We start from the raw sequence: 144,179 nt of genomic DNA, 5'->3' as shown, positions 1-144,179 counted from the left end.
GGTGTAGGGCGGTGTTCGGAGGCTGACACACATGTCACGGGGAACCGCAACTATGCGGGGTCTCACTACCTCGCCCGATGCTGACCTCCACCACGGTCACAGCCTTTCCTAGGGCTCACTGACCACATCCAGGGCAGGCTGCTTTGCCGCGGTGAGGAGCCGCAAGTCCTGTGGTTGTCCTCCAGTCTTCCCCTGCTCTGGGTGGTTATGGGTGGTCTTCTCCTTGGGGGGGGGGGGGCATTGGGCAGGTGGAAAACGCAGTGTTAGATAGTTTGTCACATGTAGCCCAAGGGATGGGTAGCTGGTGGCTTCAGTGGTCAGGGAACCCGGCCATGGCGGACAGTATGGGTGACAGGACAAAGGTGCAGGTTGGGGGTTCGGCCACCCTCTGGTTGGGGGGCTGGGGGGTGAGGGGGGGGAGGGTTACACGTGTGTGGGATGGGAGTCAGTGCCAGGGGCACACTGTTGCCAACTCGCCCTGGCCACCCTGAGGAGGTTGCGCAGTTTCTTCCGGCACTGCAGGCCAGTCTGGACGGTGCTGCTGACGGCGCTGACAGCCTCTGCCACCTGTGCCCAGGCACGGTGGCTGGCAGCCTCCTTACCGGGCTGGGGTACAGGGTCTCCCGCCTCTCCTCCATGCCATCCAACGGAGACTCAAGCTCGGAGTCTATAAAACGGGGTGCCACTCTCCTCACTGCATCATGTTGGCTGGGGTGATGCGTGTGGGGAGTGAAGGGTGTAGATGCAGCTGCAGCTTGTCAGCCTCCTGAGGGTCAATCTCAAAATCAGCAAATCCTGCACCATTTCCCGTTGGAATCGATTGTGTTCCACGTGGTGCCGGTGCTAGCCCCTGAACAGTCGCTGAATCGGTCCACGTACAACGTCAGTTTTGTCTTCGTAGAACTCCACGAATCCTGCCCTGGCGTTAACACGGGAATGGAGGGCAGCACGGTGGCCTAGTGGTTAGCGCAACCGCCTCACGGCGCTGAGGTCCCAGGTTCGATCCCGGCTCTGGGTCACTGTCTGTGTGGAGTTTGCACATTCTCCCCGTGTCTGCGTGGGTTTCGCCCCCACAACCCAAAAATGTGCAGAGTAGGTGGATTGGCCACACTAAATTGCCCCTTAATTGGAAAAAATAATTGGGCACTCTAAATTTAAAAAAAAAAAAAAAACGCGGGAATGGACAATTCCGCACATTGTGTTCAGCTTAGCGAGATGGTGTAGTTAATGGGAGGAGCCAGGGGTTGAAGCAGTCAAGTGTTGAGTTTCAGTTTTAGTCTGTGGCTGGATGAGCTGAGACTGTTTCTGGAGAAATACGGCCAGAGATTCTGTACAACTCTGACAGGGTGTCAGGACTCTTTCTTTAAAGCAGGCAAAAAATCTCTCTGTCATCAAAGTGGGATGTCCAACACATCTCTTTACAGCAAGCATTCCTGGGTGCTAACTGTATTTCAAAGTGGATTGAGAGCTGAGGTGGTTTTGTTGTTTGAGGGGGAATAAAGCTAGCAGTTAAGGGTTATTGCGTCACTGTATTGATTAGCATTGCTTAGGGGGTAATTGTAAGTTATCGTGTTATGTCAAAGATATTTTAATACTGTGTGAGTAATAAAGTTTGTTTTAATGTACAATTATGGGCAAGGGTTTAGAGAACCCCAAAGTGTATCATGGAGTTCACCTGACCCACGACTCTTACTAGATTGTGGTATGGGGAGCACATGGCCCACTCTACAGGTGTGTTACAGCAGAAATGGAAAAATGTTTTTTAAAGCAAGCCAACGTCTATTCTATGAACTCAAGTTAAACTTTTTAAAACATACAGTGAACAGCTTAGCAACCATCAATTCAAACACGCCCTCCAAAGACTACAACACTAAGTAATGAAATGAAATGAAAATCCCTTATTGTCACGAGTAGGCTTCAAATGAAGTTACTGTGAAAAGCCCCTAGTCACCACATTCCAGCACCTGTTTGGGGAGGCTGTTACAGGAATCGAACCATGCTGCTGGCTTGCCTTGGTCTGCTTTCAAAGCTAGTGATTAGCCCTGTGAGCAAAACAGCCCCTAATTGTTAAGCTTTTCTTTTAGCATCCATAAGACATTAAAAAAAACCTTTTAACAGAAGCACATCAGGTTTAGATTTACTACTGAGAACAGTTATCACACTGAATTCACCAAATGATCAAGAGATAGTCTTTACATGGCAGCGAGAACATTACACCTTATTTGGCTGGCTGGAGCTCCAACACTAACACAAAACCAAAAAGAAACACAGACACACCCAAGCTTTTCTCAAAGTGAAACTAAAAAGCAGACAGACAGACAGACAGCCCGGCTCCACCCACACTCTGGCATCACTGCAGTAACTTGAGCAGACAAACATTTCTTAAAGTGACATTACCATGACAGCGCCACACCCCTTCTTCGTGAAATCACTCCTGGAGCGAGGTACAGTTTACTCACTGTCTTACAGAATTAAAATGAGGTATTGGGGTTTCTAGCCAGTATCTTAGCCACTATGGGATCTGGTGCAGGATTGTAATCAAATGCTCCGTATGGCGAATGGCCAGTAATTTATCAGGATTATTGTAATGATTGATACCATTGTGCTGCAAAGCTGAATAAATTTATCTTTCACTTTCCTCAGAGACTGTGGCTGGCAGGGAGCGTAGTTGGGAGGGGGGGGGGGGGGGGGGGGGGGGGGAGTTGATGCTTCACAATGCTCGATAGGACAAGGATTGATTAACAGGCTGGTATTTAGCTGGCCTTGTTTTTGTACAGCCCTTAAGCCAGGGCGGGCTGGAAGGCTTCATATCTGTACAGATCTTGCTGCAACCTCTGGTATCCAAAATGATCCAATGCATCAGCCTTGCTGCTGAGTAACGTCACAGAGCATGCAGCACAGAGAAAGGCCATTCGGCCCAACTGCTCCATGCTGGTGTTCACACTCCACATGAGCCTCCTCCCACCCTACTTCATCTCCCCTCCCAGCATACCCTTCTATTCCTCTGTCCCTGGCTTGTTGTTTGAATTTCCCCTCCAGCGGATATGCTCCTCAACTAATTTTTGTCAGAGTGAATACTACACTTAATTTGAATGTGGCCTCTTGTCTGCTTCCTATCTCCCTGTCTAAATAGAGATCCAGCCCTGCACTAATTACATGAATTCATCTCCTCTCATCACCTCGAAATTCCCACTGATCTCACTGGTTTTAATCCAGGGTAATTAAAAACACATAATTAGTCACCTCTCACTCTCTCTCTCTCCCCGGCACATTTGCAAACTCCTTCATCAGCTTTCTGTCGTACCCACAGGGCTGGATACTTAATAATTAATATCACAAGGAATTTCAGTGTAATTACTGGTGTTAATGCTGAAATTGGAATATATAGATAGTCACGAAGATAGTCAGGATGGCCAAAAGTGCCTTGCAGCCAATGAAGTGCTTTTTGAAGTGGGGTCAGTGTTAGAATGTAGGGAACTCAGCAGCTAATTAGTGCAGAGCAAGATCCCACGACCAGCAATTGCGTCATGACCGGATCACGTTTTGTTTTAGTGAATTTGATAGACGGACAGGCCAGGACATGGGGTTGAACACTATCCCATTCTTCTGGAAAATAGTGCACGTGGGATCTTTTATCCGCCTTACAGGGGTAAGTCTTAATTCAAAAGACAACAGCTCAAACGGTGCAGCACTCCCTCAGCACTGCTCTCGAGGTCTAGCTGAGGGTGGGCACTCAACCTCTGGTGTGAGATTTGAGCCCACAACCTTCTGATTCAGCAAAAGAATTCAGCCTCACAGCAGTGCAGGTGAGCCTCCACCACATGGGCTGCAGGAGTTGGATGAAAGATCTGGCAATGCCTTCCCTAAATATATCGAGAGTTTCTTAATGCCAGCCGAGCCAGTGATGTCTATATCACAACAATTAATAAAAAATACAACCTACACTTTCTCACTCTCACTGGGGTACGGGTCCCACACACACGGACTCTCACTGGGGTACAGGTCCCACACACACTGACTCTCACTGGGGTACGGGTCCCACACACACTGACTCTCACTGGGGTACAGGTCCCACACACACTGACTCTCACTGGGGTATAGGTCCCACACACACTGACTCTCACTGGGGTATAGGTCCCACACACACTGACTCTCACTGGGGTATAGATCCGACACTCACTGACTCTCACTGAGGTACAGGTCCCACACTCACTGACTCTCACTGGGGTACAGGTCCCACACACACTGACTCTCACTGGGGTATAGGTCCCACACACACTGACTCTCACTGGGGTATAGGTCCCACACACACTGACTCTCACTGGGGTATAGGTCCCACACACACTGACTCTCACTGGGGTATAGGTCCCACACACACTGACTCTCACTGGGGTATAGGTCCCACACACACTGACTCTCACTGAGGTAGAGGTCCCACACACACTGACTCTCACTGAGGTACGGGTCCCACACACACTGACTCTCACTGGGGTATAGGTCCCACACACACTGACTCTCACTGGGGTATAGGTCCCACACTCACTGACTCTCACTGGGGTATAGGTCCCAAACACTGACTCTCACTGGGGCATAGGTCCCACACACACTGACTCTCACTGGAGTATAGGTCCCACACACACTGACTCTCACTGGGGTACAGGTCCCACACACACTGACTCTCACTGGAGTAAAGGTCCCACACTCACTGACTCTCACTGGGGTATAGGTCCCACACACACTGACTCTCACTGGGGTACAGGTCCCACACTCACTGACTCTCACTGGGGTATAGGTCCCACACACACTGACTCTCACTGGGGCATAGGTCCCACACACACTGACTCTCACTGGGGTACAGGTCCCACACACACTGACTCTCACTGGGGTATAGGTCCCACACACACTGACTCTCACTGAGGTACAGGTCCCACACACACTGACTCTCACTGGGGTACAGGTCCCACACTCACTGACTCTCACTGGGGTACAGGTCCCACACTCACTGACTCTCATTGGGGTACAGGTCCCACACTCACTGACTCTCACTGGGGTATAGGTCCCACACACACTGACTCTCACTGGGGCATAGGTCCCACACACACTGACTCTCACTGGAGTAAAGGTCCCACACACACTGACTCTCACTGGGATACGGGTCCCACACACACTGACTCTCACTGGGGTATAGGTCCCACACACTCTGACAGCACCTGAGAAATACCCAATCAAAGGCTGATTTGGAGGATTTACAGAGGGTAGAGAGAGAGAACATGGATTGCAGACAAACGAGGTGAAAGTTCTGCAAAGTTCAGGGAGCTGAATAGTTGTGTCGGCATTTCCTGGACTGACACTCAATCCTGAACCAGAAAAATATGTTTCTGCGTTGGTGACACAGAATGGGCAGGACAAAACCTGGGAATGAATTTTAGCACTGCAGGCTAATCCACACACCCCACACAGGAAGCGTCCGGAGCCTGGAAGCCCGACCAGTGAATAAATCAGCCCAGCTTTTTGAGAGAAACTGTAGAAAAAGCTTCTGGCAACAGTTGCGGCGGCTTAATGCAGCCACCTCTTGATGTTGGGACTTTCCAGAATGCTGAGAACCAGCTTCAAAGGGAGATTTGGGCTTCTGAATCCTCTGAAGTCGGAACTTCAGGATCGTGGGTCACAGTCCACAGGGGAATTGGAGGATTATGGAGGGAGGAGGGGGGATGTGACAACGTGAGGAAATTTATTTCCATCTCAGCAATAAGAAAAATCTGGATTATGTTCCGAGCTTCTCTCTCGCTGTCCAGCTACTCCCCCAGCTGGTGACTCAGGGAATCTTCCCCCTCTCAAAGCCCAGAGGTGGGAGCAGGTAGACACACAAACACACACCTCACTCTCTGAGAAGGTTTGGCATGTTAATATTAAAATCAAACCGAGGTTTCCAGTGCAGAATTGAGGGGATGCTGGGAGGGCCTATGCTGCCTCTGGCTAATCTCTCAGCCAGAAACTCTGGCTGGTGACCCCAGTCCATGTGGTGCTGTCGGTTCATCAGCATTGCTGTTGCGAAGAATTCTCATTCCGCATTGGGAGGTCGTGGCTGAGAAATGTGTAGTGACGGCAGCACAGTGGTTAGCACAGTTGCTTCTACAGCTCCAGGGTCCCAGGTTTCGATTCCCGGCTTGGGTCACTGACCGTGCGGAGGCTGCGCGTTCTCCCCGTGTCTGCGTGGGTTTCCTCCGGGTGCTCCGGTTTCCTCCCACAGTCCAAAGATGTGCAGGTTAGGTGGATTGGCCACGCTAAATTGCCCTAAGGTTAAGTGGGGTTACTGGGTTACAGGGTAAGGGTGGAGGTGTGGCCTTAAGTGGGGGGCTCTTTCCAAGAGTCGGTGCAGACTCGATGGGCCAAATGTCCTCTTTCTGCCCTGTAAATTCTAGATTCTATGATCTCTGTATATGTATATACCAAAGAGTTAATGTGTAGTCAGTATGGTCAGATGATAACTGGAGGGCAACACTAACAGCGGGTATAAATACAAGCTCAATCTGTTTTCCCGCTCTCTTCGGTGTGTTGTGGCTAAAGAACAGGGGCAAAATTCTCCGACCCCCAGCAGGGTCGGAGAATCGCGCGGGGCCGCCAAAAATCCCGCCCCCGCCAATTCCCGGGTGGCAGAGAATTTCTGCCACGGCGGGGTGGGATTTCCGGTGGCCCCGGACGATTCTCCGACCCTGCCGATCGGCGTGACGTCCGCGCCAATCGACGAGGCCCCTGCGGCGATTCTCCAGCCCGTGATGGGCCGAAGTCCCGCCGCTGGGAGGCCTCTCCCGCCGCCGAGGTTTGAACCACCTCTGGTGGCGGCGGGATCGGCGGTGCGAACGGGCCCCCGGGGTCCTCGGGGGGGGGGGGGCGCGTGGCGATCGGACCCCGGGACCACCAATCGGCGGGCGGGCCAGTGCCATGGGGGCACTCTTTCTTCTGCCGCTGACATCACCACCGGCGCATGCGCGAACCGGCGAAGGCCTTTCAGCAAGCCCCGGCGCCGGGTGGCGGGCCCGGCGGGTTTTGGCAGCAGTCAGCGTGGTGCCAACCACTCCGGCGCGGGCCTAGCCCCAAAGGTGCGGAGAATTCCGTTGGCGTCACTCCCCTACGCCGGGACCCCCCGCCCCGCCAAATAGGGGAGAATCCCGGCCCAGAAGTGTGGAGTTAGCTCAGATTGCAAAGTATAATATTCATAGTTTAATCTAATTCCATCTAGATTAATTTAATATCTCGTAAAAGTATTGAAGAATTAAACTCAAGTTAATTGATTAGTTACTCAATAAATTATTTGTTATCACTGGATGACTTTCAGTATTCATCATCATCAAAGTTAAAGACTTCTCGACATAAACAAATGAGTAACACATATTACTGCAAGTAATATAACAGAACGTTCCTTCCATCATAGGGTCAGGAGGGAGGATTTTGCTGGTGAAGTGCACAATGTTCAGCACCATTTATGGTTCCACAGATAATGAAGCAGTCCATGTCCAAGTGCAACAAAGTGATGGGATGGACACAGCGAGAGGGAGGACGGAGACAGAGGACACAGCGGGAGAGAGAGGAAACAGCAAGAGAGGACACAGCAAGAGAGAGGACACAGTGAGAGCGAAGACACAGTGAGAGGACACAGTGCGAGAGAGGACACAGTGAGAGAGAGGACACAGCGAGAGAGGACTCAATGGGAGAGATGACACAGCGAGAGTGGACACAGTGAGAGAGAGGACACAGTGAGAGAGAGGACACAGTGAGAGACAGGACACAGCAAGAGAGAGGACACAGCGAGTGAGAGAACTCACAGAGAGAGGACACAATGAGAGAGGACACAACAAGAGAGGGTATAGTGAGAGAGGACACAGTGAGAGAGGACACAGCAAGAGATAACACAGCGAGAGATATCACAGCGAGCAAGATGACACAGCGAGAGAGAGGACACAGTGAGAGGGAACACAGCGAGCGAGATGACACAGCGAGAGAGAGGACACAGTGAGAGGGAACACAGCGAGCGAGATGACACAGCGAGAGAGAGGACACAGTGAGAGGGAACACAGCAAGAGATGACACAGCGAGAGAGAGGACACAGGGAGAGGGGACACAGCAAGAGATGACACAGCGAGAGAGAGGACACAGTGAGAGAGGAAACAGCGCGAGAGGACATAGTGAGAGAGAATAGTGGGCCAAGCAGACACAGAGCTGCAAATGGGAGAACAGTATCTTGCGGGTCTACCAAGACCTGTGTGTGGAGGTGGCCAGGAGAAAAGCAGGCTCCAACCAAATCAGGTCAATCCTTTTTAAGAAAAAGGTGAAGTTTGGACTGTTGTATCCGGCCAGTCTCTGGGTGACGGACGAGGAACAGCACTTTTATTTAGAGTCTCCTGAGGACGCACTGGACTTCGTGAAAAGAAAAGTTCTGGTGGTGGACTGAGAACTTTTGAACATTGCTGCAACCTTCATGGCTTTTATTTTTTAAAAGTTTCTTGTTTTTCGTTTTGTGGAAGCTGTCTGTAATGCCTGCTGTATTGATTTGGGACCAGTGGCAGAGCTGAGTGAGTTAAGGTTTTTATTTGCACTGTTGGGGATGGAGGTGTGCATGTTTAGATTTTGGATCTCTTACTTGATCGTTGTTAGCGTTTTTTTTTTCTTCCTGTGTTTCTGTCGGGCAATTGTGTGGGGATTGTTTGATATTGGACTATGTTTGTATGAGCGGGGGGAGGGTGGGGAGGGAACAATAGGTGGGAGACTATCCGGCGCCAGGGATGGGGGCCACCAAGCTAGCTGGGTGGGCTAGCTCATGGAAGCATAGTGGGGGGTGTGCATATGTTAGGTTTATTAAAGGGGTTGGGTTACAGAGGGTTGTTACTGGGGGGGGAGGAATGTTCTGCTGACGAGGGAGCGACTTGGACTAAGGGACAGAGAGGAGGTTGGGGGCGGAGGCTGTCTGGGGGCGGGCCAGTGGAGGCGCGGAGCACGGGCTGGAGGCGGGCCCAAAAAAGGGGTTGGCTGATCGGCGAAGGGGGGAGGGGTAATGAGACCCCCCCCCCCCCCCCCCCACTAGACTGGTCACCTAGAATTTTTGAGGGCTAAATGGGCCGGTCAAGAGGGCATGTGTGTTCGCTCATCTGAGGGGACTGAAGGCAAACACGGTAATGCTGCAGGAGACGCACCTCAGAGTAGCTGGTCAGATTAGATTGAGGAAAGGCTGGCCCAGTTAGGTCTTTCACTCGGGACTGGATTCAAAGAATAGAGGGGTCGCGATCCTGATCAATAAGCGGGTGGTGTTTGAGGTGGGTAGAATAGTCTCGGATGTGGGAGGTCGGTACATTATGGTCAGTGGGAAACTGGAGGGGGTGCAGGTGGTATTAGTAAATGTGTATGCACCAAGTTGGGATGATGTGGAGTTTAGAAAGAGGATGCTGGGGAAGATACCGGACCTGGACTCGCACAGGTTGGTCATGGGAGGGGACTTCAACACAGTTATTAACCCTGGCTTGGACCGGTCAAGCTCGAAAATGGGCAGGGTGCCAGCAATGGCAAAGGAACTAAAAGGGTTCATGGAGCAGATGGCGGGGGTGGGGGGGGGGGGATCCATGGAGATTTTGGCAGCCGAGGGAGAAGGAGTTCTCCTTCTACTCACACGTGCATAAAGTGTACTCCCGGATTGATTGCTTCATTTTGAGCATGGCCTAACTGGCAGGGGTGATGGACACGGAGTACCCTGTGATCACAATCTCAGACCATGCTCCGCACTGGGTTGACCTGCAGGTTAGTAAAGACAGTAACCAGCGCCCGCACAGGAGGTTAGATGTGGGACTTTTGGCTGACGAAGGGGTGTGCGAGCGGCTGAGGAAATGTATTCAGAACTACCTGCAGGTCAACAACATGGGGGAAATTTCAGCAGCAGTGGTCTGGGAAGCACTGAAGGCGGTGTTCAGAGGGGAGCTGATCTCGATACGGGCCCATAGGGAGAAGGTGGACAGGGCAGAGACGGACCGACTGGTTAAGGAGATACTACAGATCGATAGGAGGTATGCGGTAACCCCAGAGGCAGGGGCTGTTTAGCACAGGGCTAAATCGCTGGCTTTGAAAGCAGACTAAGCAGGCCAGCAGCACGGTTCGATTCCCGTAACAGCCTCCCTCGAACAGGCGCCGGAATGTGGCGACTAGGGGCTTTTCACAATAACTTCATTTTAAGCCTACTCGTGACAATAAGTGATTTTCATTTCATTTTAAGGGAATGGCAGAGGCTGCAGGCGGAGTTTGGCTTGTTAACCACAGGGAGGGCGGTGGAGCAGCTGAGAAAGGCGAGGGGGGTGATCTACGAGCACGTTGAGAAGGCCAGCAGAACGCTTGCACAGCAGCTTAGAAAGAGGGAGGCAGCCAGGGAGATAGGGAAAGTAAATGACGGAGATGGGAACCTAGTTGGAGATTCAGCAGGGGTGAATAAGGTGTTTAGGGATTTCTGCAGTGGGCTGTATAGGTCGGAACCCCCTACGGGGCCGGAGGGGATGAGGCACTTCTTGGGGGGGGGCTGAATTTCCCAAAGGTGGACGGGGAGCTGGTAGAAGGGCTGTTGGAAGAGATAGTGGAGGGTCTGAAGGCCATGCAGGCGGGTAAAGCCCTGGGGCCGGACGGGTACCCAGTGGAGTTCTTTAAAAAGTTCTCTGGGATATTGGGGTCGGTGTTGATGAGGATGTTCAATGAGGTGGGGAAAGAAGGGTGCTGCTCCTGACGATGTCACAGGCCATAATTTTGCTGATTCTGAAGCGGGACAAGAACTCGGAGCTGTTTGGGTCCTACAGGCCGATATCCCTGTTGAATGTGGAAGGCAAACTGCTGGCCAAAATTTTGTCCTCCAGGATTGAGGATTGTGTTCAGGACGTTATTGGGGAGGACCAGACGGGGTTTGTTAAGAGTAGGCAGATGGTGGCCAATATAAGAAGGCTATTAAATGTGATCATGATGCCCCTGGAAGGTAGAGGTAGAGGTTGTGGGTGGGGCTCTATTGACTGGGTCAGGTTACTGTATCTGGCTCCCGTGGCGAGCGTACGGATGAATAGGACAACATCGGACTATTTTAGACTGCACCGGGGGACGAGACAGGGATGCCCCCTCTCCCCACTGTTGTTCGCGCTAGCTATAGAGCCCCTGCCACTATAGAGGGGATGGAGGAAATCATGAGGATTCGAGGGGAATTTGGCCGATTTTAGGGGTTTAAGCTAAATATGGAGAAAAGTGAGATGTTTGCGGTCCAGGCGAGCGGGCAGGAGAGGCAATTGGGGGAGCTGCCGTTTAGATTAGTAGGGGGAAGCTTTAGGTACCGAGGCATTCAAGTGGTGCGGGAATGGGACCGGCTGCATAAATTAAATCTGGCCCGGCTGGCAGACCAAATGAAGGACGATTTTCGGAGGTGGGACACGCTCCCATTGTCATTAGCTGGGAGGGTGCAGAGGGCGAAGGTGGCGGTCCTTCAGAGATTCCTGTTTGATTTCCAGTGTCTCCCCAATTTTATTCTGTTGTCCTTTTTTAAACGGGTCAACAAAGTGATCACTGGTTTTGTATGGGCGGGCAAGACCCCGCGGGTAAGGAAGGTAATGCTTGAGCGGAGACGGGGAGAGGGCGGGCTGGCGCTGCCAAATTTTAGTAACTGTTACTGGGCAACGAATATAGCCATGATCAGGAAGTGGGTGGAGGGTCGGCATGGGAGTGTTTGGAGGCGGCATCATGCAAGGGCACCAGTTTGGGGCGTTGGTAACTGCGCCTCTGCCGTTCCCGCCAGCACGGTACTCCACCAGCCCCGTGGTGGTGGCGGCCCTGAGAGTCTGGGGCCAATGGGGGAGACATGTGGGAGCAGAGGGAGCATCGATCTGGTCTCCAATCTGTAATAATCACCGGTTTGCCCTGGGAAGTATGGATGGGGGGTTCCGGATATGGCGGAGAGCAGGGATTGAGAGGATGGGGGATATGTTTATAGAGGGGAGCTTTCCGAGTATGAGAGCACTGGAGGAGAAGTTTGGGTTGGTGAGGGGAAACAAATTCAGGTTTCTGCAGGTGTGGGACTTCCTACATAAACAGGTGTCAACCTTCCTGCTCCTACCGCTAAAGGGGATTCAGGGCAGGGTAGTTTCCAGAGGGTGGGTAGGAGAGGGGAGCATCTCGGACATTTACAAGGAACTTATGGGGTCAGAGGAGACGCAGACCGAGGAGCTGAAGCGCAAGTTGGAGAAGGAGCTGGGAGGAGAGATTGAGGACGGTCTATGGGCGGACGCGTTGAGTAGAGTCAACGTGTTCGCAACATGTGCCAGGCTCAGCCTGATACAATTTAATGTTGTTCACCGGGCTCACATGACAGTGGCCCGGATGAGCAGATTCTTTGGGGTGGTGAACAGGTGTGCAAAATAAGCGGGAGGACCAGCGAACCATGTGCACATGTTCTGGGCTTGTCCGAAGCTTAGGGGATTTTGGCAGGGGTTTGCAGATGTCATGTCCACGGTGTTAAAAACAGGGGTGTCACTGAGTCCAGAGGTGGCGATTTTTGGGGTGTCGGAAGATCCAGGAATCCAGGAGGAGAATGATGCAGACGTTCTGGCCTTTGCTTCCCTGGTAGCCCAGAGACGGATACTATTAGCCCCCCAAGTCGGAGACCTGGCTATCGGACAAGGCTAGCTTTCTCTGTTTGGAGAAAATCAAGTTCGCCTTGAGAGGGTCACTGTTAGGGTTCACCCGGAGGTGGCAACCGTTCGTCGACTTCTTTGCGGAAAATTAATCGTCAGGAGACGGAGGGGGGGGGGGGGGGGGGGAGGTGGGGGAGAGGGGGGGTTAGTTTAGTTTAGAGTAGGGGGTTAATAAAGGTGGGACCTGTAAGGGAGGGAGACGGCTTTTGCACTATGTTTATAGCTTCATGTACATTGTTTATTTTGTTGTTGTTGTAAAACCAAAAATGCCTCAATAAAATGTTTATTAAAAAAAAGAAAGGGATGGAACGAGGAGACCACAGCACGATTAGAAAACAAGGACGAGAATTTGAAAATGGACATGTTGTTCAATTTGGAACTGATATCAGTCAGTGAGCACACGGGTGATCAGTGAAGTTAGCAAAGTTTTGGATGAAGTTGGTTGCTTTCGGAGGGATGGGAGCATTAATTGGCCATCCCTAATTGTCTTTGACTGTCATGGTCTCTGCACCAAAACAGTGGCCACACTTCAAACGTACTTAATTGGCTGGCGAAATACTTCAGGACACCTTGGCATCACGAGAGGTATTCCAGACATACAAGTCTTTCTTTATTGGAATAATTTAATCAGTTCCCTGCCCATCGGTGGTGCTTAGTGCAACCACCAGGTGGAGCTCCAACATCAGAAAGGATTGCAACTCTTCAAAATGGTGGTTGTGTTGTGAATTTGTTCCCAGGCACTTGCTCGATTGAGAATGGTAACAGGAACTGTTTGTTTGCAGGCAGGGATTGAATGTACAAGGAAGCTGGAGGGACCAATTCAGTCTAACTGCATTTCTCTGCGGAGAGTCAGGGTTAAGACCTCTTTTGTTTTATTCATTCGGGGAATTCAAATTTCACAATCTACCGTGACAGGATTGGAACCCGGGAGCTCAGGGTTACTAGTTGCCCGGGTTCTCTGGGTTACTAGTCCAGCGATGACACCACTACGCCACCGCCCCCCCCCCCCCCCCCCCCAAACTTCTTATCCCAGAGTACCTCTCACTCTTTCAGTTTAGCAGTTTGACCATTTTCCCATCAAAAGATAATTCACTAAGAAAGTGACCAGTGAAACTACAAAATAGTTCAATAATTTCTCTTAAAGTCACATTCAATTATTTCTTATGCTTACTGTTTCAGTCATTTTACTGAGTCACAGAACAGGCTGGATGTGCTGAATAGCCTATTCCTGCTCGTATTTCTTGTGTTCTCCTGTTAGACGATTTTTAATCAGATAACTCAGAGGTGGAGGAATGGAAAATTGTTTATTTTTGTTGATAATCCCTTTTCAGCTTGATCCATTACTGTCTCAGGTTGCTGCGCTTAAGCACATCATAGATTATCATAAAATTTACAGTGCAGAAGGAGGCCATTCGTCCCATCGAGCCTGCACCGGCTCCTGGAAAGAGCACCCTACCCAAGGTCAACACCTCCACCCTATCCCCATAACCCAACCCAACACTAAGGGCAATTTTGGACACTAAGGGCAATTTATCATGGCCAATCCACCTAACCTGCACATCTTTGGACTGGGGGAGGAAACCGGATCACCCGGAGGAAACGCACACACACACAGGAAGGATGTGCAGACTCCACACAGGCAGTGACCCAAGCCGGAATCGAACCTGGGACCCTGGAGCTGTGAAGCAATTGTGCTAACCACAATGCTACCAAAACGTTCTCCCTGTTTCTGCATGGGTTTCCTCCGGGTGCTCCGGTTTCCTCCCACAGTCCAAAGATGTGCTGGTTAGGTGGATTGGCCATACTAAATTGCCCATAGTGTCAAAAAGGTTGGGTGGGGTTACCAGGTTATGGGGATAGGGTGGAGGTGTGGGCTTAAGTGGGTGCTCTTTCCAAGAGCCGGTGCAGGCTCGATGGGCCGAATGGCCTCCTTCTGCACTGTAAACTCTGTGATTCAAAGGCTTGACAACAGCCATCACCCTCAATGCTGTGGTCTGTCATAAGCATGAACCCGACATAATGAGCAAAGATACTTTGGAATAAGTAAAATTCTATTCTCTCCCAACATTCCCAAATAGGAATCAATTGCAGACCGAGGACTAACAGCTTCCACTTGCACCGGATGCCTTCCCGAAGAGCAGAAATAAAATACAGCAGATAACAAAGCTGAGTCTTGTCAGGTGATCCAGGAGCTCTGCTCAAAAAGAACGGCCAACAAGGATTTCTCTAAGAAATCTTTTAAAGAGAACAGAAATATGGGAAGAGACCAGAGCCCGGGCAACTTTAGAAAAGTTACCACACCCTGGGCTAATGCACAGTCAATTCCAGCCCGACAGGCCCCGGAGTCCCAACACAAGTGAATTAACCAACAATTTGTGTAACGTTTCCGAGATCCTTGGCCCTTGACTGCTCCAGTCACTTACAGGCACCATATTTGTAAGTGATTTATAACAACTGTTTCTTTATAACATCAATAGAGATAAGGCATGCAATAATTATACTAGAATAATGGCCAGCAAATCTACTACTCCCCCCTTTTACCGTCCCACCCTCTACCTCACCACATAAAGGACAGGCACACATAGAGGGACAGGGAGGGGGAAAACAAAAGTGAGATGGAAGATGTGCCTTTGCTTTGGATGTCGAAGTTGTTTTTTTCAGCTGACTATCCTTCCAGGATGCAGAGTAATTGAGAACCACTGGTTGGGTGGCTAACGAGGTTCTTCTGGCTGGAATATTCAGTCCAAATCCACAAACTGTGAGATTCCCTCTGGGGAGTCACTTTTACTTTTATTAACCTGGGCCTTCACTCAGAAGATCCGCCTCAGGCGTGTGTAATTCTTACTTGTTTCCAACTCCACCAGAATGTCCCTTAGGTTTACTGAAGAAAAACAGAGGTTTCCCGCGAGATTTTAAAGAGGGTTCTTTAAACAACTGGCCCGCGCCTGCAGCTGTTGCTGGACTGAACTTCATAGTAGTTCAATCTGACTGTTGAGAGAGAAAGGTCTCTACTTTGAACCTTTAAACAGAGTCCACCAGATGAGAGAGAGAGATCAGGGCTATGACCCTCCAGCTTCTTGATTAACCCAAAACTAAAAACCGGAAGAAGCCCTCCTGTCCCTGGCAGAACATTGCGGAATGGTCAGCACCAATCAGCACAGACTATCAGTAAAGAGCCCGGCAAAGTAAACAGCACGTTAGTCAACAGCCAAGTCCATCAAGATGAGTTATCACCAATGCAAGCACATCCTGCTGGACTCCTCTTTTTTTAAATTAAAGGTGAAGTCCACCTTAAAGGTGTAGGTCCCAGTAATTGTCTGGGTACAAAAATTCTAAATGCCAAAACAAAAGAAAATAAAGGGAATAAACGAGGGACAAACAAGGATTCACAGGAGGATCCTGACAGTAGAAATAAAAGACTTGTGTTTATATAGTGAATTTCATGACTTCACATGTTCCAAATGTGCTTTACATCCATTAAATGCTGTCTGAAGTGTGGTGTCTGTTGAAATGAAGGAAATGTGACAATTAGCGTGCAGCAATTTCCCTCAAAGAGCAATGTGATAACGGACAGATAATCTGCTTTTAGTGAATGTTGGCTGTGGGATAAATATTGACCAAGACACTGAGGGGAACTCTGTAAATAGTGCCAACACCGCTCTGTATGTTTCCTTTCTGGGATTAAAAAGTCTCACCTGATTTTTGCAGATGCTGCACAGAAGTTAATTAATGGGAGGCTGTATTCCTTTGCAGCTATCCATTGACTGTTATAAGCCCATCTGCTGCTCCCCTGCTTGTTAACTGACACTAATCATCACTAAACATCAATTAGGTAATGGTTGTGGAGGGGAAAGAAATTATTCACATTTTCAGCAGTTTTAAACGACTCGACTAAGTGCGATTGTTTGTTAAAAGCGTGCTGATATCATTAACTTCTGGCTTGGAAGGCAGATTATTCCACTCATTAACAGGCACTAAACTGTCAAGGAAGCATTTACCAAACATATTGACAGCATGTTCCAATGGACCAGGTCATGGAGTGTCACATCATATTTACTCGTCAAAGACACTCTTTAAAATTGATCTTTATATCAGAAGTTCAACTGATGCAAATCTTTAAAGCGTACATGTGAGGTTCATGCTGGCGAATCTCCCCTTAACTTGTAAATTCATGTCCAGTGAAACTTTTTTTTAGAATTTAGAGTACCCAATTATTTATTTTCGTGGCCAGTTCACCTGCCCTGCACACCCTTTTGGGTTATGGGGGTGAGACCCACGCAGACACGGGGAGAATGTGCAACCTCCACACGGAAAGTGACCCAGGGCCGGGATCGAAGCCGGGTCCTCAGCGCCATGAGGCAGAAGTGCCAACCATTACGTTTCGCTGCGTTTCGCGGCGTTGGCAGCTCCAGTTAGAAACGGGTCCTCAGTGGGGAATGGGTGGCTGAGGCCACCTCTTAATCCCGTTTCCTGCACTGAGGAGTTCCACTCGCCGAAACTCCACGGTACAGGGAGAGATCGGAACACAATTTCTCAATGACATCCCGATTTCTCAAGCCGACGTGACCCCCTGGACACGCCCAAGCCCAACTCACTGTCAGGCGGTCCCCAGCACACTCCCACACCTGAACAGGGCATCACCGGGCCCGATCAACCCCATGAAAAAAATGCCAGCCCAGCACCCTGGCAAAGCCTCTGCCAGTGCCCCCTGGGCACCTTGGCATTGTCAGGTTGGCACCCATGCGGCACAGCCAGGATGCCAGGCTGGCAGTGCTGAGGTGCCCAGGTGGCCACCAGCAGTGTCAGGATACCAACCTGCCCAGGGGGCATGCACCTGGGGTCCTCCAACCCCCTATGAGACCCCATGAGTGACGTTCCAACTGAGTCCCATTTGTGGAGACCAGTGGTAAAAGGCGCTTGCCAAGCGTCTGAAGGGCAAAGGGAATAGATCCCAATGCCTTGGTTACCTCGGGGAACCGCTGATTAGAGTGAGACTTGGTGCCTCGTTCCAATATGCAGATCTGCCAAATGGCGATCCTGCCCACAATTGGCGGGCTTCACATCGCGAGCCTCATGGTCTCAAGAGGCACGGTGAGCCAGGTAGATCCTGGGGGGAGGGGTCTCCCAGCAGTTACCGGCCATGTTGTGCCACAGCGGGCTGTTTTTCGGGTGCAGGGTGGCCAGCAGATTGCACAATTTAAAGTGGTGTGTGCGATGAATGTAGCAATTTCAGATATATTGTATTAGATGTATATGGTGCAGAAAGAGCTAAAAGCCTGAGTTTGTGTGTGTCCGACTGCTGCAGTCATGTTTTCCTGGTTTGAAAGGCTTTTTGGGAGCCAGAGGTGTCATTAGAGCATCATAAAAGCTTGGGCTTTTTGTTTGGATTAAGAGGGTCCCTTGTGGAGTAGTTTAATTAGGGACATTTGCGTTCAGTTAATAAGATGATGTAACCAGTGAGTGGAGCTAAAGTACCAGACATTTTAGCGGAGAAGCAGAGATTGTTCTGTTTTTCTGAAAGTCAAACCATGAAGACAGTTTCTGAAGACTTCAGCTAGAGATCCAACATTGTTCTGACAAGATTCAAGTCTATCTCTTAAAATAGTATCAAAGAACATCTCTTAAGCCAGTATGCCTGGGTCTGCTAACTGTATTTAAAAGTAGATTGGGTTAGAACATAGAACACACAGTGCAGAAGGAGGCCATTCGGCCCATCGAGTCTGCACCGACCCACTTAAGCCCCCACTTCCACCCCATCCCCATAACCCATCCTAACTTTTTTGGACACTAAGGGCAATTTAGCATGGCTAATCCACCTAACCTGCACATCTTTGGACTGTGGTAGGAAACCGGAGCACCCGGAGGAAACCCACTCAGACACAGGGAGAACGTGCAAACTCGGCACAGACAGTGACCCAGCAGGGAATTGAACCTGGGACCCTGGCGCTGTGAAGCCACAGTGCGAGCCACATGTGCTACTGTGCTGCCCATCTGAGATGATTGTGTTTGAGTGGGAGTAAAGATAGCAGTTAAGGGTTACTGTGTCACTGTATTGATTAGCATTGTTTAAGGGGTAATTGCATCGCTATTTTCTTGTGTGATCTTAAAGATATTTCAGTGTTGTGTTAGTAATAAAGTTTGTTTTAATATACCATATCCCTATTTTGCATGAATTCACTCCTGGATCGAAGTATCCTTCCCTCAGAGTCTTACAAAATTATAATATTGGTGTTTCTGTCCAGTATCCTCATCACTGTTGGGGTCAGGTCCAGCATAGGTGCTACTTATGCTGGTGGATTGACACACTGGCCAGTACGTTGACACAGGCCAGAGCTGCTGAGAGGATTTATACCAAGTACTGACGTTGCTGTTAACTGTTTATCAACACTATATTCTAGTCAGCAGCACCAGCTGGTGAATGAGCCACAAGGAAATATACTTTAATCTCTAAGGTGATTCACCCTGCTGCTCCTAGACAATGATTAATGGAAGCTTAACGTGAAACGATGAATTGCAAATAAGCACTTTTTCAATTCCTGGTGTGATTTTTCGGGGCCATTGGCACAGTAAACCATTCATGATAGATCAACCTAAATGCCCACCTCTCTGTGACCCTCAGCACTAAATATCCTCCTCACTGTAACCCTCAATTTTAACTGTCCACCTCACTATGACTCTCAACACTAAATATCCTCCTTAAAGACTAAATAATCTCCTTACTGTTTCCCCCTGCCTCATCTAACTACCTTCTTGTTGTACAAGATTTGGGCTGGGGTGTCCTTGTCGGGGTCCTTTGTTCAGAGAGGATGGCCCATCTGTGAGTCTGAACACAGCTGCTCTGTCCCCATTCTCACACTCTTTACAGGACCCTGAGCATTAAACAGGGATTTTGCAAAAACTCTACTTGAGAAGCACTGACAGATCCCATGAATCACCTGAGGGGCTGAGATTCACACAGATAATCTGCAGTGTCAATGGTCAGCTCTTCAAAGCAATGTTGGTGGCTGGCCCTCGGGCGTATGTGGGTGTTTTGCAAAGTTCTAACCCTTTACCACTTTGTTTGAAATTCAATACACCACCAAGAATGAACAAGAAGTGTGTTCGCATTCACATTTGCATGGAATGGATCAAAGACAGCAAATAACTATATTTCTGCCGCGCAATTCACAACCATAAGATATCCAACGAAGCACTATTTAAATGTAATCATTGTCATAATGTAGAAAACCCGTAACACAGCAAGATCTCACAACCAGCGAAGTGATAATGCCCCAGACAGTCTGTTTAAATCATGTTGACTGAGGGGCTAATTTTGGGGCACTTACCAGTAACTCCCCTGCTCTCCTTTGAATAGGACCACTGGATCTTTCCCGTCTTTTAGGTCAACCTGACAGGTCTCCGTTTAGCTGGTCGTCTGAAAGATGGCACCTTCCACAGTGGAGCAGCCCCTCAGTAAGGCACTGGGAGTGTCTACCTAGATCTCTGAGATGGGATCTAAACCTGCAACCTTATTGGGTGCTGGATAAGGGGCTGGTTTAGCACACTGGGCTAAATTGCTGGCTTTTAAAGCAGACCAAGGCAGGCCAGCAGCACGCTTCAATTCCCATACCAGCCTCCCCGAACAGGCGCCGGAATGTGGCGACTAGGGGCTTTTCACAGTAACTTCATTTGAAGCCTACTTGTGACAATAAGCGATTTTCATTTTCATTTTGTGGGGGGCTTGCTGTGCACATTTGGCTGCCGTGTTTCCTACTTTAGAAGAGTGACTGCACTTCAAAAGTACTTCACCGGCTGTTAAGTGTTTTGACACGTGAAAGGCGCTATATAAATGCAAGTCTTTTTATCTCCTACTCTGCTTGGTGAAGTCACTAACATGCGTGTGTGTGGGGGGGGGGGGGGGGGGGGGGCAGGATGAGGCTCTCCTTATATTGGTTGTTCCTGTTTCGCTGGCACATTGGATTCCAGAAAGGTACGGGTAGATGCCACTGGGTGTACGGCCAGATTTCACTGGGGGAGGATGGGCAATCCTGTCCCCAAACAACAGGGGGGGGGGGTTCCCCACCCCCTCATACTGCAATCAGCAGCAGGATAACCTGTGTGCGGGGTGATGGGGTGAGATGGGTGGGTGGGGGCGGGAGGGGTGTGGGAGCTGTGGTAGTGGTGGTGGTTGGGCAGGGGGAGGGCGGGGTGGAGGGGGTGCCAAGAGCCTGATGCCAGCCAGAATACCAGGGACATATATCGCAGATTATTAATCCCCCTCAAATGAAAATGAAAATCACTTATTGTCACGAGTAGGCTTCAATTAAGTTACTGTGAAAAGCCCCTAGTCGCCACATTCCGGCGCCTGTCCGGGGAGGCTGGTACGGGAATCGAACCGTGCTACTGGCCTGCTTGGTCTGCTTTAAAAGCCAGCGATTTAGCTCAGTGAGCTAAACCAGCTAAATCAACGATTAGCACTGGGACAGAGATTGTTATAGTGGCCACGAAGGACACGGGGCGAGATTGTCAATAGATCTCCATGTGGGTTTGATGGAATATGAATTCCCCTATTAAGCGGGCGGTAGCTCGCCCAATCAGGAATGTACAACAGGAGCTTAAAATCCACTGCTCCAAGGGCGGCACGGTGGCACAGCGGTTAGCAGTGCTGCCTCACAGCGGTGAGGTCCCAGGTTCGATCCCGGCCCCGGGTCACAGACCATGTAGAATTTGCACATTCTCCCCGTGACTCCGCGGGTCTCACCCCACAACCCAAAGATGTGTAGGGCAGGTGGATTGGCCATGCTAAATTGCCCCTTAATTGGAAAAAAAAGAATTGCGTACTTTAAATTTAAAAAAAAATTATTATTTTTTAAAATCCCCTGCTCCAATGCGGGCTGACATCCCATAAATCCCCGGCTTGGACTAGAGTGCTGTGAGCCACGGCAGAGGCCTTTTTTGGTCATTTTAATAAAAGGATTTGGTGCTTGGTGAAGTTATGACAGAGATGATCAACATTGTTTTTACTGTTACTGCAATCTGTTATTACAAAGCCTCTATCATTTAATGGAAGCCCCACTCGAGCATGGGAAACCTCCCAGTGGCCTGCCCAACATCTAAAATCAGATTATCTCGTCGTTAATCTAATCTCCAATTCTTGGACCTTGCTGTGTTTACCTGTACTGCAGCAGTGATTACATTTCTAAAGTTAATTAGCGTCGGTAAAGTGTTTGGGGAGATCCTGAGGCTGCGAAAGGCACTACATCAATGCAAGTGCTTTCCTTGACTCTGTTGTTGGCGCTTTTAGAATAACGCGTTCAATGGCACTTTCATTTCCATAATCCCCACGTTCCTCAATTATTAAGAAAATTAATCTTAAAATAATCAGCTCGCTTCAGATTTCATCTCATCAAAAACACCAGCAGTTTTAGTATCAAATGAAGCAAAAGCTTTGAATTGTAGAGTTACAGGTTGACGTATGATGGTAATTATTGTGTGGAATAAACTGAGTTAATCTGAAGATTAGTGTCATGCCCTTAATGTTGGTGGTTATGTAATTAAGTATTAGTTCATGGCATATTTATTCTAAACGTATAAAGTGCTGTGTTAATGAGAAATTTATATGTGTGATCCAATTTTCAAAGTACGTGTTTATAATGCATCTTTCACATCCTCCAAAGCATTTTGCAGACAATGAAATACTATTTGAAGTGTAGGGCGCAATTCAATGGAAAAATTGCAAAGTCCGGTGTTGTGCACGTTTGGCGGGGTTTTCGCGGCAGCCGCATTTGTGACATCGCAGCCCGTATTCAACGGCACTTAGCGCCAAAAATTAACCCCCACGAGATTCTCGACATTATTGGCTGCCTGGCCATCGGATTCGCCCGACCCGTGCCTCAGCAGCTCACCACTAACAAGGGGGAGCTGCTTTTCAACGTTCCCTCACCATTCCCAGTCAACACACAAGCATGGCAGCGCACTGAGCTGCTCCGCGCTTTGGGGATGGTGACCTGGCCAGGTTTCTCAACACTGTGGATTCCCCCGAGGCGCTCGGAAGACCAGCAGCAGGGTCACCAATACCACCTGGGAGACTGTAGCAGTGCGGGCTGCTTGACCAGGAGGATTGCCATCCATTGTAGGAAGAAGACAAACGACCTCCAACGAGCTGCCACCTGCCACCCCTCAAATTCCCAAACCCCCCCCAATACACTGACTGACACCTCGTACCCTCTCCACATTCTTTTTTTTTCTTTTTAAAAATAAATTTAGAGTACCCAATTCATTTTTTTCCAATTAAGGCATAATTTAGCCTGGCCAATCCACCTACCCTGCACATTTTTTGGGTTGTGGGGGCGAAACCCACGCAAACACGGGGAGAATGTGCAAACCCCACACGGACAATGACCCAGAGCCGGGATCGAACCTGGGACCTCGGCGCCGTGAGGCTGCAGGGCTAACCCACTGCACCACCGCGCTGCCCTCCCCTCCCCTCATTCGATCTTCATGGTTGGTCTTCAGAACCCACTGGCACCCACCAGCACAACCCCTGCTTGTCGAGCTGCGGCCCCGACACATGCCACCTGCTATACCCCCCCCCCCCCCCGATCCATCAAAGGTGCAGCTCACAATGTCTCTCTTCATCCCCACAGGAGAAGATAGCCCATAATAAGCAGGAAAGGGCCCAGACAGGCCATGGCGTCCCAGAGATTTGAGTCTTCACCCCCTATGAGGAACGGCCGCTGGAAATCACGGGGTTGCCCAAGGAGAGAGCAGTCACCAACAGCGAGTCTGGCGTGCGCCAAAGAAGTGTGGATCCACTGCCCCAGCTGGATGAGGCCCCCTGGGTCCAAGCCCTCCAGAGGTTGTCCACCAAGGGCATCAAAGGACAGGGCACGGAAGGCAGCAGGCTGCCTCCATCTCTGATGTGCATCGTGGAGAAAAACATAGACCATGGATGACCAAGAAAAGAGAGGATCACTCAGTGGGCACTGCTGAGATTATTATCTGTAGCTAGGGGGAATGGAAATCTGTCACATTAAAATGTTCACTATTAAAACATACCACACCTGATGCATGTGAAGCCTCTGTCACATTAATCTTCACAGCGGGGAAAGGAAGGGGGGGGGGGGGGGATTGCGGGGGGAGAGGGCGAAATGGGAACTGATGGACACAGCCTCGTTCAAGGAGAATCTGGAGACAATGAGGGCCTCCCTGGTCTTCCTTGCATGTCGGACCCTTTGCTGCCGCCGGTCCTCCATCCTCCAGCTCCTCCTCGGGCTCGTCCTCCAGCCCCACCTGGCCTCCTCCTTAGACAATGCCACATGCCCCCCCACCTCGTCCTGTTCCTCCTACACTTACTCCTCCAGAATGTCGCCCTGCTGCTGTGGCAGATTGTGGAGGGCGCAGCAAACTACCACAAAGCGGGATACCCTGCGGAGGGGGGGAGGGGGGGTGCACTGCAGGGAACCATCAGAGTGGTCCAGGCACCGAACCACATTTTCAGCAAGCTGATGCTCCACTCAATGACAGCACGGGTGGCAAAATGGGCCTCATTATAATGGTCTCCACCTCGGTCTCAGGCCTCCACACCAGTGTCACCAGCCGTGACTTCAGCAGGTACCCCTTGTCTCCTGTAATCCACGGGTGGTCCTAAGACAGCATTGATCTCCAAGTGCCCCAGGATGTAGCTGTCATACACGCTCTCAGGGTAGCGGGCACACACGTGCATGATTAGAGGCGGTGGGTGCGCCCAATCTGAACATTCAGGGAGGGGAACCTCTTCCCGTTAATATAGGGCACTCCCTGAAGCCCCAGAGCACGCAAGGAAAAAACAGGAATCCCGGCAGCACATTCATTTTAACCGCCTGCACCTGACCCGCCAGTGACAGAGGGAGACCATCCCGCCTTGCCAGATCAGCTTTCACCCTCCCCCCCAAACTAGAAATGTTGTACCTATGGAGCCCCCCCCCCCCCCCCAAATCCCGAGCAACCTGCACCCCCAGGTATCTAAAGTGAGGCCCTGCCCTACGGAATGGCAGACCCCCACCCCTGGCCGAGACACCACAAAATATTCACTCTTGTCGAGATTTAATTTGTACCCCAAGAAAGACCCAAACACCCAAAGCAACTCCAGCATTCCCCCTATTGACACACTCGGTTCCGACACGTATAATAAGAAGTCATCGGCATATAAGGGCACCCTATGCTCTAACCCCCACCTGCACTATCCCTTTCCATACCCCCAAACTTCTTAATGCGATGGCCAATGGCTCAATCGCGAATGCAAACAGCAGGGGGGGGGGACATAGGACATCCCTGCCTAATCCCACAGTGGGGAGGAAATTATTCTGAGCTGATGTTGTTTGTGCGACACTGGCCTTTGGCTCCTTATATAGTAACTTTACCCAGTCCACAAATCTGGGTCCAATCCCAAACCGTTCCAGAACTGCCATCAAGTACCCCCATTCTACCCGGTCAAACGCTAATGCCACAACCACCTCTGTTTCCTTCCCCTCCGCCGGTGCCATAACCACATTCAATACCCTCCTAATATTTGAAAAGAGCTGCCTCCCTCTCACAAACCCCATCTGATCCTCAACTATCACCTTCGGGAGGCACTCCTCTAGCCTACCTGCCAGCGCCTTCGCAAATATCTTTGTGTCCACGTTTAAAAGTTTAAAAGTGATATGGGCCTATATGACCCACACACCATCAGATCCTTATCTTTCTTAAGTAACAGGGAAATCGATGCCTGCCCCAGAGTTTGTGGTAACACCCCCTTCCCTATCGCCTCCTCAAACATTTTTTACATTTAGGGTTAATATGAGTAAAGTATCACCCACACAATGATGTAAGAAGGCACATGACCCAGTCAGTGTTGAGCTTAGACAGGTATAGATGCCTAGTCTGTACAATTTACTGTACATGTGCAAACAGTTCTAGTAGTTAATAAAGACTACAATTAACCTACTGATCTGTAACCAATACCCTCCTTACACAGCCCTCCAGCCTACACCATTGCTTAGTCAGATCACGGTTGAACTGCACTTGAACCCCACTGAAGTATTTTTGAATATAGTAATGCACGGAAATGCAGAGGCCTTTCTGCAGAAATAACAATGAAATAAACTACCAAGCAATCTGTTTTAGTGATGTTGGTTGAAGGATAAATGTTTATCCAGATATGGGGATAACTCCTCTCCTCTTCTTCAGATCGGTGCTTTAGGATCATGAAATGAAAATCACTTATTGTCACGAGTAGGCTTCAATTAAGTTACTGTGAAAAGCCCCTAGTCACCACATTCTGGCGCCTGTTTGGGGAGGCTGGCACAGGAATTGAACCGTGCTGCTGGCCTGCCTTGGTCTGCTTTAAAAGCCAGCAATTTAGCCCAGTGTGCTAAACCAGCCCCAATGACCTGAGAGAGGACAAGGACTCTGTTTAAATACCTAACCCAAGAACAGTGCCTCCAGTAGTGCAATACTCCCTCAGTAATGCCCTGAGCCTGCAATTGAACCCACTGATCTCCTTATTCAGAGACAAGAGATCCACCAACAAGCCTAGTGTTGGACTTTTATAATGAATTATATATGCCACCTCTCCCTTTCATTAAAAAAAATACATTTTGTCTTAAATAATTTAATGTTCTTTTTAAATCACTGAGGCAAGTATGTCCTTTGGTAAGGATTGGATTGGATTTGTTTATTGTCACGTGTACCGAGGTACAGTGAAAAGTATTTTACTGTGTGCAGCTCAAACAGATTGTTTAGTACATAAAAATACATAATAGGGCAACACAAGGTACACAATGTAAATACATAGACACAGACGTTGGGTGAAGCATACAGGAGTGTATTACTAATCAGATCAGTTCATAAGAGGGTCGTTTCGGAGTCTGGTAACAGCGGGGAAGCTGTTTTTGAATCTGTTCATGTGTGTTCTCATACTTTTGTATCTCCTGCCTGACAGAAGAAGTTGGAAGAGTGAGTAAACCGGGGAGGAGGGGTCTTTGATTATGCTGCCCGCTTTCCCCAGGCAGCGGGAGATGGAAATAGAGTCAATGGACCTACTGGTGAACCTGTAAAAGTTGGTAAGTGTTAATGTGGACATGCCGAATTTCCTTACTTTCCTGAGGAAGTATAGGCATTGTTGAGCTTTCTTGGTCATAGCGTCGACGTGGGTGGACCAAGACAGGTTTTGGGTGAACTATAGTGGTGGAGGTATTATTGTTTATTCTTACTGATTGTGGTCTATGGTTCAGAAAATCGAGGATCCAGTTGCAGAGCGAGGAGCCAAGTTCTAGGTTTTGGAGCTTTGATAAGAGCTTGGCTGGGATTATGGTGTTGAAGGCAGAGCTGCAGTCAATAAATAGGAGTCCGATGTAGGAGTCCTTGTTGTCGAGATGCTCCAGGGATGAGTGTAGGGCCAGGGAGATGATGTCTGCTGTGGGCCGGTTGCGGCGGTATCCGAATTGCAGTGGATCAAGGCATTCTGGGAGTATTGAGTTGATGTGCCTCATGACCAATCTCTCGAAGCACTTCATTACGATCAATGTCAGAGCCACCGAGCGGTAATCATTGAGGAACGTTGCCTGGTTCTTCTTTGGCACCAGTATGATAGTGGTCTTCTTGAAGCAGGTGGGGACCTCGGAACGGAATAGGGAGAGGTTGAAGATGTCCACGAACACATCAGCCAACTGGTCCACGCAGGATCTGAGTGCACGACCAGGGGCCCCATCTGGCCCAGTCGCCTTCCAAGGGTTCACTTTCAGGAAGGTCAATCTGACTTTGGAAGCTGTGACGGTGGTTATGGGTGTGCCCAGGGCCACTGGGGCAGGCGACAGCAGTTTGCTGATTTCCTACTCGAACCGAGCATAGAATGCATTGAGTTTTTTTTTTTAAATTTAGATGACCCAATTATTTTTTCCAATTAAGGGGCAATTTAGCGTGGCCAATCCACCTACTCTGCACATTTTTGGGTTGTGGGGGCGAAACCCACGCAGACACGGGGAGAACGTGCAAACTCCACACGGACAGTGACCCAGAGACGGGATCGAACCTGGGACCTCAGCGCTGTGAGGCGGTTGTGCTAACCACTAGGCCACCGTGCTGCCCTAGAATGCATTGAGTTAATCGGGGAAGGGGGGGGGGGGGGGGGCTGCTGCTTGGCTTTGCTTTGTAGTCCGCTATGGTGTTTAGGCCTTGCCACTGCAGACAGGACTCAAGGTGCGTCTCATGAAAGCCCTACATAATTGCAGCAAGACTTCCTTACTCTGATCAATCAACCCGTCCGCAATAAAGACTACCTCCAACCTCTCATACAGCCGAATTAGGAGCCGGAGTAGGCCCTTCTTCCCCTCTAGCCTGCTCCAACATTCTATAAAATCATGGCTGCTCTGATTGTGCCTTCAACCCCACATTCCACCTACCCTCCCATAACCTGCAACTCCCTGGCTAGTCAAGAACATAACCACCCCCTGCCTTACAAATATTCAATGACCCTACCTGCACTGCAGTCCCTGACAAAATAAATCTTCCTATCTCCATCTTAAATGGGAGACGTCTTATTCAAACTGTCCCTTAGTTCCAGACTCAACCACAAGGGAAACATCTTTTCAACACCACCTTTTAAAAATTTGTTCATGGGACGTGGCATCACAGGATGTGCCAACATTTATTGCCCATCCCTGAAGGGTTAAGTCAACCATATTGCTGTGGGTCTGGAGTCACATATAGGCCAGACCAGGTAAGGATGGCAGATTTCCTTCCCTAACGGATATTAGTGAACCAGATGGGTTTTAACCACTACCGATTCATGGTCATCCTCAGACTTTTAATTCCAGATTTTTATTGAATTCAAATTTGACCATCTGCAGAGACCACTGCCTCCCTTACACATTATAGAATATAAGGCATGCTCTCAGCACCCCTTAACCCTGCCAGCAAAGGGAATCCAAGGGTATAGACGGAAAGTGCAGTTAAGGAGAGGACAAGCCATGATCTTAGTGAATGGCGAGAGAGGCACAAAGGGCTTAACCCAGATCGGACCTGGGCTCATGAACTCTTGCTTGAGCAAACATGCGATTCCTCTTTAAGAAGGCGGATCCCGTCGGCTGATTGACGTGCGCTTCAGCCAATCGCAGCCGAAGCTGCGTCGCGGGGACGGGGCCGATCCGGGTGATGGCGTTAGATTGACGTCGATGCCGGCCAATAGGAATGCGGAGGTGGGATCGGGCCTAGCCAATGGCGGCAGGGTGGAGGCGGGACTCTGCCTGGGGGTTGGGGGGCGGAGAGGGGAGAGACGCTGCCGGGAATGGGCGCTTTGTGTTGGCGGCGGCAGCAGTGGGCAGTGCTCCGGGCGGCCGCGGTTCGGCGAGCGACCTGAGTGTGGAAGCGAGGCGGTGCTCGGGGGGGTTTTATTTTGCAGCGGTGTGCTTTATATCCCATGTGGGAGGGGGGTTTGTTTTGTTTCTGTCGGTGGGGATTTAAGATGGCGGCGGCTCCTGGCCTCGGTCTCCGGTTACTGGGGGCTGCCTTGCTCCTGGCTGCTTCCTCGGCTTGCCCCCCGCAGTGCTCCTGCGCCGACGGCCTGGTGGATTGCAGTAGGAGCCACACGACTGCGATCCCTCAGCGGCTGCCAGCCTGGGTCAGAGAACTGTGAGTATCGGGCGGGCGGGCGAGAAAATAAAAGACGCGGGGCAGGCGGGCGGGACCAACACACTACAGAGAGCATCTTTGTAACCTGCCTGGGCTCACGGCAAGGAAACAGGCTGCAATCACTGACACTTGCCTTTCATCTCAGAAAGTTGCCTTTCATCTCAGAAAGTTGCAGCCACAATGTCACCTGCAAAGCTTAAATGAAAGCAGAAAATATTTGCAATCCTCATGAGGTCAGGCAGCCTCCCTGGAGAGAGAAAAGCAAAATAGTTTACTTCTCAGTCAATTACCTTTCTCATCGGTGGAGTTCTAATGAAACCTGGAGCCCCTGTCGTGTTTTCACTCCACAGATGCTGCTCGACCTACTGAGTTTTGATTGCAAGTATTTTCTGCTTCAGATTTGCAAAACACCTTAGCTTTTGTCATTAGCTAGCTTATTGGGCTACTGGTGTTCAAAGTTCTTTTTTTGGAGGGGTGGGGGGAAAAGAGAGAGGAGACGAGATCTCCAAAATGATTAAATCTCCCCATGTAATAAAAACAGAGTTTGTATCACCCTCATCGAACCAGCAAACCTCTGGCACTGTTCACTTTGTTTGGATTGTAATTGAAATGTTATACAGTATACAGAACGGCAGCGAAATCCCTCCTCCCCAGTTGTGGAATGAGAATCCCACAAGAATTAAACATCACAGCCTTCTTCTTGTAACAAAAACAGGATTTGCATCTTTTTAAACCCCCCTCCCCCTCCAAAATAGTTGCCATCAAAAAAGAGTCCCAGTTAAGTCAAATCCATCCAAGCCAGCAGCTGTCATGATGCATGTCAGCACTTGTAAAATTGTATGATCTGGCTGATTCCCCTGACGGCGATTTGACCTCCCAGTGCTGGCTCTCTATGAACACATCCTGATACTTTCCCAGCCCCTTGTCACCATTAAAGTGCAGTTAGGCTCTTGCGGGTATAGTAAATAGGCTCTAATTGTTATCATTTGGAACGCATTACCTAAGAGGATAGTGAAAGCAGATTTAATAACTTTCAAAAAGGGAATTGGATAAATACTGTAAGGGAAAATATTGCAGGGCTGTAGGTGGGCGTGGGGGGTAGGGAGGTGCAACTATTTGTTTAACCTTAAAGCCTGTGATTCTCAGGCTTGCTTTGTGCAGGTTTTTATAAAACCGCAATACTTCCCAAAATATTGAGGTGTTTAACTATGGTGGATGACAAATTCGTTTCCCACACATTTTGAGGTACTGTAAATAGTTTCAGACTGCGTGCACATTTGTCAATATCTTTAACTCTTTGTCCCATGGGCAAAAACCTGTATTTACATAGTACCTCGTATCAAGGGGTAGCATGGTGGTTAGCATAAATGCTTCACAGCTCCAGGGTCCCAGGTTCGATTCCCGGCTGGGTCACTGTCTGTGCGGAGTCTGCACGTCCTCCCCGTGTGTGCGTGGGTTTCCTCCGGGTGCTCCGGTTTCCTCCCACAGTCCAAAGATGTGCGGGTTAGGTGGAATGGCTATGCTAAATTGCCCTTAGTGTCCTAAAAAATAAGGTTAATGGGGGGGGGGGGGGGGGGGGTTGTTGGGTTACTGGTATAGGGTGGATACGTTGACTTGAGTAGGGTGATCATTGCTCGGCACAACATCGAGGGCCGAAGGGCCTGTTCTGTGCTGTACTGTTCTATGTTCTAAGTCCAGAGCATTTCACATCCTATTTTATGTTTGAAATATAAGACATAGGAGCAGAATAGGCCACTTGGCCCAAAGAGTGTGCTCTGTCATTGTATAAGATAATTGCTGATCTGTTCTACTCCTCAACTACACTTTCCTGCCTTGGCCATTGATTCCCTAAATGATTAAATATCTGACTGTAAGTACGGTCACACTTGACATATACATAATATAGAATATAATCGCTTATTGTCACAAGTAGGCTTCAATGAAGTTACTGTGAATAAAGTAAAATGTGAGAACCGAGTTGCACGCAAAAAGGATCCTCAGACAGGATTGAGATTAATCTTTTCTTTGATAGATACATTTTGGCCAAGGTCTCAGCAAATTATTTGCAGTCTGTTTTTCAGTAATTAGTTCACTAGTGAATGCTAATTTTTGTTCGAGAAATCAGAACTTTTTGTCTCCCGAGTATGTCTCTAAAGTAAAACTGGATTGGTGTGTAGATTTGGCCCATTTGCTACTTCTGTTTATTGACTACCTCGATTCAGATTCCATTCAGTCATGCAGGCTTACGGTCCTTGGCTTTATTTCATTAGTCTTGTGCTAAATTAGCTGAGACAGAAATTGGAGCACTCCAGTAAGTTTCATTATGTCTGGTTAGGAAGAGCAAAATCAAGTAGAGTTCCTGCTCTTAATCTCTATCTGGTGTCCTTGCCAAATGAGAGTATGAAAGTCAAATTTGGACAGGATCTGGTGCAAATCCCATAACAGTCAAATGTCCTGTCATAGGTGAAGAACAGTCAGATGATTCAACAGCAGGACGACTAGTGCTCAATGAATTTTACTCAGATCAGCTTTCCTACTGATCCTTATTTTGTGTGTGGGCTAAAATATTTAAGTGCATGGTCACTCAATGATCAACTTCTTTTTAAAAAATAAATTTAGAGTACCCAATTCATTTTTTCCAATTAGGGCAATTTAGCGTGGCCAATCCACCTAGCCTGCAGATCTTTGGGTTGTGGGGGCGAAACCCATGCAAACACGGGGAGAATGTGCAAACTCCACACAGACAGTGACCCAGAACCGGGATCGAACCTGGGACCTCGGCGCCGTGAGGCAGCAGGGCTAAGCCACTGTGCCAGTGGTCAACTTCTGTATGGCCTGTGTGAGGCCCTTTGGGTTGCTGCACAGCCACACAACTTGCAGGAGCTGTTCTGTTTTAATTAATAGTGATATACTGATTCCGTTACCCTGCTCTGGGCTAATTTATATTCTCTCCAATCCCATACCTACCCCCGCCCCCACAATGCCCCTCAAGCGTATGGATTGATGAAACCCATTTTAGCACTCCTGGCTACATTTGGTTAACTTGATATAGAGCAGAGAGAATCCCTATGCAGTAGTTACTCATTGAGCATACTCCACCTTTGAAATAAAATTACTTTGAAACGCCGATAGATTGTTCACAACGAAAATCCGTGCTTTTTGTAACATGGAAAGTCGCAGCAATCAATTTTGTGCACAGCAAAACCGCAGAAACAGCTAATGAGACAAGAATGATCAAATCTATTTTTTAATTGGCGTTGGTTTTGAGATAACTATTAGCTTGGAGAATGAAGTCTAAAATTCGGAGGTTGTAGCCTCAGAATGGAGCCCTGAACCCCTCTCAAATGGGCGAGCATATTGATTTTTATGATCCATGTCTTGAGATGTTCTTCAGAACGATTCTATTTCAATTTTTTGAAAGTACAGTTATGGACTGGATGATTGTACAGGTGAAAAGCTCAATTCAAGGTTTTCCTGCCCATTAAAATTTGATTGAGGATGGCGAGAAATAGTAGGTTGCTCTTTTCAAGGGCCGAAGAAGGCCCGATGGGCCAAATGGTCTCCTGCACTTAAATTCTATGATTCAGTTGTTGGAGTACTGGTGTGCTGTGCCATTGCCAAGTGGGACGTGAGTAAAAACCTAATCTCAATTTAATATAGTACGAGTTCCCTAGGACATTAACTGACAAAATGTGTCATCGAGTCACTTTGGAGATATTGGGTGACCAAAAGCTTGGCCAAAGAGACAGATAATAATGAGCGTCTTGAAGGAGGGGAGAGAGAGAAGTTTAAGGACTGAACTCCAAAGTTTGGGGCACAGGCAGCTTGAGATACTGCTGTCAGTGTTAACATAGAACATAGAACGATACAGCGCAGTACAGGCCCTTCGGCCCTCAATGTTGCACCGACATGGAAAAAACTAAAGGCCATCTAACCTACACTATGCCCTTATCATCCATATGCTTATCCAATAAACTTTTAAATGCCCTCAATGTTGGCGAGTTCACTACTGTTGCAGGTAGGGCATTCCACGGCCTCACCACTCTTTGCGTAAAAAACCCACCTCTGACCTCTGTCCTATATCTATTACCCCTCACTTTAAGGCTATGTCCCCTCGTGATAGCCACCTCCATCCGCAGGAGAAGGCTCTCGCTGTCCACCCTATCTAACCCTCTGATCATTTTGTATGCCTCTATTAGGTCACCTCTTAACCTTCTTCTCTCTAACGAAAACAACCTCAAGTCCATCAGCCTTTCCTCATAAGATTTTCCCTCCATACCAGGCAACATCCTGGTAAATCGCCTCTGCACCCGTTCCAAAGCTTCCACGTCCTTCCTATAATGAGGCGACCAGAACTGTACGCAATACTCCAAATGCGGCCGTACTAGAGTTTTGTACAACTGCAACATGACCTCATGGCTCCGGAACTCAATCCCTCTACCAATAAAGGCCATCACACCATTGGCCTTCTTCACAACCCTATCAACCTGGGTGGCAACTTTCAGGGATCTATGTACATGGACACCGCGATCCCTCTGCTCATCCACACTACCACGAATTTTACCATTAGCCAAATATTCCGCATTCCTGTTATTCTTTCCAAAGTGAATCACCTCACACTTCTCCACATTAAACTCCATTTGCCACCTCTCAGCCCAGCTCTGCAGCTTATCTATGTCCCTCTGTAACCTGCAACATCCTTCCGCACTGTCTACAACTCCACCGACTTTAGTGTCGTCTGCAAATTTACTCACCCATCCTTCTGCTCCCTCCTCCTAGGTCATTTATAAAAATGACAAACAGCAACGGCCCCAGAACAGATCCTTGTGGTACGCCACTCGTAACTGAACTCCATTCTGAACATTTCCCATCAACCACCACTCTGTCTTCTTTCAACTAGCCAATTTCTGATCCACATCTCTAAATCACCCTCAATCCCCAGCCTCCGTATTTTCTGCAATAGCCGACCGTGGGAACCTTATCAAACGCTTTACTGAAATCCATATACACCACATCAACTGCTTTACCCTCGTCCACCTGTTCAGTCACCTTCTCAAAGAACTCGATAAGGTTTGTGAGGCATGACCTACCCTTCACAAAACCATGCTGACTATCCCTAATCATATTATTCCTATCTAGATGATTATAAATCGTATCTTTTATAATCCTCTCCAAGACTTTACCCACCACAGATGTTAGGCTCACCGGCCTATAGTTACCGGGGTTATCTCTACTCCCCTTCTTGAACAAAGGGACCACATTTGCTATCCTCCAGTCCTCTGGCACTATTCCTGTAGCCAATGATGACCTAAAAATCAAAGCCAAAGGCTCAGCAATCTCTTCCCTGGCTTCCCAGAGAATCCTAGGATAAATCCCATCAGGCCCCGGTGACTTATCTATTTTCACCGTGTCCAGAATTGCCAACACTTCTTCCCTACTCACCTCAATGCCATCTATTCTAATAGCCTGGGTCTCAGCATTCTCCTCCACAATATTATCTTTTTCCTGAGTGAATACTGACAAAAAGTATTCATTTAGTATCTCGCTTATCTCCTCAGCCTCCACACACAACTTCCCACCACTGTCCTTGACTGGCCCTACTCTTACCCTAGTCATTCTTTTATTCCTGACATACCTAAAGAAAGCTTTTGGGTTTTCCTTGATCCTACCTGCCAAAGACTTCTCATGTCCCCTCCTTGCTCGTCTTAGCTCTCTCTTTAGATCCTTTCTCGCTTCCCTGTAACTATCAAGCGCCCCAACTGAAACTTCACGCCTCATCTTCACATAGGCCTCCTTTTTCCTCTTAACAAGAGATTCCACTTCTTTGGTAAACCACGGTTCCCTCGCTCTACCCTTTCCTCCCTGTCTGACTGGTACGTACTGATCAAGAACACGCAATAGCTGTTCCTTGAACAAGCTCCACATATCCAGTGTGCCCAACCCTTGCAGCCTACTTCTCCAACCTACACATCCTAAGTCATGTCTAATGGCATCATAATTGCCCTTCCCCCAGGTATAACTCTTGCCCTGCGGGGTATACTTATCCCTTTCCATCACTAATGTAAAGGTCACCGAATTGTGGTCACTGTCTCCAAAGTGTTCACTTACCTCCAGATCTAACACCTGGCCTGGTTCATTACCCAAAACCAAATCCAAAGTGGCCTCACCTCTTGTTGGCCTGTCAACATATTGTGTCAGAAAACCCTCCTGCACACATTGTACAAAGAACGACCCATCCAATGTACTCGAACTATATCTTTTCCAGTCAATATTAGGAAAGTTAAAGTCTCCCATAACAACTACCCTGTTACTTTCGCTCTTTTCCAGAATCATCTTCGCCATCCTTTCCTCTACATCTCTAGAACTATTAGGTGTCCTATAGAAAACTGTTGGAGCAGTGGAAATCGGGCTTGCACAAGGGCTAGAGTTGGAGGAGTCCAGATGTCTGGAAGAGATATGACTGCAGGAGATCTCTGAGATAGGAAGGGACCAAGGAGATTTGAAAGCAAGGATGCAAATATTAAAATTAGTCCGGGGTGGAGTGAGAGCCTTGGCACCTAGGCCGCTTTATATGATTCCCCATAGCAGGACGAAGCACTACACTGGTGGAGGGCTGGCAGCGACCCGTGTACATCGCCTTCCAGCACAAGAGCAAAAGGAGATGGTTAAAAAATGTTAAACTTAAAAAGAGAAAAAAACAAATTGTACATTGTTAGAAAAATTCGCTGCAGTGTTAACCAGAGTGCATTGCTTTGGATTTGATTGAAATTGTCCTTGAAAATCTAACAAAATGATCACTTTTTAAAAAAAAAGAAGATAAATATCAATCTCATATTCTGGAATTGTCTATCAGTACAGGCTTATGTCAAACAGAAATCTGGTACCGCATTACTAAAATACAATTAATGATGGACTCTTGAGTTTGAATGTATGAGTCATCTCCATTGGGCTCTTTTTGAAGCCAAAACGAATCCTAAGTATTGTATTTCCCTGATCACAAGATTAAAAGATAATTATCAATAAGGAATTAGTTTAAACATTCAAATATACTCTCCAGTCGTCCTAATGTCGGTAACATCCAGTAATTTCAAAAATGTAACGAGTATTTTCATGCTTCAAATATTAATTATTCTCTGAGAAACCCCAATACCAGTCCTAAAATTACTTGTTGCTAATTCAAATCAATGCCTCCATGTTTTGCTCCCATAATGTTAAGATTTGTCCTTGATTTACAGTTCCTATTTTGTAAATATGTAAACATCCATTTGGGCCAACCCACATATGCCAGTGGTTATGCTGCACATAAAACTCCTCCCATCCTACTTCATCTCACCTGTCAATATATCTTTAGATTCCTTTCACCGTTGTATACCTACCTAGCTTCCTTTTTAAAAAACAATTGAGTACCCAATTCATTTTTTCCAATTAAGGGGCAATTTAGCATGGCCAATCTACCTAGCCTGCACATCTTTGGGTTGTGGGGGCGAAACCCACGCAAACACGAAGATGTGCAAACCCCACACAGACAGTGACCCAGAGCAGGGATCGAACCTGGGACCTCAGCGCCGTGAGGCACCAGGGCTGACCCACCGTGCTGCCCTATGAAGTTGGATTCATATGTGCATCTTTCAGTTATGGCTCCTAGTTCTAGATGCTCCCACGTGTGGAAGCATCTTTTCGATTGCACCCTTTTATAGTTTTAAGAGTCCCCTTGCAGTCTTTTACCAGGGCTGACCCACCGTGTTGCCCTATGAAGTTGGATTCATATGTGCATCTTTCAGTTATGGCTCCTAGTTCTAGATGCTCCCACGTGTGGAAGCATCTTTTCGATTGCACCCTTTTATAGTTTTAAGAGTCCCCTTGCAGTCTTTTTTTCTTGAGAAAAGCACCCCAGCCTGCTCAGGGTTTATTATGAGTGCAGAAGGTTCATAATAACTTTCTCCTTCGTATCCCGTCTCTGGGTCACTGTCCGTGTGGAGTTTGCACATTCTCCCCATGTCTGCGTGAGTTTCACCCCCAACCAAAGATGTGCTGGTTAGGGGGATTGGCCATGCTAAATTGCCCCTTAATTGGAAAATAGAAATAATTGGCTACTCTAAATTAAAAAAAAATAATAACTTTCTCCAATGCTTGCACTGTTTTGGTAATACGGAGACCAGAACGGTGCACAATATTCTTATGCAAGGTCTAACCGATAACGTGAAATGGGTGCTTTCCAATTCTATTCTTCTAGAAACTACTTTCTTGTGTTCAACATACCCTCTTTTGGATACTGCACCGGCAATCTGAGTTTGTGTCCCCTCTAAATGTTTTTGCACAACTTAGCACTTATGGTAACTTAAAAGGGACTGACGTTTGTGTGACCTGCAATCTGGAAATCCTTGGGTTGCTACTTAAATGTGTAGCTTCGAGAGTGCATTGTGAAATGAAAATTGCTTATTGTCATAAGGAAATGAAATGAAAATCACTTATTGTCACAAGTAGGCTTCAAATGAAGTTGCTGTGAAAAGCCCCTAATCGCCACATTCCGGCACCTGTTCGGGGAGGCTGATACGGGAATTGAACCGTGCTGCTGGTCTGTCTTGGTCTGATTTAAAAGCCAGCTCTTTAGCCCTGTGCTAAACCAGCCCCTGTATCCTTCCATAAGATTATTGCTTGAATATCTCTTCTCAACTGAAAAGCCAAAATCTCTCCTGTCTTTCTTCAAACCTCAAGCTTTCAATACCTGTGGTCAGCCTTGTGGCTCTTTTCTGCACTGCCTCCAATGTTTGTTTATCGGCAATCCGACACAACTGAAGGTGGTGTCTGATTAGTGCATCATCTGCTTTGATCATAAATTCCTCTGACTCGTACTGTTCTAGCTGCATAATTCAAACTTTTTGTTGTCTTTGCGAATTGCTGCTTTGTATTTGTTGGGTATGTTTAGTGCCAAGTTCGATAATACGCCTAAATCTTTTGACATTTCATCCATACCTATTTTATTACTGTTTGTGTCTGACTTTTGTCCTTTGTGCGCTTTACAAGTGAGGATGGAAGAATCTATAGTGGTTACAAAATGTATTATTTTTATGAAAATAGGATTACATCATCAACCATTTAAAATGTTTTCATATTCTGTTTCAAAAGTTAACTTGTAGTTTGTTTTACGACAACCATTGAAATCTGACAGAAAAACACAAATTATTTTGTCCAGAGTACACTTACAACTGTGTAATTATAATTTAGTTTTATGTTACATTGCCTTCCTGATTTTAGTTGCATTCCTTCGAGATGGATTCAGAACCACAGTGTTTTATTGTGTGTAGAAAGTATGAATGTTGTGGTGTTTGTCAGAGCTTGATAAGAAAGTGTTCTAATTCTAATTTCAGCCAAACTTCACAAGGTTAAGTGGCACAATGTCTATAATAGGTCATGTGCAGCATACAGTATCTCGTTATACAGTGGAAATAACCAACAATGGCCCTCCTTTTATTCTGCCACAGGATTTTTAATTTAAAAGCAGAGTTGGCTTGCATGTTTGTATATGCTTATTTAGCAAATGTATGACTAGTTTAAAATTGCTCTGGTATAGTTTCATATGAATAGTTATTCAGTGTGATTATGCAAGTGACATAAATCTTCCTGAGGAAGATTGTTTTCAACAAAGAAACAATCAAATTCTGAAGGGGTGCAGCAATGATTGTCAGCTAGGCCTCTTCTCAACTACCCTGGACTCAAGACACCCGAGTGGAGAGATATTGGATTTATCCTTGCATGTGCAGTCAGTGAAGGAACATTCCTATTTCACCCAACCTCCGCATGGTTATTCAGGATGTTTGATCTGATCTTTGGCTAAATCATCAGTTTCCTCTTGCTGGAGCGCCTGTGACTGTCTCAACACTTGACATGGGGCTTTAATCCTGATGATGTGTTTGAGACTGTCTGTGATCATAGAACATTACAGCGCAGTACAGGCCCTTCGGCCCATGATGTTGCACCGTCCTGTGAAACCCTTCTAAAGTCCCTCTACGCTATTCCATTATCGTCCATGTGCCTATCCAATGACCATTTGAATGCATTTAGTGTTGGCGAGTCCACTACTGTTGCAGGCAGGGCATTCCATGCCCTTACTACTCTCTGAGTAAAGAACCTACCTCTGACATCTGTCCTATATCTATCTCCCCTCAATTTAAAGCTATGTCCCCTCGTGCTGGACATCACCATCCGAGGAATAAGGCTCTCGATGTCCACCCTATCTAATCCTCTGATCATCTTGTATGCCTCAATTAAGTCCCCTCTTAACCTTCTTCTTTAACGAAAACAGCCTCAAGTCCTTCAGCCTTTCCTCATATGATCTTCCCTCCATACCAGGCAACATTCGTGTAAATCTCCTCTGTACCCTTTCCGATGCTTCCACATCCTTCCTATAATGTGGCGACCAGAACTGCACGCAATACTCCAAATGCGGCCGTACTAGAGTTTTGTACAACTGCAACATGACCTCATGGCTCCGAAACTCAATTCCTCTACCAATAAAAGCTAACACACCGTACGCCTTCTTAACAACCCTCTCAACCTGGGTGGCAACTTTCAGGGATCTATGGACATGGACACCGAGATCTCTCTGCTCGTCCACACTACCAAGAATCTTACCATTAGCCCAGTACTCTGCCTTTCTGTTATTCCTTCCAAAATGAATCACCTCACACTTTTCTGCATTAAACTCCATTTGCCACCTGTCAGCCCAGCTCTGCAGCTTATCTATGTCCCTCTGTAACTTGTAATATCCTTCTGCACTGTCCACAATTCCACCAACTTTAGTGTCATCTGCAAATTTACTCACCCATCCTTCTACGCCCTCCTCCAGGTCATTTATAAAAATGACAAACAGCAACGGCCCCAAAACAGATCCTTGTGGCACACCACTAGTAACTGGACACCAGTCAGAGCATTTCCCATCAACCACCACTCTTTGTCTTCTATCAGCTAGCCAATTTCTGATCCAAACTGCTAAATCACCCTGAATCCCATGCCTCTGTATTTTCTGCAATAGCCTACCGTGGGGAACCTTATCAAACGCTTTACTGAAATCCATATACACCACATCAACTGCTTTACCCTCATCCACCTGTTTGGTCACCTTCTCGAAGAACTCAATGAGGTTTGTGAGGCACGACCTACCCTTCACAAAACCATGTTGACTATCTCTAATCAAATTATTCCTTTCCAAATGATTATACATCCTATCTCTTATAAACCTTTCCAAGACTTTTCCCACAACAGAAGTAAGGCTCACTGGTCTATAGTTACCGGGGTTATCTCTACTCCCCTTCGGGCAGCACGGTGGCGTAGTGGGTTAGCCCTGTTGCCTCACGGCACCGAGGTCCCAGGTTCGATCCTGGCTCTGGGTCACTGTCCGTGTGGAGTTTGCACATTCTCCCCGTGTTTGCGTGGGTTTCGCCCCCACAACCCAAAAAGATGAATTGGGTACTCTAAATTTATTTATTTTTTAAATCTCTACTCCCCTTCTTGTACAAGGGGACAACATTTGCTATCCTCCAGTCCTCTGGCACTATTCCTGTAGACAAAGATGACTTAAAGATCAAAGCCAAAGGCTCAGCAATCTCCTCCCTAGCTTCCCAGAGAATCCTAGGATAAATCCCATCCGGCCCAGGGGACTTATCTATTTTCACACTTTCCAGAATCGCTAACACCTCCTCCTTATGAACCTCAAGCCCTTCTCGTCTAGTAGCCTGTATCTCAGTATTCTCCTCGACAACTTTGTCTTTTTCCTGTGTGACTACTGTCGAAAAATACTCATTTAGCACCTCTTCTATCTCCTCGGACTCTACACACAACTTCCCACTATTGTCCTTGACTGGCCCTACTCTTACCTTCGTCATTCTTTTATTCCTGACATACCTATAGAAAGCTTTAGGGTTATCCTTGATCCTACCTGCCAAAGACTTCTCATGTCCTCGCTTGGCTCTTCTTAGCTCTCTCTTTAGAGCCTTCCTAGCTAACTTGTAACTCTCAAGCGACCCAACTGAACCATCACGTCTCATCTTCACATAAGCCTCCTTCTTCCTCTTGACAAGTGATTCAACTGCTTTAGTAACCCATGGTTCCCTCACTCGACCACTTCCTCCCTGCCTAACAGGTACATACTTATCAAGGACACGCAGTAGCTGTTCCTTGAACATGCTCCACATTTCCATTGTGTCCATCCCCTGCAGTTTTCCTCTCCAGACGATGCATCCTAAGTCTTGCCTCATCGCGTCATAATTGCCTTTCCCCCAGCAATAACTCTTGCCCTGCGGTTTATACCTATCCCTTTCCATCGCTAAAGTAAACGTAATCGAATTGTGGTCACTATCACCAAAATGCTCACCTACCTCCAAATCTAACACCTGTCCTGGTTCATTACCCAGTACCAAATCCAATACGGCCTCGCCTCTTGTTGGCCTATCTACATACTGCATCAGGAAACCCTCCTGCACACATTGGACAAAAACGGATCCATCTAAAGTACTCGAACTATAGTGTTTCCAGTCAATATTTGGAAAGTTAAAGTCCCCCATAACAACTACCCTGTTATTTTCGCTCCTATCCAGAATCATCTTTGCAACCCTTTCCTCTACATCTCTGGAACTTTTCGGAGGCCTATAGAAAAGCCCTAACAGGGTGACCTCTCCTTTCCTGTTTCTTAACTCAGCCCATACTACCTCAGTATTCGAGTCCTCATCAAATGTCCTCTCAGCCACCGTAATACTGTCCTTGACTAACAATGCCACCCCTCCCCCTCACTCCTCACTCTTTCATTGAGCTGTCGCAGCCTGCGGAAGCTTTTAGTTGATTAAAGAATGAGCTCATCTGCCTTGTGATGGCTTTTCCTCCATCAAGGGTCTCATTCCCCTTCTCTAGATGCTCATCTGCAAATTGGTTATCAGTCGCAGGTTGTACCATCGGCTGTCATTACAGTAGCAGATTTTAACACCTGATCTGGCTTCACTGGGTAACGGCACATAGGCATCCGTTTCCACATCAGATCTTGTATAACAGAGTCATATAACAAAATGTTTAGAATATGCACTTTGACATGAAGCTGAACTTTCCTCTGAGTACAGTCCTAAATAAGTCCTCTTATTGGTCTTAATGGTTTCTTTGATTAGATTCACTGAACAGTGTCATTCCATTGCGTTGTGTGTCTCACTGAAATGAAAATGAAATGAAAATCGCTTATTGTCACAAGTCGGCTTCAAATGAAGTTACTGGGAAAAGCTCCTAGTTGCCACATTCCGGCGCCTGTTTGGGGAGGCTGGTACGGGAATTGAACGGTGCTGCTGGCCTGCCTGGGTCTGCTTTCAAAGCCAGCGATTTAGCCCTGTGCTAAACCACTGATTGCCTTTTAAGATTTGCTTTAAAAGCCTGCCATCATCTTGCTCTACACCATTTTCAGTGTTCTCCTGACCGTTGTCCTTGCATGTGCCTACTAATACGCTGTAACAATGTAAGCCAGTAGATCATTGTCTTGTGCAATGTTCCCTTGGGATCTCTACGCCTTGACTCCCTCCTCTCAAAATTCTTTTTGTAGTCCTGCTCCTTTGTTTTTGCTTTCAATTCCTGCCTTAATTCTTCCTTGGTTTCCCCATGCCAACTGGTTTCCTTATCTTTCATGTTGTATATTGTGTTTTTCTATGTATTGGAAGCATGATAGAAAGAGAGTTGAATGTTTGATATATTGGGAGTCTGTGTTTAGATGAAATTCATGAAGCAAGGCTGATCAGAAGAAATTTAATTGAGATAAATATTAAGCAATATAAACTTAATATTAAAGCAAAGTACTGCAGATGCTGGAAATCCGAACCAAAAATAGAAAATGTTCAGTTCAGATAGCATCTGTGAAGGGAGGAACAAAGTTTAACATTCAGATCAATGACCTTTCATTAACACTGATGACATTTTATCACTCTCCTACAGATCTGCCAAGTATTTCCAGCATTTTCTTCTTTAATTTTATATTTAAATTATAATTTCCACCTAAGCGGATGGGGGAAATTGAAACTTAAATTAATGGAAAGTACATTTAAAACCGCTGTTAAAAAGAAGAAATGCTTGGAAACATCTACCTGGCTGGGTAATAAAGACAAAAAATATGGTGTTCAAATGCTATAATGGAAGGCTTAGGGTACTGGGTGAGGTTCAACAGCTTACTTCCCTTTAATTTTACTTCATTTGGTCCCCTAACCAAAAATATTTCTCTGAAAGATGTCCGAATAACTTTACAAAAGTCATTCATTGGTTTTATTTGCTGCATTTTGTATAGTGACTGCTTCTGATACCAAAGAGATTTTTATGTTTTCAGTAAAAGCTATTCCTGTATTTCTTGTGCGTGATCCAACCATGATGTTCCTGCAGTGAGCACTGTGGACCTTTTGTGTGTGGAGATTGAGTATCATGGGTGACTTAAAATATCCCACTGATAGGCATGTATCCAGCCTCCAATCAGTTCCTTGTGTGAATATAAAGGGATCTGTATTAGTGTTTCACTGAACCAGAAAAACCTAGCAAAGTAACATTGCACTGAAGCACATCGGTCTGAATTGACTGCAGAAACGAGTACTTGTGCCAAAGTAACTTTCCTTTTAGTAAACACAAAACACTTAACATTTCAGGACTTGAATTGAATATTCTTTGGTACTTTTACCAGATACAATGCATCAACCACTAAATTTGTGGAGTGAGGATTTTGTCAAAACATAGTATTGTAATTCAATGATAGCTTTTTTGTGCCTTTTGTGCTCTCCTTAAAGTTACTACTCTGGTTCCTGAACACTTTTCTTCTGGTCTGCTTCCCATTTGCCATAACCTTGAGCTCATCCAAAACTCTGCTGCCCATCTCCTAACCTGCACCAAGTTCCCTTCACCCCAGACTTGCTGGCCGACATTGGCTACCGATCCACCAAAGGTACAAGTTTAAAATTCTCATCTTATCAAACCCTTCGATAGTCTCAACCGTACTTGTCTCTGCCATCTCCAACCCAGCTTCTGGGAGGCAAATGAGTTGAAATATATGAAGTCCCTTGACCTAAGGGTTCCACAAACCCATCAGATATACTTTTGCAGGAGCCGAATTAAGTGCCTGTGCGGCCCTTAATATCACAGCTCCAGGATCCCAGGTTCAATTCCCGGCTTGGGTCACTGTCTATGCGGAGCCTGTACATTCTCCCGTGTCTGCGTGGGTTTCCTCTGGGTATTCCGGTTTCTCCCACAGTGCAAAGATGTGCATGTTAGGTGGATTGGCTAAATTGCCCTTGGTGCCCAAAAAAGGCTAGGTGGGGTTACTGGGTTGCGGGGATTGGGTGGAGGGTGTGGGCTTAAGTAGGCCCTCTTTCCAAGGGCCTGTGCAGACTTGATGGGCCGAATGGCCTCCTGCATGTTAAATTCTATGAATTAACGGACTACATTCTGAGGATGCAACTTTTGTTAACTTTGCGTCAGTTGTCTGCGATCTTGGCTGGTTTATGGCATCGACTTGAGTTCATAATCAAGAGGGCAAGGAGCTGTGAATAGATCAATGGAAGCTGAATATATTTTGGTTTATTACCTTAGATATAAAGCTCTCTCATTCAATTGAATAGTTGTAAATCTCTTCTATCTACAGTGTATTTGAAGTGACCTTTCATGAAAATGAAACAGCTCTTTGTCACAAGTATGGAAAGAGTCCATGAAGTCGTGCAGCAGGAACTTGGGATAATGTACAGAAGAATACTTGGAGTAGCAGTTCCTTGCACCAGAGTTGTGCATTTATGACCACAGGCCAATGACAAATGTTGGGTGGGCTTTAAGGAAACGCACAGTTTCTTCATTCTAGAATGAGTGAGTGTACTGATGCAGGAAAGGAAGTCTCTTGGGCTCTGAAAAATCACCCAAGGTAAATTGGACTTTTTTGTAAAATATTGTTTTAAGCTCTGGGGTAATCTGATAGAAGCCTTCAAAATTATGAAGTGTGAATAGTGACTGCTTGTTGCCACTGGTTAATAAAACGATTATGAGAAAGCAAATTAATCTCAAACACCACAAGAGAATTGAAGTGGTGAGTTTAGAATTCAATGCACAGGAGGTAGTTCAAATGTGAAATTGTCTGCCATAAACTGTTGAAGCAGAAACTGTTTTTTACTGGGAAATTAGATGGAACTATTGAAAGTTCTGAGCAGTGATGAGAGTGGGGTCAAGTCTGCAGCGTATAAAGATAACACTGGCACAGACTTTCACAAAATAAAATACTCTAGATACTGGAAATCTGGAATAAACACAGTAAATGCTGGAAATACTTAGCAGGTCTTGCAACATCGGTGCAGAAAGAAACGAGGCTAACATTTCTGATGAAAGATCATCAACCTGAAATATTAACTCTGGCACGATGCCTGCCCTATGAGACCTCTGGCTTGATGGCCAGTTTCAGTGGGGATTCACACCGCAGTAAATTATGGTACTTTGTATTGCAAAATAGTTGTGTCGTCATGAATGTTTTACAGATGTGTGTGCTGAATGTGGTTCGTTGTACTTTGCAAATTGCAGAAGCTGTCTTCTGCCAGATTGTACTGCAATTTGCAGTAAATACTATAAGCCTGCTTCATTTTTAATTCTTTTTTTTTAATAAATATTTTATTGAGGTATTTTTTGGTATTATAACAACAGCACAATAAACAATGTGCATGAAACTATAAACATAGTGCAAAAGAGGGCAGCACGGTGGCGCAGTGGGTTATCACCGCGGCCTCACGACGCTGAGGTCCCAGGTTCGATCCCGGCTCTGGGTCACTGTCTGTGTGGAGTTTGCACGTTCTCCCTATGTTTGTGTGGGTTCCGCCCCCACAGCCCAAAGATGTGCAGAGTAGGTGGATTGGCCACGCTAAATTGCCCCTTAATTGGAAAAATGAATTGGGTACTCTAAATGTATTTTTAAAAAACATAGTGCAAAAGCCGTCTTCCTCCCTTACAGGTCCCACCTTTATTAACCCCCTACTCTAAGCTAAACTACCCCCCCCCCCTCTCCCTTCTGCTGACGATTAACTTTCCACGAAGAAGTCGACGAACGGTTGCCACCTCCGGGCGAACCCTAACAGGGACCCTCTCAAGGCGAACTTGATTTTCTCCAAACAGAGAAAGCTAGCCTTGTCCGATAGCCAGGTCTCTGACTTCGGGGGCTTTGAGTCCCTCCAAGCTAATAGTATCCGTCTCCGGGCTAGCAGGGAAGCAAAGGCCAGAACGTCTGCCTCATTCTCCTCCTGGATTCCTGGATCTTCCGACACCCCGAAAATCGCCACCTCTGGACTCCGCGCCACCCTTGCTTTTAACACCGTGGACATGACATCTGTGGTCAAAAGCCCACCCAACGTTTGTCATTGGCCTGTGATCATAAATACACAACTCTGGTGCAAACCCCTGCCAAAATCCCCTAAGCTTCGGACATGCCCAGAACATGCGGGCATGGTTCACTGGTCCTCCCGCACATTTTGCACACTTGTTTTCCACCCCAAAAAATCTGCTCATCTGGCCACTGTCATGTGAGCCTGGTGAACGACCTTAAATTGTATCAGGCTGAGCACAAGTTGCGGACGCGTTGACTCTACTCGATGCGTCCGCCCATAGACCATCCTCAATCTCACCTCCCAGCTCCTTCTCCAACTTGCGCTTCAGCTCCTCGGTCTGCATCTCCTCTGACCGCATAAGTTCCTTGTAAATGTCCGAGACGCTCCCTTCTCCTACCCACCCTCTGGAAACTACCCTGTCCTGATTCCCCCTTAGCGGGAAGGTTGACACCTGTTTACGTCGGAAGTCCCGTACCTGCAGAAACCTGAATTTGTTTCCCCTCGCCATCTCAAACGTCTCCTCCAGTGCCCTCGTACTCGGAAAGCTCCCCTCTATAAACATATCCCCCATCCTCTCAATCCCTGCTTTCTGCCAAATCCAGAACCCCCCATCCATACTTCCCAGGGCAAACCGGTGATTATTACAGATTGGAGACCAGACCGATGTTCCCTCTGCTCCCACATGTCTCCTCCATTGGCCCCAGGCTCTCAGGGCCGCCACCACCACGGGGCTGGTGGAGTACCGTGCTGGCGGGAACGGCAGAGGCGCAGTTACCAATGCCCCAAACTGGTGCCCTTGCATGATGCCGCCTCCATAAGCTCCCATGTCGACCCCACCCCCACCACCCACTTCCTGATCATGGCTATATTCGCCGCCCAGTAATAGTTACTAAAATTTGGCAGGCTCTCCGCTCAAGCATTACCTTCCTTACCCGTGGGGTCCTGCCCACCCAAACAAAACCAGAGATCACTTTGTTGACCCGTTTAAAAATGGACCGTGGAATAAAGATGGGTGACGTTGAAACACAATCAAGAATCTCGGGAGGACCATCATCTTCACCGTCTGCACCCTCCCAGCTAATGACAACGGGAGCACATCCTATCTCCTAAAATCGTCCTTCATTTGATCTACTAGCCGGGCCAGTTTTAATTTATGTAGCCGGTCCCATTCCCACGCCAAAACCGGCCAAATTCCCCTTGAATCCTCAAGGTTTCTTCCATCCCCTCTAATGGGTCCAATACATACAGAAGCAGGTTGTCTGCACAGAGCGAGACTCTATGCCCCCCCCCCCCCCCGCCGGCCGGACCAGCCCCTTGAGGCTCTCCGAGCAATTGCCAACGGCTCTATAGCTAGCGTGAACAACAGCGGGGAGAGGGGGCATCCCTGTCTCGTTCCCCCCGTGCAGTCTAAAATAGTCCGGTGTTGTCCTATTCGTCCGTACACTTGCCACAGGAGCCTGATACAGCAACCTGACCCAGTCAATTAAGCCCCGCCCAAATCCGAACCTCCCACAGATATTCCCATTCTACCCAATCAAAAGCTTTTCTGCATCCTTTGCGATCACAACCTCCACCTCCCTACCTTCCGGAGGCATCATGATCACATTTAACAACTTCCTACATTGGCCATCAACTGCCTACCCTTAACAAACACCGTCTGGTCCACCCCAATAACGTCCGGCTCACACTCCTCAATCCTGGAGGACAAAATTTTGGCCAGCAGTTTGGCATCCACATTCAACAGGGATATCGGCCTGTAGGATCCACACAGCTCCGGATTCTTGTCCCGCTTCAGAAACAGCGAAATTATGGCCTGTGAACACCGGCACGAATATCCCAGAGAACTTTTTATAAAACTCCACTGGGTACCCGTCCGGCCCCGGGGCTTTACCCGCCTGCATGGCCTTCAGACCCTCCACTATCTCTTCCAACCTCATTGGGGCCCCAAACCTTGTACCAGCTCCCCGTCCACCTTTGGGGAAATTCAGCCCTCCCCCAAGCAGTGCCTCATTCCCTCCGGCCCCGTAGGGGGTTCCAACCTATACAGCCTACTGTAGAAATCCCTAAACACCTTATTCACCCCTGCTGAATCTCCAACCAGGTTCCCATTTCCGTCATTTACTTTCCCTATCTCCCTGGCTGCCTCCCTCTTTCTAAACTGCTGTGCAAGCATTCTGCAGGCCTTCTCTCCATACTCATAGATCGTTGTATCTAAATTCTAATCCATACTTGCAACTGTTGTGTAAATATCCTATAAATCTAATGCTTCTGTTGCCAACAGTAGTTCATGGTAGCTGGCTTAGAATTCTTTTGTAACTGACCTCAAATTTACAGCTCATTCATTAGGATTCCTTTTTAAGTCTGAGGCTGTGTGGTAAATGGGTCACCGTGAGTTTGAAATGTTTACAGTGAAGGCTGACTTTATGGAGTTGCATTGGTGTCTGTTTGCAGTTCTAACCGTGTTTGATGAGCCAAATGTTTGTGGTTTCTGCCCATTCCAAGACTTGAGCACAAAAATCAAGACTAAAACTGAGTTTAAAAAAAAAACCTTCTTGGCTTGTGGGTGTCGCTGGCAGGGCCAGTGCCCATCCTAATTGTCCTTGAGAAACAGGTGGTGAGCCCCCTTCTTCAACCACTGCAATGCATCTAGTATATGTGCATCAACAGGGCTGTTAGGAAGGGAATTCCAGGATTGTGACCCAGCAACTTGGGCACAGGAGTAGGCCATTCAGTCATCTGAGCCGGCTCTGGCTGATCATCTATCTTTGCACCAGTTTAACACACTATCTCCATATCCCTTGATGTTATTAGTGCCCAGTCAATTTCTGTCTTGAATCATTGAAGCTCAGTGATTGAGCTTCTGGGATAGAGAATTCCAAAGATTCACCACCTTCTGAATAAAAAAAATTCCTCCTCATCTCAGTCTAAAATGGCAGAGATTATGTCCCTGGTTTTAGACAAACCAACTGGAGGAAACATAGAACAGTACAGCACAGAACAGGCCCTTCGGCCCTCGATGTTGTGCCGAGCAATGATCACCCTACTTAAACCCACGTAACCCGTATACCCGTAACCCAACAATCCCCCCATTAACCTTACACTACTGGCAATTTAACATGGCCAATCCACCTAACCCGCACATCTTTGGACTGTGGGAGGAAACCGGAGCACCCGGAGGAAACCCACGCACACACGGGGAGGACGTGCAGACTCCACACAGACAGTGACCCAGCCGGGAATCGAACCTGGGACCCTGGAGCTGTGAAGCATTGATGCTAACCACCATGCTACCGTGAGAAACATTTTGTCTACATCCACCCAGTAAGGATTTTATAAGTTTCAATGAGGTCACCCCTCATTTTTTAAAACACAAGGAAATACAGACCCAGTGGCCTCAATCTTTCCTCGTAAAACAATCCTGCCATCCTCGGGATTAATTTTGTGAACCTCTGTTACACCATGGCAAGTGGATTAGATTAGACAAAACTGTACACAATACCCTAGATGAGGCCTCATGTGCACTCTATACAACTGCAGCAAGACATCTTTCTTTACTCCTCCACTCAAAGCCGCCCTTGTGATGAAGGCCAACATACCATACGTCTTCCTAATTGCTGCTACACCTGCATGCTAACCCTTAGTGATTCATTAACAAGGGCACTCTGATCCCTATGGACAGCCATATTTCCCAACCTCTCACCATTTGAGAAATATTCTGACTTTCTATTTTTCCTACCAGAGTAAATAACTTAAAATCTACCCCATTGATTTAGCCTGTTCAAGCCTCCTCAGAACATATGTTCCAACCCACTTTGATGTCATTTAAAAAATGTTTTTTAAAATTTAAAGTACCCAATTAATTATTTTTTCCCATTAAGGGGCAATTTAGTATCCCCAATCCACTTTGCCTGCACATCTTTGGGTTGTGGGGTGAGACCCACGCAGACACTGGGAGAATGTGCAAACTCCACACAGACAGTGACCCGGGGCCGAGATAAAACCCTGGTCTTTGGTGCCGTGGGGCAGCAGTGCTAACCATTGCAGCACGTGCTGCTCCTTGGTATCATGGCAGGTGGTAATTACTGGCCTGATCAAATCCCAAAAAGAAACCTGATCAAGCTATCAATGATTTCCAATTTGTATTTTACTACGAGAATGTATGTGCACTCAATACCACTTTTGGAATTCTTAAATATTAAATTAAAATGTGTGTTAACAAAAGAAAACTTAAACACAATTTAATTTTGTAACTAATATTTAGTCTTTATAACATTTCCCAAATCTTTCTTGTTGCTTTCATAGCCACTGCTTTCAGGAAAAATAAACTAAATAACATTTGTTTGTCCATTTATAATTTTTGCCAGTTTTAACCCTTCCTTTGAGATTCAATAGGTAAACACAAATAAACTTTCTTTATGTCCTCATGCAAATTTCCACCCATGTTTACTCCAATCTTAACACTGCTCATCTGTTAACCCTTTAATGATTTAAGTCTTGCAGTCTGACTGTCTTCAGTTCAATTAACTTAGTCACACACACAGCCCCACAGTTAAATTGGAAAAAAAAAATTTTTTTTAATGTACGTTTATTAAAGTTTTAAATAATAACAAATAACCAAAGGAAACACAAGAACGTCAAAATTATGAACGGGAAAAATAAAGAAACAATTGACTTAAACACTGTACCCAAAACCTCTAACAGCTGAGTGTGTCTAGATCTTTAAAAAAAAGGAAATAAGTGGCTGCCATCTCAGGTAGAATCTGCCCACTCAATCCCTTATGGTGAATTTAATTTTCTCTAAGTGTAAGAAGCACATAGTCCCCCAACCAGCCAGATGCACTTGGTGGAACTGGAGACCTCCAACCAGGCAATCAATATCCATCTCTGGCCTATCAGCAAGGCAATGGTGACAATGTCAGCCTCTACCCAGAGTGGACCGCCGGTGTATCTGAAGCCCCAAATATAGCTACCAGCAGACATGGAATTAATTAGAAATGGAGTATATCTGCCAAAAAAGGAAGACTAGACGCTGGTGAGTTTGGGGCTGGACCAATGTGTATAGTCAGCTGGAGCAAGCAAACAGCGATCATATCTCCTCCATGTTTGGAAAAAATCCACTCATCCTCATCTTGGTTAAGCGCGTTCTGTGTTGGGCAGCACAGTGGCGTAGTGGTTAGCCCTTCTGCCTTAGGTGCTGAGGACCCAGGTTTGATCCCGGCCCCGGGTCACTGGTTGTGGAGTTTGCACATTCTCTTCCTGTCTGCGTGGGTCTCACTCTCATAACCTAAAGATGTGCAGGTTAGGTGGATTGGCCTTGCTAACTTGCCCCTTATTTGGAAAAAAAAAAAAATTGGGTACTGTAAATTTATTTTAAAGAAAGTGTGTTCTATGGCAGCACCTTGAACTGAATTAAGCTCAACCGGGTACCTGAGGACGTGGAGCTGACCTGTAAAGGGCCTCCCTCCAAACCTCGCAAGTAAGCATAGGGCCCAGTTCGCTCTCCCATTTCGTCCTTTCCCTGCCAACTGGGGAAGGATCAGACGAGAGAATATGGCCATACAGGTCTGAGATAGACCCCTTGCCAGGCTGAGTGAAGGATAAAATACTCTTCAGTAAAGAGGAAGGTGAAGCTAAAGGAAAGGAAAGTCGTATGAGAGAAATCGCGAACTTGAAAACAACACAAAAGCTAGAGTTGGGCAGCTGAAATTTGTCCACTAACACTCTAAAAGTGACAAACCTCCTCTCCACAAACAGGTCACCAAAATGCTCAATTCCCTTCTCTTTCCACAATTGGGTGTAATCCAGAAGGTAAGAGGTGATTATTACAGATAGGGACCAGTGAAGACGGGGAAAGGAGCTTAAAATGTTGTCAAAACTGTTTCCAGATCCTAAGAGAGGCGACCACCACTGGGTTCAAGGAAAACCTAGCGGCAGAATAGGGGAATGATGCAGTGACTATGGCAAGAAGAGGATGTAATGTAAGAGTGAGTCTCTATTTGGCCCCAAATGGTATCATTATCACTGATTCACAACAAAGTTTTTTGACTATTAGCAGCTCTGTAATAAAACAATAAGCTTGGGCGGGCTAAGCCTCCTGTCCGTCTCTCTCTCTGGAAAAGAATGCTGAGGATTCTGCGATTCTTACCGCCCAAATAAAAGCAGATATCAATTTACTAACTTTAACAAAAAAAGGATTTGGATGAAAAATGGAAAAATATTGAAAGAAAAATAAAACTTGGGGGCTATGCTAATTTTTATTGTTTGAACCCGACCCGCCAATGATAGAGAAAGATTGTTCCCTCTCTGTAGGTTTATTTTAGCATTACTGGTCAGGCTCGAGTAATTCAGTTTGTGAAGTGAGGCCCAATTTTGGTCTAACCTGACCCCCAAGTAACAAAAATGTGTATGAGCGAGGCGGATAGGCAACATGCCTAAATGGGCACTTTCCGGGGTGGGGGAGGACTGACTGGAAAACATTCACTCTTACCTACATTTAATGTGTAGCGAGAGAAGGAACCGACAGTATGAAGTGTCTTCATTATGCCGTCGATGGAGGGAGTTGGGCCTGTAATATATAAAAGTAAGTCATCTGCATAAAGAGATACCCAATGTTTCATCCTATCACAACTAACACCCCTCCATTGAGAGGCCCCCATGGTTATAGAGAGTAGCTCTATTGCCAAGGCAAGAGCCTTCCCTATCCATTTAGTGTTAAATCCAGCTGCAGAAGTGAGGAATCAGGCCATGGAATTTTTCTCCTCAAAACACTAGTGCTCTCGGACTTCTGGTTGCGGTGATGCGGAGCTAAGCCGCACGTTCGGCAGCTCCTGCTATCAAAGGACTTTAGGGCCCCAAACGGCACTGTTTTGACAATTCCCGGTGGGGGAAGGTGCTTGGAGGAATATTCCCCGGAATTTATGGTGCTCACCCGGAGTGGGGCACCCGGAGTGGGGCAAAGAAAAAGGCGGCAGCAGCTCCCCAGAAAAAGCGGGGGAAGGAGGACAAAATGGCGGCCGGCGGAGCACCCGAGGATTGGAGGCAGTGGGCGCAGGAGCAGCAAGCTGCTCTCCTGTGCTGTTTTGCGGAGCTGAAGACTGAGTTGCTGGACTCCCTGAAGGCGACTACCAGCAAGCTGCTTGAGACCCAGACAACCCAGGGAGCAGCCATTCAGGAGTTGCAGCAGCAGGCCGCTGATCGGGAGGAGGAGGCCGTGGTCCTCGTGGGGAAGGTGGAGATGCAAGAGGCACTTCACAAAAAGTGGCAAGACCGCTTGGAGGAGCTGGACTTTCGCACGAGGCGGAAGAATTTGAGGATCCTGGGCCTTGCGGAGGGACTGGAGGGGTCGGATCTGCCGTCCTATGTGGCCACAATGCTGAATTGGTTGTTGGGGGTGGGGTCTTTCCATCTGCCCCTGGAGCTGGAGGGAGCCCACAGAGTGCTGGCCAGGAGGCCCAAGGCGAATGATCCCCGCGGGCGGTGCTGGTGAGGTTCCATCGGTTCAGTGACCGGGAGTGTGTGCTGCGCTGGGCCAAGAAGGAGAAGAGCAGCAAGTGGGAGAACTCGGTAGTGCGAATCTACCAGGACTGGAGTGCGGAGGTGGCTAAGCGGCGGGCCGGGTTTAAACCGGACGAAGGCGGTGCTTCATAGCAAGCAGGTTAAATTTGGAATGCTGCAGCCTGCGCGTTTGTGGGTAACATATAAGGACCGGCATTACTACTTCGAGTCCCCGGAGGAGGTGTGGGCCTTTGTGCAGGCGGAGAAGCTGGACTCGAACTAGGGTTTGGAGGCTGCGGGGTCTTGTGTACTACTGTTGTTGCTGTTTTTGCTGTTGCTGTTGTAATTTTGATACGTTTTTTCTATGCTGGTTCTTGCTCTGTTTCCGGGTGATTCTGTTGGTATGGTTTTGTGTTATGCGGGGGATGTTGGGGTTTGGTTTTTTTTTTCTGTACGGGGATGGGGTGGAGCTGGTATTTGCGAGCTGCGTCAGAAGGGTGGGGTGGGGCAGTGTGAAAGCGTGGGCTTTCCTCTCGTTTCCCGTGCTGCGGGGCAGGAGGGGTGGAACTGGCGGTGGGGGTGTGGTCTCTACTGGTTTTTCCCCGCGCTGGAGCGGTGCCAAGGAGGAGTGGCAGGAGGGGGGATGACCCCATGTCGGGAGGGGTCGGGTTTTGGCGGGAGTTGCCGGGGTCAGCAGAAGTCAGCTGGCTCACAGAAGTACCATGGAGGGTGCGTCGCGGCTAGGAGGGGTCCTAGCCTGGGCGGGGGGGAATACCGGGTTGCTGCTGGAATGGCCAGGAAGGAGCTCGCGTGGGCCGGGGGGGGGTGGAGGGGAGGCGCTGTCGTCATGGGGAACGGGTCGGGCGGGGTTTGCTGACCTAGGGCGAGCAGTCGATGGGCTATGGCTAGTCGGCGGGGGAGGGGGGCGGGGTGCCCTCTGATCCGGCTGACTGACCACCTGGAACATGAGGGGGCTGAATGGGCCGGTTAAGCGGGCTAGGGTATTTTCTCATTTGAAGGGGCTGAAGGCGGACGTGGCTATGCTCCAGGAGACCCACCTGAAGGTGGCGGACCAGGTTCGTCTGAGGAAGGGGTGGGTGGGGCAGGTTTTCCATTCAGGGTTAGATGTGAAGAACCGGGGTTGGCGATTCTGGTGGGGAAGAGGGTGGCGTTCGATGTGTCTGAGGTGGTGGCGGACAAGGAGGGCAGGTTTGTTATGGTGAAGGGCAGGCTGCAGGGAGAGAAGGTGGTGCTGGTAAACGTGTATGCCCCGAATTGGGATGACGCTGGCTTTATTAGGCGTATGTTGGGCCGCATTCCGGACCTGGAGGTGGGGGGCCTGATCATGGGGGGAGACTTTAACACGGTGCTGGATCCCCCACTAGACCGGTCCAGTTCAAGGACGGGTAGGAGGCCGGCGGTGGCCAAGGTGCTGAGGGGGTTTATGGATCAGATGGGAGGGGTGGATCCCTGGAGGTTTGGGAGGCCAAGGGCGCGGGAGTATTCCTTTTTCTCCCATGTGCATAGGGTTTACTCCCGAATAGATTTTTTCGTTCTGAGCAGGGGATTGATCCCGAGGGTGGAGGATGCCGAGTATTCGGCCATAGCAATTTCAGACCATGCTCCGCACTGGGTCGATCTGGAGATGGGGGAGGTGCGGGACCAGCACCCGCTCTGGCGTCTGGACGTGGGGTTTCTGGCTGATGAGGAGGTGAGTAGGAAGGTCCGGGAAAGTATTGAGGGGTACCTTGAGGCCAACGATACGGGGGAGGTCCGGGTGCGGATGGTTTGGGAGGCTCTGAAAGCAGTGATCCGGGGGGAGCTGATTTCCATCCGGGCCCATAGGGAAAGGAGGGAGAGACTGGTGGGGGTGCTCCTAGATGTGGATAGGAGGTATGCGGAGGCCCCGGAGGAGGGATTGTTGGGGGAACGGCGTAGTTTGCAGGCCAAGCTTGACTTGCTGACCACCAGAAAGGCGGAGACACAGTGGAGGAAGGCGCAAGGCGCGGTTTATGAGTATGGGGCGAAGGCGAGCAGGATGCTGGCGCATCAGCTCCACAGGCGGGGTGCGGCTATGGAAATTGGTGGAGTGATGGATAAGGGTGGGAATGTGGTGCGGACGGGGGCAGAGATGAACGGGGTCTTTAGGGACTTTTACGAGGAACTGTACCGGTCGGAGCCACCGGTTTTGGGGGGGGGGGGGGTGGAGTGGAGAGCTTTCTGAACAGGCCATGTTTCCCAAAGGTGCAGGAGGGGCTGGGGGCGCCGATTGAGTTGGAGGAGCTAGTCAGGGGGATTGGCCAAGGCGCCGGGGCCGGGTGGGTTCCCGGTGGAATTTTATAAAAAGTATGCGGACCTGGTGGGCCCCCTGTTGGTGCGGGCCTTCAATGAGCCAAGGGGGGGGGGGGGGCTTTGCCCCGACGATGTCACGGGCGCTGATTTCTTTGATCCTGAAGCGGGATAAGGACCCCCTGCAGTGTGGATCATACAGGCCAATCTCGCTCCTCAATGTGGACGCTAAGTTGCTGGCGAAGATCCTGGCCACCAGGATAGAGGACTGTGTGCCAGGGGTGATACATGAGGATCAGACAGGATTTGTAAAGGGAAGACAGCTTAACACGAATGTGCGGAGGTTGTTAAATGTTATTATGATGCCGGCAGTTGAAGGGGAGGCGGAGATAGTGGTGGCGCTAGATGCAGAGAAGGCCTTTGATAGAGTTGAGTGGGGGTACCTGTGGGAGGTGCTGGAGAGGTTTGGATTTGGGGAGGGGTTCATCAAATGGGTGAGGTTGTTTTATGAGGCCCCGATGGCGAGTGTAGCTACTAATGGAAGGAGGTCAGAGTACTTCAGGCTCTACCGTGGGACCAGGCAGGGGTGCCCCCTGTCCCCCTTGCTTTTTGCACTGGCAATTGAACCTCTGGCTATGGCGTTGAGGGAGTCGGGGAGGTGGAGGGGTCTGGCGCGGGGTGGGGAGGAACATCGGGTATCGCTGTATGCGGACGATCTGCTGCTGTATGTGGCGGACCCAGTGGGGGGAATGCTGGGGGTGATGGAGCTGTTGGCTGAGTTTGGGGGCTTCTTGGGCTATAAGCTGAATCTGGGTAAGAGCGAGGTGTTTGTAGTGCACCCGGGTGATCAGAAGGAGGGAATTGGTAGGCTCCCATTTAAGAGGGCAGTGAAGAGTTTTGGGTACCTGGGGGTGCAGGTGGCTAGGAGTTGGGGGACTCTCCACAAGCTTAATTTTACCAGGCTTGTGGCGCAGATGGAGGTAGGACATGGTGCCGCTGTCGCTGGCGGGTAGAGTGCAGTCCGTCAAAATGACGGTGCTCCCGAGGTTCTTGTTCCTGTTTCAGTGCCTGCCCATCCTTATCCCTAGGGCCTTTTTTAGGAGGGTGACTAGCAGCATCATGAGCTTTGTTTGGGCGCATGGGACCCCGCGGGTGAAGAGGGTCTTCTTGGAGCGGGGCAGAGATGGTGGGGATCTGGCGTTACCCAACCCCTCTGGGTACGGCCAATGTGTCGATGGTGTGCAAGTGGGTGATGGAGGGGGCGGGGGCAGCATGGAAAAGGTTGGAGATGGCATCCTGTGGAGGCACAAGCCTGGGGGCCCTGGTAACGGTGCCGGTGCCGCTCCCTCCTTCGAGGTATACCACGAGCCCGGTGGTGGCGGCTACCCTCAAGATTTGGGGGCAGTGGAGGCGACATAGGGGGGAAGTGGGGGGCTCGATGAAGGCTCTGCTAAGGGGGAACCATCGGTTCGTCCCGGGGAACATTGATGGGGGGGTTCCTGGGGTGGCTCAGGGCGGGCATCAGAAAGCTGAGGGACCTGTTCATTGACGGGAGGTTTGCGAGCCTGGGAGAGTTGGAGGAGGAATTTGAGCTCCCCTCGGGGAACATGTTCAGGCACCTGCAGGTAAAGGCGTTTGCTGGGCGGCAGGTGGAGGGATTCCCTTTGCTTCCCGCGAGGGGGGTGAGGGACAGGGTGCTTTCGGGGGTCGGGGATGGGAAGGTATCTGATATCTACAAGGTAATGCAGGAGGTGGAGGAGGCGTCAGTAGAGGAGCTAAAGGCTAAGTGGGAGGGGGAGCAGATCGAGGATGGGACATGGGCGGATGCCCTGGAGAGGGTTAACTCTTCCTTCTCATGTGCGCGGCTTAGCCTCATCCAATTCAAGGTGCTGCACCGGGCCCATATGTCCGGGACCAGGATGAGTAGGTTCTTTGGGGGCGAAGACAGGTGTGTCAGGTGTTCGGGGAGTCCAGCGAACCATGCCCATATGTCCTGGGCATGCCTGGCTCTGGAGGAGTTCTGGAAGGGGGTGGCGAGGACGGTGTCGAGGCTGGTAGGATCCAGGGTCAAGCCAAGCTGGGGACTCGCAATTTTTGGGGTTGCGGTGGAGCCGGGAGTGCAGGAGGCGAGAGAGGCCGGTGTTTTGGCCTTTGCGTCCCTAGTAGCCCGGCGGAGGATCTTGCTGCAGTGGAAGGATGCGAGACCCCCAAACGTGGAGACCTGGATCAATGACATGGTGGGTTTTATTAAGCTGGAGAAGGTCAAATTCGCCCTGAGGGGATCAGTACAAGGGTTCTTTAGGTGGTGGCAACCTTTCCTCGACTTTCTGGCTCAACGATAGGGAACTAGGTCAGCAGCAGCAGCAACCCGGGGGGGTAAAGGCTGGGGGGGGGGGGGGTGTTGACTGTTTATTCAATTTAATTTATTTTCAAGTTCTCTTGTTGTTTACCGGGTTTGGGGGGGGTGGGGGGGCTCGATATATGCGTTGTTACGGTCTTGGGGGTGTTATGCTTATTATGTTGTTTTATTGTTGTTTTTTACTGTTTGTTATATATTTTGTAAAAATTTTCAATAAAATTTATTTTAAAAAAAACACTAGTGCTCTCTCCTTTCCGCTGTTTTTCACTGTGCTTCAGTTGTCTGCATAGCTGTGTGTTGTATAGGGAATTGCAGTTTATGTTCCGTTCATCAATAAGTTGACATTTGTCATACATTTAAAAAAAAAAAATTTTTATTCAAATTTTCACAAAAAATCAATAACAGAAAATACTAAGAACAGAAAGAACAACACCCCCCCCCCCCCCCAATGTATACAAAAAAGAAGAAATAAATTAACGGCCATCATTAGCAAGGAACAAATATACACTCCCCTTCATCCCAAAACAAGGAGACCCCCCCCCCCCTCGGGGGGTTGCTGCTGCCCTTTTTCTACCGTTCTGCCAGGAAATCCAGGTATGGTTGCCACCTCCTGAAGAACCCCTGCACTGATCCCCTTAGGGGAAATTTCACCCTGTCCAATTTAATCAACCCCACCATATTGTTGATCCAGGCCTCCACGCTTGGGGGCCTCGCATCCTTCCACTGAAGAAGAATCCTCCGCCAGGCTACCAGGGACGCAAAGGCCAGAATGCCGGCCTCTTTCGCCTCCTGCACTCCCGGCTCCTCTGCAACCCCAAATATTGCGAGCCCCCAGCCCGGTTTGACCCTGGATCCTACCACCCTCGACACCGTCCTTGCTACGCCCGTCCAAAATTCCCCCAGCGCTGGGCATGGCCAGAACATATGGGCATGGTTTGCTAGGCTCCCTGAGCACCTAGTCCAGCAGAGGGCAGCAGAGCCGAGCTACTGATCAGCTGTTCTAGGGAAATTTGCATACGTGCAGTGCGGTCAGCCTAAGTTGAAGGTGAACCTGCGAAGGAGACCCAAGGAGTTTGAGTGAAGGCAATCATCCAGCAGAGGGCAGCAGAGCCGAGCTACTGATCAGCTGTTCTGGGGAAATTTGCATGCGTGCAGTGCGGTCAGCCTAAGTTGAAGGTGGTTTGTGGAGGGGCTGTTGGCAAGTGATAGTTAAACCCGAAACATTTTGTGAGTGTTTCCCACCCTACCTCCTCCTCTAACCAACCCCCCCCCCCCCCCACCCCACGGTGGTTGGGAAGCGGGAGCAGAGGCCTGTCGTGAAGGTGAGTGAGTGCCTTTAAATTTGCTTACCTTTCAGCGGGAGCAGGGTTTGAGGCAATATCAGGTAAGCTCTTCCTTTCTTTTTCTTTTCCTTGTTTTTTTTAAAATCTAGAGGTGATGTCAGGGAAGGCAGTACAATGCTCCTCCTGCAGAATGTTTGAGGTGAGGGACGCCGTCAGTGTCCCTGCTGATTTCATCTGTGGGAAGTGCACCCAACTCCAGCTCCTCAAAAACCGTGTTAGGGACCTGGAGCTTGAGCTGGATGAACTTCGGATCATTCGGGAGGCAGAGGGGGTCATAGATAGGAGCTTCAGGGAAGTAGTTACACCAAAGACTGGAGATAGATGGGTAACTGTAAGAGGGACTGGGAAGAAGCAGTCAGTGCAGGGACCCCCTGCGGTCGTTCCCCTGAGTAACAAGTATACCGTTTTGGATACTTGTGGGGGGGACGACTTACCAGGGGTAAGCCATGGGGTAAGGGCCTCTGGCACGGAGTCTGTCCCTGTTGCTCAGAAGGGAAGGGGGGAAAGGAGTAGAACATTAGTAATTGGGGACTCAATAGTCAGGGGCACAGATAGGAGATTTTGTGGGAGCGAGGGAGACTCACGTTTGGTATGTTGCCTCCCAGGTGCAGGGGTACGTGATGTCTCGGATCGTGTTTTCCGGGTCCTTAAGGGGGAGGGGGAGCAGCCCCAAGTCGTAGTCCACATTGGCACTAACGACATAGGTAGGAAAGGGGACAAGGATGTCAGGCAGGCCTTCAGGGAGCTAGGATGGAAGCTCAGAGCGAGAACAAACAGAGTTGTTATCTCTGGGTTGTTGCCCGTGCCACGTGATAGTGAGATGAGGAATAGGGAGAGAGAGCAATTAAACACGTGGCTACAGGGATGGTGCAGGTGGGAGGGATTCAGATTTCTGGATAACTGGGGCTCTTTCTGGGGAAGGTGGGACCTCTATAGACAGGATGGTCTACATCTGAACCTGAGGGGCACCAATATCCTGGGGGGGAGATTTGTTAGTGCTCTTTGGGGGGGTTTAAACTAATTCAGCAGGGGCATGGGAACCTGGATTGTAGTTTTGATGGGAACCTGGATTGTAGTTTTGGGGTACGGGAGATTGAGAGTATAGAGGTCAGGAGCACAGATATGACTTTGCAGGAGGGTGCCAGTGTTCAGGTAGGTGGTTTGAAGTGTGTCTACTTCAATGCCAGGAGTATACGAAATAAGGTAGGGGAACTGGCAGCATGGGTTGGTACCTGGGACTTCGAGGTTGTGGCCATTTCAGAGACATGGATAGAGCAGGGACAGGAATGGTTGTTGCAGGTTCCGGGGTTTAGGTGTTTTAGTAAGCTCAGAGAAGGGGGCAAAAGAGGGGGAGGTGTGGCGCTGCTAGTCAAGGACAGTATTACGGTGGCGGAAAGGATGCTAGATGGGGACTCTTCTTCTGAGGTAGTATGGGCTGAGGTTAGAAACAGGAAAGGAAAGGTCACCCTGTTTGGAGTTTTCTATAGGCCACCTAATAGTTCTAGGGATGTAGAGGAAAGGATGGCGAAGATGATTCTGGAAAAGAGCGAAAGTAACAGGGTAGTTGTTATGGGAGACTTTAACTTTCCAAATATTGACTGGAAAAGATATGGTTCGAGTACATTAGATGGGTCATTCTTTGTACAATGTGTGCAGGAGGGTTTCCTGACACAATATGTTGACAGGCCAACAAGAGGCGAGGCCACATTGGATTTGGTTTTGGGTAATGAACCAGGCCAGGTGTTAGATCTGGAGGTAGGTGAGCACTTTGGAAACAGTGACCACAATTCGGTGACCTTTACGTTAGTGATGGAAACGGATAAGTATACCCCGCAGGGCAAGAGTTATAGCTGGGGGAAGGGCAATTATGATGCCATTAGACATGACTTAGGATGTGTTGGTTGGAGAAGTAGGCTGCAAGGGTTGGGCACACTGGATATGTGGAGCTTGTTCAAGGAACAGCTATTGCATGTTCTTGATAAGTACGTACCAGTCAGGCAGGGAGGAAGGGGTCGAGCGAGGGAACCGTGGTTTACCAAAGAAGTGGAATCTCTTGTTAAGAGGAAGAAGGAGGCCTATGTGAAGATGAGGCGTGAAGTTTCAGTTGGGGCGCTTGATAGTTACAAGGAAGCGAGGGAGAATCTAAAGAGAGAGCTAAGACGAGCAAGGAGGGGACATGAGAAGTCTTTGGCAGGTAGGATCAAGGAAAACCCAAAAGCTTTCTATAGGTATGTCAGGAATAAAAGAATGACTAGGGTAAGAGTAGGGCCAGTCAAGGACAGTGGTGGGAAGTTGTGTGTGGAGGCTGAGGAGATAAGCGAGATACTAAATGAATACTTTTCGTCAGTATTCACTCAAGAAAAAGATAATATTGTGGAGGAAAATGCTGAGACCCAGGCTATTAGAATAGATGGCATTGAGGTGCGTAGGGAAGAAGTGTTGGCAATTCTGGACAAGGTGAAAATAGATAAGTCCCCGGGGCCGGATGGGATTTATCCTAGGATTCTCTGGGAAGCCAGGGAAGAGATTGCTGAGCCTTTGGCTTTGATTTTTAGGTCATCATTGGCTACAGGAATAGTGCCAGAGGACTGGAGGATAGCAAATGTGGTCCCTTTGTTCAAGAAGGGGAGTAGAGATAACCCCGGTAACTATAGGCCGGTGAGCCTAACGTCTGTGGTGGGTAAAGTCTTGGAGAGGATTATAAAAGATACGATTTATAATCATCTAGATAGGAATAATATGATTAGGGACAGTCAGCATGGTTTTGTGAAGGGTAGGTCATGCCTCACAAACCTTATCGAGTTCTTTGAGAAGGTGACTGAACAGGTAGACAAGGGTAGAGCAGTTGATGTGGTGTATATGGATTTCAGTAAAGCGTTTGATAAGGTTCCCCACGGTCGGCTATTGCAGAAAATACGGAGGCTGGGGATTGAGGGTGATTTAGAGATGCGGATCAGAAATTGGCTAGTTGAAAGAAGACAGAGAGTGGTAGTTGATGGGAAATGTTCAGAATGGAGTTCAGTTACGAGTGGCGTACCACAAGGATCTGTTCTGGGGCCGTTGCTGTTTGTCATTTTTATAAATGACCTAGAGGAGGGCGCAGAAGGATGGGTGAGTAAATTTGCAGACGACACTAAAGTCGGTGGAGTTGTAGACAGTGCGGAAGGATGTTGCAGGTTACAGAGGGACATAGATAAGCTGCAGAGCTGGGCTGAGAGGTGGCAAATGTAGTTTAATGTGGAGAAGTGTGAGGTGATTCACTTTGGAAAGAATAACAGGAATGCGGAATATTTGGCTAATGGTAAAATTCTTGGTAGTGTGGATGAGCAGAGGGATCTCGGTGTCCATGTACATAGATCCCTGAAAGTTGCCACCCAGGTTGATAGGGTTGTGAAGAAGGCCTATGGTGTGTTGGCCTTTATTGGTAGAGGGATTGAGTTCCGGAGCCATGAGGTCATGTTGCAGTTGTACAAAACTCTAGTACGGCCGCATTTGGAGTATTGCGTACAGTTCTGGTCGCCTCATTATAGGAAGGACGTGGAAGCTTTGGAACGGGTGCAGAGGAGATTTACCAGGATGTTGCCTGGTATGGAGGGAAAATCTTATGAGGAAAGGCTGATGGACTTGAGGTTGTTTTCGTTAGAGAGAAGGTTAAGAGGTGACTTAATAGAGGCATACAAAATGATCAGAGGGTTAGATACGGTGGACAGCGAGAGCCTTCTCCCGCGGATGGAGGTGGCTAGCACGAGGGGACATAGTCTTAAATTGAGGGGTAATAGATATAGGACAGAGGTCAGAGGTGGGTTTTTTACGCAAAGAGTGGTGAGGCCGTGGAATGCCCTACCTGCAACAGTAGTGAACTCGCCAACATTGAGGGCATTTAAAAATTTATTGGATAAGCATATGGATGATAAGGGCATAGTGTAGGTTAGATGGCCTTTAGATTTTTTTCATGTCGGTGCAACATCGAGGGCCAAAGGGCCTGTACTGCGCTGTATCGTTCTATGTTCTATGTAATACACCTGTCCTCGCTCCCAAAGAACCGGCTCATCCTTGTCCCGGTCATGTGAGCCCTATGCAGCTCCTTAAACTGTATGAGGCTAAGCCTCGCACAAGAAGAGGAGGAGCTCACCCTTCCTAGGGCGTCTGTCCACGTCCCCCCCTCAATCTCCTCACCTAGCTCCTCCTCCCATTTACCCTTCAGCTCCTCCACCGAGGCCTCGTCTACCTCCTGCATCACTTGGTACACTGCTGAGATCCTCCCCTCTCCAACCCACACCCCCGAGAACACCCTGTCCTGGACCCCACGCAGCGGCAGCAGAGGGAACTCCGCCACCTGTCGCCTGACCAACACCCTTACCTGCATGTACCTAAAAGTGTTCCCGGGGGGGAGCCCGAACTTCCCTTCCAGCTCACCCAGGCTCGCAAACTTCCCGTCTACAAACAGGTCCCTCAACCTCCTAACACCTGCCCTGTGCCAACTCAGGAACCCGCCATCAATTCTCCCCGGGACAAACCGGTGGTTCCCCGTATCGGGGACCCCATTGAGGCCCCAACCTCCCCCTGTGCCATCTCCATTGCCCCCAAATTTTGAGAGTAGCCGCCACCACTGACCACTGGGTTCGTGGTATACCTCGTTGGAGGGAGCGGCAGCGGCTCCGTTACCAGCGCCTCCAGGCTCGTGCCCACACAGGACGCCTCTCCATCCTCTTCCATGCTGCCCCTTCCCTGTCCATTACCCACTTATGCACCATTGCTGCGTTGGCAGCCCAATAATACCGACAGAGGTTGGGCAGCGCCAGCCCCCCCCCTATCCCTGCCCCGCTCCAAGAACATCCTTCTCACCCTCGGGGTCCCGTGCGTCCAGACAAACCCCGTAATGCTCCTGTTAACCCGCCTGAAAAAGGCCTTCGGGATAAGGATGGGGAGGCACTGGAACAGGAACAGAAATCTCGGGAGCACTGTCATCTTGACTGATTGCACCCTACCCGCCAGAGACAGCGGCAACATGTCCCATCTCTTGAACTCCTCCTCCATTTGCTCCACCAGCCTTGAGGTTAAGCTTATGCAAGGCCCCCCAGCTCCTGGCCACCTGGACCCCCAAGTACCTGAAGCTCCTCTCCGCCCTTTTTAGTGGGAGCCTACCAATCCCCCCCCCCCCGGTCCCCCGGGTGTACAACAAACAGCTCGCTCTTCCCCAAGTTGAGCTTGTACCCCGAGAAATCCCTAAATTCCCGGAGAATTCTCATCACCTCAGGCATTCCCCCCCACCGGGTCCGCCACATACAACAATAGGTCATCCGCATAGAGCGACACTCAGTGCTCCTCTCCACCCCGCACCAGCCCCCTCCAGTTCCTCGACTCCCCCAGCGCCATGGCCAGGGATTCAATTGCCAGCGCAAAAAGCAGGGGGGACAAGGGACACCCCTGCCTCGTCCCTCGGTATAACCGAAAATACTCCGACCACCTCCTATTCGTGGCCACGCTCGCCATCGGGGCCTCACATAACAGCCTCACCCACCTGACAAACCCCTCCCCAAACCCAATCCTTTCCAGCACCTCTCACAAGTACGCCCACTCAACCTTATCAAAGGCCTTCTCCGCGTCCAACCCCACCACTATCTCCACCTCCCTTTCTACCGCCGGCATCATTATAACATTCAAGAGCCTCTGTATGTTAGTGTTCAGCTGCCTCCCCTTCACGAACCCCGTTTGATCCTCATGGATAACCTGTGGCACACAGTCCTCTATCCTCGTGGCTAAAATCTTCGCCAACAGCTTGGCATCTCCATTTAAGAGTGAGATCGGCCTGTATGACCCACACTGCAGGGGATCCTTGTCCCGCTTGAGGATAAAGGAAATCAGCGCTCGAGACATTGTCAGAGGCAGAGCCCCCCCCCTTGCCTCGTTGAAGGTCCTAACCAACAGGGGGGCCAACAGGTCTGCATACATCTTATAGAATTCGACCGGGAAACCATCCGGCCCCGGCGCCTTCCCCAACTGCATGCTCCCTATCCCTTTGACCAGCTCCTCCAGCTCAACCGGCGCCACCTGTCCCTCCTCCACCCACTGGAATCTTTGTCCAAAAAGAGCCCCATCCCCCCCCCTCCTCCGCTGGGGGTTTGGACCGATACAGTTCCTCATAAAAGTCTCCATTAATGTCTACCCCCCTGCGCACCACATTTCCTCCCCCTATCCCTAAATCCCTAAGCGCCAGCATTCTGCTCGCTTTCTCCCCACATTCATACACCGCTCCCTGTGCCTTCCTCCACTGAGCTTTCGCCTTTCTGGTGGTTAGCAAGTTGAACTCAGCCTGGAGACTACGCCGCTCCCTCAGCAATCCCTTCTCCGGAGCCTCCGCGTATCTCCTGTCCACCCTCACCATCTCCCCCACCAGTCTCTCCCTCTCTCTCTCTCTGCTCTCTCCTCTCTCTGTGGGCTCGAATGGGGATCCCCCCCCCCCCCCCAAATCAGCGCCTCCCAGACCGTCCCCACTCGGACCTCCCCATTGTCATTGGCCTCCAGGTACCTCTCGATACATCCTCGAACCCGCCCGCCCACCACCTCGTCCGCCAGCAGCCCCACCTCCAAGCACCAAAGCGGGCGCTGGTCTCTCTCCTCCCCCAGCTCGAGGTCCACCCAGTGTGGGGCATGGTCAGAAATGGCTATCGCCAAATACTCAGCATCCTCCACCCTCTCAATCAGCGCCCTACTCATAATGACAAAAATCAATCCGGGAATAGGCCTTATGCACATGGAAGAAGTATGAAAATTCCCTGGCCCTCGGCCTCGCAAACCTCCATAGATCCACCCCTCCCATCTGGTCTATAAACCCCCTCAACACCTTCTACCTGTCCTGGATCTGGATCGATCCAGTGGCGGATCCAGCACCGTGTTGAAATCCCCCCCCCCCCCCCCCCCCCCCCCCCCCCCATTATCAGGCCCCCCGCCTCCAAATCTGGAATCCGGCCCAACATGTGCCTCATGAAACCCGCATCGTCCCAATGCGGGGCGTATACATTGACCAGCATCACCCCGCTCCCCCTGCAGCTTGTCGCTTACCATCACATACCTCCCGCCGCTGTCTGCCACCACATTCAACGCCTCAAACGACACCCTCTTCCCCACCAGGATCGCCACCCCCTGATTTTTTTGCATCCAGCCCCGAATGGAACACTTGGCCTACCCATCCCTTCCTCAATATAACCTGACCCGCCACCTTCAGATGCGTCTCCTGAAGCATGACCACATCCGCCTTCAGCCCCTTCAGGTGCGCAAACACACAGGCCCCTTTGACTGGCTCATTCAGTCCCCTCACATTCCAGGTTCTCTCCCTCCAGCGCGGGAGAGAAGCCCGCGCTTCCATCCCGAGCCCCCCCCCCCCAACCCAACACGCGGGAAAGACGGGCACATGACCCAACAGGACCGCGAACCACTCCCAAACTCTCAACCAGTGAAAAAATAAACAGGCATGACAAAACGCCCAAATAAACAGGTAACAGTCCCAAAAAAGCGAAAAAGCATAACAGCAAAAAGACATCATCAAATAGAACCGATAAAAGCGAAAGGATACCAAGGAGGACAAAGCCTCCGGGCTGTGTACACCGTTCTCCAGTCCTCAGTTCAAGTCCAGCTTCTCTGCCTGGACAAAAGCCCAGGCCTCCACTGGAGAGTCAAAGTAGAGCTGGAAGGTCTATACGTGACCCAGAGGCATGCCGGCTGTAACAGGCCAAACTTGACCCCCTTCTTGTGGAGCGCTGCCATCGTCCGATCAAAACCAGCCCTTCTCTTTGCCACCTCCGCACTCCAGTCCTGGTAGATCCTGATCGCCGCATTCTCCCACTTGCTACTCCTCTCCTTCGCCCAACGCAGCACACACTCACGGTCGACGAAGCGGTGAAAACGGACCAGCACCGCCCGAGGCGGCTCGTTTGGCTTGGGTTTCCTCAGCAGCACCCGATGGGCACCCCCCAGCTCCAAGGAATGACCCCGCGCCCATCAGCGAGTTCAGCATCATAGTCACATAGGCCCCCAAATCCGAACCTTCCAGCCCCTCTGGGAGGCCTAGAATCCGCAGGTTCTTCCGACGGGCACGGTTCTCCATCTCCTCCATCCTCGCTGCCCACTTCTTGTGGAGTGCCTCGTGCGACTCCACCTTCACTGCCAGGCCCAGGAGTTCGTCCTCGCTCTCCGAGGCCTTTTGCCGAAGCTCTCAGATCTCCGCACCCTGAGCCATCTGGGTCGCCATGAGCTTGTCCAGGGAGGCCTTGAGTGGTTCCAGGATCTCTGCCTTCAGCTCCCTGAAGGAGCGCTGAAGCAGCTCCTGCTGCTCCCGCGCCCACTGCTGCCACGCTGCTGATTCCCCGCCTGCCGCCATCTTGCCTTTCCTGCCTCGCACCTTTCTCTGCTCCAAAGCCGATTTTTTGACCGCTCCGCTCCTGGTCCAGGCCATCCACCGGCGGAGGAAGTGTTCCCACACGGGGAAAAGTCCAACCAGTACCACTACGGGCCCTTAAAAGAGCCCAAAAGGCCGAAAATAGCGAGAGCTACCGAACGTGCAGCTTAGCTCCGCATCACCGCAACCGGAAGTCCATTTGTCATACATTTGGGCGCAAGGGACTAAGGTTGTTGAACCGAGTGTAGCATTGACATCACTGCTCAAATCCATTGGGAATACAATGCTCAGCTTCATTTCTTTAATTAGACCAGGGCATTCTTTGTCTTTTAAATTATAGAGAATGGATTGAAATTCATTTTTTAATAAATTTACAGTACCCAATTCTTTTCCAATTAAGGGCCAATTTAGCGTGGCCAATCCACCTAGCCTACACATCTTTGGGTTGTGGGGGTGAGACCCACGCAGACGAGGGGAGAATGTGCAAACTCCACGCAGACAGTGACCTGGGGCCGGGATTGAACCCAGATCTTCAGCGTCGTGAGGCAGCAGTGCTAACCACTGCACCACCGTGCTGCCCCTAGAATGAAATTCAAGTAAATTGTTTTCGAAACAAGATAGATAATCTTAAGTGCTTTCAAGTTGAATGTTTGTGTCCTTTTCGCAATGCACGAGGTCATTCCATGTTGGTGTTTACTAGCTACAAATTTATAAAGATTGCATGTGATCAAGAATAGAACTGTAATAACATGACTTGAAAGTTAACATGTGTACAGCAATGAGATATTGACCAAATTATCTCTTTGTTTCAATGATGATTGAAGGATAAATATTAGCCAGACCACTGGGGAGAGCACATCTTTTCTTTGAATAGTGACGCGGACCTTTTATGTCCACACAAGAGGGCAGATGGGACCTTAGTGTGAGTGGCAACACTGAGCCAATGCTGACACAAATTGATCATTAATATCTGGTTTTTCCCAGTGTTGGATCAATAACACCATGTGTTGTTAGATTGACGCAATTGATCCTATTAAAATTTTGTTACAGTTATTTACTGTAGAACACTACCCATGAATCTGAAACATTCTATTTGTACCAGGTGGCAACTCTGCTCCCCTGGACAGGTCGATTGCTGCTTTAGTTAATGCAAAGTTTATTTTAAGACATTTGTTCTGTGTCTTAAGGTTTACTGCTAAATTGAAAAGTAGAAATGTTGAAACAGAACAATGTAGATTAATATCAAAGATTTAGGGAAATGTAAGGGATTGTCGGTTAGTGGTCTGGACAGCATGTGAGAGAGGTTTCCTTCTAATTAAAATATCTGAATTGCTATTTTATTTTCAGGTGAGGATCAGAAAACTAACTTCTGTGCAGTATCACTGCGTACATAGTTTGTGGACTGTTTGAGCTAGTTTGGAACTAATGTACAAGTATTTGTTGGAATCTGTGAAATGTCAAGCTGCAGTGTGTTTGCAATATACTACCTGTATTCTGAGCATAAATCTGTCCGTCACCTAGCACTGGGCCAAAGTATTGGCTTTAGTGATGGTGCTTTGTGAACTCTTGCTGGTAAACAGCTTTTGAGTGACTCTTGGAATTTGTAGCTGGAAAGTGAGGTCTGTTGCTTGCCCTGCCGCAAGTCCGGGCTTCTGTTTTTGGCAAGCTTTCAATGGTTTTACTGTTTTCTATCGTTCAAAAGAATGTGGTCCCTTCAAAGTTAGACATAGAGTGACCACAATACAACAATAACGGATTGCATTTATGTAATGCCTTTAATGTAATACAATATTTGAATGTGCTTCACAGGAGTGTTACAAAGTGATGGTTGACACGCAGCCTCATGAGAATTTAGGATAGATGACCCAAAGCTTGGTCAGAGAGGTTATGGGAAAAGAAATCTGAAACAAGAGGCATAAAAGTGTAGGGGGTTAATTCCAGAACTTCGGGCTCAGCCAGCTGAAGTCGAGGCCAATGATGGGAGAACGATGAAATCTGGGGGTTGTACAGGTGCCCAAAATTAAGAGTGCAGATATCTGAAGGTTGTAAGGATGGAAGTGATAGAACATAAGAAATAGGAGTAGGCATTGGCCACTGGCGCCATGGAATATGTTCATGGATGATTTGATTGTGGCCTCAACTCCACTTTTCTGCCTGCCACCCCACCCAATAAGCCCAGACTTTCTTATAGATCAAAAATCTGTCCAACTCATCTTGAATATATTCAATGACCCAACCTACATTCTCACTGGAGTAGTGAATTCCTCATCTCTGTCTTAACTGGAAGACCCTTTGTTCTCAAACTGTGGCCTCTTGTTCTAGATACTGCTGTGGTACTAAAGGCAGGCTGAGGGGGTGCACATGGACCAGGAACAGAGGCTGCCTCATGATTACCCACTCCCAAGTCTATGAATATGTAACAACCTTCCAGGCACAGGTGATCAATTTTGCAGCAGGTAGAAGGACAGACAAAAGAAGCCATCAGACTCCTTAATCCAGACTCCAGAGAAAGACACTTTCTCTGTCTTTAGCTTTGATAAAGGGTCATCTGGACTTGAAACGTTAGCTCTCTTCTCTCCCTACCAATGCTGCCAGACCTGCTGAGATTTACCAGCATTTTCCTTTTTCAGACTCCTTAATGAGCTGATGGCTGGTCAGACAAAGGGAGTTTCAGAGGACAATGGGTCTTGATTGAACCACCATCGATAAACACAGGAGTGTCCTGTATTTCCCATTAACCAGTGGGGTCTGAGGGCAGCACGGTGGCCTAGTGGTTAGCACAACCGCCTCACGGCGCTGAGGTCCCAGGTTCGATCCCGGCTCTGGGTCACTGTACGTGTGGAGTTTGCACATTCTCCCCGTGTCTGCGTGGGTTTCGCCCCCACAACCCAAAAATGTGCAGAGTAGGTGGATTGGCCACGCTAAATTGCCCCCTTAATTGGAAAAAATAATTGGGTAATCTAAATTTATTAAAAAAAAAAAAAAACCAGTGGGGTCTGGGTAGGATAATGGCCAGTGGTGGGTATGCATATGACTCAATCCAAGCTTCCCATTATAAGAAAGCAGCATCGAACAGATCTTGAGTGAGAACCTGGGAGTTGCCCAGACACAGCCATCGCAAGAAGAAAGGGCCCTGGGTTTCGAACCCAGAGAAGACATCCACATCGAGTGATCAAAGCCTACCAGCCTCCTGTACTAAGTGTGGATAAAACCCAAAGCTCAGCTGTGAGTCTGAGTCGTATTTTCTTGAGTAATCGAATTGTGAATAAAATTGCGTTAAAACTGTGAATGTGTTTTGTCCTTTGTTCATGTCGTAAATAAAAACACCTGGGTAAAACTTTGAGTAAGTAAACTGGTTGAACGAACCAGAGGTTTTAAAGGTAGAACACTGCACGAGAGGAAACATCATCTCAACATTTGCCTACCTAAGCGCCCTCAGAATATTATGTTTTTCATTGTGATCATCTCCCACTCTTCTGAACGTCAATGAGTATAGACCCAACCTGCTCAGCCTATCCTCATAGGCATCCCAGGAATCAACCTCGTGAACCTTCTCTGAAATGTCTCCCAATTATATTACTCCATAAATATGGAGACCAAAACTGTAAGCAGCCCTCTAGGTGGGATCTTGCAAAAGCTTGCTTTTATATTTCACTATCCTCACAATAAAGGCGAATACTACATTTGCCTTCCTAGTTACTTGCTGTGCTTACATTCAGACATGCGCATAGGCACCTAGATCCCTCTGTACCACATTGTTTTTTAGTCTCTTTCTCTGTTTAAATAATTCGTTGGATAACCTCACATTTCCACGTTCTACTTCAATTGCTACATTTTGGCCCACTTGAGCTATATGTATCCCTTTGCAGACTCTATATCAGTGGTGGGTGCATGCATCCCACAAGACATTTTGTTGACTGTTGCCCAAGCACAGGGTGCTACAATCCGCTGATTACCATCCGGGTAGTTTATTTCCTACCAGTGTTAATTGTACACAACAGACCAGAGGCATTCCCTCTGCGTCCAAAGTATAAATATTTATTTTGTTTTTACCATTTGAAATTGATAGTTCTATTAATATTTGATTGATTAAGCATTTTCTATAGCTTATTATGAACTATTTGGCGCATATTACATGTATTCAATCTTATTCAAGGGTCATAGTTGGTGAATATGCCCAATTTCAATCTTGTGGCCTACTGAGATGAAGGAGGGCCACTCATGTGGCCCACTCATTAGCCTAGGCTGCACATCACTACTTTATATCCTCATCACAACTTGCTTTCCGACCAATTTCTGCATCATCTGCAAATTTGTCTCCAACATTCAATTAATGGCTTGGATGAAGGGAAGTAGTTTGTAAATAGTTGAGGCCCAAGCACTGATCCCTATGCACTCCACTAGTCACGGTTTGCTAATCTGAAAATTACTAATTTATCCCAACTCTTTTATGGTAGCTAGCCAATCATCTATCCATGCTAATAAATTATCCTCAACATCATGAGCTCTTTTCTTGTGTCCTAATCACTTTCGTGGCACCTTTATCAAAGCCTTTTGGAAATCCAAATACACTACATCTACTGCTTCTCCTTTATCCACACTGCTTTCTACATTCTCAAAAGAACTCTAATAAATTTTTCAAGCAGGATTTCCTTTTCATAAAACCATGTTAATTCTGATTGTATTATGATTCCCGTACCAGCCTCCCTGGACAGGCGCCGGAATGTGGCGACTAGGGGCTTTTCACAGTAGCTTCATTGAAGCCTACTCGTGACAATAAGCGATTTTCATTTCATTTCATTTTCATATAAATATACTGCTCCCGCTTCCTCAATGAATTCCAACATAGGCAGTGGCAGGGCTGTGGAGGGGGTTTGAATACTGATGTCCTGCTTTACATTCATAAAATATATTTGCAACAGAAGATAGTTGTGAGTAGTAGGGAAAAGGATGTAGTAGATTGGGATACTATCTGAATTATGCTGCATCCACTTCAATACACTAGTAATCTAAGCTATGTTCATCAGTACTCTTACCAAGTGGGCAACTAATTTAATGGGCTAAATGACCTGGCTCTGTGCTCTAATAATTTAAGGTTCAAAGTATGTAAATCAGTATTAACTTTGCACGCCAAGATCATGACTGCCAAAAGAACAGTTATCAGGGGCGGCACAGTGGTTAGCATTGCTGCCTCACGGCGCCGAGGTCCCAGGTTTGATCCCGGCTCTGGGTCACTGTCCGTGTGGAGTTTGCACATTCTCCCCGTGTTTGCGTGGGTTTCGCCCCCACAACCCAAAGATGTGCAGGGTAGGTGGATTGGCCACACTAAATTGCCCCTTAATTTGAAAAAATTAATTGGTTACTCTAAATTTATATTTTAAAAAAAGAACAGTTTATCTGTATAGAATCCTTTGGATTGGATTGGAATACTTGCAAAGTGCCTTTGTGTTACTCAAACAGAGTTGTACTTGCAATGAATAGAAAATGGTTTTAGGCATGCTGAATTTTTGGCATGCTGCACATTTGGCGTTGATTGATTCGGGTGATCCTTGTTTATATAGACTAATACATAAAGTAGAATAAGAATTTCTGCTCATCCAACAAAGCCAAGATTTGGTAACAGATAATATCGATGACTTCAAATGCAGCAGTGACAGACTCACTAAAATTGCAGTATTGCATCGTCTCTTTGGTCCATTGTGCCTCTGACGATGGCGATTTTTAAACTAGAAATATCAGATGATTTTTCATTACATGTACAATTTAATTAGAATTACTTATTCACCCTTTTGCAAGCTCTACGTTTCTCAGTGCTCGGAACAGCCATGTAAAAATATTTTAACGTACCGTTCATTCTTTCAGTGACTTTTATATCCTTTAACAGATTTGATTATTATTTTAATGCCTTTTATAATTAGGAGATGAATTAGCTGGGGAGGCTTCAATTTCCCAAGCCCTTCTTCATAAATGTAACCCATTTTGTGATGGTATCATTCAATTACATGTAAGCCATGCTCTTTCCAAAGCGCTGACCTTCCTGTGATGAAGTGCCAGGTATTGCACCCAATATCTCAGTTCTGACTTAATCAGTTGTGGTATCACACTCCCCTATCTTCATTAACATTTCAAGTGGAAACTGGAAGGCTGTGTCTTCACAGAGTTTTAGTAGTTTTGCCAATGCTTGAAAAAGAAAATATTGCGGAGATATTGGGAAAAGAGAGGATTAACTGGATTGCTCTTCAAAAGTGCTGGCATAGACTGGATGGGCCAAACAGCATCCTCCTTTGCTGTTTTATGCCATCATCCTGCAATAAGTATTTTTTATTTGTCTATGGATTGTGTCTCTCTGGCAAAGCCAGCATTTATTGTCCGTCCCTAATTGTCCTCGAGATGTTGATAAGCCACCCTCTTGGACCACTGCAGACCATGTGGTGACCACTCCCACTGTGCTAGTAGTTGGGGAATTTCAGGATTTTTGACCCCAATAACAATGTTTACTTTGAGGTTTTGTGAAAGAGATGGTGAATGGTAAACGGGAGCAACCTTTTAATCATGGCTGACAGGTCAGGTATATGGAAATGGACAGAGAAAAAAATAACTATTTCATCACCCCTGTAATATTTGTACATCGCTCCTATTCTTTCTTCCTCCTTCATAAACGCACAGAACAAACAGCCTGTGAGGCAGTTCCTGTTCAAGCCCCCCAAATTATGTTAGGCATATTTCAGTCGACCATAATTTTGGAATGACTTTGTAGATGTAAAGCTTAGAATAATGGTATAAACAGTGTTGAAACGTATACTTCTGGTGTTCAAAGCTGTCAGCTACCGGTCAAGATTATCAGACGGTATGCCTATCAACCTCATATCCACATATAGTTAAATTGAGAACACCTGGTTTTAAAAAAAATATTTTTTATTCTCCTTTTTCACATTTTCTCCTAAATTTACACCCACCAACAATAAACAATAATCAGTAACAAATATGTCAATCCCCATGTCAATAACAATGATCCCTTCCTCCCAACAAACCCCAAACATTAGCCCACATGTTCACATAAACAAATGACAAAAAGGAATCAGGAATCACCCATAGTCGCCATTAACACACACTCCACCCCCCCACCCCCCCCCCAACTAATGTTCGATGTTATCCAGTTCTTGAAAGTGCATAATGTATAACGCCCATGAACTGTAGAACCCCTCCATCCTTCCCCTCAGTTCAAACTTAATCTTATCAAGAATTCCAACGGGTGCCCCCGCCACGCCAGGACACAGGGTGGAGAGGTTGCTCCCCAACCCATCAGGATCCGCCTTCGGCGATCAACGAGGCGAAGGCCACAACATCCGTCTCCGCACCCGTTTCCAACCCTAGCTGGTCTGACACCCCGAATATGGCCTCCCGGGGACCCGGGTTCAGTTTCACGTGCACCACTTTAGAAATTACCCTAAAAACCTCCTTCCAGTAATCCTCTAGCTTTGGACAGGATCAAAACATATGAACGTGATTAGTGGGGCCCCCCCTAGCAACGTTCACACACATCTTCTACTTCTTCAAAGAATCAGCTCATCCTCGCCCTATTGAGGTGTGCTCTGTATACCACCTTCAGCTGTATCAGCCCCAACCTCGCACACGAGGTGGAGGCGTTCACTCTCTGGAGCACCAGAAACCTCCCCCCGCCCCGCCCCCCCTCCATATCCTCTCCCAACTCTTCCTCCCACTTTGCTTTAATCCCCTCCAGTGGTGCCTTCTCCTCTTCCAAAATAGCTCCATAAACCGCTGACACTACCCCCTTCTCCAGTCCCCCTGTCGTCAGCACCTCCTCCAGCAATGTGAAGGGAGAACACCTGGTTAAAGCCATGTCAAGTTATTCCGCTCTTTCTGGTGAATAAATTGGTTATAGGAGTGTTAAACGGTTCTATGGATGTTCAGCAACTGAAATGAAACACATTGCTTTAAATAGCATATGTTCCTCTTTGTTGATTATCACATGTATGATAAATTACAATGCTTAGTCATACAGAAGCACTTTTTTTGTAGTTCTGTCACTGACCCAGTATAAAAAGGAAACCCGTAACAAGCATGGATTCTTTTGTGCAACTTGCAACTAGTGAGTAAGTGATTTGGAATTTTGAATCCTGCGTTTCATCCATTCTGTGTCCGTTAGGCTTTTAATGCGAGTCTCGCGGTAATGATGCCGCAGCTTGGGGGAGGAAGTTGTTCATTGTCAAATAGGGAAGTCATTAGACATCTGGAGTAAGCATTAGACATCTGGAGTAAGCATTAGAAACAGTTGAAATGTGCCACAGTTTCCATTTGCTCTACAATCAGCAGTAAAGCATCAAGAAAAACCTTTTTGTTTACTTTTAAAGAATAATCTTTCAATTCTATTATTTACTCCTTTTCGAGACCCTGCACTCCTAACTATTGACAGTCCTGTAGTGTACGCAGACATGCGGAGTACGTTGCTCCTTCCTTGACATGTTTAAATGCTTCCTGGACATATTTCATTTTAGTTTTTTGATTTAAAGGTGCAGTGTTCCAGGATTTGCTGCCCTTGGATTTTTAACCCCTGGATTTTTATCCCTGGATGCTGTGGTGAGCAGTTGAAGAAACCTAAAAGTAAAGCAAAATGCTGGAAATCGGAAATAAAAACAAAGTGTTGTAAAAACTCTAATTGCCTGATAGCACCTGTGGAGACAGAACAAAGTTAACATTGTCGAATGTGACTGTGTGGAACTGGCCTCGCAGGGATTAAATTTAATTCCACTTCAGTATCAGTGATAGATTGCAAACTTACTGCTGTATTTACACTCTGGTTCTTTTTTAAATTTATTCTTTTCACAGGATGTGAGCGTCGCTGGCTAGGTCAGCATTTATTGCCCAACTCTAATTGCCCAAGAGAAGGTGGCGGTGAGCCACCTTCTGGAACTGCAACAGTCCACATGGTGCTGTTAGGGAGGCAGTTCCAGAATTTTAACCCAATAGCAGTGAAGGAACAGCAACATATTTCCAAATCCGGATCAGAGGGGAGCCTTTAGGTGGTAGTAGTCCCATGCACCAGTTGCCCTTGACATTCAAGGTGGTAGTAGTCATGGGTTTGGAAAATGCTGTCAAAGGAGCCTTGGCGAAAAAAGAACAAAAGAAAACCACAGAGTGTGATAGGGTGGCGGGCAGGATTGATTACATGACACATGGGGTTAGTAATGGGACAATAAAGAAACAAGATGGGATCCAGGGAGGTGTAAATGCTAGAATCAACAGCTAATCAGACACACATTTAGACTTGTGTAATGCAGTTTAATTGACTGGGCGGCTGGTTCGGGATGTGGAGATGCGCCAACAGCGTGGGATCAGTTCCCATACTGGCTGAGGGTAATCAACCTTGCCCCTCCCCTGAGGTGTGGTGACCCTCGGGTTGAGTGACCACCAGCCTGCTCTCTCAGGGAGAGCATCCTATGGTCCTGGAGGCTATGGCGACTTTCATAATCCAATATGTAGTGATGTTCAGTGGAGCTCAGTTTCCTAATTCAGGACAAAATGAAGATCAAACCTAAGATCTTCTGGTCTGCCTGGCTTAATTACACAAGGCATTTTACACCCTAATCTTCAGAGCTCTCGCCATTTACCAGGGGCTGGCTTAGCACAGTGGGCTAAATGGCTGGCTTGCAATGCAGAACAAGGCAGCAGCGCGGGTTCAATTCCCATACTGGCCTCCCTGAACAGGTGCCGGAATGTGGCGACTAGGAGCTTTTCCCAGTAACTTCATTGAAGCCTACGTGTGACCAGAAGTGATTATTATTATTATAACCATATTGCATGTGGCTTTGTATTGCAATTATAATGTAACAAGGGAATCATTACAAATGATTTCAAAATCTGAACTACATTTTTGTGGATGATCATTATCTGTTGATCTTGTTAGAGAGCAGTTTGTTCTACATGTGTCTTAAATTGCTTGAAATTTAAATTAAAGGCGTTGTTTTGGATCAGTAATGACATTTGGATTAAACTGTAGCACATAATAGATGATGATTCAGAATAGCAGTTCATCTCCCAAGTCATTCAGAATCTTAACTTGGGAATATGTCGCCGTCCTTCACTGTTGCTGGGTCAAAATCATTGAACTCCCTCCCTAACAGCACTGGTGTCTTACTCCTCAGGTTCAAGAAGGTAGCTCACCATCATTTTATCAAAGGCAACTCGGGGTAGAGTATAAATGCGAGCCAGTGACGGTGTTTTTTTTTTCAGTGCAGGTTTGTTTCCTGTTCTGGTTGAGTTGGACTGGGAACTGCCTCCTCCTCCTGCCTGAGGGAGGAAGGCAATGGCAAACCCCACTGAAAAGAAGCTACCAAGTGAGTGGCTCTGGGTAAAGCAACAACAGACAGACTAAGGACCTGCCTTTGGGCAGAGCAAACGTGAATCAGCACGCTATAAACCTGTATCTGTATGCAAACCAGTGACCTTTCAGCTTCAGATCAAACCTGAAAAAAAAATATGCCGGTTGACACAGCTGGATGTCGTACAAAACTGATTCTTGGTGGCGAGCATTTTAAGTCTGGTGAAATGGTTCTTATTTAATTTCCACTGCTTACGATGCGGTTTGACTATAGTTTATGGCTGCAGCTCCCCACAAGTAAGTTTTCAATCCCAGCCTACTGCCACCATCGATGGCATTCGGAACTGGGTGGGTGGTTGAGAGACGAATTTGGGGGGGGGGGGGGGGGGGGGGGTGGAGAGCATCTGGTGCCATCATATGGGGGCCAGATAGTTCCATACAGGCAGAGAAAGTGATATGGAAGGCAGCCACTGTGGTCTGACAGTGACGTTTATTTTTATTTCTGTTCGGACTAAATGCTTGTAATTTCAAGAACGATTTGGAAAATGAATAACCAGGACAAGTAATCAGAGACACTATCTGAAAATACTTAGTCGGAGTAATGATGTATTTACATAATAATTAGAACCTTGCATTGATTGCCAACAACATAGAAATGCATGTTATAACAAATTTACTGACCAAGTTTAATGATCCAAAAGAACTTTCTCCAACAAAAACGCAAATGCTGTATCTATACAGCAGGTATGGGGACATGCACGGTTTGAGGCTTGGTCTTTGTTTCAGCATTGTGATAGCGACATGTATTAATGTAGTGCCGTTAACATCATAAAAAGTCTCGAGGAACATTAGCAAAAAAAATCTGATAGCCAACCTGCATAAGGAGATATTACAGGTGACCAAAAGTTTGGTTGACGAATTAGATTTTAAGGGAGTGTCTTAAAGGAGGAAAGAGAGGTAGAGAAACGGGGAGTTACGGAGGAAATACAAAGCTTGGGGCCCAGGCAGCTGAAGGCTGAAGTGATAAAAATTGGGAATACTCAAACACAAGAATGGGAAGAGTGCAAAAAACCTCCGAGGTTGTCGGTTTGGAGAAGATTGCAAAGATAGGAAAGGACATGGCCATGAAGGAATTTGAAAACAAAGATGAAGTTTTAAAATTCGGGTGTTGTTTAACTATGTGCCAATGTAGGTCAGCAAGCACAAGGGTGATTAGTAAATGGGACTTGGTGAGTTAGGACAAGGCAGCGGAGATTTGGATGATCTTGAGTTTGCAATGTGTAGAATGTGGGAAGCCAACCAGGAGAGTGCTGGAATAGTCCAGTGTAAAGGTACCAAAAGCATGGATGAGGGTTCAGAAGTGAATGAGCTAAGGCAAGGGGGAGAGTCAGACAAAGTTATGAAGATGGAATGATGTTGTAACTGATGCAGATATGTGATCGAAGGCTTGGGGTCAACTATAGCACCAAAGTTGTGGCTGAACCTCAGGACAGCAAGAGGGATAGAGTTGGTGGCTAGAGAATGGAGTTTGTGGTGAGGACCAACGGCTTTGGTTCTGCCTATATTCAGTTGAGGAAATTTATAATCCTCTAGTGCTGGGTGTTTGATAAGCAAACTGACAATTTTGAGGCAGAGAGGGGGTCACGGTGGTGAAGATGTAGAGCAGGGGTGGGCAAACTACGGCCCGCGGGCCGCATGCGGCCCGCCAAAGGTATTTCTGCGGCCCACCAAGTCATTAAAAAAAATTTTAAAAATTTTTTTTTAAGGTTAATGGGGGGGGGGGGGGGGGGGGGGGGGGGGGGCTGTTGGGGTACTTACTGGTATAGGGTGGATACGTTGACTTGAGTAGGGTGATCATTGCTCGGCACAACGTCGAGGGCCGAAGGGCCTGTTCTGTGCTGTACTGTTCTATGTTCTATATGAGGCGCCCAGAATCATAACCGGGTGAAGTAATTATTTTACTTAATATACTATGCGGCCCTTTGTGAATTGTGAATTTCTGAATGTGGCCCTTGCACGGAAAAGTTTGCCCACCCCTGATGTAGAGCATACATGTGCAAACATGCTGTGTGTCTGACTAATGTTATGGAGGGTGGGCTTCAACTAAGATATTTCAGTCGTTAATAAAAGGAAACAATGACTGAATAATTTCAGAGATAAACTCAGTCAAGCAATAAAAATAGACAAAGAACATAGGAATGAGGAACAGGAATCGATCATTCGGCCCTTTAAGCCTGCACTACCATTTGATGAGAAATTATCCTGTTGTCTGACATAATGAGATAGGATTTTAATAGAAAAAAATACCTGGCACGTATGGGGACTAATTAACAACTAGCCAGAGGAGGAAAGCTTAGGAAGGTAGCTGAAAGGCACTGCAGCACAGTGGTTAGCACTGCTGTTCATGGCGCCGAGGGCCTGGGTTCAATCCCAGCCCCGGATCACTGTCTGTATGGAATTTGCACATTCTCCCTGTGTCTGTGCGGGTCTCACCCCCGCAACCCAAAGATGTGCAGGGTAGGTGGATTGGCCATGCTAAATTGCCCCTTAATTGGGGAAACAAAAGAAGTAGGTACTCTAAATTTATAACAAGAAAGGAAGATAGCCGAAAACTTGATCAAAGGTTTGGTTTTGAAGGATCTCCTGAAAAGAGGAGAAGGTGGAATATAGAGGGAATTCCAGAGCCTGGACCTATGGCACCTGAAGGCATGACTGAAAATTTTGGGTAAATAAAATTCTGGATCTTCCTACCTAACGATATTATTTTTTTTATAAATTTAGAGTACCCAATTATTTTTTCCAATTAAGGGGCAATTTAGAATGGCCAATCTACCTATCCTGCACATCTTTGAGTTGTGGGGGTGAAACCCACGCAGACACGGGGAGAATGTGCAAACTCCTCACGGACAGTGACCCAGGGCCGGGATTCGAACCCGGGTCCTCAGCGCCGTAGGCAGCAATGCTAACCACTGTGCCACCGTGCTGCCCCTACCTAACGATATTATTAGGAGTACCTCACCGAGCACACTGCTGCAATTCGGGAAGTAGCCCGGCACCACCTCCTGAAGAGAAACTTGGGTCCGGGCAATAAATCATAGAATTTACAGTGCAGAAAGAGGCCATTCGACCCATCGAGTCTGCACCGGCTCTTGGAAAGAGCACCCTGCCCAAGGTCAACACCTCCACCCTATCCCCATAACCCAGTATCCCACCCAACACTAAGGGCAATTTTGGACACCAAGGGCAATTTAGCATGGACAATCCACCTAACCTGCACATCTTTGGACTGTGGGAGGAAACTGGAGCACCCGGAGGAAACCCACGCACACACAGGGAGAACGTGCAGACTCCGCACAGACAGTGACCCAAGCCGCAAATCGAACCTGGGACCCTGGAGCTGTGAAGCAATTGTGCTAACCACAATGCTACCACCGTGCTGCCCAAGCTGATGACGTTGCCAGTGATATCCACATCCCTAAAACAAACATTTAAACAGACATTTTGTAAATTGCAATTACTGCAATGTACAACCTTGGATACTGTGAAATGCGCACGTTAGATATTTTGTAAATCATTCTTTAAAAGAAATTGACAAGTGGTAGATTTAACACAAAAGAGATCAGCCCAAATGATTGTTGAAGCTTTGGATAATGATGGACATTTTAAAGCATATCAGTAAGCTTGTGTTTCCCAGACACTTTCTGAGCTCCCACTATCTGAATAATTCAGACATTTGATGGCACTAAAAGGCTACATTATCGGCACCTGTGCCCTGTATAATATCTGAAGTGTGAATAATTTATGGTTCTCTGCAGTTGTGTACATGGGACTATTGGTTCCGCAGCCACTTAACTCAAAATGCAAAGCATTCTTCTTTTCATTTATTATAAACACAAATCATTGTCTAACATTCTAGTGTCAGTAGGTTTGAAGATGCAGCACTGGACTTGTATGTTTAGAGCATTGCAGTTATTGAAATCTGGGGTCAGTTTACATTTCCTCTGTGTACAAATCTGATTAACTCTCTGATTTATTGTGTGTCTTGATAGTGCTGTTACATTTCCTGTGCTACGTTTCCGAGCTATAGAATATAAGAAAACACAAGTGAGTTTAAAAGCAGCAAAGGATTTTGTGGGCCATTAAAACTGCTCAGCAACATACTGTTACAAGATCACTGACTTTGCCCAACCCCTTAATCTCCTGTGTAAATAATTCTGTATTCCTGAAAGTATTCAAACAGTTTGTGCTCACGTCTGCTATTAAACTGCTGTACTGGTTAGACAGCACAATTTCCCAACATCAGCCCCTTATTTGCAACACTTAAACCATCATGTCATGTGGAATATTTGATCCTTAGAATTGGAAACAACTGCAAACTATCTAATTCATGCTCCTTTTTAAAAAAAATATATATAAATAAAGGAACCTGCTCCTATTGCTACTCCGGGGCGCATAAAATTTTTAATTTATTGTGGTATGTCTGTGAAACCATTCACACTATTCCTATTCAATAAAAAAGTCTAAATCAAATAACTTTATTGACATAAAACCTTCATGATAGTAATATCTCAAGGTGCTTCACAGAAGTATTATTAGATAATTTGACATCGAGCCCACAAAATATTAGAGCAGACGACCAAAGACTTGGTTAAAAAGGTAGGTTTTAAGGACCAACTTAAAGGAGAAACAAGAGGTAGAAAAGTTTAGGGAGGAAATTCCAGAGCCTAGGACATACATAGCCAAATGCACGTGCACCCACACTAGAGAATGGAAATCAGGGATTTCCGAGAGACGAGAATTGGAGGAGTTCGGATATGAGGGTTGGAGGAGGAATTGTATGACTCCAAATGATGGTTTCAGTGTTTGGATCACAGTGACCCGTAGGTATTGCCTGTCCACCGACACCAAATCATTATCCACCCGTCTCCACCCGTACTAGCCTCCCCGGACAGGCGCCGGAATGTGGCGACAAGGGGCTTTTCACAGTAACTTCATTGAAGCCTACTCGTGACAATAAGCGATTTTCATTTCATTTCATTTCATTTCATATGGAGAAAGCACACACAATCTGGCACCTGCTTTTAGAAACAGAGAAAGAAGATGATTTTGGCTTGGCATCCGACATTCCATGCCGGGTTAATCTGTCAGTGGTACACTGGTTATAGCAGCCGATCAAATCCTCAGTCTGCAGTAAAACCAGAAGATGTTCATCAAGCTGAAAACTCTGACTGGACCGACCGGCTGAGAAATAGCCTCCCCAAATACCAACAGAAGTTTTTTTTTGTAGATTTTTATGGGCAATGATCTGATTCTTTGGAAGAATAAACTTTGTTATGTTGTGATATAATATGTAGTAATGCCCTATATAGCTTAATTTAAAAAATTTGAAGCCTGGAAAACCTAGAGGTTTCGCAAGGGCTTTCTCGGTAACGCTGCAATTAGCACTGTTGCTTCAAAGCGGCAGGGTTCCAGGTTCGATTCCCCCTTGGGTCACTGTCTGTGCGGAGTCTGAACGTTCTCCCTGGGTCCGCATGGGTTTTCTCCGGGTGCTCCGGTTTCCTCCCACAAGTCCCAAAGGACATGCTTGCTCGGTGAATTGGACATTGAGTTCTCCTTCGAAGTACCCAAACAGGCGCCGGAGTGTGGCGACTAGGAGCTTTTCACAGTAACTTCATTGCAGTGTTAATGTAAACCTACTTGTGGCAATAATAAGGATTATTATCATCAATTTTCCAGCTGCTGGTTCAGGTTGTCGGGATGGGTAATATTGTGATTGTGTAGCCTTGGCTCAATTGTAGCACCCACTTCGAAGCCAGAAGATGGTGGGTTCAAGCCATGCTGAAGATATGAGTACATAATTCAAGCTGACATTTCAGTGCAGTACTGCAAGTGCTGCATGGTGGGAGGTGCCATCTATTTCAGATAGGACATTGGACTGAAGCCCTTACTTTAGCTCGGTGTTCTTCAAACTTTTTTTCCGGGGACCCATTTTAACCAACCGGTCGACCTTCACAACCCACGCCAGCTGACCTGAGCGGCCCACCATTTACTCTTACCTTGTTTGCTGCTGATAAAAATGGAGGAAATGGTTTTGGGTCTCTTTGGCCCTCGTACACGCTCCTCCAATGGAACCTGTTGGATGAAGGTGAAGCCTTCCGGTGTCGGAAAGTATGGAGTCTCCATCTGTCCAAAGTTCTGCATTTTTTTCCTGTAAAATTTTATCAAATAAAACCCCCCCTGAACTTGCAACAAAAAAAATGAATAAAACAAATGAAAAAGAATAAAAATTAAATGAATAAGATAAATGAATAAAACTCCCCGAACTTGTAAAAAAAAATGAAATGAATAAAATAAATGAAAAAAAAAAAAAATTAAATGAATACAATAAATGAATAACCCCCCCCGGGAACTTGTAAAACAAAAAGCTGCAACCGTTTACAAAAAATAGCGGCAGGTGGGCAGTACAGTGGCACAGTGAGTTAGCACTGCGGCCTCACAGCGCCGAGGTCCCAAGTTCGATTCCGGCTCTGGGTCACTGTCCGTGTGGAGTTTGCACATTCTCCTCTTGTTTGCGTGGGTTTCGCCCCTACAACCCAAAAATGTGCAAGCTAGGTGGATTGGCCTCGATAATTTGCCCCTTAATTGGAAAAAAAAATGAATTGGGAATTCTAAATAAAAATAAAAATTAAATTTAATAGCGGCAGCTCTGCGCATGCGCGGCGATGATTTTTTTTTAACATGTTCACGGCCATTTTAAAGGCCGTGTGCAGCCGTCGTCATGAAAAGCCGACTGATGCGCGGGGATTTGCGCGATCGAAGGACTGCTCCGAGACCCACCCGCGGGTCGTGCCCCCGAGTTTGAAGAACACTGCTTTAGCTGGATACAAAGGTCTCATGATCATAGTTGAAGGAGAGCAGAGGATTTCTTCTGGTATCCTGACCAATATTCATCCTGCAAAAAATAGACAAAAGATTATTGGGTTACCTTGTGATGCTCGATCAATGACTCCAGAAGCGAGATTGGATGACAGTTGAAGGCTTTATCGGACTAGATGCTTCCCCCAGCAGCGCAGGTACAGAATGCAGCTGCAAGGGAGACACAGGCTCTTAAACTCCGCCTTACTGGGCGGAACCAGCAGGCAGACTTCACCAATGATATTGCTGTCTCAGGAAACTCCCACACCAGTGGTCTAACAGCATCAACCTGGGTAACGTAATACTCCTAATACCGACTACCACATTCACCCCCTGTTTAGAAAAAAGAGTCCGGTGGTGTGGTGGTCTCACGTTATACAGTGGTAGAGGTTGAGGTTATGGTGGTACCCGGTATACATTAGCACAGTGTTTTGCCTCGTTACATGCCGCAACTGTTGACAGAATTAATTTACATTCAAAATGAAGCATTTAGTCGATCGGGGGCCCTGGTTGTCCTCTGCGATCATCGCAGTTTCGGCGGTGATGCAGGTGCCGGCTCAGGCATCCGTGGCTCCGGGAGCATGGCCTCGGCTTCTTCGGCAGCTTCATCACCCCTGGATGGGACCGGTGGGAGGACCAATCCACCTGGGAAGGGGGCGGCCGTGGGGTGCGCCAGTGGGAGGGAGAGTGGGGGTGGGGGTCCAGCGGGCGCCAGGTCCTGTAGGGAGACCATATCCTGTCGGCCGTCGGGGTACGCCACGTTGGCATATTGAGGGTTAGCGTGAAGGAGATGGACCCTCTCGACCAATGGGTCCGGCTTGTGCGCTCGCACGTGTTTGCGGAGCAAGATGGGTCCAGGAGCTGCCAGCCAGGTTGGGAGCGAGGCCTTGGAGGAGGACTTCCTAGGGAAGACAAGGAGACGTTCGTGAGGTGTTTGGTTGGTCGTGGTACACAGCAGTGATCAGATGGAGTGGAGAGCATCAGGAAGGACCTCCTGCCAGCGGGAGATGGGGAGATTCCTGGACCGTAGGGCCAGTAGGACGGTCTTCCAGACCGTTCCGTTCTCCCTCTCTACCTATCCGTTTCCCTGGGGGTTGTAACTGGTCGTCCTACTCAAGGCAATGCCTTTGCTGAGCAGGAATTGAAGCAGTTCTTCGCTCATAAAGGAGGACCCCCTATGGCTGTGTATGTAGGCGGGGAAACCGAACAGTGTAAAGATACTGTGGAGGGCTTTTATGACGGTGGCTGCGGTCATGTCGGGGCAGGGGATGGCAACCGGGAGTACTCGTCAATCATGTTCAGGGAGTATGTGTTGCGGTCGGTGGAGGGGAGGGGCCCTTTGAAGTCCATTCTTAGGCATTCAAAGGGATGGGAAGCCTTTATCAGGTGCGCTTTCTCTGGCCTGTAGAAGTGCGGCTTGCACTCCGCGCAGATTTGGCAGTTCCTGGTGGCAGTCCTGACCTCCTCGATGGAGTAGGGCAGGTTGCAGGTCTTGATGAAATGGAAGAATCGAGTGACCCCCGGGTGGCAGAGGTCCTTGTGGAGGGCTGGGAGTCAGTCCACTTGTGCGTTGGCACATGTGCCGCGGGATAGGGCATCAGGAGGCTCATTTAGCTTCCCGGGACGATACAAGATCTCATAGTTGTAGGTGGAGAGCTCGATCCTCCATCGTAAGATCTTATCATTCTTTATCTTGCCCCGCTGTGCATTATCGAACATGAAAGCAACCGACCGTTGGTCAGTGAGGAGAGTGAATCACCTGCCGGCCAGGTAATGCATCCAGTGCCGCACAGCTTCTACTATGGCCTGGGCCTCCTTTTCAACTGATAAATGATGGATTTTTGAAGCGTGGAGGGTGTGTGAGAAGAAGGCCATGGGTCTGCCCGCTTGGTTGAGGGTGGCCGCCAGAGCTGTGTCGGACGCGTCGCTGTCGACTTGGAAGGGATTCATCGATTGCGTGCATCGTGTCCTTTGCAATGTCCGCTTTGATGCGGCTGAAGGCCTGGCGGGCCTCTGCCGCCAGGGAAAAAACCGTGGACTAAATTAGTGGCCGGGTCTTGTCTGCATAGTTGGGGACCCACTGAGCATAATATGAAAAAAATCCCAGGCAGCGGTTCAGGGCCTTGGAGCAGTGGGGAAGGGGAAACTCCATGAGGGGGCGCATGCGTTTGGGATCTGAGCCTATGACTCCATCATGCACTACATAGCCGAGGATGGCTTGACGGTCAGTGCTGAACACGCATTTGTCCTTGTTGGAAGTTAGGTTAAGGATTTTTGCGGTATGGAGGAATTTACGGAGGTTGGCGTCGTGATCCTGCTGATCGTGGCTGCAGATGGTGACGTTATCGAGGTATGGAAACGTGTCCCGCAAACCGTACCGGTCAACCATTCGGTCCATCTCCCATTGGAAGACCGAGATTCCATTTGTGACAACGAAGGGAGCCCTTAGGAAGTGGTAGAGCCGCCCATCTGCTTCGAATGCAGTGTATTTGCGGTCGCTTGGGCGGATGGGGAGCTGATGGTAGGTGGATTTTAAATCCACTGTGGAAAAGACCTTGTATTGTGCAATCTGATTGACCAGATCAGATATGCGGGGGAGAGGGTATGCGTCGAGCTGCTTATACCTGTTGATGGTCTGACTATAATTGATGACCATCCTATGCTTCTCCCCGGTCTTTACAACCACTACTTGAGCTCTCCAGGGACTGTTGCTAGCCTCGATAATACCTTCCTTCAGTAACCGCTGGAATTCCGACCTAATGAAGGTCCGGTCCTGGGCATTGTACCGTCTGCTCCTGGTGACGACAGGTTTGCAATCCGGGGAGGTTCGCAAAAAGGGAAGGCACTCGACCTTGATGGCCGCGAGGCTGCAGACAGTGAGGGGGGGTATAGGGCCGCCGAATTTAAAAGTTAAACTTTGGAGGTTACATTGGAAATCTAACCCTAGGAGCGTGGCAGCGCATAGGTGAGGGAGGATGTAGAGGCGGAAATTTTTTAATTCCTTTCCCTGGTCCGTGAGGTTCGCTACGCAGAACCCTTTGATCCCTACAGAGTGAGACCCGGAAGCAGGGAGGTTTTTTGATTAACTGGGTGGATGGGAAGAGAACAGAGCCTTAACGTGTTGGGGTGTATGAATCTCTCTCTGCTCCCGGAGTCGATCAGGCAGGATGATTTATGCCCATTGATGAGCACGGTCATCGTCGCGGTTGAGAGCATTCGGGGCCGAGACTGGTCCAGGGTCACCGAGGCAAGTCGTGGCAAAAGCTGGAGGTTTTCTTCGGGCGATGTGTGGTCATCTGAATCGGGGTCCTGAGACTCCAGCCAAGATGGCGGCGCCCACTGGTCGCACATGGCTGGAGGTGTGTAAGATAGCAGCGCCCATCTGTCGCACATGGTCCCTGGGGAACAAGATGGCAGCACCCGGGGCCCGCACGTGGCTCTGGAAAAGGAAGATGGCGGCACCCACTGGCCGCACGTGGCTCGTGGAGAGGGTTGGGGTGGCGGCCCCGGAGACCGCGGCGACTGCCCGGGCCTGGCATACCGCCACGAAATGGCCCTTTTTGCCACACCTTTTACAGGTGGAGGAGCGGGTCGGGCAGCGCTGCCGGGGGTGCTTGGCTTGCCCTCAAAAATAGCAGCGGGGCCCCCCGGGGTTGCCTGGTAGTCGCGCAGCACAAGCTTGAGGTGGGGATGGGGGATGCATTGGAGTTGTCCGCCGGGGGGTTCCACGCTGCCCAAGGGGCTGCCGCGCGGTCGGGGACGTACGCGCGGGCGTTTCGGGAGGCCACATCCAGGGAGCTAGCAAGGGCCCGTGCCTCCTTGAGGTCTAGTGTCTCTTTTTCTAGCAGCTGCTGGCGGATTTGGGAGGACAGCACACCTGCAACGAATGCGTCCCGGATCAAAAGTTCTGTGTGGTCGCTGGCTGAAACTGGCGGGCAGTCACCGTTCCAACCTAACACCAGGAGCGCACGGTAGAATTCTTCCAGCGATTCCCCGGGGATTTGTCACCTCGTCGCTGGCAGATGTCGGGCGTAGACTGGTTTACTGGGAGAGTATAGTGCCCTTTCAACAGGGCCTTCGCGGCCTCGAAATTGTCCGCATCCTCGATGAGGATGTAGATCTCTGGGCTCACCCTCGAGTGAAGAACTTGCATCTTCTGGTCCTCCGTGGGTGTATTTGTGGCCGTCCTGAGGTACCCGTTGCAGCACGCCAACCAATATTTGAAGGTGTCCGCTGGGTTTGCCACGTGGGGGCTGAGTTGCAGACGCTCCGGTTTGATTCGGAGCTCCATTCTTTAAAAACTAGTCCAATAAATTGATGCTCGATCAACGACTCCAGAAGTGAGATTGGATAACAATTGAAGGCTTTAATTGGACTAGATGTTTTCCCCCAGCAGCGCAGGTACAGAATGCAGCTGCTAGGGAGACACAGGCTCTTATACTCCGCCTTACTGGGCGGAACCAGCAGGCAGGCTTCACCAATGATCTTGCTGTCTCGGGTACCTCCCACACCAGTGGTCTTACAGCATCAACCTGGGTACTGTAATACCCCTAATACCGAGTACCACACCTTGTTTGGAGTGGATAAACTGGCTTAGTGAATTGCTCGAATGCGTGAGCGACCAGTAGGAAATTCTTCAGGTTTTTGTGCTGTATTTCAACTCCGTTCCTGCTAGAGGCTTTTGTTAGCAAAGAAATTGTAGGTAGTAATCCAACTGTCCCGTAGCAACCAGAGATTAGAGGATTCAGTATTTGATAACATTTAGACTATTGTTGCATTCCCTTTGGGACAATTTCTAAAATCAATCTTCTAACTTTAGGGGCAGCACGGTAGCATTGTGGATAGCACAATCGCTTCACAGCTCCAGGGTCCCAGGTTCAATTCCGGCTTGGGTCACTGTCTGTGCGGAGACTGCACATCCTCCCCGTGTGTGCGTGGGTTTCCTCCGGGTGCTCCGGTTTCCTCCCACAGTCCAAAATGTGCAGGTTAGGTGGATTGGCCATGATAAATTGTCCTTGGTGTCCAAAATTGCCCTTAGTGTTGTGTGGGGTTACTGGGTTATGGGGATAGGATGGAGGTGTTAACCTTGGTAGAGGTAGGGTGCTCTTTCCAGTAGCTGGTGCAGACTCGATGGGCCGAACGGCCTCCTTCTGTACTGTAAATTCTATGATCCAATAAAAAACGAATGAAATGAAATGAAAATCGCTTATTGTCACGGGTAGGCTTCAATGAAGTTACTGTGAAAAGTCCCTAGTCGCCACATTCCGGCGCCTGTCCGGGGAGGCTGGTACGGGAATCGAACCGTGCTGCTGGCCTGCTTGGTCTGCTTTAAAAGCCAGCGATTTCGCCGAGTGAGCTAAACCAGCCCCTTGCAACGTTGCAAATGTGCAACGTCTGGCTGATTCTCTTGCAGGACCGTTACTCTTTGACCCCCGACTTTTTATTTCACAACGGCTTCCTGAGAGTTGTCTATTTCGTTTACCTCATTCTCGCTTTTGCCACCCCCCTTCAGTTTCTTCCTTGTGCAATATCCAGGGCAGTTGGACTGTCCCCAAGCAGCCATTGAAATTAGATTTAGATCATTATGTTGGAACATAAATATCAGTCTGGTTGAACTGACATTTATGTCATGCCACATTGTCATCTTGATCCAGCAAGGCTACATCCCAACTCAAGTCAAGTACTTGAAGGTTAGGAGGATAAACCTGCAGCCTGTTCTGTACACGACTAAATCAACAAGCTTGCTTGTTTAATGAAGATGCAAAATGCTTTTACAAGACGCTATCACCTTTGAGCTAATTAGTGAATCCAGCAAATAGTTTTCAGTTCCTCACTTGTATCCTAGGTTATTTCACACATTTCTGTCATGTTTTAACTAATTAGAAATGCCATTGACTAAGCATTGCAGTGGGCTCAACTCTTGTGCAGCTAGCTGCATTGGTGATACACCTCATTATCCGCATGCATTGTACAAGCATCTAACTGCTATACTGCTGTTGTTTTGATATTGATGTACATGTAGCCCGCTTGGTATGATTGCTTGGCATACGTTGTATGGTATCGTGGGGCAGCACGGTGGCGCAGTGGATAGTTTTGCTGCCTCACGGCGCTGAGGTCCCAGGTTTGATCCAGGCTCTGGGTCACTGTCCATGTGGAGTTTGCACATTCTCCCTTGTTTGTGTGGGTTTCAACCCCACAGCACAAAAGATGTGCAAGGTAGGTGGTTTGGACGTGCTAAATTGTCCCTTAATTGAAGAAAATGAATTGGGTACTCTAAATTTATATTTAAAAAATGATTGCTTCATGTGGCACTGCATAATCCCAAACTCGCTCTCCCTCTCTCGTAAAGATGCACTTGCGCACCCAACCCCCCCCCCCCCCCCCCCCCTTCACTCCCCTTCATGTGAAGTATAGTTAAGCTAAAGCTACAAGAATGAAAAATGAGGGGAGAAAACCAAACTAAATTCTAAGCAGCTTGAATCTTGGAGAGAGACTGAATTTTCACAGCAGCCAGCACTGTCAGGATCTAGCTTCAATAAGTCTTGTGTTTCCATCAGTGTTGAGTAATATCAGTTTTGTACAGATGAGCTTTCTCTTAAGCAAAACATGTGATCAGAGACTGTGAGCAAACTCCACACTGTACATTAATAGAGACATTGTTCACATATGTTCAGTCTGTCAACGGGTGTGTGCAGATTGTGACCGAGCAGCAGACTGTGATAAACTCGTACAACATTGGCTCCGTTATCTACCTTGCTTTGCAATCCTGTTAATATTCTGATAGACTTAGACTCGGATATTACAGTTAGGCTGTCAGCACTTGGAGCCGGCTGTCCTCCCAGTAAGAACTACAGGCAAAGAATGCAGACTTATGGAGTCTTTAAAGCATCTAACCTTTCAGTGAATGAGCAAGGCATTCAGCAATTGCTGATTGATCACCCATTATAACAATTTGTCAACAATGGTCACTTCACTTTACAGAGAATGAGGGACTCTGATGTACTGACAGTTTGCAGTGAATGCACCTGTGCATGAATTTATGAACACTCATTGTGATCTATAAATTGGGCAGAAATATGACATGAATTCCATGTGTTGGAAATAAGGAAATTCACCAGGAGTGTTCTGCTGGTTGATCCATTTTTATTACAAGTTTTAATATCCCCATTACATGTAGACTATAGTGTGTGATTTTATATTTTTTGGATTGACTCGTTCATTATTTTGAGTAGCTAGTAACTTTGTACGGAGGAGTTCTGTGAACTTTTCTATGCTCTCTGCTTCCAAAATCAAAGCTTTCTCTTGTGGAAAGAAGTTGGGCAAAGGACGCACAATCCTAGAATTATTTTTATACCCTTTACATTTTTCTTTTATACTAAAGAAAATGGTGTCTGTGGCAATTTTCTTTTGTTGCTAGCAATCGTGTGGTAATTTTCTAAATTGTTTTTTTCACCACATAAAGAACTTGTTTTTATATAAACCGTTGATGTAGAAAGACTAGGTGCTTCACAGAAGTGTGATGAGAGAAAAATGGATATAAAACCCCCAAAAAATGTTACAAGTGTGACCAAAAGTTGCGTTCAGAAGAGATGGGTTTAAGAACAGCCTTAAGAAGGGAGGGAAGCCGAATGTTTTAGGGAGAAGAGATTACATATAGGAAGGGACATGTACATGAATTTTAAATCTGAGGTGAGAAAATGGTTGATCAGGATGGCCGTGACATGAAGGTGTAGGGGACAGGGTATAAGCAACAAAGTACAGGTCTGCATTGTGACTCGTGTTCTAACTCCTTGCTTAAAACTAGGGAGTTGAACCTTGTGAGAACACAGAATTTACTTTCAAATTCTTTGTTATTTCAGAGACTTGAGTCATAACCGTCTGGTTTCCACAAAAGACACTGTATTCGAGGGTCTTCACAGACTTCTGGAAGTGAAAGTGCTCTGTTAAGATATTAATTTGTTGATGAAAATATGAAAAAATTAATCATTATATATCAAGTTTTCTAACATTTACTTTTGATCACTTCTCCTTAAGGAATATCAACTATAATCAATTCTCTACAATCCCGACATTGGGAGCTGTAACAGCTAACATTACCATCCTGTCACTGTAAGTAAGATGTTGGGCTTAATTTTATTACCTGTTTTGAGTTCGTTATTAGGCGAACATATTGTGCAATTTTGACATGTTTGTCCACTTTGTCACTAATAAAAAGCAACGGAAATTTTTGCTCCACCCCCTTGTGCTTTGCAATTGTTTTTGTCCTCTTTTTAAGGTGATGGGTGTCAGTGCTTAAAAATGGAACAGTTTCTGTGTGAATGGTATCTGGTATTCACAAGTTGGGTATGGAGCAGGTGTGTGAAGAGGAAAAAACTTATTACTACTACTGCCTCAACAGCTACAATCCTGAGTTTACCTCCCACACCAGCCATACTATGTATTTTACCTGCGAAAGATGAGCAATGACTTTTGTGATATAAACCTTTACTTTTGCAGAACACATAATCGGGTAGTGGAGATAATTACAGAGGACCTTCAACCATACACTGCTTTGGAGACCTTAGATCTGAGTTCGAATATGATTTCAAAAGTCAAAACTTCTTCATTTCCTATAATGCAGCTTAAAAACTTGTGAGTAACTATCTTTGTTGTTTAACAGTATTGTTGGTCCACCATAGTATTGAGTATGATGAACTTGTGCAGAACTGTTTTGCGGCGGGAGGTGATGGTTGCATTCTCCCAGTGTCTGCGAGGGTCTCACCTCCACAACCCAAAGATGTGCAGGGTAGGTGAATTAATTGGCTTTGCTAAATTGTCCCTTTTTTAGGAAAAAAGAATTGGGTACTCTAAAAAAAAATTTTAATGACTTGTTTGGGCAATATGAAGTGGAGCATAGAAAAGTGGACTAATACATTGTACACCATGGGAGGGAGCTGCTAGCAGTGAGCCAGAACGTAACATTCATGTGAGACTGCCATGCTCTCTGCATCAAAAGCTGTATTTCTTGCTGTATTTGGATGGTTTGATCATTTTCAGGGATATTACTTTTTAAAATCTGTACAGTGTCCCAAAATCTTCTGTTGTTTATATATTCAGAGGCATAGAAGTATATGGGACATGCTTTGTGTTTAAGAGGAAGAATATTAGCAAGCTGATAATTCAGCTCCTGTACTGACTCTAATGTTGTAATAGGGTGCAACTTCTTTGCAAATAAATAGCGGAAAAAGCACAATACCCAGGAGAAAGCATGCATCATATTTTAGAGAGAAAATTCTGTCAGCGTGGTTTTTTAAAAAACCCATATATTAATGCAAAACACCCTTATTTTCTTCCATCCGTCCTGTTGGTTTTAGGAACTAATCCTTAGATTATCAACTTTGAGGAGTTCTATACTTCCTACTCAAAGCCTTTTCAGAATTTTATTTTTGTTCAAACGTAGCAAAACAAAATAAAGTCAGTACAACTTAATGAACAACAGTAGAGTGGCTAAATGTAGTGCAAACAGTTTGTCGTTTATTGGTTTAACAGTATAAACACTGCTTCACGCAAAGGCCACAACATTGGCCCCCTTCCCCTCAAACAGCAGCCAGTCCAATACACTGAAGATCGCCACTTGCAGACTTGGCTCCATCCGAACCCCCACGATCTCAGACATGGTCTCGAACAACGAGGCCCAGAACTTGACCAACTTTGGGCAGGACCAAAACATGCGGTAGTGGTTCACCGGCCCCTCTGACGTCGCTCACATCTATCCTCCACCCCAGGGAAGAACCCACTCATGCCTGCTTTGGTCGGGTGTACCCTATGCGCCACCTTCTGTTGTTTCAGGCCCAGTCTAGCGCAAAGAGGAGGTGGAGTTATCTCTGTGTAGGATCTCACTCCAAAGCCCACCTAGCTGGAGACCTAATTCCTCCTCCCACTTCTCCCTTGTTTTGTCCAATGGGCCAATACTTCCCCAGCAGTTGCTCGTATATGTCTGAGATCTTCCCCTCTCCCAACTCATCTTGCAATATTCTGTCCAGCAAGGTGTGCTTCAGCAACTGAGGGAATGATGGAGCCTCCTTGCAGAGAAAGTCCTGTATCTGGAGGTATCTGAACTCGCTCCCTTTCAGGAGTTGAAACTTCTCCGTCAGCTCCTCCAGATTTGCAAACCTACAGTCCACGTACTTGTCCCTAAACCTCATTACCCCATCTTCCAAGTTTTATAGGTAGCGTCCATTCCCACGGAATTAATCCATGGTTGTCACACATTGGTGCTGAGGCAGATATGCCCTTCAACTTGAAATGGTGCCTGAATTGGTTCCAGGCCTTTAACGATGCTACCACCACCAGGCTCATCGAAAACCTGGCCGGGGAGAACGGGAGATGGGCAGCAACCAGTGCCCACAGGGACGTCCCCACACACGATGCTTCCTCCATCTTCATCCACTCCGCCCCCAGTTCCCCAAGCCAACCCTGCACCCGGGATTCTTCCTCGACAACACGAAGGTTGAGATCAGTTTATCCACTGCGACGAAGATTGATTTGGGGAGGGAAGTCGGGTGTGATTGAAACACAAACAGGATCCTCAGCAGGAGGTTCATTTTTATTGTCTACACAATCCCCGCCAGGGAGAGTGGGAGTGAGTCCCACCTTCCTAGGTCCCCTTTCACCCCTTTCCACCAAGCTGGTCAGATTTGGTTGGTGGAACGGAGCCCAGTCGTGGGCTATCTGGATCCCCAGGCACCTAAACTTAGTTTGGGTCAACTTGAACAGCAGCACTCCAGCTCAGTCTCCCCTCCCTGTGGGTTAACCGGGAAGATTTCACTTTTACCCTATGCCCTCGGGAGCTCCATTATCTTTCCCATGCTGGCTAAGGATCCGATACGTAGAACAGCATGTCGTCTGTATAGAGGGACATTGAATTCTTCATGCCTTCTCTCTCAATGCCTCTCCACCCACCCGATGAGCTGAGTGTGAAATAAGTCTGGATGGCCCACACTCCACCAGCTCTTTGTCTTTCTTAATATCTGTTAGAACGAAGCCTGTTCCAATGTGGGCGACAAGGCACCCCTTGCAGTGAGTCGTTGAACTTTGGCAACAAGTACCAAGAGCCAGCACCGCCACAAGCCTTTTGTAAAAGTCCACTGGGAACCCATCAAGTCCCGGCCCCTTCCCGGATTGCATGGTGAGGATAAGACATAGGAGCAGAATTAGGCCATTCGGCCCATCAAGTCTGCTCCGCCAACTGAGTGCATGATGCACTCCATGAACACATCCAGACTCAAAGGTGCTTCCAAACCCTGCACCTGCCCCCCCCCCCCCCCCCCCCACCCCATCGCTCTGTCTCTGAAGGCAGCGCGGTAGCATAGTGGTTAGCACAGTTGCTTCACAGCTCCAGGGTTCCATATTTGATTCCCGGCTTTGGTTACTGTCTGTGCGGAGTCTGCACGTTCTCCCCGTGTGTGCGTGGGTTTCCCCCGGGTGCTCCAGTTTCCTCCCAGAGTCCAAAGATGTGCAGGTTAGGTGGATTGGCCATGCTAAATTGCCCTTAGTGTCCAAACTTGCCCTTAGTGTTGGGTTGAGTTACTGGGTTAGGGTGTGGGTGTGGGTGTGTGCTCGTTCCAAGAGCCGGTGGAGACCCGATGGGCTGAATGGCCCCCTTCTGCACTGTAAATTCTATGATCTCCCTCGACTCCCCGTTCTTTCCAAGTCCGTTATTCTGTACAAAGTTGTTTGCCTCCTCCAATATTTTAAAGAAAAGGCCCCTGTGCTTGTGCGTGACCCAAAGTTTTGCCGGGTACAATATGCCAAATCTGACGTTAGTTTTGAATAGTGCTGTCTTCGCTTTAATAAATTCTGCTTGCCATTCAGCTCGGCCGGCCCAATGTCTTGGTAGACACGAATGGTTGTATGTCTGCTCATTGTCTTCGCTTATCTTAGGTTATGTTCCTTGTCTTCGAACTGGTGAAGTCTGATGATTACTTCTTGGGCCATGGCTTCTGATGAAGCATCCTATGGACCGGAGGGGGGGGGGTTTATGACTCAGTTGGACTCTTACCTTCTGTGCCTTCTGGTAGCCCGAAGATCCAGAGGTTATGGTGTCGAGACCGATTCTCCTGGTTGTCAACTCTGAACTTCATGATTTTTTGGGTTGCTGCCAACAATGATATATCGGCCTCTAATGAGGCAATTTGTCCATCCTGCTCCATTTCCCAGGTTGTCGCTTCCTGAGACCCCAGCCACCGCTCCACCCTGTCCATCAGCCCATTTAGTAGGGCCACCGCAGCTTTGATAGCCATCTCCATTGCCAACATCATGTCGTCCTTCACTGCTTTTCTGTGTTTTTGGAGTTCTACTGCTATGAACTCCCATCAGCTTCTCCGTCGAGGACTGGGATGGTGTCTACGACTCTGCAGGTCTGCCATATTTGACTTCACGCTGACCCCGCGAGGGGGTTTTGTTCGGTTTATTTTTACTCCCTTTGCATCACATTTGGTAGCCCGCCGACATTCCAAACTGGCCGAGTTATCGACGAGGGTCAGGGTGTACCATTTATTTCAAGTTTGGTGCCTGTTCATCAGGTTAAAAAGATCCAAAAACAAGTTTCCAGGTGGGACAACCTTTTGTGCGGCCGCTTAGCTCATGGCTGCCACCAGAAGTCGCCTTTTCAGAATTTCTGCACTGAAGTCAAACCCTAATGTTGTAGTAAGCATTGTTACATAGAATTTTAAATGCAGCTGATGTTTTTACTGTACACCAGCCCCCTGTCAATCAAAATGCAAACAACTGTTACTATGATGAATCTACATGCCAAATGTATTCAATGTTAAACTAAACTATTTTAGGGTGGCGCAGTGGTTAACATTGCTGCTGAGGACCCAGGTTCAATTCTGGCCCCAGGTCACACTCTTGTGTGGAGTTTGCACATTCTTTCTGTGTCTGTGTGGGTCTCACCCCCACAACCCAAAGGTGTGCAGGACCAGTGGACTGGCCACGCCAAATTGCCTTGTGATTCTGAAAAATTAGGGGGGAAAACTATTTTATCTTGTTTTCCATTTTTCAATGTAATCCATTTTTTATATTTGCTTACCATAGCATTACAGGTATTAACCTGAAGGTACTTCAGAATTATCCAACTCTGTCGGTTGTGCTTATCAAGTTGATAGATCTTCATATCGAAATTACTGGTTTATTAAAATAACCATCAACACATTTGAATAAAACCATTCAGAATAATGAGCAGAACATAAGAAAATTATATTTGAATTAATCTTGATTATTTTAGCTGTTGAATAAGGGGAAAGAGTAGTCCTGATTCAGAATGGAGTGCATTAACTAAAGTTGTAGAATTTGCATGCAGTGCCTTTTTGATGAGAAACTGAAGCGCAAAGCTTTCCAAGCTGTGTCCTGTATTTTCTTGTGATACCAGCCCATTGTGATAGGCTCCATGGAGTCTGCTACTCGCACTATTGTGTTGGTTCCAGTCAATGGATAGTGATTACAGAAAGAGTTTTAATGTACACAGGGAGCTTTTGTTGCTTTTTTTGTGTGCTGTTTTCTGATGTATGGATTGTCTTTAATAAATTAGACGTTACAGGCTCTCCTCAGCTCTGGGAGCTTCTGGCTGGACTCATTTTACAACACATGCTTTTTTTTTAACGCAACACATCCAGCATGTACTAATTGACATATTATTCATTGTTCCGTGTAACTTTCAGATTTAAAATTCATAAGGCCTGAGAATTCAAAAGGCATGCTTAATAGAACAGACAACAGATGTTAGATCCATCGATAGTAGCTAGGAACCTTACTACATGGTAATCCCACAATCCAGTGTCCTTGTCAATATGATGGTTCATGCCGGAAAAGTGGTTGGAAACTGTACCGTAAAGCCCCAATGTTGACAATTCTCGCAATGGGTGAAATCACAACCGGCGTGCATAATTTATGATGGAGTGAATTAGCTAAGTTGCAGCCATCACAAAATTGCTTGCCGAAATACATCTGAGCCTTGCCCTCCCAGATGTTCAAACCGCGCCATCTCTATCTCTCCTGAGCAGTGACACCCCTCAAGTTCACACCCCAAATTCGGGGCGGGTTTGGGGGGGGGGGGGGGGGGGGGGGGGGGGATGGAATCATGTCCTTGAATACAGTCATCGAAAATGAAAACTCCACCACCACAACATGCAATTAGATTTGGGGTTACAATAGGCAGTCGCGTGTATAAACTCTTGCCCGGGGAAATGAATTTGCAGTAGAAGTCGTGAACAGCGGTGGTTTATTGTATGTATTCTACTAAGGTGTACAGTTTTAAACTGCTAATCTCCAGCAGTGCCTTTGTGCACAATTGGGACTCCCTACCCTTAGTTGTGCCAACCTGACCATGGGCTGTGTGGGCTTGTGTTAATGGAAGTGTGACGCCCACAGTGGGCAAACCAAAACCGTACCTGCTTGAATTTAAATAGATTGGGTTTAGAGCAGTTAGTCATGGAATGTTCTGCTAGCCCATCACCTGGCTAACTTAGTTAAGTGTAATGTGAGACCTGTTTTGAACTTTTAATATTAAGAATATCGAATATTCGCCTTAGTGCAGGCGAAGCTTGGGATTTATGCTGGAGTTGCTGCTTTTTAAATCCATTATTATTGATCGCTTTTCAAAAGAGCCAGCATTGTGGAAACCATTTTGGAACATTTGTAGTGTCCCAATGAAGTACTGTACAATTTAACAGTTTGTAGACTTGTGTTCAATCGAGATTGTATGATGTTTGTTTATGGTAATAGCATCAATTTGTATTGGAGTTTTTGATTGGGGAATGTATTGCTGTTTTTGATGTTTCCCCGTGACTGCAGACTGTGTTACAGTGAACTGTGCCAGACATGGGAAAAGGTCCTCTATGCTGCAGGAAGCTGTAATTGTTTTACAAAGCATGTCTGTCAAACAGACCATGATGTATGCTCTGTTATCCAGGGCAATAATGCCGACATTGTTTAAATAATATGTTTTTTGCACTCATTAAGATAAAGAAAATCTGGGGTGGCATATTGGTTAGCACAGCTGCCTCATGGCACCGAGGACACGGGTTTGATCCCAGCCCCGGGTCACTGTCCATGTGGTGTTTGCACTTTCTCCCATGTCTCCGTTAGTCTCACCACCACAACCCAAAGATGTGCAGGGTAGGTGGGATTGGCCACACTAAATTGCCCCTTAATTGGAAAATAATGAATTGAGTATTTTACATTTAAACATTTTTTTAAAAAATCCAATACTAGGGCATTGCACCAGTCTGTGTCCTACACATGCTGGGTGAAATGTGACACTGTCGAGTTTAAATCTGGTCTGTCCTGTGTGCCGCAATTAATATATTCACTTGCTACTTCGGCAGCCCTTGCGGCTGCCTCGAGTGAGATTGTTGATTTGAGCTGGATTCGTAGCTGTAGGTCACAGAAAGCAAGATTGACACTGTCCCAGACTCGGTTCACAAAGGACATTTTCTAACATGAGAGCCAACGTTATTCTACCCGTGTGGGCTAGACTCAAAACCGTAGTTCATTAATAAAAGCACATTCTGCTGCCCCACTGTCATCCTGTCTCCAGGCAAGTTTTGAAAAAACACACATCTTAATCAGTAACTCTAATCAATGGCAATCCCTGTCCTTTAACAGTACTATTTCCTGCCATCGAGTACGCAAAAAAAAACCTTGTCTGTTTTTCAGTTTTTTTAGAAAAGGAAAAATGTTATGGCTACAGATGCAGACTTGACCCAGTAAGTGGATTCTGAGATGATGCAACCTCGGTTAAACTGGAAAGACGTGAAACACTAAGACTTGCAGAAAGGCATTATTATTTAAGCTATGTTAGAGTATGACTTACCAAAATCCTTTTTACTAACATATCAACATGCATCTTATTTTTCAGACATTTGAACAATAATCGAATAACCATCCTAGAGCCTGGCTGTTTTGATAACTTGTCCAGCACCTTGTTAGTCCTCAAACTGAACAGGAATAAAATTGCTGCCATCCAGCCAAAGAGCTTCAGGTTGCCTCAGCTTCAGTACCTGTAAGTTGTTTTGTTCCTTTCTTATAGTTGAGAGTGCAGATACACATCTTGTTGATATTTGAGTGGTAAAAATATTGCTCCTAATGTTACAGCTTTAAAGAAGGTAGAGACGGGACCATTAAGGCAGAGTCCCAAGATGTATTTTGAGTTGTTTGAATGCACAAAGGACATTTCCCTTGGCTGGCTGGGTGGGTGGATGGGGAGGCCTCTAGTACAAGGGGACACAGTCTTAGATCAAGGTAGGCCATTTAGGACTGAGATGAGGAATTTCTTCACTCAAGTGGTGGTGAACCTTTGGAATTCACTACCCCAGAGCTCTGTGGAGGTTCAGTCATTGAGTATGTTCAAGGCAGAGACTGATGGATTCCTACATAGTAAAGGCATCAAGGAATATGGGAATAGTGAGGGGAAAATGGCATTGCGGTAGAAAATCTGCTTGATTCAGTTAATAGGTGATACAGGCTCAAGGGGCTGAATGGCCTACTCCTATTTCCTGCTTCCTCGTTTACAAATTGAATTTCCCTCAAATTTAAAATTATATTCCTGCAACATATGAATCATGAAATTAGGCATTTTTGCAGCAGGAGCCACTCCTTGAGTGCAATAGACATTGCAGAGCCTCCGAGATCAAACGTTTGGTTTAATTTCACCGAAACCCTCTACCTACAACTGACAGTGACTTTATAAAATGCACGTTCTGATGGGTTTGCAATGCTGTTTTGTGTTACGTGCCCTACAGTGTAAGCAAAAAAAGGAATTGCTGTTTTGTACTTGGTGTGCTCCTGGAGTATTTCTGTCTAAGGCTGCTGACTAGAATAAAAATTCCTTAAGCTGAGAAGAATGTTACATTTGGACACTTCAAAAGGAAATTGTTAGAAGGATTACTGCTGGGTTGATGGATTTTCTTATTTCAGGTTGAAGGTAATCAGACTGGTAATCGTGCTGACGCCTCAAATGTGAAATATTCATTGCGGGCACAACACTTTGTCTCTCCGCAGTAATTTATAACCATCAGGAATGCTCATTGGTGCATGTAGATCTGCCTCAGTACTCACTCTTGAAGATGTTGCCAAGCCTCGTGAAGTCTAACAGTAAAGCTTTTTAGTAAATTAAACCTTCTTTGCACACAACTTAAACTATGACCTTTTTGGCTTGGACAGCATGAATCAGTTTCGTCTTTAGATATAAATTTCTTGTATTGAAAATTCTTGCCACAAGTAGCCTTCTTGTCCCAGTTCAGCTGTATTTAAGAAAACAACTCCCAAGTAAGTGGAAAAACAAACAACTGAACATAGGTAGGATTTAATTTAGTGAATATGGTATTTGTCAGTGCACAGACTTGGGGGAGAGGAAGGGGGTCACACACTGTTACCAATATTTGCCTCTGTTTTATTTGTTCTGCTCCAAAGTATTAAAACAACATAGAAATAACATTGCAATTTTAAATGTGTAGGAATTTCTTCCAAAAACACATGCGTATCACAGGACGCATCGATCTCATCACTTATCAATCTGACAAGCTTTAAAGTGGCTCTTTGTGTTTTATGTTTAAACAGGGAGCTAAAACGGAACAGAATCAGAGTTATCGAGGGTCTGACGTTTCACGGCCTCGACTCACTGAAGGCATTGAAACTGCAGCGTAATGGGATCTGCGAACTCAAGGATGGAGCCTTCTGGGGGCTGAATGAAATCGAGGAGCTGTGAGTTCTTTTGATTTGATAACTGTTCTGGAGTAATTGGATCTTGTCTAGCTATTGTCCAAGTGGCAACTTGAAATACTTTATAAAGAGATAATTATTGGAGAACAGGTTGAAATGCCTTCCTGTTTGCCTTCCTCGGGTAGGGAAAATGTGTAATCGGGAGTCAGTCACTACACAGTCTCAGCCTGTATAGTGCTTCGATACTGTTGTTGATCTAAGAGCAACTGGGCTAGGGAAGGACCAAATCAAGTCAGCTGGTTTCCAGTCAATTCCCTTGTGCAGGGGTCACAGGAGGTCACTAAGTTGTTCCCACAAAGCAGAATAACCTTGCAATATTTACTATTGTCGCTCAAAAGATTAACATATGGTTAATAATTGTGAGATTCTGGAGGCCCCTAGAGCTAATCCACTATGAAGGAATCAACATCTTTAGGAAAAGAATTAGAAGGAGCCCCCACCTCAAAAAGCAAACTAATTAGCTCTGATACTCTGCTATCATAAGTCAAAAAGTAAAAATGGCTTTAACTTGTGCACTCCAGCAGTGTAATGTGAAAGTCGTTCTGTGAAAGTCTTTGTCATCTCATTGATTAATTTAAAATGGCTAGAAGTAATGCTCCTGCTGATGCTTTTGGGATCACGGGCAGCACGGTAGCATTGTGGATAGCGCAATTGCTTCACAGCTCCAGGGTCCCAGGTTTGATTCCGGCTTGGGTCACTGTCTGTGCGGAGTCTGCACATCCTCCCCGTGTGTACGTGGGTTTCCTCCGGGTGCTCCGATTTTCTCCCACAGTCCAAAGTTGTGCAGGTTAGGTGGATTGGCCATGATAAATTGCCCTTAGTGTCCAAAATTGCCCTTAGCGTTGGGTGGGGTTACTGGGTTATGGGGATAGGGTGGAGGTGTTGACCTCAGGTGGGGTGCTCTTTCCAAGAGCCGGTGCAGACTCGATGGGCCGAGTGGCCTCTTTCTGTACTGTAAATTCTATGATTAAAATGTGCACAAAACAGCATTGCCTAACTGAGGAATGGGACTGTATTCAGCTCCATGTTAAGTGTACCGTGCACTCCTGGTTCCGGTTGCACTGTGTGGAGTTCTGCCCGAGTAGGAATGTTTTGTCATTTTTGGGAATACTTTCAAGAACCTATAAGCTAATTTGACCAATTTGGATCTTAAGTTGATATCAAGCAGAAATATACTTTTGCTCAAACTTGGTCAATTTTAGAGCTGTTCTACTTTCATCTTTACATTGCTAAACATATTGGTATATGTAAGCGTAACTTAGAAATGTTCTTCTGACTCCACAATGATGCAGATGTTTCTTTCCTCTGTTCTAGTGACTTGGAGCATAATAACTTGACTGAAGTGACCAAGGGCTGGCTGTATGGCCTCACGCTGTTGCAGCAACTCCACCTGAGCCAGAATGCCATCACCAGGATCAGTGCTGATGCCTGGGAGTTCTGCGAGAAGCTAACTGAATTGTGAGTTGTTTTTTTTAAAAACTTCTTTCCGATGATCTGCCAATTCCAACCTCTCATCCATCTCAACTTTTATCACTCCACCATTAGCAGTTATGCCTGCTGCTATATGGGTGCTAAACTTTAGAATTCCCTCCCTAAACCTAGCACAGTGGTTAGCACTGTTGCTTCACACCAAAGACTCTGGTTCGATTCCCGGCTTGGTTCACTGTCTGCGGAGTCTGCACGTCCTTCCTGTGTCTGTGTGGGTTTCCTCCCAAAAGGAGTGCTTGTTAGGTCACTTGGACATTCTGAATTCTCCCTTAGTGTATCCGAGCAGGCACCGGAGTGTGGCGACTAGAGTATTTTTACAGTAACTTCATTGCAGTGCCAATGTACCCTTCTTGTGACACTAATAAAAAGATTATTAAGAACCGCTCCATCTTCCCACCTCTCCTTCTTTAAGACATCTCCTCTGTGACCAAGCTTTTAACATCTATTCTAATAACACCGTATATGGTTCAAAGTCGCACTTTGGTCAGTAGTCACTCCTGTGAAATTCCTTGGGGCATAATACTATTTTCAAGGTGCTATGTTGTGAAACAATAGTGATCCCAATACTCCACAACTGAATCCTCAACAAAAAGCACAGCAGCCATTTAACTAAACATTTGTGACCAGTGCTGCTTCTTCACAGCATTGGTGTTAGCCTTTTGTAGGAATCTCTGGTTGAAAGTAATTACAAAATGTTTATTAGGTGCTGATTTTGATGTATAAGTGACCTGTGCAGCTGTGCTTTGTTCTAGCTGGAGATTTTGTTCATGCACCTCTAATATACCACAATATCCCATAAATTCCAGTGACCCCTCTATCACTCCATGCCTTCAACGTGGCTCAGGATCTAGACCACAATAGAATTAGGTTTTAGAATTTCAGATGTAAGTAATAAAGCATTGGTGATTCCTGCTCCATCTCTTGGCTGCTTCCTCTCAGTTTGTACACTTAGTAATTTATTTTGGCTGATTTGTATGAAAATTGATCACCTGCAAATCATGCAGTGGAACAAAGCCGAAGAAACTGCAATAAAAAAAACTGCTAAGCCTGACACTTGAGCATAGAACTCGGCAGAGCTGAAATAAAGAAAATCTTGGAGCTCGTCCAACCTTTGCAGCACGGTAGCATAGTGGTTAGCATACAGTTGCTTCACAGCTCCAGGGTCCCGGCTTTGATCCCTGTCTGAGTTACTGTCTGTGCGGAGTCTGCGTGGGTTTACTCTGGGTGCTCCGGTTTCCTCCCACTGTCCAAAGATGTGTGGGTTAGATGGATTGGCCATGCTAAATTGCCCTGAGTGTCCAAAAAATGTTAAGTGGGGGTTACGGGGATAGGGTAGATGCGTGGGCTTCAGTAGGGTGCTCTTTGTAAGGGCCGGTGCAGACTTGATGGGCCGAATGGCCTCATGCACTATAAATTCTATGATTCTTTGCTCATTGGTGTGAAAATATTTAGGGCTTCCTTTAAAACTACAACTTACAATGGGTCTACTTGGATGCTGTAGCATGTAGGTCGTAAACTGTATTTTGATTAAGGAGTTCCTCTGAATAGGATGGAAGAACTGGATTAGGATTTACATAGTTTCTGTTTCATTTATTTCAGAGACATGACCTATAATCAGATAACTCGTTTAGATGAGACTACCTTCGTAGGCTTGAATTTGCTTGAGAGTTTGTACATGGGAAATAACCGAGTGAGTTATATCGCTGACGGAGTCTTTAGCAGCTTGTCTAACCTGCTGACGCTGTAAGTATACAGAATAAAATGGTATCGTACAGTAAAGGATGAAAACCAGTTTAATGAAGGTATCAGACCTGAGTCATTTGCTCCGCCCATAAACCATTTTCCATAAGCATCACCAATTTGAAAGATTGTCAGTGAGCATTGGCTCATCCTGCAGTAGGACTGGCAAGCATTGCTGATCAGCAGATTTTTGATGAGGCCCATGTCCTCCTTCTCAAAGCCACTAACTGCCACTGTGTTGCGCAATAAAGCCGCACCTTTTGATACACGTGTTGGGGTCATTTGTGAAGTGAGTTTTTATTATTGAAGTCCTGCATCTATGTTGTGCATTTCGTTTAGCATATGATGTACATTTTTCACTTGTGCTTATGGTGAAAGCTCCAAGACCTGGTGGATGCATTGATAGTAAAACTTGCTAGAAATCAGTGTGCAGCAGCACTCATTAGTTGCAACCCATCTGACATCGCCAGTTATACAAGTCGGTGTTTCAAAGCAGAGGAACAGAGAAATGGTACTGGTTGCACAAAAGATGAAGCTAACAGGCAGTAGATTGAACACTGGTGTTATCTTATGTTGTACCACTTTGTTAAATAATGATACATGAAACCTGTTCTCTGCCCCACTTGGCCGGGAGTCAGACTTGCTATGTCAAAGTGCTCGACTGAGCTGAAGTGAGAAAAGCAGAGGTCCCAAAACAAACTGAATGGGATGGAATCCTGTCCTTGGTGTAACCTTTAGTAGTCAAGTGATCGCAACTGATTTGCTTTGATTCAAAGTAATATTAAACAGGAGAACAAAGTAAATGGTGTTCTTGGATCCTAAGGGGGACTCATGCTAAAAGAGGCAACTGGCAAGCTTCAGTTCAGGATCAGTGATTGTATTCAATGTTCCAGGGCATTGCTGATTAATGAGGCTCCAACAGTTCGTGCCTGACCAGTTGTGAGGACAAAGGAAAACTAATAGATCAGGGCAAAAGCAGAAGGGTGGAATTAAATTCTTCAGTCAACATGAAGTCGGAATAATACTCGTTACTATTTTTTTGCTTCTGTTTACGCTTTTAGAGTGAATTCTATGCAATATGGGTGAATTTCCATGTTCACAGTGGTAAAGATTTGAAATTTGTGCTCCTCTAAGACTTTACCTGTGGCCAGAATTTAAACAGGTGGCCACAAAGTGATAGAGCGTAGGTCAGTGTCAGTAGTTTCTGTCAATGGAAGGCTCTGTTCTCAGACATGGGGTGTTTCCCAGGTTGAGAGAGGGGAAATCATACACATTGAGTTTGGTTTAAATGGCAGGAGGCCATTTGGCCCATCGGGTCCACACTGGTATTTCGGCTAGTTCCCTCCCTCGCCCTTTCCCATAACTGTGCATTTCTTTTACCTTCAGGTTCTTATCCAAATCCTTTTTGAAGGACACAATTAAATTCACTGTGCTTTCGTTTCAGTCATTCTCTTAGTGCTGTATCACATGAGAATAATCTTTAGAATGAAATATTATTTTTTAATATCCTTTGTTTACATCTTGCAAGAAAGGGCTTTTTGTTCAAAGCTTTGGTTGCTTTGATAATGAAGCTGACCCTGATTGTAGTGAAAACAGAAAGCAGTGCAAATGTACAAATCTTTCAGCATGTGAAGAAGAATGGTAACTCCATTCTAATAAAGGATACAGATCCAAAATATTCAGCTGTCTTTACCTTCTCCAAAGCTAACGTTTGTTTCCAACATTTTATGTATTTACCTTGGACGCCTCATATCTGTGCTTCTTTATGCCCCTCATGGTGCAGCTGGCCAACAATAATATACCAGTTTAATTTGACATTAAAGGAACTGCAAGTAAGAAGCTAATTGGGGCCTATATTATGTCCCTGCATTATAGTCTAATTACCCTCCTGTTCTCAAACTCCTTCCTTGAAGCTTCCACTTGATCTTGACTATACATATACAATGCGTCAGGAGATTGACTAATATTGTTTTTATGTTTACTGACAAATTAATTAGTCATTGTATAATTTTCAAAAGTACTTTTTCTTATTGACAAACCTTTTAAAATTGTGGCTAATTTTCAAATTTTTTAGTGTATAGCAGTGGCACCACTAGACTGTACAGGCACCAAAAGACAAAGTGAACAAATTTTCACTTGTGGGTTGGACTGAAACCGGGGTGTAGGGTGTTAGTGGGGGTCATAAAGAGAAGATGAACACTGATAATTCCAGTAGGAAGTCAGAAATTAGTTTACCCAGGGAATGGTTAGAATGTGGGATTCACCGCCACAAGGAATTGTTAAGGCAGGTGACAGATTAATTTAATGGAAAATGAGATAAACATGAGGGAGAAAGGAATGCAGATAGGGTGAGATGCAGAGGCTGCTCATGTGGAGCATAAACACTATCATGGATCAGTCGGGCCGAATGGTATTTTGCTTTAAATTCTATGTAATTGTTATGTCAGAATCCACCGATCAGGGCAGTACGGTGGCGCAGTGGTTAGCACTGCTGCCTCACGGCACCAAGGTTCGATCCGGCTCTGGGTCACTGTCTGTGTGGAGTTTGCACGTTCTCCCATGTTTGCGTGGGTTTCGCCCCCACAACCCAAAGATGTGCAGGGTAGGTGGATTGGCCACGCTAAATTGCCCCTTAATTGGAAAAAATTAATTGGGTACTCTTAAATTTTTTTAAAAAAAGAATCCACTGATACATTGCATTGTCCACTTTCAGCTTGAGGTTTCTTGTGTTTTTAATTTGTGCATGGTGTTGCACTGTTTCCTGAAAATATCAAAAGTGTGTTCTTGAAAAATTGTTAATCATAGATTGATTGTTTTACCGAACCTGTTTGTAAGAAAATGTAACCGCAACCACCTTTTGCAGTGACCTAAGGAATAACGAAATCTCATGGGCGATCGAGGATTCAAACGGTGCCTTTGCTGGATTAGACAAGCTGCGAAAGTTGTACGTACTTCATATACTAAGACTACTGTGGCTTATAAACTGGTGCTTTACTTTTACATTCTATTTTTGTGCATGGTCTTCGCCCCTTCCACTCTCCCCTTGCGAATTTGAAAGCTGCAATGCTTTTTAAGTTGATCCTTATTTGTAATGCATCAGCAAATCCCCTACAGCATTGCACACATTTTAAGACAAGGGATACATTATTTTAGAAGGGCAGGAACTTTATCCCATCTGAAATGTGTCCTATGTTCCTATTACTCGGCTGCTAAAGTGAAGTTGTGTACACTGTGACCTTCCCTTGTAATGAGGGAGTCAGTCAAACTGATGCACTCTGTAGTAAAATTTAAAACCACCAGCTGTGTTCTAAGTGTACATTCTTTGATTTCTTGTTTTCAAATCCCTTCCAGGGGTTGTCTCTCTGTCATCTCCCCAAGCCCAAAGCCCTCTGAAATGTTCCCCTCTAATCCTGGCCTCTTGATCATTCTCAATCATCGTTGCTCCACAATTGGTGGTCATGTCTTCAGTTGCCTCAGCCCAAGCTCTGGAATTCCCTCCCTACACCTCTCCACCTGTCTACCTCACCTCCTTTCAGTCAGTTCTTAAAATCTACCTTGTTAATCTAGCTTTGATCAGGCAACATGTGGCGCAGTGGTTAGCACTGGGACTGCGGCGCTGAGGACCCGGGTTAGAATCCTGGCCCTGGGTCACTGTCCATGTGGACTCAGCACATTCTCCCCATGTCTGCGTGAGTTTCACCCCCACAACCCAAAGATGTGCAGGTTAGGTGGATTGTCCCTTAATGGGAGAAAAAAATAATTGGGTATTCTTAAATTTAAAAAAAAATGTAAAAATGTTGTTTTAAAAAGATCTAGCTTTTGGTCATCTAACCTATTATAGCCATTTGTGGATTGGTGTTATACTTGCTTTACAATGCTCCTGTGGAGTGGCTTGAGATGTTCAAATATATTCAGGGTGCTATATGAATATAAAGTTGTTCCAGGTTGCTCATGGACCCGTTGCCTGTGGAGGCCAAAAGATTGTGTGAAGCCTGCCTTTTTCCAAAATCTATAAACATGCATGTTTCAGCAGGGTGTTAAGTGCTGTGTCTATTTTGGTAAAGGATTAATAAGAGCATCATCTTGATTAATAAGAGGATCAGGGGTTAAGGGGAATAGGGATGAGAAAATATCAGCCATGATTGAATGGCGGAGCAGACTCGATGGACTGAGTGACCTAATTCTGCTCCCATGTCTTATGGTTTGATGCCAGCTAGATTTTGCTATAGGTGCTGATTTTTTTACGAATCCAAGATGCAGTTCCCAATGTCTTTGTTGGACCCATTATTCTGGGTGCATACAGCTGCAGCAGTACCCAGGAATACTTAATTAATAACAAAGGTTTTACTGCAGCTGCGCAGGGCTTTGGTGAGATCACATCTACTGTGTACAGTTTTGGTCTCCTTATTTGAAGAACAATATAATTGCATTGGAAGCAGTCCAGGAACAATTCACTTAATTATTCTTAAAATGAATTTTATAAAGAAAGATTGGACCTGTATCCATTGGAATTTAGAAAAATGAGAGATGATTTTATTGAAACATACAAGATCCTGAGAAGACTTGATAGGGTGGATACCGGGAGGATGGAGTACGAGGGCACATAGTTTAAGAATAAGGGGTCTCCCTTTTAAGATGGCAAAGTAAGATGCCATACAACACCAGGTTAAAGTCCAGCAGGTTTGTTTGGAGTCACTAGCTTTCAGAGCACAGATCTTTCATCAGGTGAGTGATTTTTAAGGTGGCGACAAAGGGAAACCTTTTCCTATTGGGGGGGGGGGAGGCAAATGTCCTATGTTCCTAAACTGCATGAGTAATCTCTCAGAATCCAAAGGAAAAAAAACAATAAAAGCTGCTAGTGTGGGAGAGTGTCTAGTTCTCTTTGTAATGCATACTCTAAGGCAAGGGAGTATAATTTGATAAATACTGTTTCATTTTTTGTAGAATCCTGAAGGGAAGCAAAATAACATCCATCACAAAGAAGGCATTTTCTGGGCTGAAAACACTTGAATGTCTGTGAGTATTCACCTCAAACTACTGCTCAGTTGTATAGCTGCCTCACACCTTAACAAAATACAACAGCTAAAGTGCGATTATTATGAGTGTTTGGAATTTCCACAGTTCCAATTGCCATTTGCCAAATACCATAAACCAAAGATTTCTGTATCAGATTTTAAATCCTCATGGGCGGGATCTAAGTCTGATGGTATACCAATTTTTTGAAGGGGTGGCCTGATATGGCTGTGCTTTTTGAAAAAAGGCGGCAGAGAATGCAAAGTAATCACTGCACTTTTGGCGCTGAGATATACATGTTTTTATAGGTAGTTGTGTATGCGCATGTGTAGGGTTTGGAGTGTTTTACCATCAGAATTTAGATGGAGATTTGATTTCCTCGATCTCGGGTCACTGTCTTTGGAGTTTGCACATTCTCCCCGTGTCTGTGTGGATCTCACCCCCATAACCCCAAAGATGTGCAGGGTAGGTGGATTGACCACGCTAAATTGCCCCGTAATTGGGGAAAAAATGAATTGGGTACTTAGTTTTTTTTTTAAAGATTTGATTTTGTCACTGTTAACTTTTTTTGTCAATGCCCATTTTTTAAAGATGCCACAGCAGCTCAGGAAAGACTGCACACTCCATTCACAAGCTGCACCTTTACATGTTGTGTGTGCATAACCATGCAAAATAATTTAAAGATACTGCTTATTGGAATGAACAGGTCACTAAACGGCCAAGTTACTTCTTATCAAATGTCCACTTGTTGGGATTAAATGTTTATTGAGCTCCCACTGGAGCTGTTTTAAGTGGAAGGGGGAATTCTCCTAGTGCTCAGGCCAACCTCCTCCCCCTAAGACACACCGTCAGAAAAAAAAATATTAACCAGTCTTAAAGTCCATTAATGCTTGTTGGGGTGTCTTGCTGTGTATAAAATGGTTGCTGACCTTTCCTGCATAAGTCACAGCACTTTAAAAATGAGTCATTGTGTGAGAAATGCTTTGATATGTTAATATGCTGTATAGACACTGGTATTCTTTTGCCTAGTTTTTAAACAATTTTGCTTTTTTTGTCTTTTAGAGATTTGAGTAACAATGCTATTATCTCTATTCAAGAAAATTCTTTTGCTCAAATGAGCTTGAAGGAGCTGTGAGTATTTAAAATATTCTAGTAAATGAATCAGTATTGCATGAAGTAATTTAATTAGAAACCCTTTTCTTGGATGACTGCATTCCTCATTCATGTGTGCAGCCTTCTCCACTGATTCCTTGGCGATGCATACCTATTGTTTATTGAGGTTTGTCAGGATTGGGAGTGCGGTGGTGGGGGAGGGAGAGAAGCTGCTCTGCATACAAATCAGAAAGCTGGAGTAATGGCAGCAACTCTCGATGTGGGGTTGAATTATTGAGAAATGGTGAGAAGGTAAATGAAAAGAAATGCTTTTGTTTCCTTATTCAGCCTGCTGCATCCTAAGGTTAAACGGGAATAATTGCTGCCTTAGTGTTTAGCAGTAAAGATAGTCAGAGTATGTGGGGTTGAAAGGGACGTCCCCTTTCAGGGGTAATAAAAAGCAACATTGGAAAGCTTTTTAAAAAGAAAAGGAGCAGCTGTGCAATTTACCGTGCCGATTAAAATGTCAACCAACATTAGTGGAGTCTTATGTTCAGGAGGATGAGCAAATTCTGGACCCTGAATTTAGGTAGTGGGGTATAAGCTTATGAATGCTTAATGTGCTCATCTGTGTCTCTGTGTTCTCTTGGTGGAGACATTAATTCATTTATTTTGAGTGGGTTAAGGCCTCTGGTAACAGGGGTTGCTGGAGCCACAAGTGGGTTGGCCTGGGTAACTGCTGGTGAGTTTTGGATGGCTCTACGCATATAGTCCCAAGAGAAGGCCATTCAGCCCATTAAGTCTGGTCCATCACTTTTCATTGAGATCATGGTTGATCTGTATCTGCTTTGTTTACTCACCTTGGTTTCATATACCTTAATATCCTCACCCAATGAAAATAAATCGGTAGGATATAGTAGCCGTCGTGTTTTATGGTTCTGTTTGATGTTATTAGTGCACATGTTGGGGAAATTATCATTACTTTCATAACCAACTGTGTATTATTCAAATTTACTGGCGCCACCACCTTCCTGTCAACCATCATTTTTGGGATTTGGCAGGTGGTTTTCCAGCCGTTTCTGCCACCAATCCTCCCCATTTACCCAGGTTGGGGACCAGCACAAATGCATTCTGGCTTTTCTGCACCAGTGGCTGGAACTACCCACTTCAAATATGAGAGCAAATTTGAAAATAAAGATTGCACTCTGCTCTCACTGGTTGTGCTGGAAGAATGAATTTGCTTTCAATCCATATGTGTATTCACTGTTCAGTTTACATAGAATTCCATAGAATATGCAGCACAAAATATGCTATTTGGCCCAATTAGTCCATGCTGCCTTTGGTATATTTTCTGCTCGTATTATGTACCTCTATATTGGTCATTGCTGTCGGACAGTTGAAAATATCACATTTGTGTCATGTCACTTGTACAGTACTCAACATCCACTTTGTGGAACATTCGTGCTCTAAGCTAAATGCAGTGTGAACCATGACGGTAATTGTCGCCCTGTCACAAAGCTGCTTGCACTTGACTCGCTTGGTTTACGACTTTCTTGAAGCTACTTGTTTGAAAAGCCTCCTGGCTGTAATTCACTACCCTCTTCACAGTTGCATGTTTCTGAAGGGTGTTCCTTTTTTGCTATTCCCAGGGGTCTGAACACATCCAGTCTTTTATGTGACTGTCAACTGAAGTGGCTGCCTCAGTTTCTAGTGGAAAAACAGTTTCAGCACATGGTCACTGCTGACTGTGCTCACCCTGCATGGCTGGCAGGGAAAAGCATCTTTAATGTTGATGCAGAGGACTACATTTGTGGTTTGTATAATATGTGTTTATTGTGACTTAATTCATGGCTTGAAAGACTTAGCTGTTGCCTGTATGCCTCATCTTGTTTTGCAATCTATTTTTCTCATATTCTCTGCTGAATCTGCAAAGTTAAATGAAAACGTCAGAAGTGGAAAGTGCAAACTAGGCTTAATGACAGCTTATACATATGATGTAACTTGTTCATTTGGATTCTGAAGATAAAGGACACTAGGTCAGCTGTTTGTTTGATTTGACTATGGGAGACTTGTTAACAGTGCACAGTTTATTACACTTTTGAGAATAATTGTACATGTTCTCTGATTTGCAGGAGGTATTATCGAAGTACCAGGATTATGTTACATTTCAGTAGTTGAAATTTCAAATGTTTTGATAGGTTCTCATGTGAATTTCAATTCCTACAATTAATTGACAAAGATGCTGTACTGTTCTACGTTATGTGATGAGGTCAGATTGCATGTCTGCTTACATTCCTTTAGAGTAGAAGATCTAATTGAAGTTTTTTGAAATGGTTAAAGGAATAGGTTAGATAGAAACTATTTCCTCTGGAGTGGAGGGAGTTCATGACAAAAGGATATAATCCAAAATTTAGGATTAAGTCATTTGAGGTTTATGCTGTGAAACACCTTTTGGCACCAAGGGTAGTGGGAATCTCATTTTCTTCACCAAAACACTTGAGGCTGGGGAGCCAATTGCAAATGTCAAAACTGAGATTGATGTTGGCCAATATTAAGGGTCGTGGAATCAAGGCAGTTAAATGGAGTAAGACACAAATCGATCATGATCTAATTGAATGGCACAAGCTCAAGGGCTGAATGACTTCATCCTGTTCCTATGTTCCTGATCTCCACCACTTGGCCACCTCCTATATCTATGAAATGGTACTACCATTTGCTACTTTTATTGAATTCTATTACAGCAGTACCACTTGGAGTACATTAAGTGCAACTACTATTTCAGAGGTACTTTGTATGATAAGCAGACATATTCACACAAGCAGTAGTGGGAATTGTACTGTTGCCCTACTTGTTTCTGTGTTAACTTGCTGCTTTTCATTTGAGAGTGCTTAACTTAAAGATTCCTGTGGAGAACCAAACATGACCTGACTCAGCTGTTCAACTCTCCTACAGTGGTCTTATGGCTCTCTAGCACAAGATAGGAATGCGTCCAGTTAATCATTATCCATTCATATCCAGCCCAATAAGATTGGATAATGCTGGTGTGCTTGGATGTTGAGAAGGCAATGGAAAAGTATAAAATAATAATATAATCTTTTATTGTCACAAGTATGAAGTTACTGTGAAAAGCCCCGAGTCGCCACATTCCGCCACTGATCGGGTAAGCTGGTACGGGAATTGAACCCGCGCTGCTGGCCTGGTTGTGCATTACAAACCAGCTGTCTAGCCCACTGAGCTTAACCAGCCACTTTTTTGGGGGCAGAATGGACTAAGAAAATGTATTTGGATTTATTGGAATCCATGTATAAAGATGTCATTGGTCAACAGGTAAAACTGAATTTATGATGTTTTATTAGTAATTATTTAGCCAATATGTATCTGGGATATATGTTAAATATCTTGCACTTCCTGTCAACATTTTCCTCAAGTTCCCATGTGAGCGTTTATAATGAGCGCTCTCCATGCAAACTTGTAAGTGCAGCCTTTAACCACTGGGGGCACAATTAGAGCATGACATTTTACATGGATATTTTCCATGGCCGAAAATATAAAAGAAAGGGAAAACGGTTATTGAAACACATTTGCATGCCCTGGCCTAATTATCCACCGCCACCAAATCTGCTGAGAGATTGGAGAACTTGGGGCTGTATCCTTGGAGAAGATATGGCTGAGAGGAAATTTGGTAGAGATGTTCAGAATTATGAGGGGTCTGGACCCTATAGATAAGAAACTGTTCTCACTTGTGAAAGGATCGAGAATGTGGGTGGACAGATTTAAGGTAATTGGGTAAAAGGAGCAATGGCACCATAGCGATTGTTTGCGAGCTGGAATGGAGGCAAGTTCGATCGAGTCATTCAAAAGGGAATTGAATTGTTCTCTGAAGAATATGTAGGGTTACTTGGAGAAGTCAGGTAAATGGCTTTGGGTGAATTGCTCGTTCAGAGAGTCAATGCAGACACGACGGGCCGAATAGCCTACTTCTGCGTTGTAACAATTCTGTGATTCACCGAAAGATTGCACTTGGCCTTAAGATCCACTCATTCCTGACGGGATTAAAGCTTTTCAAAAGAAGAAATTTTACTTGTCAAAAAATTGATGTACCATTTCTTTCTTTGAAGAAGATTAACCTTGGCCAATATGAATACTCTAAGAAGGCAAAGCTCACTGTCAATGGTATGTGAGTTTGTTGCAGGGTGAGGTTGGAAGGTCTGCAATCTGTTGACTCTAATTCAATTGTTTGCATTTTGTTCCACAATCTTGCACGTAACTTGACCTATCTGAAAGCAGTATTATGAATTTTATTCATACATCAAGTGAAACTGACCATAACCCGGAATAAAAAACAAGCTTAAACTGTTTGATACAGGCATAGCAGGTTACGATTGCCCGACTATATGGGTATATTAACTTTAAAGAAAGAGACTGATTTGGTGCGTGGAATTAATTTATTTTTACCTTCTACAATCAAGGTTGCTCAAGTCAAATGATCAAATTAGGCAACTCTTAGCACTGAATTCCCATGAGTTTATCTGGCTTTATTTATATTGTTGGAATCTTTTCAACATAGAAAGCAACTTCAGGTTACCATGAGCAGACTATCAGAACATATTAGATCTGTTGACAAATATGCAGCCTGGCTGTAAAATAAAAACCTGCTGCAAAATCCCTCTTTGATCGTCGCCTAGCTCTTGGGTTTCTTTTTAATTCCACAGATGCTTTCCCAAAACCCATGATTAGTGTCCATCCTGAAACCACCGTGGCACTGAGGGGCATGAACGTCAGCTTCACCTGCACGGCCGGCAGCAGCAGTGACTCTCCCATGGCTGCTACCTGGAGGAAAGACAGCGAGTTATTGTACGAAGCTGAAATCCAGAACTACTCCAGCTTGCAACAACAGGACGGCGAGTTTGTCGAATACACCACAGTGCTGCAGCTGCGGAATATCAACTTCACAGATGAGGGATGGTACCAATGTGTCATCACAAATTACTTTGGCTCCAATTACTCTGACAAGGCAAAGCTCACAGTGAATGGTATGTGGGTTTGTGAGGTTGGTAGCTGTGCAGTCTGTTGATCCTAATTCAATTATTTGCATTTTGTTCCTTCATCTTCCATGCAACTAAACCTGTCTGAAAGCATAGTGTGATTTTTATTCCTATATCAAGTGAAACTGACCATAGCCCCAGTCATTTTCATAAGTCCTATTAAAATAAATTATAATTTGCAGCTGTACTGTCACTTGCAACTATTTTTAAAAAAATTATTGAGGACGACTCAGTTATGCACAAACAATGTTATCTTTACCTCCTCTCCATACTTTAAGGTATCTTTTCATGTTCAGCGATACCCCTGTACCCCTCAATGTTTAAAATGGTTCCTTTTACTAAGCCCCAAAAGACATGAGCACAAATTGGGTGAAAGCATTCTCCGTTTCAATTTACAAACGGCTTTGTTTTCCCTTCAGAAAAGCTGAGCACAAATCAGTCATTACCCTATCAAATAGCACGGCATTCCTGAAGGTCCGAATGCCCTAATCCTGCTCCTAAGTCCTATGTTATGCACAAGAAATTCCTCGCACAATATCAATGCACATGGCTAAATCGCTGGCTTTGAAAGCAGACCAAGGCAGGCCAGCAGCACGGTTCAATTCCCGTACCAGCCTTCCCGAACAGGCGCCGGAATATGGCGACTAGGGGCTTTTCACAGTAACTTCATTTGAAGCCTACTTGTGACAATCCTGCTCCTAGGTCCTATGTTATGCATAGGACTTATACCATGGTTCTGTTAATTTATCCATTGATACTTAAATGTAACAGATGCAAAGCCAACTTGAATAAAATAATAGTCAGTTAGGACTGGGTTTTGTGCATCTGCTACTGCATAATATCAAACATGTTTCTGTGTATCTTCTTTCTGATTTGATCTTTGATAAAACTACATATACATTCACTCTTTGGAGGAATAAATAATATCTTCCCTTGGTCCCTGATCTTTAACCCACTCAGAACAAAAATCCTTATGCCAGATTGACATTTTGTATCAATTCCATGGGGATAATGTTCAGCTGCCTGAGCAGTTCTTCATAGTTTTCAGGAATTATGCACTTTGTTGCATCCTTGGAATCCAGATGAATAGATTTTAGGTTTTCACTTTGGCTTCTCTTACAGACTGTACTTGTTCTTGACTCCCCATGTGCCATCCCATATGAGGATGAACAAGTAGAAAATTATCAATAAGTCTGTTATCCTGGTACGCTTCAAATTGAATAGTAAATTGATAGGTGTTTAATGTTCTGTTCTTATGGTACCTATCTGTTTTGTGTGCAGAAATGTTTGATATTAATTTGTCTTACAGGGATTTTAATACCCTTTCTTAGTGTTATAGCAATAGAGTTTATTCACCCTAGCTATCTTTGTAACCTCTAAGTTACCCCTTAAAACTCACCTTTGACCTCACTTTTGGTCACCTGTGTTACTCTTTATGTGGCTTGGTGCCAATCTGACTTAAGTATGCTCCCGTGGAGTTGCTTCAGATGTTTTATTATGCTTTTAAAAATATTTTCCTTTTTTAATATTTTAACATTTTACATAATGTTGTTGAAAATTCACCACTATTCTTAGAATTCCCCCTATACCAAAAAGGGCCGACATTCTAAATGGTGAAAAGGGATTCTCACTCCCTGACTCCTGTGCAGGCTTCGGTGGGTGCTATTCTGTTCAAACTATGTTTTCAAGTTATCCCCCGGTATAACCCATACCTTCACAGAATATTTCATTACTTACCACTTGATCCTGGGTTCCGCATTGCTAAGTAAAGTAGACTTAGGAATAACCACTGTTTTAGGTTAAAACTTTTAAGTTATTTTATTATTATATTTTTTATTTTAAAAGCTGCAATCACTGTTTTTACAGAAAAGTAAAAAGATCTTGCTTCTGGATCCTTCTGGTTGGTTGAAGGGACTTTCAGGACCACCTTGACAATTAATCTTCTTTAAAGTCTGGTCTTCTTTAGATGTATTCGCTGTTTAACTCGGCTGCTTTGCTCTGTTCCTTTCCCATGACCGAGCTGACTGTAAGCTGACTCTGTCTGCTTCTCCGCCTCTGCTTCTCTGCCCCTTTCTCAGGGTTTATATATTTTTCAAACTGTTATTAAGTTTTTATGACTTTATTGTAAAGTAACTTTTATTTCACTTGGATTGTAAAAGGTACCTTTAATCTAAATTTTTCTAACACGACTAAGTATTCATTTTGACATGACCTCAGCTCATAGATCTCTAATTACATTGTTTCCTTTGTGACGTTCAAAATGATTTGATTTCAATAGGGGTGTGAATTTTGGTTTGGTTCCTGTCATTTCTATAGTTTTATTATCGAATTGTGTCCCCAGCTCATAATTTTGACTTTGATTTGGGTCTAATTTGTGTTCTTGTAGACAGGTTGTCTCCAGTTTTTTTAATTTACCTGATTTCAGCAGAGCTTCACACCTATATATTTGACCCCCTAGTCATTGTTTTCTATCTGCTGATTTTACTTCAAGAAGGTGTGAATCATTGCTTTTAGCTTAATGCTAAAAATCCACTTGGAGGGCAGCACGGTGGCCTAGTGGTTAGCACAACCGCCTCACGGCGCTGAGGTCCCAGGTTCGATCCCGGCTCTGGGTCACTGTCCGTGTGGAGTTTGCACATTCTCCCCGTGTCTGCGTGGGTTTCGCCCCCACAACCCAAAAATGTGCAGAGTAGGTGGATTGGCCACGCTAAATTGCCCCCTTAATTGGAAAAAATAATTGGCTAATCTAAATTTTAAAAAAAAATAATCCACTTGGTTATAACTTGAAAGGTTTACATTTATCACCTAACTCAACTGAAACCCTCATCCATGCTTTTCCAGATGCTTACTAAGCTGGTTAATTTCAATGAAGGTGTGAGCCATTGTTTTTAGCTTGATACAAAAATCCTGTTTGTTTGCTAAGCCTGTTTGGGAGAAGGAATCTGCATTTTATAATCCTGCTCTTTGCAGCTGCTGTTAACCCTTCGTGGGATCTTTCCCTGTATCCTCCTATGTTTCTCTCAGACCAGATATTGCCAGACTTCCATGTTTCAAATGACACATCTTTCCACATTTTCAATTACAATAAACAACACAAAGCTAAAAAAGACACAAACCCAAAACTTCTCTACCCCCCCCCCCCCCCCCCCACCCTTAATAAGCTAGAACAAACCCTTCTTTTGCGCCCCTCCCCCAACAGCTGACGGTAGCCAGCTCTTGAAAATGTAATACAGAGGCACTGTGATGCAGTGGTTAACACTGCTGCCTCACAGAGCCGAGGACCCAGGTTCGATCCCGGGCCCTGTGGAGTTTCACATTCTCCCGTGTCTGCGTGGGTCTCACCCCCACAACTGTATACTGTATAAATATATGCTGCAACTGTATACGGTGTTAGTGAGGCGACACCTGGAGTATTGTGTTCAGTTTTGGTCTCCTTACCTGAGAAAGGACGTACTGGCGCTGGGGGGTGTGCAGAGGAGATTCACAAGGTTAATCCCAGAGTTGAGGGGGTTGGATTACGAGGAGAGGTTGAGTAGACTGGGACTGTACTCGTTGGAACTTAGAAGAATGCGGGGGGTTCATATAAAGAAACATATAAAATTATGAAGGGAATAGATAGGATAGATGCGGGCAGGTTGTTTCCACTGGTGGGTGAAAGCAAAACTAGCGGGCATAGCCTCAAAATAAAGGGAAGTAGATTTAGGACTGAGTTTAGGAGGAACAGTGAAGCAGTTGAAGCTCCTTCATTAAATGTTTTCAAGGTAAAGATTGATAGTTTTTTGAAGAATTAAGAGTTATGGTGTTTGGCTGGCTAAGTGGAGCTGAGTCCACAAAAGATTAGCCATGATCTTATTGAATGGCGGAGCAGGCTCGAAGGGCCAGATGGCCTACTCCTGCTCCTTGTTCTTATGTAACCCAAAGATGTGCAGGATAGGTGAATTCCTCCCCCCCCCCCCCCCCCCCCCCCCCCCCCCCAACCCCACCCCCACACTTGGCCTTAATCCCTTCCGGAGACACCATATCCTCCAAAATTCTCCCGTAGATCGATGTTTTATTATGTTAAAGGTGGTATAAGAACACAAATTTCTGACTGCTGTGGTAATAGTTTGCTGCTTCTTTTGTTCCTATTAGAACTCCCTTCATTTATGAAAACCCCTATGGATTTAACAATACGGGCAGGCGCAATTGCACGGCTGGAGTGTGCAGCAGGAGGTCATCCAATGCCGCAGATTGCTTGGCAGAAAGATGGCGGCACGGACTTTCCAGCAGCACGGGAACGGCGAATGCACGTTATGCCAGAGGATGCTGTCTTCTTCATTGCAGATGTGAAGATGGAGGACATGGGCATGTACAGTTGTATGGCCCAAAACACAGCTGGTGGCATTTCAGCAAATGCCACACTAACCGTCTTAGGTGAGAGATTGTCTTTAATGAAGATAGCTGTTAACTTAAGGCCACAGCTCCTTGGGAGGAAAATAAGTTGATAATGAGCAAATTGCTGATGGAGCAGAGAGATCTGGAGAACATACATACAGATGATTAAAAGTTGGTATGCAGATTATTACGGCTATTTAAAAATGCACTGGGGTTCATTTTTAGAGTATTAGAAGCTGAAAGCTGAGAAGACATGTTGAACTTGTACAAAAGCTTGGTTAGATCTCATTTGGCGTACTATGCACAGTTTTGATCTAAAGAAATGTATCAGCCCTTTTGGAAGGCACAAAGAAAATTCATGAGAATCACACCAGAACCGAGGGGTGAAAACTAACAGGAAAGATTGTACAGTGTTATTTTTTTATCTTTCTTTAAGGGGTCTGAGGGGTTAACTGATGGCGATCTTTAAGATCTTGAAAGGATATACATGGAGAAGATGTTTCCACTTGCCAGGAGACCAAAATGAGTGGCTATATGTTTTGATAGTAACTAATAAATCCAATAGGGGGAGGTGTGGAGTGACACCAGGGTCAACTCCACTTCTTCATGTGCTTAGCTGAGTCTGATTCAATAATAATCTTTATTAGTGTCACAAGTAGTCTTCCAATAACACTGCAATAAAGTTACTGTGAAAATCCCTTAGTCACCACACTCCAGCGCCTGTTCGGATACACTGAAGGACGAATTCAGAATGTCCATTTCACCTAGCAAGTACGTCTTTCGGGACTTCTGGGAGGAAACTGGAGTACCCGGAGGAAACCCACGCAGACACGGGGAGAACATGCTGACTCCGGACAGACAGTGACCCAAGCCGGGTCCCTGCCGCTGTGAAGCAACAGTGCTAACCCCTGTGCTACCGTGCCACCCACCAATTCAAGGTTTTGCATAGGACGCACTTGACCAGGGCCAGGACAGTGTTTTATTTCCCGGAGGTCGAGGATGAGCATGAAAGCTGCTCTCGTGGGCCAGCATTATACACATGCTCTGGTCCCAAGTTGATAGACTTCTGGGCTTCTTTCTTTTTTACTATGTAGACCTGGAGCCATGTCCCCTGGTGGTCCTTTTTGGAGTGTCAGATTCGCCGGTGGCTCAGTCTGGGGTGAAGGCATATGACCTCGCCTTTGTCTCGTTGATAACCCGGAGGCAATTCTACTTGGCTGGAGGTCTCCTACACCGCCCACTGCCTCGGCTTGGCTGCGTGACCTAATTTTTCCATTATTTAGAAGGTCGAGTTCACCATCAGGAGGTCGGTTGAGTGGCTTTACCTAAGATGGCAGCCATTGATTTCCTTTTTAAGGAGGTAGTCACCCATTAGATGATAGGGGGTTTTAAGTTAGTTTTTGTGTTAAAGATAATTAGGTGTTTTGTTTATTTATTTTCTATTGCGTATATTTGTTTGTTTTGGATTGTTTTGATCAATATAAACATTTTCGATAAACATTTTTTAAATAAATAAATTCAGGGTATCCAATTTTTTTTCCAATTAAGGGGCAATTTAGCATGACCAATCCACCTACCCTGTACATCTTCTATGTTCAGGGGGTGAGACCAACACAGACCTTGGAGAATGTGTAAACTCCACACGGACAATGACCAGGATCCGGGATCGACCCTGGGTCCTCGGCACCTTGATACAGCAGTGCTAACCACTGTGAAAGAGCACCCTACCTAGGCCCAATTCCCCCACCTCATCTCCATCTAACCTTTGTACACTTGGAAATTTTGTTGTGGCTCCATCAACCTAACTGGCACATCTTTGGACTGTGGGTGGAAACCGGGGAAACCCAGAGACAATGTGCAAACTCCACACAACACAGAAAGTCACCCAAGGTGGAACAGAACCTGGATTCCTGGTGCTGTGAGACAGCAGTGCTAACCACTGTGCCACCGTGTGCCCCACCCCCCCCCCCCCCCCCCCCCCCTCCCCCGGGAGGAGAAAGGAATGGAAGAGCAATTTTAGTGGTGTTAGATAAAGAAGGGCGGGAGAAGGCTCATCTGGAGCAGAAACATGGCATTGACCACAATGCTGTAAATTCGCTATCTGGAACATGTACAGTGCCAGGAATTTAATATATAACCTTAGAATACGGTTGAGTGTGAGGTACTTATTGTGTTGGAGGGGCCGAGATCAGAACAGATTCTACACTGGGATAGCCAAAATGGAGAAAAGATTAATGTTCTTTGTTTTCTAGGTTGTAGCTTTGACCAAGGTTTTATGTGATTCATTGAACTGAAATTCTTTAACCAAAGTGGGTGTTCTTTAGTGTTCCAGTCAGCAGTGTATATGTATGGAGCTTTACTCCCTGGTCCACTCCTATAGCACTATAGTTCTGGTTCAAAGTGCCTATTTCATCATGTGTTCACTGTACTAATAATTCTACTCACCCTGTACTGTGCCACTGTACTAATGTTTATTCCAGCTGAAAAGTGCTGCTCAGGACAGTGAGGTAGTGGCATTGTTTTCATCTGAGGTGTTTCTGTCACCAGCCTGGACTAATCTTGTTTATTTATGCACTCCTATCTTTTCTCTCATCCCCTTAGAAACTCCCTCTTTTTTGCGGCCATTGAAAGACCGGACTGTTGCCAGAGGGGAGACTGCTGTTTTGCAGTGTATAGCTGGTGGGAGCCCCACTCCACGCCTGAACTGGACCAAGGATGATGGTCCTTTAACCGTAACGGAGAGGCACTTCTTTGCTGCTGCCAACCAGCTTCTGATCATTGTGGATGCTGGCACAGACGACATTGGGAAATATACCTGTGTCATGTCCAACACACTTGGGACGCAACGTGGTCACATTTATCTGAGTGTGACTCCAACATCCAACTGCGATCCCATGCAGAAAAGTTGGATCTTTGAGGAAGATGGCTGGACAACAATTGGAATCGTAATCATTGTTGTGGTGGTTTGTGTCGTGGGCACATCTCTGGTCTGGGTGATTGTTATATATCACATGAGACGGAAGAGTGAGGACTACAGCATTACAAACACAGGTAGGCAAGGTTAAGATGGTTTTTTAAAAAATAATTTTTATTGAAAAATTTTGAATTTATACAACAATAACGCACCATAGTAAAATACCAAAAATAACAATAATATTAACAATCATAAACATTCGCCCCACGTCCATGAACAACACAGCATTTTAACAACAATGCAAATTAACACAATATAAAGTTACAGAATAGACACTACAATAAGGAAAACACCCCCCGGGTTGCTGCTGCTATTGACCAAGTTACCTATCTTTGAGCCAGGAAGTCCAGAAAAGGCTGCCATCGTTTATAGAACCCTTGTATTGATCCTCTCAGGGCAAATTTGACCCTTTCCAATTTTATAAATCCCGCCATGTCACTGATCCAGGTCTCCACACTTGGGGGGCCTTGCATCCTTCCACTGTAGCAGAATCCTTCGTCGGGCTACTAGGGACGCAAAGGCCAGGACACCGGCCTCTTTCGCCTCCTTCACTCCCGGCTCTACCGCAACTCCAAAAATCGCGAGTCCCCACCCTGGTTTGACCCTGGATCCAACCACCCTCGACACCGTCCCCGCCACCCCCTTCCAGAATTCTTCCAGTGCTGGGCATGCCCAGAACATATGGGCGTGGTTCGCTGGACTCCCCGAACATCTGGTGCACCTGTCCTCACCCCCAAAGAACCTACTCATCCTAGTCCCGGACATGTGGGCCCGGTGCAGCGCCTTAAATTGGATGAGACTAAGCCTCGCACATGAGGAGGAAGAGTTGACTCTCTCCAAGGCATCTGCCCAAGTCCCGTCCTCTATCTGCTCCCCAAGTTCCTCCTCCCATTTAGCCTTCAGCTCCTCCACTGACGACTCCTCCACCTCCTGCATTACCTTATAGATGTCAGACACCTTCCCCTCTCCGACCCACACCCCCGAAAGCACTCTGTCCATCGTCCCCCGCAACGGCAGCAGAGGGAATCCCTCTACCTGTCGCCTAGCAAACGCCTTTACCTGCAAGTATCTGAACATGTTCCCTTGGGGAAGGCCAAATTTATCTTCCAGTTCCCCCAGGCCCGCAAACCTCCCGCCAATAAACAGGTCCCTCAATTTGCTGATGCCCGCCCTTTGCCACCCCCTAAATCCCCCATCCTTGTTCCCCGGGATGAACCGATGGTTGCCATCCAGTGGAGCCTCCATCGAGCCCCCTGTTTCCCCCCGATGCCATCTCCACTGTCCCCAGATTCTTAGGGTCGCCGCCACCACCGGGCTCGTGGTAAACCTCTTAGGGGAGAGCGGCAACGGTGCCGTTACCATGGCACCCAGGCTCGTACCTCTACATGACGCCATCTCCGTTCTTTTCCACGCCGCCCCTCCCCCCTCCATCACCCATTTACGCACCATTGACACATTGGCTGCCCAATAGTACCCCAGAAAGTTGGGCAGCGCCAGCCCGCCTTATCCCTCCCTCGCTCCAGGAACACCCTCTTCACTCTTGGAGTCCCATGTGCCCACACAAAGCTCAAAATACTGCTAGTCACTCTCCTAAAGAAGGCCCTGGGGATAAAGATGGGCAGGCACTGAAAGAGGAACAAGAACCTCGGAAGCACCGTCATTTTGACGGACTGTACCCTCCCCGCCAACGATAATGGCAGCATGTCCCACCTCTTGAACTCCTCCTCCATCTGATCTACAAGTCTGGTGAAGTTATGCTTGTGAAGAGTCCCCCAGTCCCTGGCCACCTGCACCCCCAGGTACCTAAAGCTCTCCCCTGCCCGCCTAAGCGGGAGCCTACCAATTCCTTCCTCCTGGTCTCCAGGGTGCACCACAAACACCTCGCTCTTGCCTAAATTTAATTTATAACCTGAAAAGGTCCCAAATTCAGCTAGCAACTCCATCACTCCCGGCATCCCTCCCACCGGGTCCGCCACATACAGTAACAGGTCATCGGCATACAACGACACCCTATGTTCCTCTCCACCTCGCACCAAGCCTCTCCACCTCTCTGAATCCCTCAACGCCATCGCCAGCGGCTCGATTGCCAGTGCAAACAACAAGAGAGACAGGGGGCAACCCTGCCTGGTCCCTCGGTAAAGCCGGAAGTACTCCGACCTCCTCCTATTCGTGGCCACGCACGCCATTGGGGCCTCATATAGCAGCCGTACCCATCTAATGACCCCTTCACCAAATCCAAACCTCCCCAACACCTCCCATAGGTACCCCCACTCCACTCTATCAAAGGCCTTCTCCGCATCCAGTACCACCACTATCTCTGCCTCCCCCTCAATCGCCGGCATCATGATGACATTCAACAATCTCCGCACATTCGTGTTCAGCTGCCTTCCCTTCACGAAACTTGTCTGGTCCTCGTGCACAACCCCTGGCACACAGTCCTCTATCCTGGTGGCCAGGATTTTTGCCAGGACTTAGCATCCACGTTGAGGAGAGATATGGGCCTGTATGAACCACACTGCTGGGGGGAAGCTTAAGATGGTTTACTTATCTGTATATAAAGTGCTCCAACTTCTTAACGTGTTTCCATTGTAAATTTGCATGTCCACATTTCAAATGAAAGGAAATACATATCTGTTTAGGAGACTGATTCAGACTGAAACTTGAACAGTGTGTATGGTTCAATGAAACAAGCAGTCAATGCCTGAGATGTTAACCAACCAATCTTCTCATGGTATTGAAGACCTGCTGTGTATTTTCTGTTTTTATTCGCGAAGCCTGGCCCAGTTGTCCATAGTAGAATCCATAGAATCTCTACAGTGCAGAAGGAGACAATTTGGCCCAGCATGTCTGCACTGACCCTCGGAGCAGCACAGTAGCATAGTGGTTAGCACAGTTGCTTCACAGCTCCAGGGTCCCAGGTTCAATTTCCGTCTTGGGTCACTGCCTGTGCAGAGTCTGCGCGTTCTCCCCGTGTCTCCGTGAGTTTCCTCCGGGTGCTCTGGTTTCCTCCCACAGTCCAAAGATGTGCAGGTTAGGTGGTTTGACCGTGATAAATTGCCCTTAGTGTCCAAAACAAGTGAGGTGAGGTGGGGTTACTGGGTTACAGGGATAGGGTGGAGGTTTGGGCTTAAGTAGGGTGCTCTTTCCAAGAGCCGGTGCAGACTCGATGGGCCGAATGGCCTCCTGCACTGTAAATTCTATGATTTTATGAAAGAGCACCCAACCCAGGCCCACTCCCTCGCTTATCCTTGCAACCCCACCTAACCTGCACATCTTTGGATTATGGGAGGAAATCGGAGCATCAGGAGGAAATCCATGCAGACATGGGGAGAATGTTCAAACTCCACATGCAGTCACCCAAGGCTGAAATAAAACCTAGGTCCCTGGCGCTGTGAGGCTGCAGTGCGAACCACTGTTACAATTGTGCAGGAGCCACAAACCGCCTTAGAACCTGTGAGTGTTGCACAATGTAAGCATCGTGTGAGCTCCTAGGATAATGGAGTTGTTGAGGATCTCTGTATAGGACACTCTCTATTGTTGAGGATCACTATACAGGACACTCTCTATTGTTGAGGACCACTGTACAGGGCACTATTGTTGAGGATCTCTGTATAGGACACTATTGTTGAGGATCTCTGTATAGGGCACTCTCTATTGTTGAGGATCTCTGTATAGGACACTATTGTTGAGGATCACTGTACAGGACACTATTGTTGAGGATCACTGTACAGGACACTATTGTTGAGGATCTCTGTATAGGACACTATTGTTGAGGATCTCTGCATAGGACACTATTGTTGAGGATCACTGCACAGGACACTATTGTTGAGGATCTCTGTATAGGACACTATTGTTGAGAATCTATAGGACACTCTCTATTGTTGAGGATCACTGTATAGGACACTATTGTTGAGAATCTCTGTATAGGACACTATTGTTGAGAATCTCTGTATAGGACGCTATTGTTGAGGATCACTGTATAGGACACTATTGTTGAGAATCTCTGTACAGGACACTATTGTTGAGGATCACTACAGGACAGTATTGTTGAGGATCTCTGTATAGGACACTATTGTTGAGGATCTCTGTACAGGACACTATTGTTGAGGATCTCTGTACAGGACACTATTGTTGGGGATCACTGTACAGGACACTATTGTTGAGGATCTCTGTATAGGACACTATTGTTGAGGATCTCTGTACAGGACACTATTGTTGAGGATCACTGTACAGGACACTATTGTTGAGGATCTCTGTATAGGACACTATTGTTGAGGATCTCTGTATAGGACACTATTGTTGAGGATCACTGTATAGGACACTATTGTTGAGGATCTCTGTATAGGACACTATTGTTGAGAATCTCTATAGGACACTATTGTTGAGAATCTCTGTATAGGACACTCTCTATTGTTGAGGATCTCTGTATAGGACACTCTCTATTTTGGCGGATCTCTGTATAGGACACTATTGTTGAGAATCTCTATAGGACGCTATTGTTGAGAATCTCTGTATAGGACACTCTCTATTGTTGAGAATCTCTGTATAGGACACTCTCTATTGTTGATGATCTCTGTATAGGACACTCTCTATTGTTGAGGATCTCTGTATAGGACACTATTGTTGATGATCTCTGTATAGGACACTATTGTTGAGAATCTCTGTATAGGACAGTTTCTATTGTTGAGGATCTCTGTATAGGACACTATTGTTGAGGATCTCTGTATAGGACACTATTGTTGAGGATCTCTGTATAGGACACTATTGTTGAGGATCTCTGTATAGGACACTATTGTTGAGGATCTCTGTATAGGACACTCTCTATTGTTGAGGATCACTGTATAGGACACTCTCGATTGTTGAGAATCTCTGTATAGGACACTATTGTTGAGGATCTCTGTATAGGACACTCTCTTGTTGAGGATCTCTGTACAGGACACTTGTTGAGGATCTCTGTATAGGACACTGTCTATTGTTGAGGATCACTGTATAGGACACTGTCTATTGTTGAGGATCACTGTATAGGACACTATTGTTGAGAATCTCTGTATAGGACACTATTGTTGAGGATCTCTGTACAGGACACTATTGTTGAGAATCTCTGTATAGGCCACTCTCTATTGTTGAGGATCACTGTATAGGACACTCTCGATTGTTGAGAATCTCTGTATAGGACACTATTGTTGAGGATCTCTGTATAGGACACTCTCTTGTTGAGGATCTCTGTACAGGACACTTGTTGAGGATCTCTGTATAGGACACTGTCTATTGTTGAGGATCACTGTATAGGACACTGTCTATTGTTGAGGATCACTGTATAGGACACTATTGTTGAGAATCTCTGTATAGGACACTATTGTTGAGGATCTCTGTACAGGACACTATTGTTGAGAATCTCTGTATAGGACACTATTGTTGATGATCTCTGTATAGGCCACTCTCTATTGTTGAGAATCTCTGTATAGGACACTATTGTTGAGGATCTCTGTATCGGACGCTATTGTTGAGGATCTCTGTATAGGACACTATTGTTGAGGATCACTGTATAGGACACTATTGTTGATGATCTCTGTATAGGACACTCCCCGTTGTTGAGGATCTCTACAGAATATTCTCTGATGGTGAGGATTGTCAAAAGTTTATCTGACTGGATGGCCATTGTGATTTTGGGATGCAAAATTCATCAGGGGTGGCTGAAAGACATCGACACATAGCTGGCCAATTACAAGCTATGTGGAACTTTGATGTATAAAGCAGTCTGACCTTGTGATGAATGCTTCTTATTTAAGGACACATGCCAAATTATTTCAGTGCCTACAGCCAGGATATGTGCTGTCGTGTAAGCTTAGTTATTTATTGGAATAAGATCAGCAGTATATTTGTCCAATGAACTAAATGCCTGTTTTGTAAAGAAAGAGTTCCTTCAGGTACAATTTGAATAGATGGGCTTAAATTGAGAAGTTTATTGCCAAGTGGAATGTTTTAATAAGTTTGTTGTTTTTCTCAGATGAATTGAATTTACCTGCCGATATTCCGAGCTATCTGTCTTCCCAGGGAACTCTGTCCGAGCCTCAGGAAGGCTACAGCACCTCTGAGGCTGGAAGCCACCAACAACTAATGGCGCCCACTGCCCATGGCTACGTACACAAAGGAACTGATGGTGAGTAAAGGTGTCTGCTGATTTGTGCCCTAGTTTCTTGCGATTGTCATCTGGCTTAACTGCCGCAGAGTTCTGACTATAGACTATACTGAGGAAGTTTGGGCAAAGAGCTCAACGTTTGACTCAAAACATAAGAAAGCTGTGGAAGAAGTTACCAGCGAAGGACAGTGGAGCAAATCGTGTAGATAGGATCACAATGCAATTACATAGTTTCAGGAGAAATGGAACTTTGCTTGGTTTTCTACTCACTGAGAGGCCGATTCACTAACCAGTTCATTGCCCTTTTGAAATTACATTCATTTTTTAAAAATAAATTTAGAGTACCCAATTATGTTTTCCAATTAAGGGGCAATTTAGCATGGCCAATCCACCTAACCTGCACATCTTTGGGTTGTGGGGGCGAAACCCACGCAGACACGGGGAGAATGTGCAAACTCCTCACAGACAGTGACCCAGTGCCGGGATTCGAACCCAGGTCCTCAGCGCCGTAGGCAACAGTGCTAACCACTGTGTCACCGTGCTGCCCTTGAAATTACATTCATTGTGATCTAAGATTATATGTTGGGGTGGGCAGTGACAGAGCTATCATCATACACCCTAGAGATGTGAGTGAAGGATGAGGGTGAGATAGTGGGTATGAAAATCTCATCATGCTTGTTGGACTAAAGGACTTGTGGCACTTTCCGGAAGGGGATTCTGCTTTGGTGGCGTAACACCAAGGTGTTTTTTTTTTTCATTTGCAGGATATGGGCATTGCTAGCCAGGCTGGCATTTATTGGCCATCCCTAATTGTTCTTGAGAAGGTGCAGTCATTGGTGTAGGTACACCCACAGTGCTGTGAGGAAGGTTAGGGAAGTTAAAATGAATGAGCAGCGATTATAGTTCCAAGTCAGGATGAAGTGAGACTTATTTTTCAAGAATTTCATTATCATAGAATTTACAGTGCAGAAGGAGGCCATTCGGCCCATCGAGTCTGCACCGGCTCTTGGAAAGAGCACCCTACCCAAGGTCCACACCTTCACCCTATCCCTATAACCCAGCAACCCCACCCAACACTAAGGGCAATTTTAGCATGACCAATGCACCTAACCTGCACATCTTTGAACTGTGGGAGGGAACCGGAGCACCCGGAGGAAACCCACGCAGACACGGGGAGAACGTGCAGACCGGACGCACAGACAGTGACCCAAGCCGGAATCAAACCTGGGACCCTGGAGCTGTGAAGCAATTGTGATAACCACTATGCTGCCCTCACAATGCTACCGTGCTGCCCACTTTAAACAAATATTTTTTTTAAGGCATTTATATAAACATTAAACACAAACCAACACAAAAATAAGAACAAACAGAAACCTCATAATAAATAAAAAATAACTTCCTGACCGATAACTTCTTTATTTTACGACTGTAAAAAATGACTCACTCCAGGAGTGATTACATGAAAAAACAGGGCTTTGGTATTTCTAAAATAAAACTTTATTATAAATACAATATTAAATGTTTAACTTCACACCAGGAAAATAACAGCTTACAATTACGCCTTAACACTACTACTCAATTTCCCATTAAACAACAAGAAAAGAAACATACAGGTCTCAATCCAGTTTGGAAATTAGGGCATTGAGTAATATTGCTTTACGGAATAGATTCTGGCTCTTGTTTCAACCCTTTCAGACTCTGGCTCTGCTTTCAAAATGTTATTACTCTCTTTTTTTAAACTCTCCAACAGGGAAAGAAACCTACCTTTACTTTATGCCTAACAAAAGTAAGAGTTGCCAGATCAGACTTTACTTCCAAAAGCCTTTCTCCAAAAACTCTGTACAGTGCAGAATGAGGCCATTTGGCCCATTGATTGTGCATTAACCCTCCAAAAAGGGATCCTACCTAGGCCCATTACCTCTTCCTATCCCTGCAACCTCACCTAATCTTTGGACACAAAGGGGCAATCTATCAGGGCCAATCCACCTAACCTGCATATCTTTGGACTGTGGGAGGAAACCGGAGCACCGGGAGGAAGCCCTCACAGACACTGGGAAAGCGTACCAACTCCACACAGACAGTTGTTCAACGTCATAATTCAACCAAGGTCCCTGGCGTCATAAGGCAGCACTGCTAACCACTGTGCGCCCCTAATGATTTCAAAATGTGTCCCTGCCTTCCTCAGCTCCACCCAGCAATGACCTCCACTTCCCAAGCTGAAAAACAAATGAACTTTCCAGGGACTGAAAGCACATTAACTCCCTGGGTGCTTCCCTAGGCAAACCACGATGCATTAGCCCAGACTGAAAAACACATTCCTTCATCAATTTCACCTGCTGGCTACGAAAACCACCCAAGCCCTGCAGAACAGAATTATTTTTTAAAAAAATAACATGACCATTGCAGTTAAACATATTCTAACCCAAGCCATTTAACCCTTAAATTGCCCAATACATTTATAATCTAATTTTTCTAAAATCTTCCAATCATCTCACAAAGTATTGATGAAAATGTTATGGAATTATATAATCTGGTCGATTACTCTGCAATTTGCATTGAGACCTAACGGTGGGTGAGGCAGACTAGACTAGTTAGATGCGTGTAGTGATACATTTTAGATCACCTTAGTCTCCTGGAGGTTTGTTTGATTGGATTAGGAGTAGGAGGGAGTTTCAGGGTTTGCCTTGAAATAGCTAAAACGACTTTGCACCTCGTTAGCTGAATGACTTACTGCTAAATACAAAAACAAAAGTGCTGTAAAAACTTCGAAGAAGAGTCATATCAGACTCAAAACATTAACTCTTTTTATGTCTGCACAGATGCTGTCAGACTTGCTGAGATTCCTCCAGCACTTTCTATTTTTATTTCAGATCTGCGGCAATTTAATTATATTTTAGGACTTATCCTGTTCCTGCATTTCTGGCGATGTGCACATTTAGTCTTAAAACTTCTGTTGCTTCGTCCAAACAGGTATTTGCTATGTAGATACTGGGAGTGAGACAGATGCCGATATTCTGACCACACCCCTCACAACAAACCTGCAAGGGAGGATGGGATCCTTGTACGCAGGAAGAAGTAGCTTCCACCCGAATGAGCCTCGTGAAGGGCTTGCACAGCACGCCAACCCAGGTATCCATTACGTGTGCTGCTCAATTTTGGGGGGTAAGAGGTGGTTGCTTGGAACTGAAACTGCAGTTCCAAAAAGAACTAAAGCCCAGAAAACTTTTGTTTGTATAGAGTCCTCGCAAGGTAATTCCAACAAGAGGTTAATTCTATCCTTTACGGTACTGATTTGGTTAATTTTCTAGCATTCTGGCTGGGATTCTCCGCGCCGAAATGGCGCTCGGCACGGAGGCGAAGAATGGGGCCTCAGACTGCGATTGGGTCCGACGCCGGGACACGATTCTCCGGAGAATCGGTGCCAGTCATGTTGACATGGCGCCGGTCGGGGGCTGTTAAAATTGGGGGGAAAATGTGAAAATCGCTTATTGTCACGAGTAGGCTTCAATGAAGTTGGCGCCTGTCTGGGGAGGCTGGTACGGGAATCGAACCGTGCTGCTGGCCTGCCTTGGTCTGCTTTAAAAGCCAGCGATTTAGCCGAGTGAGCTAAACCAGCCTCTACAAAAAGAGGCCCCCGCGATGATTCTCCGCGGTCAACTGGCCGAGTTCCAGCCGGCAGGGGCTCGGCTTCACGGCTGTGGTGGCCGTCCGGTGGGGGACGGGGCGGATCAGCCTCCGTGGAGGCCTCCACACCGGCCAGGCCCGTGATGCGGGACAACCGATTGGCGGGGGGGGCGCAATCTGGGGGGGGGGGGGGGGAGGGTGGGTCTACCTTCATCTGCGCCGGCCCACTGTGTGGACCCACCATGTTGCCGCGCAAGCGGCCGCCCCGCAGCCGGCAGTGCAGGGCCGCGAACGGCAGCTGGAGCAGCACGGAGCACTCCGGTGCAGTGCGGGTCCCCTGTGGGCTACCGAATCACTGGGTCAAGAGGCCCGTTGACGCCGGCGTGAAACACTCCGGTGTTTATGCCTGCGTCAAAACTTAGCCGCGTTTTTAGAGAATCCCAGCCTCTAACTCTGGTGCAAACTGGTTCAAGCTGTAATCAAGGACTTGGAACGCATAATCTAAGGTGGCCCTCCAGTGCTGTTGTAGGGAACTGTTGCATTGTGGTAGGTCCCAACTTTTGGATAAGACATTGAGTTTGGGTGGATGTAGAAGAACCCATGGTACTGCTTGAAGAGTGGGAGGTTGTCCCAGTGTACAGACCAATACACCTTTCTAAACCACTACTGCCAGTCATTATTAACTGGTCACTGATCCAAAGAACTGTACTTTTTGGGAGTGCCTTTTATTTACACTGGACCTTCCACACTGCTTTACAGTCAATGAAAATGTGGGTGTGTGCACAGTGTTGTAACGTAGGAAATGTGGCGTCGTTTAGCATGCAGCAAAGACGCAGAAATAGAGAATAATGGCCAGTTAATTTGTTTTGATGGTAATATTAACAATAAGTATTGGCCAGGCCACTGAGGAGAACACTGCTTTTCAAATTCTGCCCTGGGATCTTCTGCATCCACCTAAACTTGCTTCAGCGTCTCATCTAGAAAGTGAAACTTCATAGTGCAGCACTCCCTCCATGCCCAGATTGTGGTCTAAACCTAGAGTGGGATATGAACCAACAGTCTTCTGACTTAAAGACGAGATCTTGCATGTCAAATTGCTGCTGCATTTGCCAATGTAGCAGCAATGAGTGTGGTTCAAAGTAATTCCAAATGTTCTATAATGAGACATATGATATAAGTAGGTCTGTTTATCCCACAAAGAATCTAGCTAGAACTGTCAATATCATTGAATGGCACCTAAATTATTTTTAAACCCCTAAATCTGTGCTTTCAGGCGGTACTTCTGGGCCACTGGTGATCTGCTCGGACTGTTACGACAATGCTAACATGTATACAAAGAATAGAGATTACTGTCCGTATACATTCCTTGGAGAGGAGGATCCCCGAGAGCATGCTCTGACCAACATTATGGGTCAGCTTCCAAAGGACAACTTTGCAGTACATGCTCAGCGTGAGGGTATGGCCATAGACAGTCTGACCACAGAGGCCGACATGTCCGTTTATCTAACAAATCACGATAGGATATGCAATCCAACACAGCAGCACCGGGAGGGTAAGTTAATTGTTTCACTTATCAATCTGTGTCTCCCCTCAGTGATTAACACCCAAGTGAGACAGAATAATGAGAAATCAAAGCATTTGACATTAACATACAATCCACATCTCAGTGAGCATAAGTGAAGGTGGAGAAACCTCCTTGTTAACCTTTTTCTTACCCAATTATTTTTTTCCAATTAAGGGGCAATTTAGCATGGCCAATCCACCTACCCTGCACATCTTTGGGTTGTAAATGTGAAACCCACGCAAACACGGGGGGAACCTTCTTGTTAACCTGCTCCTGGGCCTGGCCAAGGTATCTATTAACAGATTCAAGCACCGAGCAGTTGCAAAATTTGAGGGGGGAATATCTTTCAGCCCGACTGGTTGTCATAACTGGTTGTCCCAGTGGAAGGAGCACGCAGTGTCTGCCAATATGCTTGAGACTGTCTGTGACCAGTGGGTGCCTCAAGGGCTGGGATGCAAAAGGAAAATTATCAAATTTAAACTAAAATAGAATTCTGTCCTTTTTCTTACAGTGCCCCTTTAAGGGGCTGTTAACTTTATTTTTTTATTGGTATAATCAAAAGAGTTGAAAGAAACACTTAGCAGCCCTTTTTTCATTACTTGAGCAGGCCCGCATTCTTGCTTGCACTTCTGATCTTCAGTCGCCCAGTGTGGAGGGCAATGGACAGGGCGGGGGACCTCCTTTTTAGCATGCTTCTGGGACTGGCCAAGCTGCCAGGTACAGGCAGCCAGTGGTTGAGGGGGTCACTCATACCTACTGTCTGCATCGCTTCCATGACTACATTCGCACTGAGGTGTCCCTGGAGAATGAGCACTCAGTGTCCAACATTTCACTTGAGACCTTCCGTGACGGGTGGGCGGTGCAGGGGCTGGAGTGCATCATCAGACCAGGGAGTAACAATTTAATTTAATTCTATAAGTTTCCTTTATAGTTTTGTTCCAATTACAGTGCCCCTTAAGATGTGTTAATTAGTTAATTTGTACATTTGTTTCTCAAGAGTATGAAAAAGACATTTATTGATACTGGCGGTGGGTTGTAGGGTTAATGTCTTGCTTTGAATAAATCTAAAACTCAGTAGAGATCGACTTCTGGTCTCCTTCAGCTGACTGTGGGACGTTAAACAGGTTACTGAGCTCTAATCACTAATAACTAGATTTTTTAATGATCTCTAGAGACATTTAGCTTTTAAAGAAATTCAAATTCCAAGTTATTAACTGAAAGGATTATGCAACCAGATTTCACGCATTAAAAGGAAAAAAACTATTTTAACTTAACGCCATACCTGGTTAGCACTTATGCTTTAAACCAAATTTCCAAACACCTCTCACTGTTCTACTTGCTTCAACAAAGAATTCCTTTTCTTCAGTTTCTTGAGGTTATTCAATTCTCCTGGAATCAAACCAAATTATGTTACATCTCCCATGAATTCATACTGATTCGCCTACATTTTCCATTTATCTTATGAGGTGAGGTGGTTCTTGGGGATTTTCCAACTATCGTCCACCATTACTTCATCTCAAATTTGGATTTTCCAACTTGAGCATGGGCCTCACTCGCACTCTCGCACCCTTGCATTGTCGCTCCAAATCAGAAATATCTCTGGTTCCTAATGGCCCTCTACTTCTTGTTCCTGATAGACTGTCAAACAATAGATCAGTAGCAAAACCAAGAAACTTTCCTAACATCCTCCCCGCCCCAGTCCTCTCCATGGCAATTTGATATACATGACTTGTTCCCAGATAGGAATGCAAATTAATTATCTTTAAACCCATCATAAAAAGTATACTTTAAAATCTTCCTTCAAACCTTTCCAGATCTGCGTAAATCACATAATCTAAACACCCCCGTTTGCACCATAACTTCAATCCATTTCCCAAAGATGCCTATAGACAACCCATCTCCTAAAGATTTATTCAGAGAGGTCACTATAATCGTAAGAATGCCTTTCACCACCCCCCAGCAACATAACAGACCTTTGATCTGAATGCCAGGCCTGTCCAACAATCTATCCAGACCAAGCTTTCTTTTATCTATTCCGCATTTGAAATCAGTCTCCCGAACCGGAGTAAAATCTCTTAAACCAAAATTTTCAATCATAAAACACATTCACCGTAAAATTATGTATTTGCAACAGTTTTTAAAAAAAGAAAAACTACAAGTGCTGAAAATAGAAACACAGAAATGTTGGGAATTCACAGCAGGTCTGTCATTGTCTGAAAAAGAGCTGGATCAACGTTTCTGCTGGAAATTCTGATGAGAATCCAAAATAATATCAAACAATCCTTTGCACTAATTCATTCTATGCAAAATGCTGTGATCTGCCCATGGCATTTCATTCAGGGGAGTCCCGTTTTCCAACCATGCCCTAACTACCTCTCCCTTTTGAGGTGTTGATTTTTAAAGTTTCTCCTTACCATACTTGTAAGATTGTCTATTTAATGAGTTACTCACATTTTCTTTAAGGACTTTCCGACATTCTGTGAAATGATTCAGCACGTTAAATCTAGTCCATATGGTATGAGTTTACATTGTTCACACTGAATGCATTGCCGTTGAGAAGCTTAAGAGTAGTCATGTATCCCTTCATTACAGGTGTGATCTAACTGAGGTGGTTCAGATAATGAAAGAAATTTATGAAGATAAATTATTTCCTCTGGTGGGGAATCCTGAAAAAGGAGACATAACCGTAGGCCGTTCAATGGTGCTGTCCGGAAGTACTTTTTCTCACAGTATTCGAAATCCAGAGTGTTTTTTGTGTCAACAATTGAGCTGGTTTTTACTGAACCAAAAGGAAGATTGGTAAATTTTTGCTGGGTAAAGGACCCATGGTTTACGGACCCATGGTAAATAAATAGAATTAAGTTACAGATCAGCAGTGATCTCATTAAATGACAGACCAGCCACACAAAGCTAAATGATCGAGTTGTGTTCCTGTGTTAAGAATGTTGTGCTAAAGTTAATCATTGTATGTTAATTTTCTCACTCTTATTCTGGGTTTTTTTGTGTTAGAATCCTGTCCACGACTTCCGTGGGGTCTGAATGCCGATTCAGGACTGCATGTGCATTCTCATTATTCACCGCAACCTGTGGCTGTCCATGAGAATCTCCGGGCATTTGTGGAAGGTGACAATGAGACAGAGGGTGAGCCCGAGCCCTCTGCGACCAATAGCAGACTAAGCCAGAGAAACCTTGAACAGAGCACAGAGTGCGAGCGGACTCTAGCCGTGCAGGCTTATGGGGCCACCACGTAGATCATCTGTGTGATGAAAACAAATGTATTATCAATATTCTGAGTGACAGAACCTCCACTCACTACCTCAAAGCAGTAACACTGAGGCCAGACCACCGGATATGTATGTTTATGATTAGGCTTAACGGACCTTCAGTATTCTCCTCCGCTTCATTTCTTGTTATTTTTCAAGAAAACAATCCTTGGGAGTTATGAAACAGCGGAGGAATTATTCCATTCTGTATGTTTATTGTCCTGGTGTAAGCCACACTGTATATACTATAGTGTTAATATGTGATTTTAAAAAAAAACAAATCTGTGCTAATACCTTACAGGAAAAGAAAATACTGGAATTGTGGAATGCAATCCCTGAAATAGTGGCAAACATCTTAGCATTACATAATAAAAAATTAATTTAATTGTAAACATTGGCTATAGGAACAGTCACACTCCAGTGAAATAATTTGACCCCTTAATTTTCTCTCTGCTGGCAACAGACAGGAACAGTATTCGGCCCAGTGTTCTCCAGAATAACTCGTAGGTTTGGAACACCAAAATCTAGAATCATGTTGCTGGGTGTATATTTCACAGTTCTAGTTAATACGGTGTGCAGAATTACTGATATCATAGTGGCAAAACTGCAGTAAGTAACTAACTGACTTAAGAACAGCGTATGGATGGGTATGCACATGTAACTGTTTTCCTGTCTCAATCAATTTCACAGTAATATAATTTCTTGGTTTGCAGCTCTGGATCTGACTTTCCAATTCGCCTTCCTAAAGAAATCTCCCCTTTGCCACGACAGTAGCAGTAAGCTAGAAAGGCAGCCAAAAGAACATTCTCTCTTCTCTCTCAAGTGTGAAAATTATGTAGGCAGTCAGCTGGCAGCCTGCACGCTGAGCTATTGGTGATAATCCAGACTCGATGCAGCAAGTATAGAGCCATTACAGTAATTGGGCTGCATTAATGATATGGAATATACTGGTTAAATTGTGGATTTTGCTTGGCTGCCAGAATCCATTTTATGATGCGACAAACAGTACTGGTTTTGTAAATCACTCAGAGTTTTAAGAAGCATTAACTTGCCGCACTCCACCAAGATAAGCTCAGTGTGAAATGGCTGCTGCACTCCACTTACAAGATTGGAACAAGACATGTTTTGATTTGGCACCAGACAGCTGAGGAGAAGAGAAAGATTGGTTTGTCTTTGACTGTCTGCGAGTGTGTGAATTTGAAAATGCCAACATTGCTTAAACAGCTAAGATTCCAGATGGTCCTCAGCCGTTGAAGACTTGAAATGAAGCACCGATTCCAACCCCAATTCATCGAAGTGAGCGGTAAACAGTGTGTCACAATGTTCCCCTCCCTCCTCCTAGTTGCCGTGTAACTTTGGCAGAATAATCATATACATACATGATTTTATTTTGGCCTAATGGTGATTCCTTGTTGGGTAGCCAGCAGGAGCGAACTTGCCAGGGGCTGTCAGAAACATAAACGGTTCCATGTGACTTCTGAAACTTTTCACCCTGTTCTCATCTGTTTTGGAACCTTTCGTATAAATTGACTCTTGCATTTATAATTTTTTTATATATATATATATAAATATTCAAGTAAACTCAAGTGTAAAGCCTTATAAAGTGTAAATAAGTTTCATTTTTTAATTATAAATTTGAATGCTTATTATGACAACAGGTACAAGTGATACACATATGGCTGGGGCCAGGATCTTCAGTTCAACCATCTAAACTGTGTTCAGAATCAGTTCAGATACCTGCAGCTTTGCTTGACCTCTCCAGTCATTAATGTCCTAGTCACTACAGCTCAATAGAATGTGATCAAAATGGTTGGCATTCATTGCCCTTCCTTGGTTTCAGTAGTTCTGTGCATGTAACAACCTGAATGTTGAGTCGCCTGAGATTTTGGAATGTGCAATCAATCCCATTGTATTACAGCGGAAAAGCACTTGAAGACGGCACATGAGCAGAAGCTGTAAACGGAGAGCAAGGCTGACATCCCGTTCATCTTCAGAAACTTGTGGATTCTCCCACTCCCCATTCCTAAAACTCCTGCAGACACATTGGACCCATTGTTATTAGATATAAGATTGAAGTTGTCCAGTATCTCCTGTTGCCCAAGCTATAACACACGGCTTGAAGTGACTCAGTATTGACAGCTGCTCCTACAGCTAAGTTGCTGCAAAGTCAAAAGTAAAATATGACGAATGCTAGAAACTTGAATTAACAACAGAAAATGTTGGAAATACTGTGTAGGTCAAGTAGAATCTGTTGCGAGAAACTGAGTTAACCTTTCGGGTCAACGAGATAGAACATTACAGCGCAGTACAGGCCCTTCGGCCCTCGATGTTGCGCTGTTCTGTGAAACCCCTCTAAAGTCCCTCTACACTATTCCCTTGTCGTCCATATGCCTATCCAATGACCATTTGAACGCGTTTAGTGTTGGCGAGTCCACTATGCAGGCAGGGCATTCCACATCCATGCTACTCTCTGAGTAAAGAACCTCCCTCTGACATCTGTCCTATATCTATCTCCCCTCAATTTAAAGCTATGTCCCCTTGTGCTGGACATCACCATCCAAGGAAAAAGGCTCTCGATGTCCACCCTATCTAATCCTCTGATCATCTTGTATGCCTCAATTAAGTCACCTCTTAACCTTCTCTCTAACGAAAACAGCCTCCAGTCCTTCAGCCTTTCCTCATATGATCTTCCCTCCATACCAGGCAACATTCTTGTAAATCTCCTCTGTACCCTTTCCAATGCTTCCACATCCTTCCTATAATGTGGCGACCAGAACTGTACACAATACTCCAAATGCAGCTGCACCAGAGTTTTGTACAACTGCAACATGATCTCATGGCTCCGAAACTCAATTCCTCTACCAATAAAAGCTAACACACCGTACGCCTTCTTAACAACCCTCTCAATCTGGGTGGCAACTTTCAGGGATCAATGGAAATGGACACCGAGATCTCTCTGCTCGTCCACACTACCAAGAATCTTACCATTAGCCCAGTACTCTGTCTTCCTGTTATTCCTTCCAAAATGAATCGCCTCACACTTTTCTGCATTAAATTCCATTTGCCACCTGTCAGCCCAGCTCTGCAGCTTATCTATGTCCCTCTGTAACTTGTAACATCCTTCTGCACTGTCCACAACTCCACCGACTTTAGTGTCATCTGCAAATTTACTCCCCCAACCTCTCCAGGTCATTTATAAAAATGACAAACAGCAGCGGCCCCAAAACAGATCCTTGTGGCACACCACTAGTAACTGGACACCAGTCAGAGCATTTCCCATCAACCACCACCCTTTGTCTTCTATCAGCTAGCCAATTTCTGATCCAAACTGCTAAATCACCCTGACTCCCATGCCTCTGTATTTTCTGCAATAGCCTACCATGGGGAACCTTATCAAATGCTTTACTGAAATCCATATACACGACATCAACTGCTTTACCCTCATCCACCTGTTTGGTCACCTTCTCGAAGAACTCAATGAGGTTTGTGAGGCACGACCTACTCTTCACAAAACCATGTTGACTATCTCTAATCAAATTATTCCTTTCCAGATGATTATACATCCTATCTCTTATAAACCTTTCCAAGACTTTTCCCACAACAGAAGTAAGGCTCACTGGTCTATAGTTACCGGGGCTATATCTACTCCCCTTCTTGTACAAGGGGACAACATTTGCTATCCTCCAGTCCTCTGGCACTATTCCCGTAGACAAAGATGACCCAAAGATCAAAGGCTCAGCAATCTCCTCCCAAGCTTCCCAGAGAATCCTCGGATAAATCCCATCCGGCCCAGGGGACTTATCTATTTTCACATGATGAAAGCCAATCTGATGAAAGGTCACCAAACAGATATTCTGAAATCCTGACCAAACCTGAACTCTGTTCAAAACCTTCTGAGAAATTGTTTTGTTGGTCACATTGCAGGAGCATTAATTAAATGGTCCGTCATGGAGGCATATTGTCTTCAGCTGAATGTAATTCTCATTTTCAAACCAGTCTCCTTCAGCTGTAAATTAATTGACAGTGAGCACAGCCTCCTACCGGGGTGGCATAAGAACCACTGCAAATACAATGCCCTTCACCTTATGCTGCCACCAGATCATGCCTCCCTCACCATGGGATAGACCAGTACCTCGGCTGAATCTCTGTTGGTGTATTAGCCTTTGGCATTGGTCTCTAAAGCAGTTGCTACCCCATGACGGCAAGTTTTTAAATTGAATTCAATAAACCTGTTAACTTGTGGTTTAAGAAGTACAGTAGTATGAAAACTGGTTATTGTGGAAGAGAAGGA

The 144,179-nt window shown here is 46.2% G+C and overlaps 1 protein-coding gene across 1 annotated transcript; it reads left to right on the top strand.

The window, feature by feature from the left end:
* Positions 1-28,956: 28,956 nt before the first annotated feature.
* On the top strand, positions 28,957-142,298 carry lrig2 (leucine-rich repeats and immunoglobulin-like domains 2). The gene is made up of 18 exons (XM_038819554.1): positions 28,957-29,324; positions 93,847-93,921; positions 94,309-94,443; positions 101,711-101,854; positions 103,411-103,554; positions 104,887-105,030; positions 106,660-106,803; positions 109,664-109,744; positions 111,745-111,816; positions 112,876-112,944; positions 114,555-114,718; positions 117,618-117,938; positions 122,082-122,363; positions 124,926-125,375; positions 131,306-131,458; positions 134,408-134,566; positions 136,335-136,613; positions 139,635-142,298. The coding sequence occupies exons 1-18, from the start codon at positions 29,113-29,115 to the stop codon at positions 139,874-139,876; spliced, it is 3,270 nt and encodes a 1,089-aa protein (XP_038675482.1). The 5' UTR covers positions 28,957-29,112; the 3' UTR covers positions 139,877-142,298.
* The last annotated feature ends 1,881 nt before the right edge of the window (positions 142,299-144,179 follow it).

This window comes from Scyliorhinus canicula, chromosome 15, assembly GCF_902713615.1.
Source record: "Scyliorhinus canicula chromosome 15, sScyCan1.1, whole genome shotgun sequence".
Lineage (NCBI taxonomy): Eukaryota > Metazoa > Chordata > Chondrichthyes > Carcharhiniformes > Scyliorhinidae > Scyliorhinus > Scyliorhinus canicula.
The sequence above is the reverse complement of the archived record's forward strand: the minus strand, read 5'-3'. Positions and strand labels throughout refer to the sequence as shown.

Excerpts from the sequence above, each read along its gene's own strand:
- lrig2 (XM_038819554.1), top strand. The coding sequence starts at position 29,113 with ATGTGGGAGGGGGGTTTGTTTTGTTTCTGTCGGTGGGGATTTAAGATG. Across the intron at positions 106,804-109,663 it reads TTGTCTAACCTGCTGACGCT|TGACCTAAGGAATAACGAAA; the intron begins GTAAGTATACAG and ends CACCTTTTGCAG. Across the intron at positions 136,614-139,634 it reads AACACAGCAGCACCGGGAGG|AATCCTGTCCACGACTTCCG; the intron begins GTAAGTTAATTG and ends TTTTTGTGTTAG.